The sequence below is a fragment of the Leptonotus elevatus genome, chromosome 22, assembly GCF_054856555.1.
Source record: "Leptonotus elevatus isolate MCC_2025b chromosome 22, RoL_Lele_1.0, whole genome shotgun sequence".
Taxonomy (NCBI): domain Eukaryota; kingdom Metazoa; phylum Chordata; class Actinopteri; order Syngnathiformes; family Syngnathidae; genus Leptonotus; species Leptonotus elevatus.
This window is the reverse complement of record NC_141260.1, coordinates 3,769,757-3,912,963: the sequence shown is the minus strand read 5'-3', so window position 1 is coordinate 3,912,963 and position 143,207 is coordinate 3,769,757. Positions and strand designations below refer to the sequence as shown.

Genomic DNA, 143,207 nt, shown 5'->3' with positions numbered 1-143,207 from the left:
CCCCTCTCACACGGCAGGGGATTCATCCAGAAGCGGATTGGAAAAGATGCCGTCATCAGATTCACTCGCTTCTCAATCAAAAAGTATGCTGAGAAGTATTACAGGACCCATCTTAAATTGTACCTCCCCCACAGAGACGACGCCGAGCTCAGGTCTGAAAACCTCAAAACGTACGAGGAGTTCTACGGTGCCCGGGAATCAAAGTTCGGTCGGGTGCGGGCTATATTCGACCGCAATCGGGGGCGGTACGAAGGACGGGGAAAGACCGTGGACAATGCCTTCGAAAAATTGAAAGAGCTTCGTGCGGTTCTCAACGCGTGGAGCACTTTTGCGCCGGAGGTAGAAGCAGAGCGTTTGGAGTGTGCCACCGAACGCGAATCTAATCCGTTACAGGAAGACCCGCAAGATGAGGTTCCGGCCTACCAGGACGCTCCTGGTAGCGGCGCGGTCTTGCCGGTGTTTGAGGCGCCAAAGTTGAGCGCCGAATTTGTGAGGAACATGTACCGCAGTCTCAATGAAACGCAAGCGTCCGTCTTCTACGCTGTGCGCGAGTGGTGTTTGAAACGCGTTTCGGATCGTCTCCTCGAGCCCTTCTTTTATTTCATCTCCGGAGGAGCTGGCTGTGGTAAATCGCATGTCATCAAGTGCATTTACCAGGAGGCCAGTAAGATTATCCGCCAGCTTCCCAGGTTCCGCGACGAAGCGGATATGGCCAAGCCTGCTGTGCTGCTGACGTCGTTTACTGGCACGGCGGCTTACAACATCTCAGGGAAAACGCTTCATTCCCTCTTGAAACTCCCCAGGACTCTAAAGCCTCCTTACCAGGCGCTGGGGAATACGTTGGACGCATTGAGAGCAACCCTTTGCAACGTGGAAATTTTGATCATCGATGAGATTTCCATGGTCTCCAAGGAACTCTTTGCCTATGTCCACTGGAGATTTCAGCAAATCAAGGGCAACCAGAGACCATTTGGGGGCATCTCCGTTCTTGCAGTTGGGGACTTCTACCAACTGCCACCCCTCGGAAGGTCCAAACCCCTCTGCGTTTCTGACAACGATCTTCTTGACCTCTGGACAGATTTTCAGATGGTCAAGCTTACTCAAATCATGCGGCAAAAAGACGACGTCGCTTTTGAACAGGATCAGGGAGAAGGGGAAGGCTGATCCACTCGGCGATGGTGACAGGGCGTTACTCACCACGGCTGTCACGGATGCGCGAGACCTCCCTGCGGATACTCTGCATATCTTTGCCACCAATAAAGAGGTGGATAGGCACAATGCAGCAACTGTGGCTGCTCTCAAATTGACTGTGGTCAATATTCCCGCAGAGGACTACAGGAAGAGCCCACGGTCGGGGGCGATGGTCACCGTGACCAAAGTGATCATGGGGTCGAGAAGGGATCTACCGGATGCCCTTCAAGCTGGTGTAGGAGCACGGGTTATGCTTCTTCGGAAGTTGGATGTCGAGGACGGATTGGTGAACGGGACCTTTGGCACAATAGGCAACATTGTTCAAAGCGCCCCAAAGGGGTCGGCGGAGAAAGTGACCTTGCTCGGACTGAGGCTAGACAATCCCGAAGCGGGCCAGAAATTGCGCAAGAAAATTCTGGGGCCGACGGGTGACTTGGTCTATATCGAAAGGTCGGAGGAAAACCTGGGCATAAAAGGCGTGGTCAGGCGGCAATTCCCCATGAAGCTTGCCTTTGGATGCACGGCTCACAAAGTGCAAGGCATGACGATGACTTCTGCAGTGGTGTCTCTTAAGCGTGTGTTTGAACCTGGAATGGCCTATGTTGCCCTAAGCCGCACGACGTCACTTCAGGGATTGAGGGTCATAGACTTTGACGAATCCAAAATCTATGCCAATCCCAACGTCACGACGGCAATGGACAGTATGACGCGCGCTTCTTTCCAAAGTACAAGACCACTGTTGTACTTTTTCAAAATGCCGCAAACTGCTTTTCCCACCTTGACCATTGTTCATCACAACACCGAGGGGCTTCCATCTCATATTGACGACTTAAAGTCTCATCATGAGTTGAGGCTGGCAGATGTCCTTTGCCTCACTGAAACTCATTTGTCTGGATCCTTCTTCCCCCCTCCCTTGCAACTGGAGGGATGCAGCACTTTTGTGCGCAACAGACAAGTTTCGTATTCAAATAGACTGGACGTGGCCCAAAAAGAGGGTGGCGGAGTCGCAGTCTATTATCGCGATTGTCTTCGAGCGGAGCCCCGTCGGTTTATTCAGAATGTGGTTGACCTGGAATTTGCTGTCATCAGGGTTGACGCTCCCGTCCAGGCTTTGATAGCTACGGTCTACAGGCCACCCAACCTGAGTCTTGGCACATTTCTTCCAAACCTTGGAAGTCTCTTGGATGCCTTGGCCGTGATGGACTGCCAGCCTATTGTTGTTTGCGGAGACTTTAATGAGGATTTGCTTTCAAAGGGAAAGAAATCCATTCTGGACTTGTTTCAGTCCAGACGCTTTTCACAGCTGATCACCCAGGCCACAACTGGAAAGCAGACACTGATTGATCACATTTACATATCTCGCCCAGATTGTTGTGTTCAATCAGGCGTTCTGCACACTTATTACAGTTACCACAGTCCGGTCTACTGTGTGTTAACTTCTTGTGTCAGCTCATTGTCGATCGCAAGGGCACCATTTTCACAAGTGTGCTTTTGCAAATGTTATTGAGCCTTTCATACCACTGCTCAAAAGAGGTGGATACTATACTTTAAATTGTAAAGGCTGAAAAGTTAAATCCTTTGCTCGTTCAAAATTGGTGTCATAACAGAACTACACTCAAAATCAGAGCGGCCAATAATTTTTTTTGTAGACATATTTATCATTTAGTTAGTTCTAAACGTATTGAGCTTTAAATTGAATTTAAGACATGGGATATGTCATTTAAGCGCTCCCTTATTTTGAGCAGTGTTGCATGAAGGTACTTTTAATCAGTGTGCTTTTCTATTAGCAGGACATCGTGCATTTGGACTTGAATGTTTTGTTTGTCCTTATTGTGATTGTGACTATAACACAATGAAAAGTGTTGGTGTCAGTGAGGAACTGTGATGGTAAGGGATGAACTGCGATGGTAAGTGATGATTGATTACTGAATTGATCTAGGCAAACATTGAACACTCATTTTTCATTTTCACATGCAATACAGGTGGATGGAGCGCAGCAAAGGGCGCTACTTGACATGGCCAAGGATATCAAGGTTGTTATGTCCGGTACAACTGGTGGAGAGAAAAGATGAAAAAAGGGATCCCGCAAACGTAGACCAAAATGATTTATTCTACAGGATTCCTCACTGAAAAACCGTCACATGTGTATTGGATAAGTATTTAGATTAAGTTTTAACTGTTCAGTTTTGCTGCCTATTTTCTAACAACTTGTTCCTTTGTGTGCTCAGGAAAAGATGAAGATGCTGTGTAACAAAGACCCAAAACGGCTCTTTTAAGAGCCGTTTTACATGTACTTTGGAGTAATATTCCTGCAATATTGATCAGCACCAACATGCCTTTTAATATGCAATGTCAAATTTAAACACTGCATTCATACTGTATTTGCTCCATGATACAGTATATTGCATTTTATATTTTAGTTAATCACTTACACTATAAGCAAGAAATTAAACTGATTCCCTTTTGATATGACTAAAATGTCAATCAAGACATAAGGGAAGCCATTACACATGTAATAACTGCAGTTATTACAAATTGTCCTGAACTCTATTTCTGCTGACACAAATTGAGAGGTAAAGTACACCAACATTTGGCAAACAGTTCAGAGCATGCATCTTTCCACCTTGCAAGAGTCAGCAGGCCCATTCAAAATTTCCGCGGAAATTTTTCTAGTATTATTCTTCTTCTTCTTTTTATTATTTTTTTTAATCTTCCACCGATTTTTCCGCAAGGGAATTCCCAGTTACCATGGCGACGCTATTCCCAAAAAACTCCCAAATAAAGTCCCATAGGAATGAATGGGAATCCGAAAGAGATCAACTCCAATCAAACACCTTTTTCCAAGACACGCGCATACGTTGACCGACCGATATGAATTTTAGCTCCGATATGAATTTTAGCTCATTTTGTTGGAATTTTTGTCATCTTTAGCTCAGTGTCAAAAAAAAAAATTAAGGAATGAAAGCTCTCCCCCCTGTGCGGGTTCAAAGACAGTGAGCAAAGGGGTGAAAGTCGCCTATTTAGAGTTTGACTAATTAAGGCTTCAGTGACGGGAACCAAAAAATATATTTCCAAAAGTTTCACTTCAACTCGTCAACATGGCCACAATCTTTGCTCACTAGACATCAAATTGGCACATTTTGTAGCCACAAGCCTCTGCTTTCTGAAAAACTAAGTTTTATTTGGCTAAGGTGTCATTTAGTACCTTTATTTTCACTTTAAGCGAGAAGTCGGACTATTTCGATCTCTTTTCAATGTTATTTTCTCCGTTTTTCCCTTTTCGTTTTCGATCAATCATAAGTTTTTAACCTGCTCTCATTTGGTCATTTTTCATCCGATTAAAAAAACTGAGAACATGCTCGCGTACCCCAAACCCTTGCCGTTCTAACGAGCCATTTCTGGAATCTGCATCTTCAACCGTTAAGTCGTGAGAGGCTTTTGTTTGAGGTGAGCGTAATCCTATACAAAATCAATGGAATGTGGGTGCGTGACGTCTCGCAACAAGTTAAAATCAAATGTGTGTGCGTGAATGGTCTGTCACTTTTGCATAGCAACTGCCTCAGCCAATCATCTCTCACTGTTGAGCTCAACTCAGCCCCTTTTTTTCTTGGTGTACTCAAGGCTTGGCCTATATACGACTACTACTATTGCAAATACTATTACTACTACTACTATCTTGGCCAATTGATTAGGTACACCCAGGATTCTGGTCAATTAATTAGGTACACCCTGGATTCTCGCCACTCCGCCCACCCAGGGCGGCGGCCATCTTGGCCAATTAATTAGGTACACCAAGGATTCTCTCCCCTCTGCCCACCCGGGGCGGCGGCCATCTTGGCCAATTGATTAGGTACAGCCAGGACTTTTCAGTCACAAAATGTTTTTATTTGATTATTTTCCAAATTTGTAGCGTGACTATTACTGTGTTTTTTGCTTATTATGGTTTATTATTTAATACTAAAAATTGTCCATTTCCTTTGCTAAAGTAAATGTTTTCTTTTATAATATTGATGAGTTCTTCAAGATGCACAAACGGTGACTGTGCACATGTTGTTTCCTCAGGGCACACATACACATATAAAAGTAATTTGTAAGATGTTGATAAAATTGGGTTAATGGTGTAAATCAACAAATTCAAATTGGAAGGTTCATTTAACTAGATTGTTTTATGTTCAATATACTTAAAAAAAAAAAAATCAGTGACATGTACAATGTAGCCAATAATAAAATATATAATACTGGATTTTTTGTAGAAATATTTCATCGCTTGTAAAGATTTGTCTGTGTTGAATAATTTAGACAGGTGATAATTGCTGAAATTAAAATAACAGATTAATCAGATTTTTTTAAATGCATAGTAATTAAAATATGTGTCACTCCCTTAACACTGAAAACAAAGATATGAATTAGACAATGGTTGGTTCTTTTTAGTGGTTAAAAAAGTGGATGTTTGAATTACAATTTTTATCTTTTTATATGTATTTATTTTTGTATGTTGATGTGCAAAAAACACATACAATTGGTCAAGCAGCGCATCCACCACCAGACAGCCTGTCCTGTATGTAGCAGTATGTCCTACTCGCAACCCGCGAGTGTTGTATGACACAATCCGCATTATTGAACCTTGCAGCTGCACGCAGCGCAGTTGCCCCCTTAAACTGGTCTCCTCGGATGCAGCGCGCTCCAACCTCACCATCCGGCTGCAACCCATCTTGTGATAGTTGGGACTTCGCGTTGTCTTCTCTCGCGCGTTTTTTTCTAATCCTAACCCTGATTGGTCCGTTTTTTTCCCTGTCTGTGCTGTGGCCAATGACTTTCGCTTGATTTTGGAAGGTTCTAGACGACGGACCCCTCTTGCTGATAGTTGGAGTTCGTGTTGTCCTATCTCTTTTCCCTGATTGGTCGTTTTCTGCTTGTCTGTGCTGTGGCCAATTAGAGACGCTTGAATGAGACTATTTTAGAAGGTTCTCGACGACGGTCTCGTCCCATTTCCTCTCGTCTGAGGTAAGTGTTGCACGGCAATTATTTTTAGTCTGATGTATAATGCTTAAATAAGTGAGATTTTGCAAGTTTTCCCCCATCTTAAACTACATCACGTTAATAGGGTTTTAAACTAGGGTTAGGGTTTCAAAGTAGGTGTTTAAATTAGGGTTAGGGTTTCAAACTAAGGTTAGGGTTTCAAAGTAGGGTTTTAAACTAGGGTTAGGGTTTCAAAGTAGGGGTTTAAACTAGAGTTAGGGTTTCAAAGTAGGGGTTTAAACTAGGGTTAGGGTTTCAAAGTAGGGGTTTAAACTAGGGTTAGGGTTTCAAAGTGGGGGTTTAAACTAGGGTTAGGGTTTCAAAGTGGGGGTTTAAACTAGGGTTAGGGTTTCAAAGTGGGGGTTTAAACTAGGGTTAGGGTTTCAAAGTGGGGGTTTAAACTAGGGTTAGGGTTTCAAAGTGGGGGTTTAAACTAGGGTTAGGGTTTAAAAGTGGGGGTTTAAACTAGGGTTAGGGTTTAAAAGTGGGGGTTTAAACTAGGGTTAGGGTTTCAAAGTAGGGTTTCAAACTAGGGTTAGGGTTTCAAAGTAGGGTTTCAAACGAGGGTTAGGGTTTCAAAGTAGGGGTTTAAACGAGGGTTAGGGTTTCAAACTAGGGTTAGGGTTTCAAACTAGGGTTAGGGTTTCAAAGTAGGGTTTTAAACTAGGGTTAGGGTTTCAAAGTAGGGGTTTAAACTCGGGTGAGGGTTTCAAATAGGGGTTTAAACTAGGGTTAGGGTTTCAAAGTAGGGGTTTAAACTAGGGTTAGGGTTTCAAAGTAGGGATCTAAACTAGGGTTAGGGATTCAAAGTAGGGGTTTAAACTACGGTTAGGGTTTCAAAGTAGGTGTTTAAACTAGGGTTAGGGTTGCAAAGTAATGGTTTAATCTAGGGTTAGGGTTTCAAAGTCTGGTTTTAAACTAGGAATAGGGTTTCAAAGTAGGGTTTTAAACTAGGGGTAGGGTTTTAAACTAGGGTTAGGGTTTCAAAGTAGGGGTTTAAACTAGGATTAAGGTTTCAAAGTAGGATTTTAAACTAAGGTTAGGGTTTCAAAGTAGGGGTTTAACCTAAGGTTAGGGTTTCAAAGTAGGGGTTTAAACTAGGGTTAGGGTTTCAAAGTAGGGGTTTAAACTAGGTTTAGGGTTTCAAAGTAGGGGTTTAAACTAGGGTTAAGGTTTCAAAGTAGGATTTTAAACTTAGGTTAGGGTTTCAAAGTAGGGGTTTAACCTAGGGTTAGGGTTCTAAAGTAGGGGTTTAAATTAGGGTTAGTGTTTCAAACTAGGGTTAGGGTTTCAAAGTAGGGGTTTAAACTAGGGTTAGTGTTTCAAAGTAGGGGTTTAAACTAGGGTAAGTGTTTCAAAGTAGGGGTTTAAACTCGGGTTAGGGTTTCAAAGTAGGGGTTTAAACTCAGGTTAGGGTTTCAAAGTAGGGGTTTAAACTCGGGTTAGGGTTTCAAAGTAGGGGTTTAAACTAGGGTTAGGGTTTCAAAGTAGGGGTTTAAACTAGGGTTAGGTTTTCAAACTAGGGGTAGGGTTTTAAACTAGGATTAGTGTTTCAAACTAGGGTTAGGGTTTCAAAGTAGGGTTTTAAACTAGGTTTAGGGTTTCAAAGTAGGGGTTTAAACTAGGGTTAGGGTTTCAAAGTAGGGTTTTAAACTAGGGTTAGGGTTTTAAGGTAGGGGTTTAAACTAGGTTTAGGGTTTCAAAGTAGGGTTTTAAACTAGGGTTAGGGTTTCAAAGTAAGGGTTTAAACTAGGGTTAGGGTTTCAAAGTAGGGGTTTAAACTAGGATTAGGGTTTCAAACTAGGGTTAGGGTTTCAAAGTAGGGGTTTAACCTAGGGTTAGGGTTTCAAAGTAGGGGTTTAAACTAGGATTAGGGTTTCAAACTAGAGTTAAGGTTTCAAAGTAGGGTTTTAAACTTGGGTTAGGGTTTCAAAGTAGGGTTTTAAACTAGGGTTAGGGTTTCAAAGTAGGTGTTTAAATTAGGGTTAGGGTTTTAAACTAGGGTTAGGGTTTCAAAGTAGGGGTTTAACCTAGGGTTAGGGTTCTAAAGTAGGGGTTTAAATTAGGGTTAGGGTTTCAAACTAGGGTTAGGGTTTCAAAGTAGGGGTTTAAACTAGGGTTAGGGTTTCAAAGTAGGGGTTTAAACTAGGGTAAGGGTTTCAAAGTAGGGGTTTAAACTCGGGTTAGGGTTTCAAAGTAGGGGTTTAAACTCAGGTTAGGGTTTCAAAGTAGGGGTTTAAACTCAGGTTAGGGTTTCAAAGTAGGGGTTTAAACTCGGGTTAGGGTTTCAAAGTAGGGGTTTAAACTAGGGTTAGGGTTTCAAAGTAGGGGTTTAAACTAGGGTTAGGTTTTCAAACTAGGGGTAGGGTTTTAAACTAGTATTAGGGTTTCAAACTAGGGTTAGGGTTTCAAAGTAGGGTTTTAAACTAGGTTTAGGTTTTCAAAGTAGGGGTTTAAACTAGGGTTAGGGTTTCAAAGTAGGGTTTTAAACTAGGGTTAGGGTTTTAAAGTAGGGGTTTAAACTAGGGTTAGGGTTTCAAAGTAGGGTTTTAAACTAGGGTTAGGGTTTCAAAGTAAGGGTTTAAACTAGGGTTAGGGTTTCAAAGTAGGGGTTTAAACTAGGATTAGGGTTTCAAACTAGGGTTAGGGTTTCAAACTAGAGTTAAGGTTTCAAAGTAGGGTTTTAAACTAGGGTTAGGGTTTCAAAGTAGGGTTTTAAACTAGGGTTTGGGTTTCAAAGTAGGTGTTTAAATTAGGAATAGGGTTTTAAACTAGGGTTAGGGTTTCAAAGTAGGTCTTTAAATTAGGGTTAGGGTTTCAAACTAAGGTTAGGGTTTCAAAGTAGGGGTTTAAACTAGGGTTAGGGTTTCAAAGTAGGGTTTCAAACTAGGGTTAGGGTTTCAAAGTAGGGTTTCAAACTAGGGTTAGGGTTTCAAAGTAGGGGTTTAAACTAGGGTTAGGGTTTCAAAGTAGGTTTTAAAATTAGGGTAAGGGTTTCAAAGTAGGGGTTTAAATTAAGGTTAGGGTTTCAAAGTAGGGTTTCAAACTAAGGTTAGGGTTTCAAAGTAGGGGTTTAAACTCGGGTTAGGGTTTCAAAGTAGGGGTTTAAACTAGGGTTAGGGTTTCAAAGTAGGGTTTTAAACTAGGGTTAGGGTTTCAAAGTAGTGGTTTAAACTAGGGTTAAGGTTTCAAAGTAGGGGTTTAAACTAGGGTTAGGGTTTCAAAGAAGGGGTTTAAACTAGGGTTAGGGTTTCAAAGTAGTGGTTTAAACTAGGATTAGGGTTTCAAAGTAGGGGTTTAAACTAGGGTTAGGGTTTCAAAGTAGGGTTTTAAACTAGGGTTAGGGTTTCAAAGTAGGGGTTTAAACTAGGGTTAGGCTTTCAAAGTAGGGTTTTAAACTAGGGTTAGGGTTTCAAAGTATTGGTTTAACCTAGGGTTAGGGTTCTAAAGTAGGGGTTTAAACTAGGGTTATTGTTTCAAAGTAGGGGTTTAAACAATGGGTTAGGGTTGCAAAGTAGGGGTTTAAACTCTGGTTAGGGTTTGAAGGTAGGGGTTTAAACTATGGTTAGGGTTTCAAAGTAGGGTTTTAAACTAGGGTTAGGGTTAGGTTAGGGTTTAACCTAGGGTTAGGGTTATAAAGTAGGGGTTTAAATTAGGGTTAGGTATTCAAACTAGGGTTAGGGTTTCAAAGAAGGGGTTTAAACTAGGGTTAGGGTTTCAAAGTAGGGGTTTAAACTAGGGTTAGGGTTTCAAAGTAGGGGTTTAAATTAGGGTTAGGGTTTCAAGGTAGGGGTTTAAACTAGGATTAGGGTTTCAAAGTAGGGGTTTAAACTAGGGTTAGGGTTTCAAAGTAGGGGTTTAAACTAGGGTTAAGGTTTCAAAGTAGGATTTTAAACTAAGGTTAGGTTTCAAAGTAGGGGTTTAACCTAGGGTTAGGGTTCTAAAGTAGGGGTTTAAATTAGGGTTAGGGTTTCAAACTAGGGTTAAGGTTTCAAAGTAAGGGGTTAAACTAGGGTTAGGGTTTCAAAGTAGGGTTTTAAACTAGGGTTAGGGTTAGGTTAGGGTTTAACCTAGGGTTAGGGTTATAAAGTAGGGGTTTAAATTAGGGTTAGGTATTCAAACTAGGGTTAGGGTTTCAAAGAAGGGGTTTAAACTAGGGTTAGGGTTTCAAAGTAGGGGTTTAAACTAGGGTTAGGGTTTCAAGGTAGGGGTTTAAACTAGGATTAGGGTTTCAAAGTAGGGGTTTAAACTAAGGTTAGGGTTTCAAAGTAGGGGTTTAAACTAGGGTTAAGGTTTCAAAGTAGGATTTTAAACTAAGGTTAGGGTTTCAAAGTAGGGGTTTAACCTAGGGTTAGGGTTCTAAAGTAGGGGTTTAAATTAGGGTTAGGGTTTCAAACTAGGGTTAAGGTTTCAAAGTAAGGGGTTAAACTAGGGTTAGGGTTTCAAAGTAGGGGTTTAAATTAGGGTTAGGGGTTCAAAGTAGGGGTTTAAACTAGGATTAGGGTTTCAAAGTAGGGGTTTAAACTAGGGTTAGAGTTTAAATTAGGGTTTTAAACTAAGGTTAAGGTTTCAAAGTAGGATTTTAAACTAAGGTTAGGGTTTCAAAGTAGGGGTTTAACCTAGGGTTAGGGTTCTAAAGTAGGGGTTTCAAACTAGGGTTAGCGTTTCAAAGTAGGTTTTTAAACTAGCGTTTGGGTTTCAAAGTAGGGGTTTAAACTAGGGTTAGGGTTTCAAAGTAGGGGTTTAAATTAGGGTTTGGGTTTCAAAGTAGGGGTTTAAACTAGGATTAGGGTTTCAAAGTAGGGGTTTAAACTAGGGTTAGGGATTCAAAGTAGGGGTTTAAACTAGGGTTAGGATTTCAAAGTAGGGGTTTAAAGTAGGGTTAGGGTTTCAAAGTAGGGGTTTAAACTAGGGTTAGGGTTTCAAAGTAGGGATCTAAACTAGGGTTAGGAATTCAAAGTAGGGGTTTAAACTAGGGTTAGGGTTTCAAAGTAATGGTTTAAACTAGGGTTAGGGTTTCAAAGTAGGGGTTTAAACTAGGGTTAGGGTTTCAAAGTAGGGTTTTAAACTAGCGTTTGGGTTTCAAAGTAGGGGTTTAAACTAGGGTTAGGGTTTCAAAGTAGGGGTTTAAATTAGGGTTTGGGTTTCAAAGTAGGGGTTTAAACTAGGATTAGGGTTTCAAAGTAGGGGTTTAAACTAGGGTTAGGGTTTCAAAGTAGGGATCTAAACTAGGGTTAGGGATTCAAAGTAGGGGTTTAAACTAGGGTTAGGGTTTCAAAGTAATGGTTTAAACTAGGGTTAGGGTTTCAAAGTAGGGGTTTAAACTAGGGTTAGGGTTTCAAAGTAGGGTTTTAAACTAGGGTTAGGGTTTCAAAGTAGTGGTTTAAACTAGGGTTAGGTTTTCAAACTAGGGTTAGGGTTTCAAAGTAGGGTTTTAAACTAGGGTTAGGGTTTCAAAGTAGGGGTTTAAACTCGGGTTAGGGATTTAAAGTAGGGGTTTAAACTAGGGTTAGTGTTTCAAAGTAGGGGTTTAAACTAGGGTTAGGGTTTCAAAGTAGGGATCTAAACTAGGGTTAGGGATTCAAAGTAGGAGTTTAAACTACGGTTAGGGTTTCAAAGTAGGGGTTTAAACTAGGGTTAGGGTTGCAAAGTAATGGTTTAATCTAGGGTTAGGTTTTCAAAGTCTAGTTTTAAACTAGGAATAGGGTTTCAAAGTAGGGTTTTAAACTAGGGTTAGGGTTTCAAAGTAGGGGTTTAAACTAGGGTTAAGGTTTCAAAATAGGATTTTAAATTAAGGTTAGGGTTTCAAAGTAGGGGTTTAACCTAGGGTTAGGGTTCTAAAGTAGGGGTTTAAATTAGGGTTAGGTATTCAAACTAGGGTTAGGGTTTCAAAGAAGGGGTTTAAACTAGGGTTAGGGTTTCAAAGTAGGGGTTTAAACTAGGGTTAGGGTTTCAAGGTAGGGGTTTAAACTAGGATTAGGGTTTCAAAGTAGGGGTTTAAACTAGGGTTAGGGTTTCAAAGTAGGGGTTTAAACTAGGGTTAAGGTTTCAAAGTAGGATTTTAAACTAAGGTTATGCTTTCAAAGTAGGGGTTTAACCTAGGGTTAGGGTTCTAAAGTAGGGGTTTAAATTAGGGTTAGGGTTTCAATTTAGGGTTAAGGTTTCAAAGTAAGGGGTTAAACTAGGGTTAGGGTTTCAAAGTAGGGGTTTAAATTAGGGTTAGGGTTTCAAAGTAGGGGTTTAAACTAGGGTTAGGGTTTCAAAGTAGGGGTTTAAACTAGGGTTAGGGTTTCAAAGTAGGGGTTTAAACTAGGATTAGGGTTTCAAAGTAGGGGTTTAAACTAGGGTTAGAGTTTAAAGTAGGGTTTTAAACTAGGGTTAGGGTTTCAAAGTAGGGGTTTAAACTAAGGTTAATGTTTCAAAGTAGGATTTTAAACTAAGGTTAATGTTTCAAAGTAGGATTTTAAACTAAGGTTAGGGTTTCAAAGTAGGGGTTTAACCTAGGGTTAGGGTTCTAAAGTAGGGGTTTCAAACTAGGGTTAGCGTTTCAAAGTAGGTTTTTAAACTAGCGTTTGGGTTTCAAAGTAGGGGTTTAAACTAGGGTTAGGGTTTCAAAGTAGGGGTTTAAATTAGGGTTTGGGTTTCAAAGTAGGGGTTTAAACTAGGATTAGGGTTTCAAAGAAGGGGTTTAAACTAGGGTTAGGGATTCAAAGTAGGGGTTTAAACTAGGGTTAGGATTTCAAAGTAAGGTATCAAACTAGGGTTACGGTTTCAAAGTAGGGTTTCAAACTAGGGTTAGGGTTTCAAAGTAGGGGTTTAAACTAGGGTTAGGGATTCAAAGTAGGGGTTTAAACTAGGGTTAGGATTTCAAAGTAGGGGTTTAAAGTAGGGTTAGGGTTTCAAAGTAGGTGTTTAAACTAGGATTAGGGTTTCAAAGTAGGGGTTTAAACTAGGGTTAGAGTTTAAAGTAGGGTTTTAAACTAGGGTTAGTGTTTCAAAGTAGGTGTTTAAACTAGGATTAGGGTTTCAAAGTAGGGGTTTAAACTAGGGTTAGAGTTTAAAGTAGGGTTTTAAACTAGGGTAAGGGTTTCAAAGTAGGGGTTTAAACTAAGGTTAAGGTTTCAAAGTAGGATTTTAAACTAAGGTTAGGGTTTCAAAGTAGGGGTTTAACCTAGGGTTAGGGTTCTAAAGTAGGGGTTTAAATTAGGGTTAGGGTTTCAAACTAGGGTTAGGGTTTCAAAGTAGGGGTTTAAACTAGGGTTAGGGTTTCAAAGTAGGTTTTTAAACTAGCGTTAGGGTTTCAAAGTAGGGGTTTAAACTAGGGTTAGGGTTTCAAAGTAGGGGTTTAAATTAGGGTTTGGGTTTCAAAGTAGGGGTTTAAACTAGGATTAGGGTTTCAAAAAAGGGGTTTAAACTAGGGTTAGGGATTCAAAGTAGGGGTTTAAACTAGGGTTAGGGTTTCAAAGTAGGGGTTTAAAGTAGGGTTAGGGTTTCAAAGTAGGGGTTTAAAGTAGGGTTACGGTTTTAAAGTAGGGGTTTAAAGTAGGGTTAGGGTTTCAAAGTAGGGGTTTAAACTAGGGTTAGGGTTTCAAAGTAGGGGTTTAAACTAGGGTTAGGGTTTCAAAGTAGGGTTTTAAACTAGGGTTAGGGTTTCAAAGTAGTGGTTTAAACTAGGGTTAAGGTTTCAAAGTAGGGGTTTAAACTAGGGTTAGGGTTTCAAAGAAGGGGTTTAAACTAGGGTTAGGGTTTCAAAGTAGTGGTTTAAACTAGGATTAGGGTTTCAAAGTAGGGGTTTAAACTAGGGTTAGGGTTTCAAAGTAGGGTTTTAAACTAGGGTTAGGGTTTCAAAGTAGGGGTTTAAACTAGGGTTAGGCTTTCAAAGTAGGGTTTTAAACTAGGGTTAGGGTTTCAAAGTATTGGTTTAACCTAGGGTTAGGGTTCTAAAGTAGGGGTTTAAACTACGGTTATTGTTTCAAAGTAGGGGTTTAAACAATGGGTTAGGGTTGCAAAGTAGGGGTTTAAACTCTGGTTAGGGTTTGAAGGTAGGGGTTTAAACTATGGTTAGGGTTTCAAAGTAGGGTTTTAAACTAGGGTTAGGGTTAGGTTAGGGTTTAACCTAGGGTTAGGGTTATAAAGTAGGGGTTTAAATTAGGGTTAGGTATTCAAACTAGGGTTAGGGTTTCAAAGAAGGGGTTTAAACTAGGGTTAGGGTTTCAAAGTAGGGGTTTAAACTAGGGTTAGGGTTTCAAGGTAGGGGTTTAAACTAGGATTAGGGTTTCAAAGTAGGGGTTTAAACTAGGGTTAGGGTTTCAAAGTAGGGGTTTAAACTAGGGTTAAGGTTTCAAAGTAGGATTTTAAACTAAGGTTAGGGTTTCAAAGTAGGGGTTTAACCTAGGGTTAGGGTTCTAAAGTAGGGGTTTAAATTAGGGTTAGGGTTTCAAACAAGGGTTAAGGTTTCAAAGTAAGGGGTTAAAGTAGGGGTTTAAATTAGGGTTAGGGTTTCAAAGTAGGGGTTTAAACTAGGATTAGGGTTTCAAAGTAGGGGTTTAAACTAGGGTTAGAGTTTAAAGTAGGGTTTTAAACTAAGGTTAAGGTTTCAAAGTAGGATTTTAAACTAAGGTTAGGGTTTCAAAGTAGGGGTTTAACCTAGGGTTAGGGTTCTAAAGTAGGGGTTTCAAACTAGGGTTAGCGTTTCAAAGTAGGTTTTTAACCTAGGGTTAGGGTTTCAAAGTAGGGGTTTAAACTAGGGTTAGGGTTTCAAAGTAGGGATCTAAACTAGGGTTAGGGATTCAAAGTAGGGGTTTAAACTAGGGTTAGGGTTTCAAAGTAATGGTTTAAACTAGGGTTAGGGTTTCAAAGTAGGGGTTTAAACTAGGGTTAGGGTTTCAAAGTAGGGTTTTAAACTAGCGTTTGGGTTTAAAAGTAGGGGTTTAAACTAGGGTTAGGGTTTCAAAGTAGGGGTTTAAATTAGGGTTTGGGTTTCAAAGTAGGGGTTTAAACTAGGATTAGGGTTTCAAAGTAGGGGTTTAAACTAGGGTTAGGGTTTCAAAGTAGGGATCTAAACTAGGGTTAGGGATTCAAAGTAGGGGTTTAAACTAGGGTTAGGGTTTCAAAGTAATGGTTTAAACTAGGGTTAGGGTTTCAAAGTAGGGGTTTAAACTAGGGTTAGGGTTTCAAAGTAGGGTTTTAAACTAGGGTTAGGGTTTCAAAGTAGTGGTTTAAACTAGGGTTAGGTTTTCAAACTAGGGTTAGGGTTTCAAAGTAGGGTTTTAAACTAGGGTTAGGGTTTCAAAGTAGGGGTTTAAACTCGGGTTAGGGATTTAAAGTAGGGGTTTAAACTAGGGTTAGGGTTTCAAAGTAGGGGTTTAAACTAGGGTTAGGGTTTCAAAGTAGGGATCTAAACTAGGGTTAGGGATTCAAAGTAGGAGTTTAAACTACGGTTAGGGATTCAAAGTAGGGGTTTAAACTAGGGTTAAGGTTTCAAAATAGGATTTTAAATTAAGGTTAGGGTTTCAAAGTAGGGGTTTAACCTAGGGTTAGGGTTCTAAAGTAGGGGTTTAAATTAGGGTTAGGTATTCAAACTAGGGTTAGGGTTTCAAAGAAGGGGTTTAAACTAGGGTTAGGGTTTCAAAGTAGGGGTTTAAACTAGGGTTAGGGTTTCAAGGTAGGGGTTTAAACTAGGATTAGGGTTTCAAAGTAGGGGTTTAAACTAGGGTTAGGGTTTCAAAGTAGGGGTTTAAACTAGGGTTAAGGTTTCAAAGTAGGATTTTAAACTAAGGTTAGGGTTTCAAAGTAGGGGTTTAACCTAGGGTTAGGGTTCTAAAGTAGGGGTTTAAATTAGGGTTAGGGTATCAAACTAGGGTTAAGGTTTCAAAGTAAGGGGTTAAACTAGGGTTAGGGTTTCAAAGTAGGGGTTTAAATTAGGGTTAGGGTTTCAAAGTAGGGGTTTAAACTAGGGTTAGGGTTTCAAAGTAGGGGTTTAAACTAGGGTTAGGGTTTCAAAGTAGGGGTTTAAACTAGGATTAGGGTTTCAAAGTAGGGGTTTAAACTAGGGTTAGAGTTTAAAGTAGGGTTTTAAACTAGAGTTAGGGTTTCAAAGTAGGGGTTTAAACTAAGGTTAAGGTTTCAAAGTAGGATTTTAAACTAAGGTTAGGGTTTCAAAGTAGGGGTTTAACCTAGGGTTAGGGTTCTAAAGTAGGGGTTTCAAACTAGGGTTAGCGTTTCAAAGTAGGTTTTTAAACTAGCGTTTGGGTTTCAAAGTAGGGGTTTAAACTAGGGTTAGGGTTTCAAAGTAGGGTTTTAAATTAGGGTTTGGGTTTCAAAGTAGGGGTTTAAGCTGAGATTTGGGTTTCAAAGTAGGGGTTTAAACTAGGGTTAGGGATTCAAAGTAGGGGTTTAAACTAGGGTTAGGATTTCAAAGTAAGGTATCAAACTAGGGTTAGGGTTTCAAAGTAGGGTTTCAAACTAGGGTTAGGGTTTCAAAGTAGGGGTTTAAACTAGGGTTAGGGATTCAAAGTAGGGGTTTAAACTAGGGTTAGGATTTCAAAGTAGGGGTTTAAAGTAGGGTTAGGGTTTCAAAGTAGGTGTTTAAACTAGGATTAGGGTTTCAAAGTAGGGGTTTAAACTAGGGTTAGAGTTTAAAGTAGGGTTTTAAACTAGGGTTACTGTTTCAAAGTAGGTGTTTAAACTAGGATTAGGGTTTCAAAGTAGGGGTTTAAACTAAGGTTAAGGTTTCAAAGTAGGATTTTAAACTAAGGTTAGGGTTTCAAAGTAGGGGTTTAACCTAGGGTTAGGGTTCTAAAGTAGGGGTTTAAATTAGGGTTAGGGTTTCAAACTAGGGTTAGGGTTTCAAAGTAGGGGTTTAAACTAGGGTTAGGGTTTCAAAGTAGGTTTTTAAACTAGCGTTAGGGTTTCAAAGTAGGGGTTTAAACTAGGGTTAGGGTTTCAAAGTAGGGGTTTAAAGTAGGGTTAGGGTTTCAAAGTAGGGGTTTAAAGTAGGGTTACGGTTTTAAAGTAGGGGTTTAAAGTAGGGTTAGGGGTTCAAAGTAGGGGTTTAAACTAGGGTTAGGGTTTCAAAGTAGGGGTTTAAATTAGGGTTTGGGTTTCAAAGTAGGGGTTTAAACTAGGATTAGGGTTTCAAAGTAGGGGTTTAAACTAGGGTTATAGTTTCAAAGTAGGGTTTTAAACTAGGGTTAGGGTTGCAAAGTAGTGGTTTAAACTCGGGTTAGGGTTTCAAAGTAGGGGTTTAAACTAGGGTTAGTGTTTCAAAGTAGGTGTTTAATTTAGGATTAGGGTTTCAAAGTAGGGGTTTAAACTAGGGTTAGAGTTTCAAAGTAGGGGTTTAAACTAAGATTAAGGTTTCAAAGTAGGATTTTAAACTAAGGTTAGGGTTTCAAAGTAGGGGTTTAACCTAGGGTTAGGGTTCTAAAGTAGGGGTTTAAATTAGGGTTAGGGTTTCAAACTACGATTAGGGTTTCAAAGTAGGGGTTTAAACTAGGGTTAGGGTTTCAAAGAAGTTTTTAAACTAGCGTTAGGGTTTCAAAGTAGGGGTTTAAACTAGGGTTAGGGTTTCAAAGTAGGGGTTTAAATTAGGGTTTGGGTTTCAAAGTAGGGGTTTAAACTAGGATAAGGGTTTCAAAGTAGGGGTTTAAACTAGGGTTAGGGTTTCAAAGTAGGGGTTTAAAGTAGGGTTAGGGTTTCAAAGTAGGGGTTTAAACTAGGGTTAGGGTTTCAAAGTAGGGGTTTAAATTAGGGTTTGGGTTTCAAAGTAGGGGTTTAAACTAGGATAAGGGTTTCAAAGTAGGGGTTTAAACTAGGGTTAGGGATTCAAAGTAGGGGTTTAAACTAGGGTTAGGGTTTCAAAGTAGGGTTTTAAACTAGGGTTAGGGTTTCAAAGTAGTGGTTTAAACTAGGGTTAAGGATTCAACGTAGGGGTTTAAACTAGGGTTAGGGTTTAAAAGTAGGGTTTTAAACTAGGGTTAGGGTTTCAAAGTAGGGGTTTAAACTAGGGTTAGGGTTTCAAAGTAGGGGTTTAAACTAGGGTTAGGTTTTCAAACTAGGGTTAGGGTTTCAAGGTAGGGTTTTAAACTAGGTTAGGGTTTCAAAGTAGGGGTTTAAACTAGGGTTAGGGATTCAAAGTAGGGGTTTAAACTAGGGTTAGGGTTTCAAAGTAGGGGTTTAAAGTAGGGTTAGGGTTTCAAAGTAGGGGTTTAAACTAGGGTTAGTGTTTCAAAGTAGGGTTTTAAACTATGGTTAGGGTTTCAAAGTAGGGGTTTAATCTAGGGTTAGGGTTTCAAAGTAGGGTTTTAAACTAGGGTAAAACTCGAGTTAGGGTTTCAAAGTAGGGGCTTAAACTAGGGTTAGGGTTTCAAAGTAGGGTTTTAAACTAGGATTAGGGTTCTTAAGTAGGGGTTTAAACTCGAGTTAGGGTTTCAAAGTAGGGTTTTAAACTATGGTTAAGGTTTCAAAGTAGGGGCTTAAACTAGGGTTAGGGTTTCAAAGTAGGGTTTTAAACTAGGGTTAGGGTTTCAAAGTAGGGGTTTAAACTAGGGTTAGGGTTTCAAAGTAGGGGTTTAAACTAGGGTTGGGTTTTCAAACTAGGGTTAGGGTTTCAAAGTAGGGTTCTAAACTAGGGTTAGGGTTTCAAAGTAGGGGTTTAAACTAGGGTTAGGGTTTTCAAAGTAGGGGTTTAAACTAGGGTTAGGGTTTCAAAGTAGGGGTTTAAAGTAGGGTTAGGGTTTCAAAGTAGGGGTTTAAACTAGGGTTAGGGTTTCAAACTAGGGTTAGGGTTTCAAAATAGGGTTTTAAACTATGGTTAGGGTTTCAAAGTTGGGGTTTAAACTAGGGTTAGGGTTTCAAAGTAGGGTTTTAAACTAGGATTAGGGTTTTAAAGTAGGGGTTTAAACTAGGGTTAGGGTTTCAAAGTAGGGTTTTAACGTAGGGTTAGGGTTCTGAAGTAGGGGTTTAAACTCGAGTTAGGGTTTCAAAGTAGGGTTTTAAACTATGGTTAAGGTTTCAAAGTAGGGGCTTTAACTAGGGTTAGGGTTTCAAAGTAGGGGTTTAAACTAGGGTTAGGGTTTCAAACTAGGGTTAGGGTTTCAAACTAGAGTTAAGGTTTCAAAGTAGAGTTTTAAACTAGGGTTAGGGTTTCAAAGTAGGGTTTTAAACTAGGGTTAGCGTTTCAAAGAAGGGGTTTAAACTAGGGTTAGGGTTTCAAAGTAGGGTTTTAAACTAGGGTTAGGGTTTCAAAGTAGTGGTTTAAACTAGGTTTAGGGTTTCAAAGTAGGGTTTTAAACTAGGGTTAAGGTTTCAAAGTAGTGGTTTAAACTAGGGTTAGGGTTTCAAAGTAGGGTTTTAAACTGGGGTTAGGGTTTCAAAGTAGGGTTTTACACTAGGGTTAGGGTTTCAAAGTAGGGGTTTAAACTAGGGTTAGTGTTTCAAAGTAGGGGTTTAAACTAAGGTTAAGGTTTCAAAGTAGGATTTTAAACTAAGGTTAGGGTTTCAAAGTAGGGGTTTAACCTAGGGTTAGGGTTCTAAAGTAGGGGTTTAAATTAGGGTTAGGGTTTCAAACTAGGGTTAGGGTTTCAAAGTAGGGGTTTAAACTAGGGTTAGGGTTTCAAAGTAGGTTTTTAAACTAGCGTTAGGGTTTCAAAGTAGGGGTTTAAACTAGGGTAAGGGTTTCAAAGTAGGGATTTAAATTAGGGTTTGGGTTTCAAAGTAGGGGTTTAAACTAGGATTAGGGTTTCAAAGTAGGGGTTTAAACTAGGGTTAGGGATTCAAAGTAGGGGTTTAAACTAGGGTTAGGGTTTCAAAGTAGCGGTTTAAAGTAGGGTTAGGGTTTCAAAGTAGGGGTTTAAACTAGGGTTAGGGTTTCAAAGTAGGGATCTAAACTAGGGTTAGGGATTCAAAGTAGGGGTTTAAACTAGGGTTAGGGTTTCCAAGTAGTGGTTTAAACTAGGGTTAAGGTTTCAACGTAGGGGTTTCAACTAGGGTTAGGATTTAAAAGTAGGGGTTTAAACTAGGGATAGGGATTCAAAGTAGGGGTTTAAACTAGGGTTAGGGTTTCAAAGTAGGGGTTTAAAGTAGGGTAAGTGTTTCAAAGTAGGGGTTTAAACTAGGGTTAGGGTTAAAAAGTAGGGATCTAAACTAGGGTTAGGGATTCAAAGTAGGGGTTAAAACTAGTGTTAGGGTTTCAAAGTAGGGGTTTAAACTAGGTTTAGGGTTGCCAAGTAATGGTTTAAACTAGGGTTAGGGTTTAAAAGTAGGGGTTTAAACTAGGGTTAGGGTTTCAAAGTAGGGTTTTAAACTAGGGTTAGGGTTTCAAAGTATGGGTTTAAACTAGGGTAAGGGATTCAAAATAGGGGTTTAAACTAGGGTTAGGGTTTCAAAGTAGGGGTTTAACGTAGGGTTAGGGTTTCAAAGTAGGGGTTTAAACTAGGGTTAGGGTTTCAAAGTTGGGATCTAAACTAGGGTTAGGGATTCAAAGTAGGGGTTTAAACTAGGATTAGGGTTTCAAAGTAGGGGTTTAAACTAGGGTTAGGGTTTCAAAGTAATGGTTTAAACTAGGGTTAGGGTTTCAAAGTAGGGGTTTAAACTAGGGTTAGGGTTTCAAAGTAGGGTTTTAAACTAGGGTTAGGGTTTCAAAGTAGGGTTTTAAACTAGGGTTAGGGTTTCAAAGTAGTGGTTTAAACTAGGGTTAGGGATTCAAAGTAGGGGTTTAAACTATGGTTAGGGATTCAAAGTAGGGGTTTAAACTAGGGTTAGGGATTCAAAGTAGGGTTTTAAACTAGGGTTAGGGTTTCAAAGTAGGGATCTAAACTAGGGTTAGGGTTTCAAAGTAGGGGTTTAAACAAGGGTTAGGGTTGCAAAGTAATGGTGTAAACTAGGGTTAGGGTTGCAAAGTAATGGTGTAAACTAGGGTTAGGTTTTCAAAGTAGGGGTTAAACTAGGGTTAGGGTTTCAAAGTAGGGTTTTAAACTAGGGTTAGGGTTTCAAAGTAGTTGTTTAAACTAGGGTTAAGGTTTCAAAGTAGGGGTTTAAACTAGGGTTAGGGTATAAAAGTAGGGGTTTAAACTAGGGTTAGGGTTCCAAAAAAGGGTTTCAAACTAGGGTTAGGGTTTCAAAGTGGGGGTTTAAACTAGGGTTAGGGTTTCAAAGTAGGGTTTCAAACTAGGGTTAGGGTTTCAAAGTAGGGTTTCAAACTAGGGTAAGGGTTTCAAAGTAGGTGTGTAAACGAGGGTTAGGGTTTCAAACTAGGGTTAGGGTTTCAAAGTAGGGTTTTAAACTAGGGTAAGTGTTTCAAAGTAGGGGTTTAAACTAGGGTTAGGGTTTCAAAGTAGGGTTTTAAACTAGGGTTAGGGTTTCAAAGTAGGGTTTTAAACTAGGGTAAGTGTTTCAAAGTAGGGGTTTAAACTAGGGTTAGGGTTTCAAAGTAGGGGTTTAAACTAGGGTTAGGGATTCAAAGTAGGGTTTCAAACTAGGGTTAAGGTTTCAAAGTAGGGGTTTAAACTAGGGTTAGGTTTTCAAACTAGGGTTAGGGTTTCAAAGTAGGGTTTTAATTTAGGGTTAGGGATTCAAAGTAGGGGTTTAATCTAGGGTTAGGGTTTCAAAGTCTGGTTTTAAACTAGGAATAGGGTTTCAAAGTAGGGTTTTAAACTAGGGTTAGGGTTTCAAAGTAGGGGTTTAAACTAGGGTTAAGGTTTCAAAGTAGGATTTTAAACTAAGGTGAGGGTTTCAAAGTAGGGGTTTAACCTAGGGTTAGGGTTCTAAAGTAGGGGTTTAAATTAGGGTTAGGGTTTCAAACTAGGGTTAGGGTTTCAAAGAAGGGGTTTAAACTAGGGTTAGGGTTTCAAAGTAGGGGTTTAAACTAGGGATAGGGTTTCAAAGTAGGGGTTTAAACTAGGATTAGGATTTCAAAGTAGGGGTTTAAACTAGGGTTAGGGTTTCAAAGTAGGGGTTTAAACTAGGGTTAAGGTTCTAAAGTAGGGGTTTAAATTAGGGTTAGGGTTTCAAACTAGGCTTAGGGTTTCAAAGTAAGGGTTTAAACTAGGGTTAGGGTTTCAAAGTAGGGGTTTAAACTAGGGTTAGGGTTTTAAAGTAAGGGTTTAAACTAGGATTAGGGTTTCAAAGTAGGGGTTTAAACTAGGGTTAGGTTTTCAAAGTAGGGGTTTAAACTCAGGTTAGGGTTTCAAAGTAGGGGTTTAAACTCGGGTTAGGGTTTCTAACTAGGGGTTTAAACTAGGGTTAGGGTTTCAAAGTAGGGGTTTAAACTAGGGTTAGGTTTTCAAACTAGGGTTAGGGTTTCAAAGTAGGGGTTTAAATTAGGGTTAGGGTTTCAAACTAGGGTTAGGGTTTCAAAGAAGGGGTTTAAACTAGGGTTAGGGTTTCAAAGTAGGGGTTTAAACTAGGGTTAGGGTTTCAAAGTAGGGGTTTAAACTAGGATTAGGATTTCAAAGTAGGGGTTTAAACTAGGGTTAGGGTTTCAAAGTAGGGGTTTAAACTAGGGTTAAGGTTTCAAAGTAGGATTTTAAACTAAGGTTAGGGTTTCAAAGTAGGGGTTTAACCTAGGGTTAGGGTTCTAAAGTAGGGGTTTAAATTAGGGTTAGGGTTTCAAACTAGGCTTAGGGTTTCAAAGTAAGGGTTTAAACTAGGGTTAGGGTTTCAAAGTAGGGGTTTAAACTAGGGTTAGGGTTTCAAAGTAGGGGTTTAAACTAGGATTAGGGTTTCAAAGTAGGGGTTTAAACTAGGGTTAGGTTTTCAAAGTAGGGGTTTAAACTCAGGTTAGGGTTTCAAAGTAGGGGTTTAAACTCGGGTTAGGGTTTCAAACTAGGGGTTTGAACTAGGGTTAGGGTTTCAAAGTAGGGGTTTAAACTAGGGTTAGGTTTTCAAACTAGGGTTAGGGTTTCAAAGTAGGGTTTTAAACTAGGGTTAGGGTTTCAAACTAAAGTTAGGGTTTCAAAGTAGGGTTTTAAACTAGGTTTGGGGTTTCAAAGTAGGGGTTTAAACTAGGGTTAGGGTTTCAAACTAGGGTTAGGGTTTCAAAGTAGGGTTTTAAACTAGGGTTAGGGTTTCAAAGTAGGGGTTTAATTTAGGGTAAGGTTTTCAAACTAGTGTTAGGGTTTCAAAGTAGGGTTTTAAACTAGGGTTAGGGTTTCAAAGTAGGGGTTTAAACTAGGGTTAGGGATTCAAAGTAGGGGTTTAATCTAGGGTTAGGGTTTCAAAGTCTGGTTTTAAACTAGGAATAGGGTTTCAAAGTAGGGTTTTAAACTAGGGTTAGGGTTTCAAAGTAGGGGTTTAAACTAGGGTTAAGGTTTCAAAGTAGGATTTTAAACTAAGGTGAGGGTTTCAAAGTAGGGGTTTAACCTAGGGTTAGGGTTCTAAAGTAGGGGTTTAAATTAGGGTTAGGGTTTCAAACTAGGGTTAGGGTTTCAAAGAAGGGGTTTAAACTAGGGTTAGGGTTTCAAAGTAGGGGTTTAAACTAGGGATAGGGTTTCAAAGTAGGGGTTTAAACTAGGATTAGGATTTCAAAGTAGGGGTTTAAACTAGGGTTAGGGTTTCAAAGTAGGGGTTTAAACTAGGGTTAAGGTTTCAAAGTAGGATTTTAAACTAAGGTTAGGGTTTCAAAGTAGGGGTATAACCTAGGGTTAGGGTTCTAAAGTAGGGGTTTAAATTAGGGTTAGGGTTTCAAACTAGGCTTAGGGTTTCAAAGTAAGGGTTTAAACTAGGGTTAGGGTTTCAAAGTAGGGGTTTAAACTAGGGTTAGGGTTTCAAAGTAGGGGTTTAAACTAGGGTTAGGGTTTCAAAGTAGGGGTTTAAACTAGGATTAGGGTTTCAAAGTAGGGGTTTAAACTAGGGTTAGGTTTTCAAAGTAGGGGTTTAAACTCAGGTTAGGGTTTCAAAGTAGGGGTTTAAACTAGGGTTAGGTTTTCAAACTAGGGTTAGGGTTTCAAAGTAGGGGTTTAAATTAGGGTTAGGGTTTCAAACTAGGGTTAGGGTTTCAAAGAAGGGGTTTAAACTAGGGTTAGGGTTTCAAAGTAGGGGTTTAAACTAGGGTTAGGGTTTCAAAGTAGGGGTTTAAACTAGGATTAGGATTTCAAAGTAGGGGTTTAAACTAGGGTTAGGGTTTCAAAGTAGGGGTTTAAACTAGGGTTAAGGTTTCAAAGTAGGATTTTAAACTAAGATTAGGGTTTCAAAGTAGGGGTTTAACCTAGGGTTAGGGTTCTAAAGTAGGGGTTTAAATTAGGGTTAGGGTTTCAAACTAGGCTTAGGGTTTCAAAGTAAGGGTTTAAACTAGGGTTAGGGTTTCAAAGTAGGGGTTTAAACTAGGGTTAGGGTTTCAAAGTAGGGATTTAAACTAGGATTAGGGTTTCAAAGTAGGGGTTTAAACTAGGGTTAGGTTTTCAAAGTAGGGGTTTAAACTCAGGTTAGGGTTTCAAAGTAGGGGTTTAAACTCGGGTTAGGGTTTCAAACTAGGGGTTTGAACTAGGGTTAGGGTTTCAAAGTAGGGGTTTAAACTAGGGTTAGGTTTTCAAACTAGGGTTAGGGTTTCAAAGTAGGGTTTTAAACTAGGGTTAGGGTTTCAAACTAGGGTTAGGGTTTCAAAGTAGGGGTTTAAACTAGGATTAGGATTTCAAAGTAGGGGTTTAAACTAGGGTTAGGGTTTCAAAGTAGGATTTTAAACTAGGGTTAGGGTTTTAAAGTAGTGGTTTAAACTAGGGTTAGGGTTTCAAAGTAGGGTTTTAAACTAGGGTTAGGGTTTCAAAGTAGGGGTTTAAACTAGGGTTAGGGTTTCAAAGTAGGGGTTTAAACTAGGGTTAGGTTTTCAAACTAGGGTTAGGGTTTCAAAGTAGGGTTTTAAACTAGGGTTAGGGTTTCAAACTAGGGTTAGGGTTTCAAAGTAGGGTTTTAAACTTGGTTTAGGGTTTCAAAGTAGGGGTTTAAACTAGGGTTAGGGTTTCAAAGTAGGATTTTAAACTAGGGTTAGGGTTTTAAAGTAGGGTTTTAAACTAGGGTTAGGGCTTCAAAGTAGGGGTTTAAACTAGGGTTAGGGTTTCAAAGTAGGGGTTTAAACTAGGGTTAGGAATTCAAACTAAGGTTAGGGTTTCAAACTAGAGTTAAGGTTTCAAAGTAGGGTTTTAAAGTAGAGTTAGGGTTTCAAAGTAGGGTTTTAAACTAGGGTTAGGGTTTCTAAGTAGGGGTTTAAACTAGGGTTAGGGTTTCAAAGTAGGGTTTTAAACTAGGGTTATTGTTTCAAAGTAGGTGTTTAAACGAGGGTTAGGGTTTAAACTAGGGTTAAGGTTTCAAAGTAGGGGTTTAAACTAGGGTTAGGGTTTCAAAGTAGGGTTTTAAACTAGGTTAAGGTTTCAAAATGGTGGTTTAAACTAGGGTTAGGGTTTCAAAGTAGGGGTTTAAACTATGGTTAGGGTTTCAAAGTAGGGTTTTAAACAAGGGTTAGGGTTTCAAAGTAGGGGTTTAAACTATGGTTAGGGTTTCAAAGTAGGGGTTTAAACTAGGGATAAAGTTTCAATTAGGGGTTTAAACTAGGGTTAGGGTTTCAAAGTAGGGGTTTAAACTAGGGTTAGGGTTTCAAAGTAGGGGTTTAAACTAGGGATAAAGTTTCAATTAGGGGTTTAAACTAGGGTTAGGGTTTCAAAGTAGGGGTTTAAACTAGGGTTAGGGTTTCAAAGTAGGGGTTTAAACTAGGGATAAAGTTTCAATTAGGGGTTTAAACTAGGGTTAGGGTTTCAAAGTAGGGGTTTAAACTAGGGTTAAGGTTTCAAAGTATGGGTTTGAACTATGGTTATGGTTTCAAAGTAGGGGTTTAAAGTAGGGTTAGGGTTTCAAAGTAGGGTTTTAAACTAGGTTTAGGGTTTCAAAGTAGTGGTTTAAACTAGGGTTAGGGTTTCAAAGTAGGGGTTTAAACTAGGGTTAAGGTTTCAAAGTAGGATTTTAAACTAAGGTTAGGGTTTCAAAGTAGGGGTTTAACCTAGGGTTAGGGTTCTAAAGTAGGGGTTTAAATTAGGGTTAGGGTTTCAAACTAGGCTTAGGGTTTCAAAGTAAGGGTTTAAACTAGGGTTAGGGTTTCAAAGTAGGGGTTTAAACTAGGGTTAGGGTTTCAAAGTAGGGGTTTAAACTAGGATTAGGGTTTCAAAGTAGGGGTTTAAACTAGGGTTAGGTTTTCAAAGTAGGGGTTTAAACTCAGGTTAGGGTTTCAAAGTAGGGGTTTAAACTCGGGTTAGGGTTTCAAACTAGGGGTTTGAACTAGGGTTAGTGTTTCAAAGTAGGGGTTTAAACTAGGGTTAGGTTTTCAAACTAGGGTTAGGGTTTCAAAGTAGGGTTTTAAACTAGGGTTAGGGTTTCAAACTAGGGTTAGGGTTTCAAAGTAGGGTTTTAAACTAGGTTTGGGGTTTCAAAGTAGGGGTTTAAACTAGGGTTAGGGTTTCAAAGTAGGATTTTAAACTAGGGTTAGGGTTTTAAAGTAGTGGTTTAAACTAGGGTTAGGGTTTCAAAGTAGGGTTTTAAACTAGGGTTAGAGTTTCAAAGTAGGGGTTTAAACTAGGGTTAGGGTTTCAAAGTAGGGGTTTAAACTCGGGTTAGGGTTTTAAAGTAGGGGTTTAAACTAGGGTTAGGGTTTCAAAGTAGGGGTTTAAACTAGGGTTAGGTTTTCAAACTAGGGTTAGGGTTTCAAAGTAGGGTTTTAAACTAGGGTTAGGGTTTCAAACTAGGGTTAGGGTTTCAAACTAGGGTTAGGGTTTCAAACTAGGGTTTTAAACTAGGTTTAGGGTTTCAAAGTAGGGGTTTAAACTAGGGTTAGGGTTTCAAAGTAGGATTTTAAACTAGGGTTAGGGTTTTAAAGTAGGGTTTTAAACTAGGGTTAGGGTTTCAAAGTAGGGGTTTAAACTAGGGTTAGGGTTTCAAAGTAGGGGTTTAAACTAGGGTTAGGGTTTCAAACTAAGGTTAGGGTTTCAAACTAGAGTTAAGGTTTCAAAGTAGGGTTTTAAACTAGGGTTAGGGTTTCAAAGTAGGGTTTTAAACTAGGGTTAGGGTTTCAAAGTAGGGGTTTAAACTAGGGTTAGGGTTTCAAAGTAGGGTTTTAAACTAGGGTTAGGGTTTCAAAGTAGTGGTTTAAACTAGGGTTAGGGTTTCAAAGTAGGTGTTTAAACGAGGGTTAGGGTTTAAATTAGGGTTAAGGTTTCAAAGTAGGGGTTTAAACTAGGGTTAGGGTTTCAAAGTAGGGTTTTAAACTAGGTTAAGGTTTCAAAATGGTGGTTTAAACTAGGGTTAGGGTTTCAAAGTAGGGGTTTAAACTAGGGTTAGGGTTTCAAAGTAGGGTTTTAAACAAGGGTTAGGGTTTCAAAGTAGGGGTTTAAACTATAGTTAGGGTTTCAAAGTAGGGGTTTAAACTAGGGATAAAGTTTCAATTAGGGGTTTAAACTAGGGTTAGGGTTTCAAAGTAGGGGTTTAAACTAGGGTTAGGGTTTCAAAGTAGGGGTTTAAACTAGGGATAAAGTTTCAATTAGGGGTTTAAACTAGGGTTAGGGTTTCAAAGTAGGGGTTTAAACTAGGGTTAAGGTTTCAAAGTATGGGTTTGAACTATGGTTATGGTTTCAAAGTAGGGGTTTAAACTCGGGTTAGGGTTTCAAAGTAGGGGTTTAAACTAGGATTAGGATTTCAAAGTAGGGGTTTAAACTAGGGTTAGGGTTTCAAAGTAGGGGTTTAAACTAGGGTTAAGGTTTCAAAGTAGGATTTTAAACTAAGGTTAGGGTTTCAAAGTAGGGGTTTAACCTAGGGTTAGGGTTCTAAAGTAGGGGTTTAAATTAGGGTTAGGGTTTCAAAGTAGGGGTTTAAACTAGGGTTAGGGTTTCAAAGTAGGGGTTTAAACTAGGATTAGGGTTTCAAAGTAGGGGTTTAAACTAGGATTAGGTTTTCAAAGTAGGGGTTTAAACTCAGGTTAGGGTTTCAAAGTAGGGGTTTAAACTCGGGTTAGGGTTTCAAACTAGGGGTTTGAACTAGGGTTAGGGTTTCAAAGTAGGGGTTTAAACTAGGGTTATGTTTTCAAACTAGGGTTAGGGTTTCAAAGTAGGGTTTTAAACTAGGGTTAGGGTTTCAAACTAGGGTTAGGGTTTCAAAGTAGGGTTTTAAACTAGCTTTGGGGTTTCAAAGTAGGGGTTTAAACTAGGGTTAGGGTTTCAAAGTAGGATTTTAAACTAGGGTTAGGGTTTTAAAGTACTGGTTTAAACTAGGGTTAGGGTTTCAAAGTAGGGTTTTAAACTAGGGTTAGGGTTTCAAAGTAGGGGTTTAAACTAGGGTTAGGGTTTCAAAGTAGGGGTTTAAACTCGGGTTAGGGTTTCAAAGTAGGGGTTTAAACTAGGGTTAGGGTTTCAAAGTAGGGGTTTAAACTAGGGTTAGGTTTTCAAACTAGGGTTAGGGTTTCAAAGTAGGGTTTTAAACTAGGGTTAGGGTTTCAAACTAGGGTTAGGGTTTCAAAGTAGGGTTTTAAACTAGGTTTAGGGTTTCAAAGTAGGGGTTTAAACTAGGGTTAGGGTTTCAAAGTAGGATTTTAAACTAGGGTTAGGGTTTTAAAGTAGGGTTTTAAACTAGGGTTAGGGTTTCAAAGTAGGGGTTTAAACTAGGGTTAGGGTTTCAAAGTAGGGGTTTAAACTAGGGTTAGGGTTTCAAACTAAGGTTAGGGTTTCAAACTAGAGTTAAGGTTTCAAAGTAGGGTTTTAAACTAGGGTTAGGGTTTCAAAGTAGGGTTTTAAACTAGGGTTAGGGTTTCAAAGTAGGGTTTTAAACTAAGGTTAGGGTTTCAAAGTAGTGGTTTAAACTAGGGTTAGGATTTCAAAGTAGGGGTTTAAACTAGGGTTAGGGTTTCAAAGTAGGGTTTTAAACAAGGGTTAGGGTTTCAAAATAGGGGTTTAAACTATGGTTAGGGTTTCAAAGTAGGGGTTTAAACTAGGGATAAAGTTTCAATTAGGGGTTTAAACTAGGGTTAGGGTTTCAAAGTAGGGGTTTAAACTAGGGTTAGGGTTTCAAAGTAGGGGTTTAAACTAGGGATAAAGTTTCAATTAGGGGTTTAAACTAGGGTTAGGGTTTCAAAGTAGGGGTTTAAACTAGGGTTAGGGTTTCAAAGTAGGGGTTTAAACTAGGGATAAAGTTTCAATTAGGGGTTTAAACTAGGGTTAGGGTTTCAAAGTAGGGGTTTAAACTAGGGTTAAAGTTTCAAAGTATGGGTTTGAACTATGGTTATGGTTTCAAAGTAGGGGTTTAAAGTAGGGTTAGGGTTTCAAAGTAGGGGTTTAAACTAGGGTTAGGGTTTTAAAGTAGGGTTTTAAACTAGGGTAAGGGTTTCAAAGTAGGGGTTTAAACTAGGGTTAGGGTTTCAAAGTAGGGTTTCAAACTAGGGTTAGGGTTTCAAAGTAGGGTTTCAAACTAGGGTTAGGGTTTCAAAGTACGGGTTTAAACTAGGGTTAATGTTTCAAAATAGGGTTTTAAACTAGGGTTAGGGTTTCAAAGTAGGGTTTCAAACTAGGGTTAGGGTTTCAAAGTAGGGTTTCAAATTAGGGTTAGGGTTTCAAAGTAGGGGTTTAAACTAGGGTTAGGGTTTCAAAGTATGGGTTTAAAGTAGGGTTAGGGTTTCAAAGTAGGGGTTTAAACTAGGGTTAATGTTTCAAAGTAGGTGTTTAAACTAGGGTTAGGGTTTCAAACTAGGTGTTTAAACTAGGGTTAGGGTTTCAAACTAGGGTTAGGGTTTCAAAGTAGGGTTTTAAACTATGGTTAGGGTTTCAAAGTAGGGGTTTAAACAAGGGTTAGGGTTTCAAAGTAGGGTTTTAAACTATGGTTAGGGTTTCAAAGTAGGGGTTTAAACTAGGGTTAGGGTTTCAAACTAGGGTTAGGGTTTCAAAGTAGGGTTTTAAACTATGGTTAGGGTTTCAAAGTAGGGGTTTAAACTAGGGTTAGGGTTTCAAAGTATGGGTTTAAACTAGGGTTACGGTTTCAAAGTAGGGTTTTAACCGAGGGTTAGGGTTCTTAAGTAGGGGTTTAAACTCGAGTTAGGGTTTCAAAGTAGGGTTTTAAACTATTGTTAAGGTTTCAAAGTAGGGGCTTAAACTAGGGTTAGGGTTTCAAAGTAGGGTTAGGGTTTCAAGGTAGGGTTTTAAACTAGGGTTAGGGTTTCAAAGTAGGGATTTAAACTAGTGTTAGGGTTTCAAAGTAGGGGTTTAAACTAGGGTTAGGGTTTCAAAGTAGGGGTTTAAACTAGGGTTAGGTTTTCAAACTAGGGTTAGGGTTTCAAGGTAGGGTTTTAAACTAGGGTTAGGGTTTCAAAGTAGGGGTTTAAACTAGGGTTAGGGATTCAAAGTAGGGGTTTAAACTAGGTTAGGGTTTCAAAGTAAGGGTTTAAACTAGGGTTAGTGTTTCAAAGTAGGTGTTTAAACTAGGGTTAGGGTTTCAAACTAGGGTTAGGGTTTCAAAGTAGGGTTTTAAACTATGGTTAGGGTTTCAAAGTAGGGGTTTAAACTAGGGTTAGGGTTTTAAAGTAGTGGTTTAAACTAGGGTTAGGGTTTCAAAGTAGGGTTTTAAACTAGGGTTAGGGTTTCAAAGTAGGGGTTTAAACTAGGGTTAGGGTTTCAAAGTAGGGGTTTAAACTCGGGTTAGGGTTTCAAAGTAGGGGTTTAAACTAGGGTTAGGTTTTCAAACTAGGGTTAGGGTTTCAAAGTAGGGTTTTAAACTAGGGTTAGGGTTTCAAACTAGGGTTAGGGTTTCAAAGTAGGGTTTTAAACTAGGTTTAGGGTTTCAAAGTAGGGGTTTAAACTAGGGTTAGGGTTTCAAAGTAGGGTTTTAAACTAGGGTTAGGGTTTCAAAGTAGGGGTTTAAACTAGGGTTAGGGTTTCAAAGTAGGGTTTTAAACTAGGGTTAGGGTTTCAAAGTAGTGGTTTAAACTAGGGTTAGGGTTTCAAAGTAGGTGTTTAAACGAGGGTTAGGGTTTAAACTAGGGTTAAGGTTTCAAAGTAGGGGTTTAAACTAGGGTTAGGGTTTCAAAGTAGGGTTTTAAACTAGGTTAAGGTTTCAAAATGGTGGTTTAAACTAGGGTTAGGGTTTCAAAGTAGGGGTTTAAACTAGGGTTAGGGTTTCAAAGTAGGGTTTTAAACAAGGGTTAGGGTTTCAAAATAGGGGTTTAAACTATGGTTAGGGTTTCAAAGTAGGGGTTTAAACTAGGGATAAAGTTTCAATTAGGGGTTTAAACTAGGGTTAGGGTTTCAAAGTAGGGGTTTAAACTAGGGTTAGGGTTTCAAAGTAGGGGTTTAAACTAGGGATAAAGTTTCAATTAGGGGTTTAAACTAGGGTTAGGGTTTCAAAGTAGGGGTTTAAACTAGGGTTAGGGTTTCAAAGTAGGGGTTTAAACTAGGGATAAAGTTTCAATTCGGGGTTTAAACTAGGGTTAGGGTTTCAAAGTAGGGGTTTAAACTAGGGATAAAGTTTCAATTAGGGGTTTAAACTAGGGTTAGGGTTTCAAAGTAGGATTTTAAACTAAGGTTAGGGTTTCAAAGTAGGGGTTTAACCTAGGGTTAGGGTTCTAAAGTAGGGGTTTAAATTAGGGTTAGGGTTTCAAACTAGGGTTAGGGTTTCAAAGTAGGGGTTTAAACTAGGGTTAGGGTTTCAAAGTAGGTTTTTAAACTAGCGTTAGGGTTTCAAAGTAGGGGTTTAAACTAGGGTAAGGGTTTCAAAGTAGGGATTTAAATTAGGGTTTGGGTTTCAAAGTAGGGGTTTAAAGTAGGGTTAGGGTTTCAAAGTAGGGGTTTAAACTAGGGTTAGGGATTCAAAGTAGGGGTTTAAACTAGGGTTAGGGTTTCCAAGTAGTGGTTTAAACTAGGGTTAAGGTTTCAACGTAGGGGTTTCAACTAGGGTTAGGGTTTAAAAGTAGGGGTTTAAACTAGGGTTAGGGATTCAAAGTAGGGGTTTAAACTAGGGTTAGGGTTTCAAAGTAGGGGTTTAAAGTAGGGTAAGTGTTTCAAAGTAGGGGTTTAAACTAGGGTTAGGGTTTCAAAGTAGGGATCTAAACTAGGGTTAGGGATTCAAAGTAGGGGTTAAAACTAGTGTTAGGGTTTCAAAGTAGGGGTTTAAACTAGGTTTAGGGTTGCCAAGTAATGGTTTAAACTAGGGTTAGGGTTTAAAAGTAGGGGTTTAAACTAGGGTTAGGGTTTCAAAGTAGGGTTTTAAACTAGGGTTAGGGTTTCAAAGTAGGGGTTTAAACTAGGGTAAGGGATTCAAAATAGGGGTTTAAACTAGGGTTAGGGTTTCAAAGTAGGGGTTTAACGTAGGGTTAGGGTTTCAAAGTAGGGGTTTAAACTAGGGTTAGGGTTTCAAAGTTGGGATCTAAACTAGGGTTAGGGATTCAAAGTAGGGGTTTAAACTAGGATTTGGGTTTCAAAGTAGGGGTTTAAACTAGGGTTAGGGTTTCAAAGTAATGGTTTAAACTAGGGTTAGGGTTTCAAAGTAGGGGTTTAAACTAGGGTTAGGGTTTCAAAGTAGGGTTTTAAACTAGGGTTAGGGTTTCAAAGTAGGGTTTTAAACTAGGGTTAGGGTTTCAAAGTAGTGGTTTAAACTAGGGTTAGGGATTCAAAGTAGGGGTTTAAACTATGGTTAGGGATTCAAAGTAGGGGTTTAAACTAGGGTTAGGGATTCAAAGTAGGGTTTTAAACTAGGGTTAGGGTTTCAAAGTAGGGATCTAAACTAGGGTTAGGGTTTCAAAGTAGGGGTTTAAACAAGGGTTAGGGTTGCAAAGTAATGGTGTAAACTAGGGTTAGGGTTGCAAAGTAATGGTGTAAACTAGGGTTAGGTTTTCAAAGTAGGGGTTAAACTAGGGTTAGGGTTTCAAAGTAGGGTTTTAAACTAGGGTTAGGGTTTCAAAGTAGTTGTTTAAACTAGGGTTAAGGTTTCAAAGTAGGGGTTTAAACTAGGGTTAGGGTATAAAAGTAGGGGTTTAAACTAGGGTTAGGGTTCCAAAAAAGGGTTTCAAACTAGGGTTAGGGTTTCAAAGTGGGGGTTTAAACTAGGGTTAGGGTTTCAAAGTAGGGTTTCAAACTAGGGTTAGGGTTTCAAAGTAGGGTAAGGGTTTCAAAGTAGGTGTGTAAACGAGGGTTAGGGTTTCAAACTAGGGTTAGGGTTTCAAAGTAGGGTTTTAAACTAGGGTAAGGTTTCAAAATGGTGGTTTAAACTAGGGTTAGTGTTTCAAAGTAGGGGTTTAAACTAGGGTTAGGGTTTCAAAGTAGGGTTTTAAACAAGGGTTAGGGTTTCAAAATAGGGGTTTAAACTATGGTTAGGGTTTCAAAGTAGGGGTTTAAACTAGGGATAAAGTTTCAATTAGGGGTTTAAAGTAGGGTTAGGGTTTCAAAGTAGGGGTTTAAACTAGGGTTAGGGTTTCAATTAAGGGTTTAAACTAGGGTTAGGGTTTCAAAGTAGGGTTTTAAACTAGGGTTAGGGTTTCAAAGTAGGGTTTTAAACTAGGGTAAGTGTTTCAAAGTAGGGGTTTAAACTAGGGTTAGGGTTTCAAAGTAGGGGTTTAAACTAGGGTTAGGGATTCAAAGTAGGGTTTCAAACTAGGGTTAAGGTTTCAAAGTAGGGGTTTAAACTAGGGTTAGGTTTTCAAACTAGGGTTAGGGTTTCAAAGTAGGGTTTTAATTTAGGGTTAGGGATTCAAAGTAGGGGTTTAATCTAGGGTTAGGGTTTCAAAGTCTGGTTTTAAACTAGGAATAGGGTTTCAAAGTAGGGTTTTAAACTAGGGTTAGGGTTTCAAAGTAGGGGTTTAAACTAGGGTTAAGGTTTCAAAGTAGGATTTTAAACTAAGGTGAGGGTTTCAAAGTAGGGGTTTAACCTAGGGTTAGGGTTCTAAAGTAGGGGTTTAAATTAGGGTTAGGGTTTCAAACTAGGGTTAGGGTTTCAAAGAAGGGGTTTAAACTAGGGTTAGGGTTTCAAAGTAGGGGTTTAAACTAGGGATAGGGTTTCAAAGTAGGGGTTTAAACTAGGATTAGGATTTCAAAGTAGGGGTTTAAACTAGGGTTAGGGTTTCAAAGTAGGGGTTTAAACTAGGGTTAAGGTTTCAAAGTAGGATTTTAAACTAAGGTTAGGGTTTCAAAGTAGGGGTTTAACCTAGGGTTAGGGTTCTAAAGTAGGGGTTTAAATTAGGGTTAGGGTTTCAAACTAGGCTTAGGGTTTCAAAGTAAGGGTTTAAACTAGGGTTAGGGTTTCAAAGTAGGGGTTTAAACTAGGGTTAGGGTTTTAAAGTAAGGGTTTAAACTAGGATTAGGGTTTCAAAGTAGGGGTTTAAACTAGGGTTAGGTTTTCAAAGTAGGGGTTTAAACTCAGGTTAGGGTTTCAAAGTAGGGGTTTAAACTCGGGTTAGGGTTTCTAACTAGGGGTTTAAACTAGGGTTAGGGTTTTAAAGTAGGGGTTTAAACTAGGGTTAGGTATTCAAACTAGGGTTAGGGTTTCAAAGTAGGGGTTTAAATTAGGGTTAGGGTTTCAAACTAGGGTTAGGGTTTCAAAGAAGGGGTTTAAACTAGGGTTAGGGTTTCAAAGTAGGGGTTTAACCTAGGGTTAGGGTTCTAAAGTAGGCGTTTAAATTAGGGTTAGGGTTTCAAACTAGGCTTAGGGTGTCAAAGTAAGGGTTTAAATTAGGGTTAGGGTTTCAAAGTAGGGGTTTAAACTAGGGTTAGGGTTTCAAAGTAGGGGTTTAAACTAGGATTAGGGTTTCAAAGTAGGGGTTTAAACTAGGGTTAGGTTTTCAAAGTAGGGGTTTAAACTCAGGTTAGGGTTTCAAAGTAGGGGTTTAAACTCGGGTTAGGGTTTCAAACTAGGGGTTTGAACTAGGGTTAGGGTTTCAAAGTAGGGGTTTAAACTAGGGTTAGGTTTTCAAACTAGGGTTAGGGTTTCAAAGTAGGGTTTTAAACTAGGGTTAGGGTTTCAAACTAGGGTTAGGGTTTCAAAGTAGGGTTTTAAACTAGGTTTGGGGTTTCAAAGTAGGGGTTTAAACTAGGGTTAGGGTTTCAAACTAGGGTTAGGGTTTCAAAGTAGGGTTTTAAACTAGGGTTAGGGTTTCAAAGTAGGGGTTTAATTTAGGGTAAGGTTTTCAAACTAGTGTTAGGGTTTCAAAGTAGGGTTTTAAACTAGGGTTAGGGTTTCAAAGTAGGGGTTTAAACTAGGGTTAGGGATTCAAAGTAGGGGTTTAATCTAGGGTTAGGGTTTCAAAGTCTGGTTTTAAACTAGGAATAGGGTTTCAAAGTAGGGTTTTAAACTAGGGTTAGGGTTTCAAAGTAGGGGTTTAAACTAGGGTTAAGGTTTCAAAGTAGGATTTTAAACTAAGGTGAGGGTTTCAAAGTAGGGGTTTAACCTAGGGTTAGGGTTCTAAAGTAGGGGTTTAAATTAGGGTTAGGGTTTCAAACTAGGGTTAGGGTTTCAAAGAAGGGGTTTAAACTAGGGTTAGGGTTTCAAAATAGGGGTTTAAACTAGGGATAGGGTTTCAAAGTAGGGGTTTAAACTAGGATTAGGATTTCAAAGTAGGGGTTTAAACTAGGGTTAGGGTTTCAAAGTAGGGGTTTAAACTAGGGTTAAGGTTTCAAAGTAGGATTTTAAACTAAGGTTAGGGTTTCAAAGTAGGGGTATAACCTAGGGTTAGGGTTCTAAAGTAGGGGTTTAAATTAGGGTTAGGGTTTCAAACTAGGCTTAGGGTTTCAAAGTAAGGGTTTAAACTAGGGTTAGGGTTTCAAAGTAGGGGTTTAAACTAGGGTTAGGGTTTCAAAGTAGGGGTTTAAACTAGGGTTAGGGTTTCAAAGTAGGGGTTTAAACTAGGATTAGGGTTTCAAAGTAGGGGTTTAAACTAGGGTTAGGTTTTCAAAGTAGGGGTTTAAACTCAGGTTAGGGTTTCAAAGTAGGGGTTTAAACTCGGGTTAGGGTTTCTAACTAGGGGTTTAAACTAGGGTTAGGGTTTCAAAGTAGGGGTTTAAACTAGGGTTAGGTTTTCAAACTAGGGTTAGGGTTTCAAAGTAGGGGTTTAAATTAGGGTTAGGGTTTCAAACTAGGGTTAGGGTTTCAAAGAAGGGGTTTAAACTAGGGTTAGGGTTTCAAAGTAGGGGTTTAAACTAGGGTTAGGGTTTCAAAGTAGGGGTTTAAACTAGGATTAGGATTTCAAAGTAGGGGTTTAAACTAGGGTTAGGGTTTCAAAGTAGGGGTTTAAACTAGGGTTAAGGTTTCAAAGTAGGATTTTAAACTAAGATTAGGGTTTCAAAGTAGGGGTTTAACCTAGGGTTAGGGTTCTAAAGTAGGGGTTTAAATTAGGGTTAGGGTTTCAAACTAGGCTTAGGGTTTCAAAGTAAGGGTTTAAACTAGGGTTAGGGTTTCAAAGTAGGGGTTTAAACTAGGGTTAGGGTTTCAAAGTAGGGATTTAAACTAGGATTAGGGTTTCAAAGTAGGGGTTTAAACTAGGGTTAGGTTTTCAAAGTAGGGGTTTAAACTCAGGTTAGGGTTTTCAAAGTAGGGGTTTAAACTCAGGTTAGGGTTTCAAAGTAGGGGTTTAAACTCGGGTTAGGGTTTCAAACTAGGGGTTTGAACTAGGGTTAGGGTTTCAAAGTAGGGGTTTAAACTAGGGTTAGGTTTTCAAACTAGGGTTAGGGTTTCAAAGTAGGGTTTTAAACTAGGGTTAGGGTTTCAAAGTAGGATTTTAAACTAAGGTTAGGGTTTCAAAGTAGGGGTTTAACCTAGGGTTAGGGTTCTAAAGTAGGGGTTTAAATTAGGGTTAGGGTTTCAAACTAGGCTTAGGGTTTCAAAGTAAGGGTTTAAACTAGGGTTAGGGTTTCAAAGTAGGGGTTTAAACTAGGGTTAGGGTTTTAAAGTAAGGGTTTAAACTAGGATTAGGGTTTCAAAGTAGGGGTTTAAACTAGGGTTAGGTTTTCAAAGTAGGGGTTTAAACTCAGGTTAGGGTTTCAAAGTAGGGGTTTAAACTCGGGTTAGGGTTTCTAACTAGGGGTTTAAACTAGGGTTAGGGTTTTAAAGTAGGGGTTTAAACTAGGGTTAGGTATTCAAACTAGGGTTAGGGTTTCAAAGTAGGGGTTTAAATTAGGGTTAGGGTTTCAAACTAGGGTTAGGGTTTCAAAGAAGGGGTTTAAACTAGGGTTAGGGTTTCAAAGTAGGGGTTTAAACTAGGGTTAGGGTTTCAAAGTAGGGGTTTAAACTAGGATTAGGATTTCAAAGTAGGGGTTTAAACTAGGGTTAGGGTTTCAAAGTAGGGGTTTAAACTAGGGTTAAGGTTTCAAAGTAGGATTTTAAACTAAGGTTAGGGTTTCAAAGTAGGGGTTTAACCTAGGGTTAGGGTTCTAAAGTAGGCGTTTAAATTAGGGTTAGGGTTTCAAACTAGGCTTAGGGTTTCAAAGTAAGGGTTTAAACTAGGGTTAGGGTTTCAAAGTAGGGGTTTAAACTAGGGTTAGGGTTTCAAAGTAGGGGTTTAAACTAGGATTAGGGTTTCAAAGTAGGGGTTTAAACTAGGGTTAGGTTTTCAAAGTAGGGGTTTAAACTCAGGTTAGGGTTTCAAAGTAGGGGTTTAAACTCGGGTTAGGGTTTCAAACTAGGGGTTTGAACTAGGGTTAGGGTTTCAAAGTAGGGGTTTAAACTAGGGTTAGGTTTTCAAACTAGGGTTAGGGTTTCAAAGTAGGGTTTTAAACTAGGGTTAGGGTTTCAAACTAGGGTTAGGGTTTCAAAGTAGGGTTTTAAACTAGGTTTGGGGTTTCAAAGTAGGGGTTTAAACTAGGGTTAGGGTTTCAAACTAGGGTTAGGGTTTCAAAGTAGGGTTTTAAACTAGGGTTAGGGTTTCAAAGTAGGGGTTTAATTTAGGGTAAGGTTTTCAAACTAGTGTTAGGGTTTCAAAGTAGGGTTTTAAACTAGGGTTAGGGTTTCAAAGTAGGGGTTTAAACTAGGGTTAGGGATTCAAAGTAGGGGTTTAATCTAGGGTTAGGGTTTCAAAGTCTGGTTTTAAACTAGGAATAGGGTTTCAAAGTAGGGTTTTAAACTAGGGTTAGGGTTTCAAAGTAGGGGTTTAAACTAGGGTTAAGGTTTCAAAGTAGGATTTTAAACTAAGGTGAGGGTTTCAAAGTAGGGGTTTAACCTAGGGTTAGGGTTCTAAAGTAGGGGTTTAAATTAGGGTTAGGGTTTCAAACTAGGGTTAGGGTTTCAAAGAAGGGGTTTAAACTAGGGTTAGGGTTTCAAAATAGGGGTTTAAACTAGGGATAGGGTTTCAAAGTAGGGGTTTAAACTAGGATTAGGATTTCAAAGTAGGGGTTTAAACTAGGGTTAGGGTTTCAAAGTAGGGGTTTAAACTAGGGTTAAGGTTTCAAAGTAGGATTTTAAACTAAGGTTAGGGTTTCAAAGTAGGGGTATAACCTAGGGTTAGGGTTCTAAAGTAGGGGTTTAAATTAGGGTTAGGGTTTCAAACTAGGCTTAGGGTTTCAAAGTAAGGGTTTAAACTAGGGTTAGGGTTTCAAAGTAGGGGTTTAAACTAGGGTTAGGGTTTCAAAGTAGGGGTTTAAACTAGGGTTAGGGTTTCAAAGTAGGGGTTTAAACTTGGATTAGGGTTTCAAAGTAGGGGTTTAAACTAGGGTTAGGTTTTCAAAGTAGGGGTTTAAACTCAGGTTAGGGTTTCAAAGTAGGGGTTTAAACTCGGGTTAGGGTTTCTAACTAGGGGTTTAAACTAGGGTTAGGGTTTCAAAGTAGGGGTTTAAACTAGGGTTAGGTTTTCAAACTAGGGTTAGGGTTTCAAAGTAGGGGTTTAAATTAGGGTTAGGGTTTCAAACTAGGGTTAGGGTTTCAAAGAAGGGGTTTAAACTAGGGTTAGGGTTTCAAAGTAGGGGTTTAAACTAGGGTTAGGGTTTCAAAGTAGGGGTTTAAACTAGGATTAGGATTTCAAAGTAGGGGTTTAAACTAGGGTTAGGGTTTCAAAGTAGGGGTTTAAACTAGGGTTAAGGTTTCAAAGTAGGATTTTAAACTAAGATTAGGGTTTCAAAGTAGGGGTTTAACCTAGGGTTAGGGTTCTAAAGTAGGGGTTTAAATTAGGGTTAGGGTTTCAAACTAGGCTTAGGGTTTCAAAGTAAGGGTTTAAACTAGGGTTAGGGTTTCAAAGTAGGGGTTTAAACTAGGGTTAGGGTTTCAAAGTAGGGATTTAAACTAGGATTAGGGTTTCAAAGTAGGGGTTTAAACTAGGGTTAAGTTTTCAAAGTAGGGGTTTAAACTCAGGTTAGGGTTTCAAAGTAGGGGTTTAAACTCGGGTTAGGGTTTCAAACTAGGGGTTTGAAGTAGGGTTAGGGTTTCAAAGTAGGGGTTTAAACTAGGGTTAGGTTTTCAAACTAGGGTTAGGGTTTCAAAGTAGGGTTTTAAACTAGGGTTAGGGTTTCAAACTAGGGTTAGGGTTTCAAAGTAGGGTTTTAAACTAGGTTTGGGGTTTCAAAGTAGGGGTTTAAAGTAGGGTTAGGGTTTCAAAGTAGGATTTTAAACTAGGGTTAGGGTTTTAAAGTAGTGGTTTAAACTAGGGTTAGGGTTTCAAAGTAGGGTTTTAAACTAGGGTTAGGGTTTCAAAGTAGGGGTTTAAACTAGGGTTAGGGTTTCAAAGTAGGGGTTTAAAATAGGGTTAGGGTTTCAAACTAGGGTTAGGGTTTCAAAGTAGGGTTTTAAACTAGGTTTAGGGTTTCAAAGTAGGGGTTTAAACTAGGGTTAGGGTTTCAAAGTAGGATTTTAAACTAGGGTTAGGGTTTTAAAGTAGGGTTTTAAACTAGGGTTAGGGCTTCAAAGTAGGGGTTTAAACTAGGGTTAGGGTTTCAAAGTAGGGGTTTAAACTAGGGTTAGGAATTCAAACTAAGGTTAGGGTTTCAAACTAGAGTTAAGGTTTCAAAGTAAGGTTTTAAAGTAGAGTTAGAGTTTCAAAGTAGGGTTTTAAACTAGGGTTAGGGTTTCAAAGTAGGGGTTTAAACTAGGGTTAGGGTTTCAAAGTAGGGTTTTAAACTAGGGTTAGGGTTTCAAAGTAGGTGTTTAAACGAGGGTTAGGGTTTAAACTAGGGTTAAGGTTTCAAAGTAGGGGTTTAAACTAGGGTTAGGGTTTCAAAGTAGGGTTTTAAACTAGGTTAAGGTTTCAAAATGGTGGTTTAAACTAGGGTTAGGGTTTCAAAGTAGGGGTTTAAACTATGGTTAGGGTTTCAAAGTAGGGTTTTAAACAAGGGTTAGGGTTTCAAAGTAGGGGTTTAAACTATGGTTAGGGTTTCAAAGTAGGGGTTTAAACTAGGGATAAAGTTTCAATTAGGGGTTTAAACTAGGGTTAGGGTTTCAAAGTAGGGGTTTAAACTAGGGTTAGGGTTTCAAAGTAGGGGTTTAAACTAGGGATAAAGTTTCAATTAGGGGTTTAAACTAGGGTTAGGGTTTCAAAGTAGGGGTTTAAACTAGGGTTAGGGTTTCAAAGTAGGGGTTTAAACTAGGGATAAAGTTTCAATTAGGGGTTTAAACTAGGGTTAGGGTTTCAAAGTAGGGGTTTAAACTAGGGTTAAGGTTTCAAAGTATGGGTTTGAACTATGGTTATGGTTTCAAAGTAGGGGTTTAAAGTAGGGTTAGGGTTTCAAAGTAGGGTTTTAAACTAGGTTTAGAGTTTCAAAGTAGGGGTTTAAACTAGGGTTAGGGTTTCAAAGTAGGGGTTTAAACTAGGGTTAAGGTTTCAAAGTAGGATTTTAAACTAAGGTTAGGGTTTCAAAGTAGGGGTTTAACCTAGGGTTAGGGTTCTAAAGTAGGGGTTTAAATTAGGGTTAGGGTTTCAAACTAGGCTTAGGGTTTCAAAGTAAGGGTTTAAACTAGGGTTAGGGTTTCAAAGTAGGGGTTTAAACTAGGGTTAGGGTTTCAAAGTAGGGGTTTAAACTAGGATTAGGGTTTCAAAGTAGGGGTTTAAACTAGGGTTAGGTTTTCAAAGTAGGGGTTTAAACTCAGGTTAGGGTTTCAAAGTAGGGGTTTAAACTCGGGTTAGGGTTTCAAACTAGGGGTTTGAACTAGGGTTAGGGTTTCAAAGTAGGGGTTTAAACTAGGGTTAGGTTTTCAAACTAGGGTTAGGGTTTCAAAGTAGGGTTTTAAACTAGGGTTAGGGTTTCAAACTAGGGTTAGGGTTTCAAAGTAGGGTTTTAAACTAGGTTTGGGGTTTCAAAGTAGGGGTTTAAACTAGGGTTAGGGTTTCAAAGTAGGATTTTAAACTAGGGTTAGGGTTTCAAAGTAGGGGTTTAAACTAGGGTTAGGGTTTCAAAGTAGGGGTTTAAACTAGGGTTAGGGTTTCAAAGTAGGGTTTTAAACTAGGGTTAGGGTTTCAAAGTAGTGGTTTAAACTAGGGTTAGGGTTTCAAAGTAGGTGTTTAAACGAGGGTTAGGGTTTAAACTAGGGTTAAGGTTTCAAAGTAGGGGTTTAAACTAGGGTTAGGGTTTCAAAGTAGGGTTTTAAACTAGGTTAAGGTTTCAAAATGGTGGTTTAAACTAGGGTTAGGGTTTCAAAGTAGGGGTTTAAACTAGGGTTAGGGTTTCAAAGTAGGGTTTTAAACAAGGGTTAGGGTTTCAAAGTAGGGGTTTAAACTATGGTTAGGGTTTCAAAGTAGGGGTTTAAACTAGGGATAAAGTTTCAATTAGGGGTTTAAACTAGGGTTAGGGTTTCAAAGTAGGGGTTTAAACTAGGGATAAAGTTTCAATTAGGGGTTTAAACTAGGGTTAGGGTTTCAAAGTAGGGGTTTAAACTAGGGTTAAGGTTTCAAAGTATGGGTTTGAACTATGGTTATGGTTTCAAAGTAGGGGTTTAAAGTAGGGTTAGGGTTTCAAAGTAGGGTTTTAAACTAGGTTTAGGGTTTCAAAGTAGGGGTTTAAACTCGGGTTAGGGTTTTAAAGTAGGGGTTTAAACTAGGATTAGGATTTCAAAGTAGGGGTTTAAACTAGGGTTAGGGTTTCAAAGTAGGGGTTTAAACTAGGGTTAAGGTTTCAAAGTAGGATTTTAAACTAAGGTTAGGGTTTCAAAGTAGGGGTTTAACCTAGGGTTAGGGTTCTAAAGTAGGGGTTTAAATTAGGGTTAGGGTTTCAAAGTAGGGGTTTAAACTAGGGTTAGGGTTTCAAAGTAGGGGTTTAAACTAGGATTAGGGTTTCAAAGTAGGGGTTTAAACTAGGGTTAGGTTTTCAAAGTAGGGGTTTAAACTCAGGTTAGGGTTTCAAAGTAGGGGTTTAAACTCGGGTTAGGGTTTCAAACTAGGGGTTTGAACTAGGGTTAGGGTTTCAAAGTAGGGGTTTAAACTAGGGTTAGGTTTTCAAACTAGGGTTAGGGTTTCAAAGTAGGGTTTTAAACTAGGGTTAGGGTTTCAAACTAGGGTTAGGGTTTCAAAGTAGGGTTTTAAACTAGCTTTGGGGTTTCAAAGTAGGGGTTTAAACTAGGGTTAGGGTTTCAAAGTAGGATTTTAAACTAGGGTTAGGGTTTTAAAGTACTGGTTTAAACTAGGGTTAGGGTTTCAAAGTAGGGTTTTAAACTAGGGTTAGGGTTTCAAAGTAGTGGTTTAAACTAGGGTTAGGGTTTCAAAGTAGGTGTTTAAACGAGGGTTAGGGTTTAAACTAGGGTTAAGGTTTCAAAGTAGGGGTTTAAACTAGGGTTAGGGTTTCAAAGTAGGGTTTTAAACTAGGTTAAGGTTTCAAAATGGTGGTTTAAACTAGGGTTAGGGTTTCAAAGTAGGGGTTTAAACTAGGGTTAGGGTTTCAAAGTAGGGTTTTAAACAAGGGTTAGGGTTTCAAAATAGGGGTTTAAACTATGGTTAGGGTTTCAAAGTAGGGGTTTAAACTAGGGATAAAGTTTCAATTAGGGGTTTAAACTAGGGTTAGGGTTTCAAAGTAGGGGTTTAAACTAGGGTTAGGGTTTCAAAGTAGGGGTTTAAACTAGGGATAAAGTTTCAATTAGGGGTTTAAACTAGGGTTAGGGTTTCAAAGTAGGGGTTTAAACTAGGGTTAGGGTTTCAAAGTAGGGGTTTAAACTAGGGATAAAGTTTCAATTAGGGGTTTAAACTAGGGTTAGGGTTTCAAAGTACGGGTTTAAACTAGGGTTAAGGTTTCAAAGTATGGGTTTGAACTATGGTTATGGTTTCAAAGTAGGGGTTTAAAGTAGGGTTAGGGTTTCAAAGTAGGGGTTTAAACTAGGGTTAGGGTTTTAAAGTAGGGTTTTAAACTAGGGTTAGGGTTTCAAAGTAGGGGTTTAAACTAGGGTTAGGGTTTCAAAGTAGGGTTTCAAACTAGGGTTAGGGTTTCAAAGTAGGGTTTCAAACTAGGGTTAGGGTTTCAAAGTACGGGTTTAAACTAGGGTTAATGTTTCAAAATAGGGTTTTAAACTAGGGTTAGGGTTTCAAAGTAGGGTTTTAAACTAGGTTAAGGTTTCAAAATGGTGGTTTAAACTAGGGTTAGGGTTTCAAAGTAGGGGTTTAAACTAGGGATAAAGTTTCAATTAGGGGTTTAAACTAGGGTTAGGGTTTCAAAGTAGGGGTTTAAACTAGGGTTAGGGTTTCAAAGTAGGGGTTTAAACTAGGGATAAAGTTTCAATTAGGGGTTTAAACTAGGGTTAGGGTTTCAAAGTAGGGGTTTAAACTAGGGTTAAGGTTTCAAAGTATGGGTTTGAACTATGGTTATGGTTTCAAAGTAGGGGTTTAAAGTAGGGTTAGGGTTTCAAAGTAGGGGTTTAAACTAGGGTTAGGGTTTTAAAGTAGGGTTTTAAACTAGGGTTAGGGTTTCAAAGTAGGGGTTTAAACTAGGGTTAGGGTTTCAAAGTAGGGTTTCAAACTAGGGTTAGGGTTTCAAAGTAGGGTTTCAAACTAGGGTTAGGGTTTCAAAGTACGGGTTTAAACTAGGGTTAATGTTTCAAAATAGGGTTTTAAACTAGGGTTAGGGTTTCAAAGTAGGGTTTCAAACTAGGGTTAGGGTTTCAAAGTAGGGTTTCAAACTAGGGTTAGGGTTTCAAAGTACAGGTTTAAACTAGGGTTAGGGTTTCAAAGTAGGGGTTTAAACTAGGTTTAGGGTCTCAAACTAGGGATAGGGTTTCAAAGTAAGGTTTTAAACTAGGGTTAGGGTTTCAAAGTAGAGGTTTAAACTAGGCTTAGGGTTTCAAAGTAGGGTTTTAAACGAGGGTTAGGGTTTTAAAGTAGGGGTTTAAACTAAGGTTAGGGTTTCAAAGTAGGGTTTTAACCTAGGGTTAGGGTTCTAAAGTAGGGTTTTAACCTAGGGTTAGGGTTCTAAAGTAGGGGTTTAAACTAGGGTTAGGGTTTCAAAGTAGGGTTTTAAACTAGGGTTAGGGTTTCAAAGTAGTAGTTTGAACTAGGATTAGGGTTTCAAAGTAGGGGTTTAAACTAGGTTTAGGGTCTCAAACTAGGGATAGGGTTTCAAAGTAAGGTTTTAAACTAGGGTTAGGGTTTCAAAGTAGAGGTTTAAACTAGGGTTAGGGTTTCAAAGTAGGGTTTTAACCTAGGGTTAGGGTTCTAAAGTAGGGGTTTAAACTAGGGTTAGGGTTTCAAAGTAGGGTTTTAAACTAGGGTAAGGGTTTCAAAGTAGGGGTTTAAACTAGGGTTAGGGTTTCAAAGTAGGGGTTTAAACTAGGGTTAGGGTTTCAAACTAGGGTTAGGGTTTCAAAGTAGGGTTTTAAACTAGGGTTAGGGTTTCAAAGTAGGGGTTTAAACTAGGGTTAAATCAGAGCGGCCAATCTTTTTTTTTGTAGACATATTTATCATTTAGTTAGTTCTAAACGTATTGAGCTTTAAATTGAATTTAAGACATGGGATATGTCATTTAAGCGCTCCCTTATTTTGAGCAGTGTTGTATGAAGGTACTTTTAATCAGTGTGCTTTTCTGTTAGCAGGACATCGTGCATTTGGACTTGAATGTTTTGTTTGTCCTTATTGTGATTGTGACTACAACACAATGAAAAGTGTTGGTGTCAGTGAGGAACTGCGATGGTAAGGGATGAACTGCGATGGCAAAAATGCGGCCCGAACCGTAGATCGCACCGGGACAAATGAGGTATCAAACGATGCGGCTCGATCTGACTCGCTGCGCTATTATTTTTCTAAGAATTCCCAGTTACCAAGGCGACGCTATTCCCAAAAAACTCCCAAATAAAGTCCCATAGGAATGAATGGGAATCCGAAAGACATCAACTCCAATCAAGCACCTTTTTCCAAGACACGCTGCGCGCGCATACGTTGACCGACCGATATGAATTTTAGCTCATTTTGTTGGAATTTTTGTCATCTTTAGCTCAGTGTCAAAAAAAAAATTAAGGAATGAAAGCTCTCCCCCTGTGCGGGTTCAAAGACAGTGAGCAAAGGGGTGAAAGTCGCCTTTCTTGCATCAGCTAGAGCGTGACTAATTAAGGACAGAGTGCTGGGAACCAAAAAATATATTTCCAAAAGTTTCACTTTAACTCGTCACCATGGCCACAATCTTTGCTCACTAGACATCAAATTCGCACATTTTGTAGCCACAAACCTCTGCTAGGGTTAGTTTTATTTGGCTAAGGTGTCATTTAGTACCTTTATTTTAACTTTAAGCGAGGAGAAGTCGCACTATTTTGATCTCTTTTCAATGTTTTCCGTTTTCCCCTCTTCATTTTCGATCAATCATAAGTTTTCAACCTGCTCTCATTTGGTCATTTTTCATCCGATTAAAAAACTGAGAACATGCTCGCGTTCCCCAAACCCTTGCCGTTCTAACGAGCCATTTCTGGAATCTGCATCTTCAACCGTTAAGTCGCGAGAGGCTTTTGTTTGAGGTGAGCGTAATCCTATACAAATCAATGGAATGTTGGTGCGTGACGTCTCCTAACAACTTAAAATCAAATGTGTGTGCGTGAATGTGCATGTTTTGTAAAGGGGCAGCAAGATACTGTTGATTATGGTAGATTCCACATTTCTTGACCGATTTCAATGGTTTAAATTTTAAACTGTTCAGCTCATTGAAATGTTACTTAAAATCAAATGTGTGTGCGTGAATGTGCATGTTTCTTAAAGGGGCAGTAACATACTGTTGATTATGGTTAACTTTTACATTTCTTGAGTGATTTCAATGGTTTCAATTTTAAACTGTTCAGCTCATTGAAATGTTAGTTAAAATCAAATGTGTGTGCGTGAATGTGCATGTTTCTTAAAGGGGCAGTAATACTTTTAGTTGATTATAACTTCCACATTTCTTGAGCGATTTCAACGGTTGAAATTTTAAACTGTTCAGCTCATTGAAAAGAGTTGCAAGAGTTAGCAGGCCCATTAAAAATTTCCGCGGGAATTTTTCTAGTTTTTTAATCTTCCACCGATTTTTCCGCAAGAATGCGGTCCGTACCGTACATCGCACCAGGACAAATGAAGTATCAAACGATGCGGCTCGATCTGACGGCGGCCATCTTGGCCAATTAATTAGGTACACCCTGGAGTCTCGCCACTCCGCTCACCCAGGGCAACGGCCATCTTGGCCAATTAATTAGGTACACTAAGGATTCTCTCCCCTCCGCCCACCCGGGGCGGCGGCCATCTTGGCCAATTGATTAGGTACAGCCAGGACTTTTCAGTCACAAAATTGTTTTATTTGATTATTTTCCAAATTTGTAGCATGTGACTATTACTGTGTTTTTTTGATGATTGTGGTTTATTATTAACTCTTTGACCGCCATAAACGTTATAAAACGTTTAGCATAAACCTAGGGAAGGGCGCCGAGGACGTTAAAAGACGTCCCCTATGTTTTTTTTTTGGTTTTTTTTGAAAACGGGTGCAGGAAAGCCTTGGGCAGCTGTGCTGAAAGTATCAGGCAGATCTGATTAGTAAAAGACTCGTTTTGGCCCCTAGAGGGCAGCGATGACTCTCTTTGCACAAGGTTGGATGGGCCGCCCACCGTGGGCGTCAGTAGAAGACGTGAGGCGGAGCTAGAGTGTTGAGGAGACATGGCTGATGAAGCCCACAATGGCTGACCAATCAACCGGTTGCAAGCAGCTCACGCTTGAGCATTTTTTTCAAAGACGGAAAGCATCAATCAATACTAAAAAGCGCATTGATGTCGACGATGATGATGACTCCGAGCTTGACGCCAAAGTTGGAAGCCTTGACGCAACTGTTATGATCACGTAGTAAGCCTCACCGGCTAAGCGCGGCTAGTGCGGCTACCGCTGCTAAGGCCGCAAAACGCGCACAATAGCCGACCGGGTACTTCTACACAATCGGACATTCGATCGGGCGATGGAGAGTTGGCATCGACCAATGCAGATTGATGATGATGATGATGATGACTCCGAGCTTGACGCCAAAGTTGGAAGCCTTGACGCGACTGTTATGATCATGTAGTAAGCCTCACCGGCTAAGCGCGGCTAGTGCGGCTACCGCTGCTAAGGCCGCAAAACGCGCACAATAGCCGACCGGGTACTTCTACACAATCGGACATTCGATCGGGCGATGGAGAGTTGGCATCGACCAATGCAGATTGATGATGATGATGATGATGACTCCGAGCTTGACACCAAAGTTGGAAGCCTTGACGCGACTGTTATGATCACGTAGTAAGCCTCACCGGCTAGCGCGGCTACCGCAGCTAACGCCGGAGCTTTCACATGCGGACATTTTGTCGGACAATGAAGAGTACCCCGAGTCCAATGCATATTCATCGGAGGAGCGGGTACAGTCTGATCACGGAGAAGACACTGTTTCTGGACTACGATGCCACCATGAATGGAGTGGATAAAATGGATCAGAACATCTCTTACAACCCGGTGTAGCAACTGAAGGACACGAGGAAGCGAGACGTAACGAAACCGTAGCATGATCCTGATATTAGACTTGATGGCAACACACACTGCAGTATATACTTGCTATTCCCCGGAAAAAACGGCCTGCAAGAAAGTGGAGCACGCGAAGAGGCAATCTGTTGTGCAAATGCTGTTGCGACTCCTTGCACGCAGGAGAGTGTTACAAAAAGAAAAACTGTCGTTGAAACATCCACATATTTGTAAATAGCACCACAGTTGCACACATTTGTAAATAGTTTGCCAAATTGTTGTCAAATTGTTACACTGTTGAATGTAAATAAACGTATTTTGCTATCAAAAAACACTTTTTCATTCTTGGTGGTAGTGTTTTATAGAAGTAAAGCACTATTTAGGTGTTTGTGGCATCATTCATGGACAAAAAGAAGTGTAAAATTCACTAGAATGCATGAAATAATATCGTTTCACTAAAAGCTTGATTTCTCCGTATTTTGGTCCAAAACAGGCGAAATTGGGTCAAACTAACCATTTTCTATTGTTGATTACTAAAGAACGGAATAAGGTAGAAACAAACTTTTTTTTTCTGATGAAAGATCTTTCATTTGGTAGTACGTGTGTTTCCATAGTCCAAACAGAACATTTTCTGTGGACCTTGAAAGATCAGTCAAAATGCTTAAATCGGCTGGCACTGACGGCATCCCTTTTCTGAAAACGTCTGGCAGTCAAAGAGTTAAATACTATAAATTGTCCATTTCCTTTGCTAAAATAAATGTTTTATTTTATAATATTGATGAGTTCTTCAAGATGCACAAACAGTGACTGTGCACATGTTGTTTCCTCAGGGCACACATACACATATAAAAGTAATTTGTAAGATGTTGATAAAATTGGGTTAATGGTGTAAATCAACAAATTCAAATTGGAAGGTTCATTTAACTAGATTGTTTTATGTTCAATATACTTTAAAAAAAAAATCAGTGACATGTACAATGTAGCCAATAATAAAATATATAATACTGGATATTTTGTAGAAACATTTCATCACTTGTAAAGATTTGTCTGTGTTGAATAATTTAGACAGGTGATAATTGCTGAAATTAAAATAACAGATTCATCACATTATTTTAAATGCATAGTAATTAAAATGTATCACTCCCTTAACACTGAAAACAAAGATATGAATTAGACAATGGTTGGTTCTTTTTAGTGGTTAAAAAAGTGGATGTTTGAATTACAATTTGTATCTTTTTTTTATTTATTATTATTTTTTTTTTGTTGTGCAAAAAACACATACAAGTGGTCAAGCAGTGCATCCACCACCAGACAGCCTGTCCTGTATGTAGCAGTATGTCCTACTCGCAACCCGCGAGTGTTGTATGACACAATCCGCATTATTGAACCTTGCAGCTGCACGCAGCGCAGTTGCCCCCTTAAACTGGTCTCCTCGGATGCAGCGCGCTCTAACCTCACCATCGGGCTGCAACCCATCTTGTGATAGTTGGGACTTCGCGTTGTCTTCTCTCGCGCGTTTTTTTCTAATCCTAACCCTGATTGGTCCGCTTTTTTCCCTGTCTGTGCTGTGGCCAATGACATTCGCTTGATTTTGGAAGGTTCTAGACGACGGACCCCCTTGCTGATAGTTGGAGTTCATGTTGTCTTGTCTCTTTTCCCTGATTGGTCGTTTTCTGCTTGTCTGTGCTGTGGCCAATTAGAGACGCTTGAATGAGACTATTTTAGAAGGTTCTCGACCACGGCTTCTTCCCATTTCATCTCGTCTGAGGTAAGTGTTGCACGGCAGTTGTTTGTAGTCTGATGTATAATGCTAAATAAGTGAGATTTTGCAAGTTTTCCCCCATCTTAAACTACATCACGTTAATACTGGCAATGTATTGAAACGTATTTGATGTGTTTGAACGTTGTGTTATCCGGCTGCTGTTTTAACAAGATATAGGTAAAGTTAAGTGCTAGACATGGTAACCTACATGCTAATGATGAGTTATTAACATTGTTTTTTAGTTTTAATTTATATTTTAGCCGTTTTGGATTTAGTTGACTCAGTGTAGGCTCAATGAATTGTATTCTTGTCTGTGTTACGTTCATGAGAAAGAGCAACGGGTCTGTCTATTCATTCGTTATCTAATGGGAGGGCCGGGATTCTGCTGTGTCGGAAGGGAGTCAGGCTTATTATTATTGTATTTTTTCTAATCTGATTTATACCCATGGGAACGGATTCTCTTGTATTCATTCAGTTGTAACCAGGTGTGTTGTGGGCTGACTTTTTTATGAACCCTCTTTGAATAAATAATGATGTGGGCTGGAGAGAAGACACACATTTGAACAGAGCACTGCTTGGGTGACTTCATTTGTGTGATCAGAAGCTTCTGGTAATTATTTACCTTTGCAAAGGAACTTCTTCAACAGAATCTCACCATTCAGTTAATTGAACACGCAAAGAGTACAATACTTAATATTGTCTACTCTAACACTAACTACACCTGCTAGCGCTAGCTAGAGCTAGCAGATCTCACTTTAAGGTTTTAATGTGCAGTAAAAGAAAAACAAAGAAAAGTTTGAGTATGCTCTAAATCTCAATTGTGTATATCCATCGTTGCTACAATATACAGTAAGGCTTTTGTCTCGTCTGTCGTCGTCGTGGTGGGGTTGGGGGAGGGGGCGTCGGTTGTTGAGTGGCGTGTCCTGCTCGATCGTGTAGCGGAGCGGCGCCGATGAGGGATTTTGGAAGTATTTTACACTGTTAAATGACCTTCATTGATTGACTACAGCACACATTTGTAAATTGTCAAAGCTGCCTTTATTTTCCCCCTTGAAAGATTACCGTTGGTTTCTGTAGCGATCGTTTTTTTCACGGCCATCCAGAATATCCATCCATTTTGCCAAACCGTTTCACCTCATGGAAATTAATCTAAAAGAAAAAAAAAGTAACAATGTTATTACAATACCGTTTTCTTTGTTAATAAGTAAACAAGGAAGTCTATAGTGGATCCATTTTTTTCTATTGTTGAGGATTTATTGAAGGCTCTGCTCACCCCATCCATTATTTATAATCAATGAACTATACAATGTGTGATGTTACTATACTTCAATTGATGAAAATAATGGCGGCGTATTCCAAGCACAGAGAGGTGAGCGCTCAAGAAGCGGTGGCGCGGACATGCAGTCTCCCCCTGAAGAAGTGCTCGCGCAGCGTAGTTTTCATCCAGACGGCTGAGGATGGCGTGAAATTGAGTCTACCCATGAGTAGACTGAAGACCATGCATCCGGACGCAGACAACGTGTGGATGTCTGGTCTGCCAGACAAATATGTGGCAAGACCTAGAACGGCAATGTTTGAGCGGATGTGTCTCGCCGAATTCGCATCCGAATACCGGGTCGTCTACGGTCAGCAGATTGAGGGCAAGAATGTCATTCCCCTCTCACACGGCAAGGGATTCATCCAGAAGCGGATTGGAAAAGATGCCGTCATCAGATTCACTCGCTTCTCAATCAAAAAGTATGCTGAGAAGTATTACAGGACCCAGCTTAAATTGTACCTCCCCCACAGAGACGACGCCGAGCTCAGGTCTGAAAACCTCAAAACGTACGAGGAGTTCTACGGTGCCGGGGAATCAAAGTTCGGTCGGGTGCGGGCTATCGTCGACCGCAATCGGGGGCGGTACGAAGGACGGGGAAAGACCGTGGACAATGCCTTCGAAAAATTGAAAGAGCTTCGTGCGGTTCTCAACGCGTGGAGCACTTTTGCGCCGGAGGTAGAAGCAGAGCGTTTGGAGTGTGCCGCCGAACGCGAATCTAATCCGTTACAGGAAGACCCGCAAGATGAGGTTCCGGCCTACCAGGACGCTCCTGGTAGCGGCGCGGTCTTGCCGGCGTTTGAGGCGCCAAAGTTGAGCGCCGAATTTGTGAGGAACATGTACCGCAGTCTCAATGAAACGCAAGCGTCCGTCTTCTACGCTGTGCGCGAGTGGTGTTTGAAACGCGTTTCGGATCGTCTCCTCGAGCCCTTCTTTTATTTAATCCCCGGAGGAGCTGGCTGTGGTAAATCGCATGTCATCAAGTGCATTTACCAGGAGGCCAGTAAGATTCTCCGCCAGCTTCCCAGGTTCCGCGACGAAGCGGATATGGCCAAGCCTGCTGTGCTGCTGACGTCGTTTACTGGCACGGCGGCTTACAACATCTCAGGGAAAACGCTTCATTCCCTCTTGAAATTCCCCAGGACTCTAAAGCCTGCTTACCAGGCGCTGGGGAATACGTTGGACGCATTGAGAGCAACCCTTTGCAAAGTGGAAATTTTGATCATCGACGAGATCTCCATGGTCTCCAAGGAACTCTTTGCCTATGTCCACTGGAGATTTCAGCAAATCAAGGGCAACCAGAGACCATTTGGGGGCATCTCCGTTCTTGCAGTTGGGGACTTCTACCAACTGCCACCCCTCGGAAGGTCCAAGCCCCTCTGCGTTTCTGACAACGATCTTCTTGACCTCTGGACAGATTTTCAGATGGTCAAGCTTACTCAAATCATGCGGCAAAAAGACGACGTCGCTTTTGCCGAGCTTTTGAACAGGATCAGGGAGAAGGGGAAGGCTGATCCGCTTGGCGATGGTGACAGGGCGTTACTCACCACGGCTGTCACGGATGCGCGAGACCTCCCTGCGGATACTCTGCATATCTTTGCCACCAATAAAGAGGTGGATAGGCACAATGCAGCAACTGTGGCTGCTCTCAAATTGACTGTGGTCAATATTCCCGCAGAGGACTACAGGAAGAGCCCACGGTCGGGGGCGATGGTCACCGTGACCAAAGTGATCATGGGGTCGAGAAGGGATCTACCGGATGCCCTTCAAGCTGGTGTAGGAGCACGGGTTATGCTTCTTCGGAATTTGGATGTCGAGGACGGATTGGTGAACGGGACCTTTGGCACAATAGGCAACATTGTTCAAAGCGCCCCAAAGGGGTCGGCGGAGAAAGTGACCTTGCTCGGACTGAGGCTAGACAATCCCGAAGCGGGCCAGAAATTAAGCAAGAAAATTCTGGGGCCGACGGATGACTTGGTCTATATCGAAAGGTCGGAGGAAAACCTGGGCATAAAAGGCGTGGTCAGGCGGCAATTCCCCATGAAGCTTGCCTTTGGATGCACGGCTCACAAAGTGCAAGGCATGACGATGACTTCTGCAGTGGTGTCTCTTAAGCGTGTGTTTGAACCTGGAATGGCCTATGTTGCCCTAAGCCGCACGACGTCACTTCAGGGATTGAGGGTCATAGACTTTGACGAATCCAAAATCTATGCCAATCCCAACGTCACGACGGCAATGGACAGTATGACGCGCGCTTCTTTCCAAAGTACAAGACCACTGTTGTACTTTTTCAAAATGCCGCAAACTGCTTTTCCCACCTTGACCATTGTTCATCACAACACCGAGGGCCTTCCATCTCATATTGACGACTTAAAGTCTCATCATGAGTTGAGGCTGGCAGATGTCCTTTGCCTCACTGAAACTCATTTGTCTGGATCCTTCTCCCCCCCTCCCTTGCAACTGGAGGGATGCAGCACTTTTGTGCGCAACAGACAAGTTTCGTATTCAAATAGACTGGACGTGGCCCAAAAAGAGGGTGGCGGAGTCGCAGTCTATTATCGCGATTGTCTTCGAGCGGAGCCCCGTCGGTTTATTCAGAATGTGGTTGACCTGGAATTTGCTGTCATCAGGGTTGACGCTCCCGTCCAGGCTTTGATAGCTACGGTCTACAGGCCACCCAACCTGAGTCTTGGCACATTTCTTCCAAACCTTGGAAGTCTCTTGGATGCCTTGGCCGTGATGGACTGCCAGCCTATTGTTGTTTGCGGAGACTTTAATGAGGATTTGCTTTCAAAGGGAAAGAAATCCATTCTGGACTTGTTTCAGTCCAGAGGCTTTTCACAGCTGATCACCCAGGCCACAACTGGAAAGCAGACACTGATTGTTTGCGGAGACTTTAATGAGGATTTGCTTTCAAAGGGAAAGAAATCCATTCTGGACTTGTTTCAGTCCAGAGGCTTTTCACAGCTGATCACCCAGGCCACAACTGGAAAGCAGACACTGATTGATCACATTTACATATCTCGCCCAGATTGTTGTGTTCAATCAGGCGTTCTGCACACTTATTACAGTTACCACAGTCCGGTCTACTGTGTGTTAACTTCTTGTGTCAGCTCATTGTAGATCGCAAGGGCACCATTTTCACAAGTGTGCCTTTGCAAATGTTATTGAGCCTTTCATACCACTGCTCAAAAGAGGGGGATACTGTACTTTAAATTGTAAAGGCTGAAAAGTTAAATCCTTTGCTCGTTCAAAATTTGTGTCATAACAGAACTACACTCAAAATCAGAGCGGCCAATCATTTTTTTTGTAGACATATTTATCATTTAGTTAGTTCTAAACTTATTGAGCTTTAAATTGAATTTAAGACATGGGATATGCCATTTAAGCGCTCCCTTATTTTGAGCAGTGTTGTATGACGGTACTTTTAATCAGTGTGCTTTTCTGTTAGCAGGACATCGTGCATTTGGACTTGAATGTTTTGTTTGTCCTTATTGTGATTGTGACTATAACACAATGAAAAGTGTTGGTGTCAGTGAGGAACTGCGATGGTAAGGGATGAACTGTGATGGTAAGTGATGATTGATTACTGAATTGATCTAGGCAAACATTGAACACTCATTTTTCATTTTCACATGCAATACAGGTGGATGGAGCGCAGCAAGGGGCGCAACTTGACATGGCCAAGGATATCAAGGTTGTTATGTCCGGTACAACTGGTGGAGAGAAAAGATGAAAAAAGGGATCCCGCAAACGTAGACCAAAATGATTTATTCTACAGGATTCCTCACTGAAAAACTGTCACATGTGTATTGGATGAGTATTTAGATTAAGTTTTAACTGTTCAGTTTTGCTGCCTATTTTCTAACAACTTGTTCCTTTGTGTGCTCAGGAAAAGATGAAGATGCTGTGTAACAAAGACCCAAAACGGCTCTTTTAAGAGCCGTTTTACATGTACTTTGGAGTAATATTCCTGCAATATTGATCAGCACCAACATGCCTTTTAATATGCAATGTCAAATTTAAACACTGCATTCATACTGTATTTGCTCCATGATACAGTATATTGCATTTTATATTTTAGTTAATCACTTACACTATAAGCAAGAAATTAAACTGATTCCCTTTTGATATGACTAAAATGTCAATCAAGACATAAGGGAAGCCATTACACATGTAATAACTGCAGTTATTACAAATTGTCTTGAACTCTATTCCTGCTGACACAAATTGAGAGGTAAAGTACACCAACATTTGGCAAACAGTTCAGAGCATGCATCTTTCCACCTTGCAAGAGTCAGCAGGCCCATTCAAAATTTCCGCGGAAATTTTTCTAGTATTTTTCTTCTTCTTCTTTTTATTATTTTTTTAATCTTCCACCGATTTTTCCGCAAGGGAATTCCCAGTTACCATGGCGACGCTATTCCCAAAAAACTCCCAAATAAAGTCCCATAGGAATGAATGGGAATCCGAAAGACATCAACTCCAATCAAACACCTTTTTCCAAGACACGCTGCGCGCGCATACGTTGACCGACCGATATGAATTTTAGCTCCGATATGAATTTTAGCTCATTTTGTTGGAATTTTTGTCATCTTTAGCTCAGTGTCAAAAAAAATAATTAAGGAATGAAAGCTCCCCCCCTGTGCGGGTTCAAAGACAGTGAGCAAAGGGGTGAAAGTCGCCTATTTAGAGTTTGACTAATTAAGGCTTCAGTGACGGGAACCAAAAAATATATTTCCAAAAGTTTCACTTCAACTCGTCACCATGGCCACAATCTTTGCTCACTAGACATCAAATTGGCACATTTTGTAGCCACAAGCCTCTGCTTTCTGAAAAACTAAGTTTTATTTGGCTAAGGTGTCATTTAGTACCTTTATTTTCACTTTAAGCGAGGAGAAGTCGGACTATTTCGATCTCTTTTCAATGTTATTTTCGCCGTTTTTCCCTCTTCATTTTCGATCAATCATAAGTTTTCAACCTGCTCCTAAGTTGGTCATTTTTCATCCGATTAAAAAACTGAGAACATGCTCGCGTTCCCCAAACCCTTGCCGTTCTAACGAGCCATTTCTGGAATCTGCATCTTCAACCGTTAGGTCGTGAGAGGCTTTTGTTTGAGGTGAGCGTATCCTATACAAAATCAATGGAATGTGGGTGCGTGACGTCTCGCAACAAGTTAAAATCAAATGTGTGTGCGTGAATGGTCTGTCACTTTTGCATAGCAACTGCCTCAGCCAATCATCTCTCACTGTTGAGCTCAACTCAGCCCCTTTTTTTCTTGGTGTACTCAAGGCTTGGCCTATATACGACTACTACTATTGCAAATACTATTACTACTACTACTATCTTGGCCAATTGATTAGGTACACCCAGGATTCTGGTCAATTAATTAGGTACACCCTGGATTCTCGCCACTCCGCCCACCCAGGGCGGCGGCCATCTTGGCTAATTGATTAGGTATGACCAGGATTCTCGCCACTCCGCTCGCCCAGGGCGGCGGCCATCTTGGCCAATTGATTAGGTACAGCTAGGACTTTTCAGTCACAAAATGTTTTTATTTGATTATTTTCCAAATTTGTAGCGTGACTATTACTGTGTTTTTTGCTGATTATGGTTTATTATTTAATACTAAAAATTGTCCATTTCCTTTGCTAAAGTAAATGTTTTCTTTTATAATATTGATGAGTTCTTCAAGATGCACAAACAGTGACTGTGCGCATGTTGTCTCCACAGTTTCCTCAGGGCACACATAGACATATAAAAGGAATTTGTAAGATGTTAATAAAATTTGGTTAATGGTGTAAATCAACAAATTCAAATTGGAAGGTTCATTTAACTAGATTGTTTTATGTTCAATATACTTATATATATACCTATACAGGTGATAATTGCTGAAATTAAAATAACAGATTAATCAGATTTTTTTAAATGCATAGTAATTAAAATATGTGTCACTCCCTTAACACTGAAAACAAAGATATGAATTAGACAATGGTTGGTTCTTTTTAGTGGTTAAAAAAGTGGATGTTTGAATTACAATTTTTATCTTTTTATATGTATTTATTTTTTTATGTTGATGTGCAAAAAACACATACAATTGGTCAAGCAGCGCATCCACCACCAGACGGCCTGTCCTGTATGTAGCAGTATGTCCTACTCGCAACCCGCGAGTGTTGTATGACACAATCCGCATTATTGAACCTTGCACGCAGCGCAGTTGCCCCCTTAAACTGGTCTCCTCGGATGCAGCGCGCTCCAACCTCACCATCGGGCTGCAACCCACCTTGTGATAGTTGGAGTTCGTGTTGTCCTATCTCTTTTCCCTGATTGGTCGTTTTCTGCTTGTCTGTGCTGTGGCCAATGACATTCGCTTGATTTTGGAAGGTTCTAGACGACGGTCTCGTCCCATTTCATCTCGTCTGAGGTAAGTGTTGCACGGCAATTATTTTTAGTCTGATGTATAATGCTAAATAAGTGAGATTTTGCAAGTTTTCCCCCATCCTAAACTACATCACGTTAATACTGGCGATGTATTGAAACGTATTTGATGTGTTTGAACGTTGTGTTATCCGGCTGCTGTTTTAACAAGATAGGTAAAGTTAAGTGCTAGACATGGTAGCCTACATGCTAACTACACCTGCTAGCGCTAGCTAGAGCTAGCAGATCTCACTTTAAGGTTTTAATGTGCAGTAAAAGAAAACAAAAACAAAGAAAAGTTTGAGTAGGCTCTAAATCTCAATTGTGTATAGCCCTCGTTGCTACAATATACAGTAAGGCTTTTGTCTCGTCTGTCATCGTCGTGGTGGGGGTGGGGGAGGGGGGCGTCGGTTGTTGAGTGGCGTGTCCTGCTCGATCGTGTAGCGGAGCGGCGCCGATGAGGGATTTTGGAAGTATTTTACACTGTTAAATGACCTTCATTGATTGACTACAGCACACATTTGTAAATTGTCAAAGCTGCCTTTATTTTCCCCCTTGAAAGATTACCGTTGGTTTCTGTAGCGATCGTTTTTTTCATGGCCATCCAGAATATCCATCCATTTTGCCAAACCGTTTCACCTCATGGAAATTAATCTAAAAGAAAAAAAAAGTAACAATGTTATTACAATACCGTTTTCTTTGTTAATAAGTAAACAAGGAAGTCTATAGTGGATCCATTTTTTTCTATTGTTGAGGATTTATTGAAGGCTCTGCTCACCCCATCCATTATTTATAATCAATGAACTATACAATGTGTGATGTTACTATACTTCAATTGATGACGGTTTCTTATTTTTATTACAATGACACCACTGCCTCATTAGACTCAATGTACATTTTTAATGTTTCAAACACATCTGAGATTAACTACAAATTTTATCTTGAATCTTTTAGCGATCCGCTGAGCACTGTGCGAATTGGAAAGCTGCTGACCGTGATACTTGGATTTCAAACCTTCAGCACCGCCTTGGACTTCCACCTCATCTACCTGCTTCCATCTTGCCCTCAAACAACATAATACATATATAAGATCTACATCACAGAGTCTAGAACGCAAATACAGCTGAACTTGCACTCAACAGCACATTACAAACACTCTAATATCATTACTTTACTATTTTGTTGTGTTTAAATTGATTTCCTTTTTTTACTGCCAGTTTACTTTTGACTTTGTCTTGGGAAGTTTTTTTTCTTTTCTTTTTGCTTACAGTAAAGGTTGCTGTAGCAGCATGCCGCGGAAGGGGAAGCGTTCCGAGGCAGCCAAGCGCCGATGGAAGAAGCTGGACCTTGCTGCTCCGGAACTGAGCCCAGACATCGCACCCCAGCAGGTACTTTGCCTCTATTCAATTCTGCACTTGGCGGTGGTGTATTCTGTGTTGAGTTATTTTGAGTCACACTGCTAGGTCCTCAATGTGCTGTATATTTTGTTTTCAGCCTCGGTCCCCACCCTCTGCCACCAGTGATGGGACCACAATGCAGTCTCCAGTGAACAAGGTACGAGTTTCACGCCATATTTTAGCAAGAGTTTATCATTTTTTTATTACTATTACACTTTTTTTTAATATCCTAAACATTTGCAATGTGATTTAGAAGGCCAGAGTCCGAACTTCAGCTCCAGCCAGTCGGCTCGCCACTGTGGACGCCCGCTCCCCACCGCATACCTCTACTGTGGCTGCCCACCAGGTATGTTCCACAGCAGGCAAAATGCAATTAACTTTGTTAATGTGCAATACACATTATTTCCGGCTACAAATATAGTCAAGCAGAAAAAAATGCTAAAATGCTTATGTAAAAAGCAGTCTGTGTATTCAAGACACTCAATAGTAATGTAAAAAAATCCTTTATTAAAAATGGACTACCAACATGTTTCAACACAAGATTGTCTTCACCAGGGCATAGTTTGACAAATATAGAGTGTATGACTGAGCGATATTTGTGCATTGCTTTATTCATGTCAAACTAATTCTGAATTTAATTGTGATGAAGTCTGTTTTCTACAAGATTTCAAAATTTTTACTGATGTCAAAAATAAACTCACTAACATTGATCACAAATTTGTGAGATGCCGAGCCCGGACACAGATATTTCACATGGTTTCTTTTAAATTACATAGACCAGATGTAAATAATAATAACTAAGACGGTTATATTTAACAACTAATGTTTTGTTTTAGACTTCATGTCTATCTAAACAGTATATGTCATTGTTTTGTCAAAAACATATTTCTATATACTTCCTTTATACTATAATCTAATCTGGTACAATCTGCTGCCTTTCTGCTCATGTATTTGATCAGAAAATTCTAGCAAAATTGAGCAATTGTGACTGTATTTCAGACACAAACAAAAGTATCAGTTAAGTCCTTGAATCTCTTTTGTGATTAAGAATTTCATTAATAAACCTGGCCTGAATTAACATCACTTGTATGTACAAAATACCTGGTCAATTTTAATTGAAACTAATTTAACCATTACAACCTATGTTTGCTTTTTACTCTATATTATGGTGACTGTCATGTTTTGGGTTCTGTTTTCCTTGTGTGTCTCCCTTGGTCTTGTTTAAGTGTGATCCTGCCCTTCCTCGTGTGATCCAATCAGTGCCCTCAGCCACTTGTGTCTTGCCCCAGGTGTGTCTTGTTGTGTCGTTAGTCTGTGTATTTAGTCTGCTGTCTCCCCTCTGTCTGTGTCGAGTCATTGTTGTATTTCCCCCTGTGATGCTGCCCGTTTTTGCTTTGAATTTTCCCCCCATGTCATGCTGCCCGTTTTGCCTTGTTTTCTCCATATTATGTTTTTCCGTGCAATTTAGATCTCACCTTTTGTTTTGTAGAAATTAAAATCCCCTTTTTGATTGAGCCTCTGCCTCCTCGCCCTGTCTTCCCGCATTTGGGTCCTCAAGCTTCCCCTCCTTGACAGAATGACCCGACCCGAGAAGGACCCAGCGGGAGCGCTGAAAGCCAAGATGTGGAATCAGGAGGCGCGCCTGTCACGCCATGAGGAGCTCCAGCACGCCATGGCCGCCCAATTGGACCTGCTGTCGTCCTTGATTGAGGGAGTCGTGCGTCGTTGGGCTTCAGCTGGTGGCGCTCGGAGTCACCAGCCCCAACTCCCCGAACCACGTCTGTCGCACCTTCAACTCTCCGAACCACGTCTGCCGCCGCAGTTCCCAGTCCCCGAACCACGTCTGCCGCCGCAGTTCCCAGTCCCCGAACCACGTCTGCCGCCGCAGTTCCAAGTCCCCGAACCACGTCTGCCGCCGCAGTTCCAAGTCCCCGAGCCACGTCTGCCGCCGCAGTTCCAAGTCCCCGAGCCACGTCTGCCGCCGCAGTTCCAAGTCCCCGAGCCACGTCTGCCGCCGCAGTTCCAAGTCCCCGAGCCACGTCTGCCGCCGCAGTTCCAAGTCCCCGAGCCACGTCTGCCGCCGCAGTTCCAAGTCTCCGAGCCACGTCTGCCGCCGCAGTTCCAAGTCCCCGAGCCACGTCTGCCGCCGCAGTTCCAAGTCCCCGAGCCACGTCTGCCGCCGCAGTTCCAAGTCCCCGAGCCACGTCTGCCGCCGCAGTTCCAAGTCCCCGAGCCATGTCTGCCGCCGCAGTTCCAAGTCCCCGAGCCACGTCTGCCGCCGCAGTTCCAAGTCCCCGAGCCACGTCTGCCGCCGCAGTTCCAAGTCCCCGAGCCACGTCTGCCGCCGCAGTTCCAAGTCCCCGAGCCACGTCTGCCGCCGCAGTTCCAAGTCCCCGAGCCACGTCTGCCGCCGCAGTTCCAAGTCCCCGAGCCACGTCTGCCGCCGCAGTTCCAAGTCCCCGAGCCACGTCTGCCGCCTCCGCGGCAGCCCCAAGACCCCGTGCCACGTCTGCCGCCTCCGCGGCAGCCCCAAGACCCCGTGCCACGTCTGCCGCCTCCGCGGCAGCCCCAAGACCCTGTGCCGCGGCAGCCCCAAGACCCCGTGCCAAGGAGGTGCACGTCCCACTGCCGTCTTCTCCCTGTCTGGCGGCGCACGTCGTGGTCGCTCTTTGCTCCAGTGTGGTGTCCGGGGCGCCCTCCGGACTGGCGCCGCCGGGCTCCCCTCGTCTGGCGTCCGGGACGCCCCCCGGACTGGCCTTGATGGGTGTGCCAGGTTCCCGCCTCCGGGCCCCCCTCCGCCCGCCCTGTTTTTGGACCTTTTTGTGTTAGGGACCTTTGGGAGCCGTCCCTTGAGGGAGGGGTTCTGTCATGTTTTGGGTTCTGTTTTCCTTGTGTGTCTCCCTTGGTCTTGTTTAAGTGTGATCCTGCCCTTCCTCGTGTGATCCAATCAGTGCCCTCAGCCACGTGTGTCTTGTTGTGTCGTTAGTCTGTGTATTTAGTCTGCTGTCTCCCCTCTGTCTGTGTCGGGTCATTGTTGTATTTCCCCCTGTGATGCTGCCCGTTTTTGCCTTGAATTTTCCCCCCCTGTGATGCTGCCCGTTTTGCCTTGTTTTCTCCAGGTTATGTTTTTCCGTGCAATTTAGATCTCGCCTTTTGTTTTGTAGAAATTAAAATCCCCTTTTTGATTGAGCCTCTGCCTCCTCGCCCTGTCTTCCCGCATTTGGGTCCTCAAGCTTCCCCTCCTTGACAGACTGCACATGCCTACAATTGTGTAATGTCTATGCTTTATGTTTTAGGTGTCCCCTGTTTGTGCCAAGGCTCTGGTACCAGGTCAGTCATAATTTTAATTGCTTTTGCAGCAGTTTTACAATCGATTATTTTAAACAATTCCAATATTTTGCAGGTTCATATACACTCAAAGTGGAACATGTACTTGTACTGTGCATTGTCAGCAATTGAAGTTGAGACTTGACATGGTATTCTGTGTGTGCATCATTTTAGGCAGAGGCACTGGCTGGCGCCACAGAGTTCGGGAATGGCCAGTTTCAGCTGTGACTGGGCGGAGGCACAAACTGGTCATTCCAGCACTGAACCAGGACAACACGGTATGTTTTATAATCAACTCTGCCTTTATAACAAATTAACAACCTTCATTTGTGTCTATTTTTTTAAATTACTTCTTTCCTTTTTTCAATTACTACTTCTTTTTTTTTTCTTTTGTAACAGTTTGTCCTGGTTGTTGGTGACTCCCACCTGCGAGCCATTGCCGATGGGGTTGTGAAGATTCCGGAGGGACGTTTCTTGTTTGCCGTGATGTCCACCCCGGGTGCCAGGGCCTCCGAGTTGCGTGCTGAGGTGCTGAATGCTGTTTTGCCTCGGTCACCCGAGGTGGTCTGCATTTTGGCTCCCAGCAACAACTTGGGCCGCCCCATCGCTGTTGCTGGCCACTTCCCGCTGTCACATCTTCACTTGGTGTAGAGACGGGGTAAGTACATTAGTTGCTGCAAAAAACAAACAAACATTTTATTAGTGCTCCTCCTATCAAAAGTATGTTTGTAGATGTATAATATTTTTTCTGATCATGTCTGGAAGGTACACCTCAGTGACAGCGATGGGATGTCGGTGCTTGCGCGGTTGCTGTGGGCTGCCGTCAACCTGCGGATGGAGAGGACTGCACCACCTGCACCGGCTGCTCCTCAGCGTTCGCCACCAGCTCGAGTGTTCAGACCAAAAGTGGTTGTTAAGGGTGAGGTCACTGCGCCTCAGCCTTCAAACCCTTTTGACTGGACACTCGTCGGGAAGGCCAAGGAGGTAAACGCAAGCCTAACATGTTTTTGAAAACCTCCTAACATGCAATAATGTCACTAGTCATTTCAGAGCAGCTCGGTTGTGGACTCTGAGGTCACCTGTGGGCCCACTGGGTGGATGGGCACTCTCCAGGTTTGTGATGGTGATCATGGATTCATTCAGCCTTTTACCATGGCACATGTTACAATTCCATTTCTCTATTTCTATTTTGTTGTGTTTTTTACAGTGCAACATCCCATTGAACCCTCTCTGGTTCAGCCCACCCATGTTGGAGGCGATGGACAAGCTGTCTCCAGCTCGTCTTTCCAGCCCTGAGGACTGCCCAGGATCCAAAGGATAAGAAGGTATTTCAGTTTTCCTATTTTGTTTGCCCGTTATGTTTACATATCTATCTTCATGACAAAAAAAAAAGTATAGTTAATTGTCCATTCTTGTCGTAACAATGCTTCGCAGTAAAAGCAAAAAAAATAAAAATATTTAATAATATATATCTCTCTATCTCTATCCACCGCAGGGCACAGACGACAGCAGCCAGCCCATAAGAGCACACGGAGAGAGCACCAGGTTTGCATTGCATTCTTATCAGCCCTGAGAAGTCTTACTTAAAATCACAAACAGAAATTAGTGACCCTTCACACAAGTGCTGTGTGTTAAAAAATTATTGTTTGCTTGTCGTTTCAGCCAGAGGAAAGGCCAGCCCCTGCGGAGGTTCCTTCCAGACCATCATCCCCCCGTCGTCCTGGGACTGAGGTAACTTTTTTATACTCACAACATTAACCATTAACATATGAAATGTTTAAAATTATATTAGTTAGAATTTAAGATAATTAAAATAGTTTCAATCATTTCAGGATCCTGCTGTGGGACTTCCTCAACGCACGCTATCCGTGAGGGCCACACATTCACAGATGGATGAAAGGTACTCAAGTTTTTCTCGCAACCACCAGTGTACTTGTATGGCTCTCGCTTTCTTGGCCTTCCACGCTGAGGGGTTACAGTTTAATTCGCTTGACCTTGACAGGGTGCTTGAACACGGGGACTCTCTTTACGTGGGTGCTAAACAGCAATTGATTTTGGACCATAACTTTGGGAATGATCACTTGACTGTCGAGGAGATGCCAAAACAAGTCATGACGGACACCAATGTCTATAATGTACAGATGCATGAGCTCAGCGTTGGTTATGTCATAGATGACGGTCATTCCCAAAGAGACTTGGGATTGTCTCTTGGAGCTCAGCTTGAGTGCTTGTCACAAAATGTCACTCTTGCTTTCTTGATTGTGAATCCAGAGTGTTTTGCAGTATTCCGTGACACATCAGGATACTTTGGGTTATTTGATTCACATTCCAGATCTGAAGTGGGCTTGCCACACCCAAACGGAACTGCAATTATGTTGACTTTTTCTCACTTGTGTGGCTTGGTTGAGCATTTGCGTCAGCTTTTTGAAGGACATAGCCGGTTTGCAACCTATGAGTTTGTGCCAGTCTCTTTTCATATTGATGGCAGTTCCATTAAGACGCATCGGGATTCTACTACAACCATATCAAAGGCAAATGAAGAGCTACTAATTGAATTAGGTGAATCCCCAAGTAAAGCGATACAACTTGTGATCGGTATTGTACCAAATCAAGAGCTACATAGTGCGGTACATGTTGAGCCAAATAGCCAAGCAAGTCAAATTAATGAGAGTCAAAATATTCCGGAACCTCAGCAAGGACTCAAACTGCTGCATGTTAATATAGATCTTTCTAAATGGAGTAAAAGTCAGCGTGCAAAACATTTATATAGAGAACGTCAACCCATTCGTAAGTGCCAAAGAAAACTTTCAATTACATCTAATTCTAAATATCACAGTGATCTGTGCTTTAAGGAAAAAAGAAGCTCTATCAGAAGAATAGATACAACAGTGATTCTGCTTTTAAGGCAAAACGGCAGCAATATCTGATTGATAAATACCAACACGATCTTGCTTTTCAGCAAAAGCGGAAGATATTGATGAAAAGGTACATAAGAGATAAATACAGAAATGACCTTTCTTTTCAAAGTAAACAAAAACAATACTTGCGAGAGAGGTACAAAAATGACCTTTCTTTTCAAAGTAAACAAAAACGATACTGGCGAGAGAGGTACGAAAAAGACCTTTCTTTTCAAAGTCAACGAAAACGATACTTGCGAGAGAGGTACAGAAAAGACCTTTCTTTTCAAAGTCAACGAAAACATTACTTGCGAGAGAGGTACAGAAAAGACCTTTCTTTTCAAAGTCAACGAAAACATTACTTGCGAGAGAGGTACAAAAAGGATATATCTTTTCAGAGTCAACAGAAAAATTTACATGCGAGAAAGGTACCAAAAAGATTCAGCTTTCAGGCTCTCTCATATTAGGCGCTGTTTACAAAACAAAGAGGACAGGCGTGATTCAAACGCGCTAAAACGTATTCGCCACAAGTTAAATTGTGCTGTGAAAATAATAAGGAAATATAGTCACATCATTCCCCAGTGTCAGGAAATTGAGCAGGGTCAGGCAAACGGTATAGTAGACGTCTCTGTGGAAATGAAGCAGGCACTCGTAGATCCAGAAATGGAAGCCACCATCGCTTCTTTCCGGGAAAGGGTTCGGCATGGGCCGACGTATATCTGCACAGTGTGCCACCGTGCGCTTTTCCCCAATCAAGTAAAGCATTGCAAACGAGCCAGATACACCAAAGATGTTGATGTGGCGTTTGCGTGCTTGACAGGCCAGTTTGTTCACACTTGTAGTTTCCCCGCCCCATGTACCGTTGCTCAAGAACGGATGCAGGAGTGGATTTGTCATACCTGTGACAACCATCTGTTCAGAGGTGGCATGCCACCCCAGGCGGTGGCAAATAACTTGGCACTGGCACCCATTCCCGAAGAGCTGTCGGAATTAAATGTACTTGAACGACAGCTAATTGCAAAAATCATCCCTTTTGCAAAGATTGTTGCGTTGCCCAAAGGACGGCAAAGAGCCGTACACGGTTCTGTGGTGTGCGTTCCATCAGAGATGGAAGCCACAGTGAACTCCCTCCCAAGGCCGCGCAGTGAGGCCCAGCTTCTCCAGGTGAAGCTGAAGCGCCGCATTGTGTACAAAGGTTACCAGCATTTTTACACTGTCAACATGACAAATGTCTTGGCAGCACTGACGATACTGAAACGCATTCATCCAGAATACAAAACTGGATCTATAGATGAAAGCGCTCAGTTTGAAAGTCTCCAAGAAGAGGAAGACGAGGGGGTAGGAGAAGAGAACATCCCTGAGGCCGATGCACAGCCAGAGAGCAGCGACACCCCCGCAAACAAAGAGCAACAGACTCCCCAAGAGAGCAAAGAGGAGCTCAGGCCGGGCTTGACGCTCGACACCTGTATGCAGCCTCCTGACATCGCGCAGGAAAAGCTGTCATATGGGGACGGCATATTTAGCATCGCTCCTGCCCAAGGAAACAAGCCGGTGGGATTTTTTGCCGTGCCAAACCTCGAAGCCATGGCCTTTCCCGTTCAGTTCCCAACAGGACAGAATTCACTCGATGAGGCGAGAGAAATTAAGCTGTCACCCAGTTTGTATTTCAATGCAAGGTTATTCTCCGTTGACACTCGATTTGCCAAAGATCAAAGTTTCAAGATCAAGGACAGCGTCACTAATCTGACCTCCGGAATGGTTGTCATGTTGAAGCGTGCTCCAACGGAAAGCTGGATAAATGCTTACAACCCACATCTGCTGCGGGCATGGAACGCCAACATGGATATTCAGTACGTGCTCGATGACGTCGCGTGTCTCATGTACATGATGTCGTACATTTCCAAACCGGAGCACGAGATGTCAGAGTTCCTCACGTCTGTTGTCAAAGACTTGAAGACAAAGCCTCTTGTCGACAAAAAGGACGAGATGAGGAAAATAATGGCGGCGTATTCCAAGCACAGAGAGGTGAGTGCTCAAGAAGCAGTGGCGCGGACATGCAGTCTCCCTCTGAAGAAGTGCTCGCGCAGCGTAGTTTTCATCCAGACTGCTGAGGATGGCGTGAAATTGAGTCTACCCATGAGTAGACTGAGGACCATGCAACCGGACGCAGACAACGTGTGGATGTCTGGTCTTTCAGACAAATATGTGGCAAGACCTAGAACGGCAATGTTTGAGCGGATGTGTCTCGCCAAATTCGCATCCGAATACCGGGTCGTCTACGGTCAGCAGACTGAGGGCAAGAATGTCATTCCCCTCTCACACGGCAAGGGATTCATCCAGAAGCGGATTGGAAAAGATGCCGTCATCAGATTCACTCGCTTCTCAATCAAAAAGTATGCTGAGAAGTATTACAGGACCTATCTTAAATTGTACCTCCCCCACAGAGACGACGCCGAGCTCAGGTCTGAAAACCTCAAAACGTACGAGGAGTTCTACGGTACCCGGGAATCAAAGTTCGGTCGGGTGCGGGCTATATTCGACCGCAATCGGGGGCGGTACGAAGGACGGGGAAAGACCGTGGACAATGCATTCGAAAAATTGAAAGAGCTTCGTGCGGTTCTCAACGCGTGGAGCACTTTTGCGCCGGAGGTAGAAGCAGAGCGTTTGGAGTGTGTTGCCGAACGCGAATCTAATCCGTTACAGGAAGAACCGCAAGATGAGGTTCCAGCCTACCAGGACGCTCCTGGTAGCGGCGCGGTCTTGCCGGCGTTTGAGGCGCCAAAGTTGAGCGCCGAATTTGTGAGGAACATGTACCGCAGTCTCAATGAAACGCAAGCGTCCGTCTTTTACGCTGTGCGCGAGTGGTGTTTGAAACGCGTTTCGGATCGTCTCCTCGAGCCCTTCTTTTATTTGATCTCCGGAGGAGCTTGCTGTGGTAAATCGCATGTCATCAAGTGCATTTACCAGGAGGCCAGTAAGATTCTCCGTCAGCTTCCCAGGTTCCGCAGCGAAGTGGATATGGCCAAGCCTGCTGTGCTGCTGACGTCGTTTACTGGCACGGCGGCTTACAACATCTCAGGGAAAACTCTTCATTCCCTCTTGAAACTCCCCAGGACTCTAAAGCCTCCTTACCAAGCGCTGGGGAATACGTTGGACGCATTGTGAGCAACCCTTTGCAACGTGGAAATTTTGATCATCGACGAGATCTCCATGGTCTCCAAGGAACTCTTTGCCTATGTCCAGTGGAGATTTCAGCAAATCAAGGGCAACCAGAGACCATTTGGGGGCATCTCCGTTCTTGCAGTTGGGGACTTCTACCAACTGCCACCCCTCGGAAGGTCCAAACCCCTCTGCGTTTCTGACAACGATCTTCTTGACCTCTGGACAGATTTTCAGATGGTCAAGCTTACTCAAATCATGCGGCAAAAAGACGACGTCGCTTTTGAACAGGATCAGGGAGAAGGGGAAGGCTGATCCACTCGGCGATGGTGACAGGGCGTTACTCACCACGGCTGTCACGGATGCGCGAGACCTCCCTGCGTATACTCTGCATATCTTTGCCACCAATAAAGAGGTGGATAGGCACAATGCAGCAACTGTGGCTGCTCTCAAATTGACTGTGGTCAATATTCCCGCAGAGGACTACAGGAAGAGCCCACGGTCGGGGGCGATGGTCACTGTGATCATGGGGTCGAGAAGGGATCTACCGGATGCCCTTCAAGCTGGTGTAGGAGCACGGGTTATGCTTCTTCGGAAGTTGGATGTCGAGGACGGATTGGTGAACGGGACCTTTGGCACAATAGGCAACATTGTTCAAAGCGCCCCAAAGGGGTCGGCGGAGAAAGTGACCTTGCTCGGACTGAGGCTAGACAATCCCGAAGCGGGCCAGAAATTGCGCCATAAAATTCTGGGGCCGACGGATGACTTGGTCTATATCGAAAGGTCGGAGGAAAACCTGGGCATGAAAGGCGTGGTCAGGCGGCAATTCCCCATGAAGCTTGCCTTTGGATGCACGGCTCACAAAGTGCAAGGCATGACGATGACCTCTGCAGTGGTGTCTCTTAAGCGTGTGTTTGAACCTGGAATGGCCTATGTTGCCCTAAGCCGCACGACGTCACTTCAGGGATTGAGGGTCATAGACTTTGACGAATCCAAAATCTACGCCAATCCCAACATCACGGCGGCAATGGACAGTATGACGCGCGCTTCTTTCCAAAGTACAAGACCATTGTTGTACTTTTCCAAAATGCCGCAAACTGCTTTTCCCACCTTGACCATTGTTCATCACAACACCGAGGGCCTTCCATCTCATATTGACGACTTAAAGTCTCATCATGAGTTGAGGCTGGCAGATGTCCTTTGCCTCACTGAAACTCATTTGTCTGGATCCTTCTTCCCCCCTCCCTTGCAACTGGAGGCATGCAGCACTTTTGTGCGCAACAGACAAGTTTCGTATTCAAATGGCCCAAAAAGAGGGTGGCGGAGTCGCAGTCTATTATCGCGATTGTCTTCGAGCGGAGCCCCTTCGGTTTATTCGGAATGTGGTTGACCTGGAATTTGCTGTCATCAGGGTTGACGCTCCCGTCCAGGCTTTGATAGCTACGGTCTACAGGCCACCCAACCTGAGTCTTGGCACCTTTCTTCCAAACCTTGGAAGTCTCTTGGATGCCTTGGCCGTGATGGACTGCCAGCCTATTGTTGTTTGCGGAGACTTTAATGAGGATTTGCTTTCAAAGGGAAAGAAATCCATTCTGGACTTGTTTCAGTCCAGAGGATTTTCACAGCTGATCACCCAGGCCACAACTGGAAAGCAGACACTGATTGATCACATTTACATATCTCGCCCAGATTGTTGTGTTCAATCAGGCGTTCTGCACACTTATTACAGTTACCACAGTCCGGTCTACTGTGTGTTAACTTCTTGTGTCAGCTCATTGTCGATCGCAAGGGCACCATTTTCACAAGTGTGCCTTTGCAAATGTTATTGAGCCTTTCATACCACTGCTCAAAAGAGGGGGATACTGTACTTTAAATTGTAAAGGCTGAAAAGTTAAATCCTTTGCTCGTTCAAAATTGGTGTCATAACAGAACTACACTCAAAATCAGAGCGGCCAATCATTTTTTTTGTAGACATATTTATCATTTAGTTAGTTCTAAACGTATTGAGCTTTAAATTGAATTTAAGACATGGGATATGTCATTTAAGCGCTCCCTTATTTTGAGCAGTGTTGCATGACGGTACTTTTAATCAGTGTGCTTTTCTGTTAGCAGTACATCGTGCATTTGGACTTGAATGTTTTGTTTGTCCTTATTGTGATTGTGACTATAACACAATGAAAAGTGTTGGTGTCGGTGAGGAACTGCGATGGTAAGGGATGAACTGCAATGGTAAGGGATGAACTGCGATGGTAAGTGATGATTGATTACTGAATTGATCCAGGCAAACATTGAACACTCATTTTTCATTTTCACATGCAATACAGGTGGATGGAGCGCAGCAAGGGGCGCTACTTGACATGGCCAAGGATATCAAGGTTGTTATGTCCGGTACAACTGGTGGAGAGAAAAGATGAAAAAAGGGATCCCGCAAACGTAGACCAAAATGATTTATTCTACAGGATTCCTCACTGAAAAACCGTCACATGTGTATTGGATGAGTATTTAGATTAAGTTTTAACTGTTCAGTTTTGCTGCCTATTTTCTAACAACTTGTTCCTTTGTGTGCTCAGGAAAAGATGAAGATGCTGTGTAACAAAGACCCAAAACGGCTCTTTTAAGAGCCGTTTTACATGTACTTTGGAGTAATATTCCTGCAATATTGATCAGCACCAACATGCCTTTTAATATGCAATGTCAAATTTAAACACTGCATTCATACTGTATTTGCTCCATGATACAGTATATTGCATTTTATATTTTAGTTAATCACTTACACTATAAGCAAGAAATTAAACTGATTCCCTTTTGATATGACTAAAATGTCAATCAAGACATAAGGGAAGCCATTACACATGTAATAACTGCAGTTATTACAAATTGTCCTGAACTCTATTCCTGCTGACACAAATTGAGAGGTAAAGTACACCAACATTTGGCAAACAGTTCAGAGCATGCATCTTTCCACCTTGCAAGAGTCAGCAGGCCCATTCAAAATTTCCGCGGAAATTTTTCTAGTATTATTCTTCTTCTTCTTTTTATTATTTTTTTTAATCTTCCACCGATTTTTCCGCAAGGGAATTCCCAGTTACCATGGCGACGCTATTCCCAAAAAACTCCCAAATAAAGTCCCATAGGAATGAATGGGAAACCGAAAGAGATCAACTCCAATCAAACACCTTTTTCCAAGACACGCTGCGCGCGCATACGTTGACCGACCAATATGAATTTTAGCTCATTTTGTTGGAATTTTTGTCATCTTTAGCTCAGTGTCAAAAAAAAATTAAGGAATGAAAGCTCTCCCCCCTGTGCGGGTTCAAAGACAGTGAGCAAAGGGTGAAAGTCGCCTATTTAGAGTGTGACTAATTAAGGCTTCAGTGACGGGAACCAAAAAATCTATTTCCAAAAGTTTCACTTCAACTCGTCACCGTGGCCACAATCTTTGCTCACTAGACATCAAATTGGCACATTTTGTAGCCATAAGCCTCTGCTTTCTGAAAAACTAAGTTTTATTTGGCTAAGGTGTCATTTAGTACCTTTATTTTCACTTTAAGCGAGGAGAAGTCGGACTATTTCGATCTCTTTTCAATGTTATTTTCGCCGTTTTTCCCTCTTCATTTTCGATCAATCATAAGTTTTCAACCTGCTCCTAAGTTGGTCATTTTTCATCCGATTAAAAAACTGAGAACATGCTCGCGTACCCCAAACCCTTGCCGTTCTAACGAGCCATTTCTGGAATCTGCATCTTCAACCGTTAGGTCGTGAGAGGCTTTTGTTTGAGGTGAGCGTATCCTATACAAAATCAATGGAATGTGGGTGCGTGACGTCTCGCAACAAGTTAAAATCAAATGTGTGTGCGTGAATGATCTGTCGTTTTTGCATAGCAACTGCCTCAGCCAATCATCTCTCACTGTTGAGCTCAACTCAGCCCCTTTTTTTCTTGGTGTACTCAAGGCTTGGCCTATATACGACTACTACTATTGCAAATACTATTACTACTACTACTATCTTGGCCAATTGATTAGGTACACCCAGGATTCTGGTCAATTAATTAGGTACACCCTGGATTCTCGCCACTCCGCCCACCCAGGGCGGCGGCCATCTTGGCCAATTAATTAGGTACACCAAGGATTCTCTCCCCTCTGCCCACCCGGGGCGGCGGCCATCTTGGCCAATTGATTAGGTACAGCCAGGACTTTTCAGTCACAAAATGTTTTTATTTGATTATTTTCCAAATTTGTAGCGTGACTATTACTGTGTTTTTTGCTGATTATGGTTTATTATTTAATACTAAAACTTGTCCATTTCCTTTGCTAAAGTAAATGTTTTCTTTTGTGATATTGATGAGTTCTTCAAGATGCACAAACAGTGACTGTGCGCATGTTGTCTCCACAGTTTCCTCAGGGCACACATAGACATATAAAAGGAATTTGTAAGATGTTAATAAAATTTGGTTAATGGTGTAAATCAACAAATTCAAATTGGAAGGTTCATTTAACTAGATTGTTTTATGTTCAATATACTTAAAAAAAAAAAAAAAAAAATCAGTGACATGTACAATGTAGCCAATAATAAAATATATAATACTGGATATTTTGTAGAAACATTTCATCACTTGTAAAGATTTGTCTGTGTTGAATAATTTAGACAGGTGATAATTGCTGAAATTAAAATAACAGATTCATCACATTATTTTAAATGCATAGTAATTAAAATGTGTCACTCCCTTAACACTGAAAACAAAGATATGAATTAGACAATGGTTGGTTCTTTTTAGTGGTTAAAAAAGTGGATGTTTGAATTACAATTTTTATCTTTTTATATGTATTTATTTTTGTATGTTGATGTGCAAAAAACACATACAATTGGTCAAGCAGCGCATCCACTACCAGACAGCCTGTCCTGTATGTAGCAGTATGTCCTACTCGCAACCCGCGAGTGTTGTATGACACAATCCGCATTATTGAACCTTGCAGCTGCACGCAGCGCATTTGCCCCCTTAAACTGGTCTCCTCGGATGCAGCGCGCTCCAACCTCACCATCGGGCTGCAACCCATCTTGTGATAGTTGGGACTTCGCGTTGTCTTCTCTCGCGCGTTTTTTTCTAATCCTAACCCTGATTGGTCCGCTTTTTTCCCTGTCTGTGCTGTGGCCAATGACATTCGCTTGATTTTGGAAGGTTCTAGACGACGGACCCCTCTTGCTGATAGTTGGAGTTCGTGTTGTCCTATCTCTTTTCCCTGATTGGTCGTTTTCTGCTTGTCTGTGCTGTGGCCAATTAAAGACGCATGAATGAGACTATTTTAGAAGGTTCTCGACGACGGTCTCGTCCCATTTCATCTCGTCTGAGGTAAGTGTTGCACGGCAATTATTTTTAGTCTGATGTATAATGCAAATAAGTTAGATTTTGCAAGTTTTCCCCATCCTAAACTACATTACGTTAATACTGGCGATGTATTGAAACGTATTTGATGTGTTTGAATATGGAGGTAAATATGGTGCAAAACTAACTTGTGCAAAAAATTTGTACCTGTAGAAAAAAGTCTAAATTTTTATCTGTAAAAGTCGTGATTTGTATCTCCTCTCCCCCACCCCCACCACCACGACAGAATAGACAAACACCTTACTGTATATTGTAGCAACGAGGGATATACACAATTGAGATTTAGAGCCTACTCAAACTTTTCTTTGTTTTTGTTTTCTTTTACTGCACATTAAAACCTTAAAGTGAGATCTGCTAGCTCTAGCTAGCGCTAGCAGGTGTAGTTAGCATGTAGGCTACCATGTCTAGCACTTAACTTTACCTATCTTGTTAAAACAGCAGCCGGATAACACAACGTTCAAATATGGAGGTAAATATGGTGCAAAACTAACTTGTGCAAAAAATTTGTACCTGTAGAAAAAAGTCTAAATTTGTGATTTGTATCTGTAAAAAAAAAGTGTGCCTGTAAAAAAAAAATTGTGTCTGTAAAAGAAATTTGTACCTGTAAAAAAAAAATGTGTATGTGTAAAACAAATTTGTATCTGTAAAAACAAATTTGTACCTGCAAAAGTCATGATTTGTATCTGTACAAATTTTTTTTTGTACCTGTACAAAAACTATAAATTTGTATCTGTAAAAGTTGTGATTTGTACCTGTAGAAATGACAACTTGTAGTCAAAGAAGTCGCCACTAGGAGTCACAAGTGGGTTTTCTGCTGCTGTTCAGTGACGTGAGTTTTGCCCCATTTGTCGCGCTACAAATGGAGCAAAACTAATTTGTACTTGTAGAGCGCCGTGATTTGTACTCGTAAAGAAGGGGGCGGGCTCTGGTGTAATGAAGGGTTGTTTTGACCAATCAAGTGAGAAGGATTTGAGCGGATTGGAGCGCAACCTCATTGGTTTAGCGAACGACGGTGGCGGGACTCGCGGAAGGATACAAGCAGGACACATCGTCGCCAACCAACATACATATTAAGAATACTTCAGTCTCTTTTGGTTTTTGCTATTACAAGGTAAGTATTATGTTACTTCATCATTCTTTCAAATATTGTTGTTTAAACGATGGTCATCCAACCTGTTTTTATGATTAGCATCACATATTTAGCTTTCTAGCTAGCTGGCATTTGATTTCATGCTAAAGCAGTCTAGTCATTATCGTCATTTCTGGCGCCACGGACGTAATTTCATCTCATGCTTTGGAATATTGTGGCTATATGACAACAATGAACAACTAAACTACTTCATTATATGCCAAGAATGGTGCAGTGCGCTGCTCCCCTGTGTTGGTTAAAATTGTTATTTCTTGTATTAGTTAGCTGGCTAACAAACGAATTCATGTAGCTCACATATGCGCCATTGACAGGTACTGGAGGGAAGATGCACCCAATCGATGTTATGTATGTACACATTTGACTCCATAGTGTTCTTTATCTTGTTTTGCCTTCTAGAAAAATGACCGATCAGAGCAACAGCTCTTCGCTGCAGCAGCAGGTGAGCGGAATATCGCTACTGTCTTGACATTAATGGTGTGTTTTTTTTAAGTGGGTGGTCGACATATAGTTCACCAGCGCTCCCTTGAGCTTCTCGTAGCTTAAACTCAGTGTCTTGAGTTCTTTTCAGGTCTATTTTGCATACAGTATTCAGCACGCACACCATGGGCCTGGTGCGGTTCTTGTCAAAGTAATAGTTATGCAGTAGTCTAAACGCAAAGTTGTGAGCCTGATGTAGTTTAATTTAGGAGAGTTACCGGTAGCAAGTTTATATGTATAGCATATATGTATACAATAGTTACATAACAACTAACGGGAGTTTCCATTTTTAATATTAATTTATCAGTTATGATGCCGTACTACTACTACTGTTACACTCAACAGGACGAGCATTTCGAATAACCCAACCAACCTTAAAAAACAACAACTGGCCTTTTGTAAATAATTCAGGAAAATGAGACGTCATCCCTTGATTGTGTAATTTGACAAATTCCTCAGGCGTAGGTGGTATCACTTTCTTAGATGTGGTAATCATGAGCCAGTGTAATTAAGTAGGGGTGTGAATTGCCTAGTACGTGGCGATTTGATCCGTACCACGATTCATAGGTCACGATTCTATTCGATACCAATTAATCCTGATACGAATCTATAAATTGTTTATTGCGTGTGTTTGTTTTTAACTCAAATTTAGAAAATACTCATCAGTTAACTTGTACGTGTACACTGTAAGATTTGTATGAACATTTATTTATTTACTAATACTAAACTTCAGGTTCATAACTGTGAGCCACTGTATTTAACAACAATCTGTTGAAATCTGTTTGATGTTTGAACAGTATTGAAATAAAATATTAAGGCTTAATGTCCATTAATATAACATTCTTCCATGTTTAACGTATGAACCCTAACCCTAAAGTAAGACGTTGGTTGAATATTTCCATTAAAAAAATTGAGGTTTAAAAATAGATTCGGCCGCGTATCAAATCAATTCAAGAATTGTGCTGTGCGCTGTAATTTCGTGATATATTGCTGAATCTTTTTTTAACACCCATATAATTAAGTCATATTAGTATCAAACACTTCACAAAAAAGAACAGACATACTGCAACAAAATATTTACTGTATATTAAATCTGAAATATGATGTACTATCCAATATGATAAACAATGCAATATTAGTTTATGATCATTTACAGTCCAGCTGGTTTTCAAACCTCAACATCAAGAAGCTATATGACTTCCTTAGAGGATCTATCAGCGGACCCGTTACTTAAGCTGACCCATGAAATCTTTTCAGTGGTCCATCCTTGTTCCAAGATGTGTCTTTAAAACAATTTACTCCCTCCTTAAAACGGCTGCATAAGAAAATCTTTTGAGTTGCTTCCAAAGATTTGAAGGACAACTTGGAGCTCGTAGTTGTATGTTTCAATTAAGACAATCGAGATGAGCCCTTTTGTGTGATTTGTAGTGCTGTAGTTGGTTGTTTCCCCCTCTTTTTTGGGAATGTCTTGTATTTGATCCATTAAACAATTATTTAATTAATGTATATTTTCATTTTTCAGCTGTTCAGCACATGTGACAACACATCCATTTAGTCACTCAAAAATCTCATGTTCCAGCTGTCTCTAATTGCTGTATGCAGCCTTCACATACCTCTATATTTTCAGAATACACTAAATGTGGAATCAGCAGTCCGTGTGCTGCTTGACTGCTTAAGTCATCAGCTTGGAAGCACCACAAGTTCTTCACCTGTTGCTCAACCTACATCCCAGCACACTGTTCAACCAGCAGCTATGAGGCCTACCAGCAGTGTCATAGCCAGACCAGGCACAGTGCAGCAAGAGATGCAGAGGTAAGTGGCCATTACAATGTGCTAGCTTGTTTTTGAAAAATGGAAGCCAATATTACATTGGTTAACGATATTACGATTTTAGAATGAGAGTACTCATGTGGTATGTAGCTTTAAAAAACAACAACTTTGTACCATTGAATTTTAAAAAAATTATTAAATATAATATATTTAGAATATATATTTGTCTTTGAGTCACTGACAGATATTAGATCCTTGACAATTTAATGTTCACTAATTAAAAACTTTTTGTGCTTCATAGATGTTTCCCAGTGTTTGCTTCTCGAGGTCAGAAGCGCAAAAGAAGTTTGGCAAATCCTCCTAATGTTTCTGTGTGTAAGTTGATAGAACTGCAGTTCTGTCTGCTATCAACAAACCTGGAAAAAACGCCAAAAGAGGAAACTTTTCTCTTGGAAGCGGGTCTTGGGAGGAGGACCATAAATATGGGTGACAATGCCGATCACGCAGAGGTAAGCCTAAAAGACAATTCTACACTTGAGTCTTGCCATTGTATTGTTTTTTAATGTTTTGTTTCCTTCTGTATATGTGTGTTTCCATTACCCTCAGATTTGCGCAAAATGCAAGTTGTGCAAAAGCAAACTGTTAATGGAAACACTGTAATTTAAAAAAAATGCAAATATCGGCCCAAAAAATTTGCTTTCCCATGGTTTTTGAGACATGTCTAAATACAAGTATTTCGCAAAAGTGTAATGAAAATAGTGTTGCACGGGATACCGGTGCCAGTACCGTACCTTTATGTTTTGGTGTCAAAAACGGCTCGGTATAATTTTTTTCTTAGTACCGGTACTTAAAAAAAAAAATACGAGACAACCCGCCAACTCTTGTTTTCTATCTACCGATATGTGGAAAACGCCTTAAGTAAGCGACACGCCTCTTTTAGCGTGTGTGCGAGAGGGCGCAGGAAGATAGCTTCACGCACTGAAGCGCTTGCTGGACGTGCACTCCTCGTGGAGAAGCATGAAGCGCTAATTAAGCTTATTAAGTGTAGTGCTCGCTGGACGTCCACGTAAGCTATGCAACAGCATTGGCATTGCCTACGCATGTTTTCAATCAGCACACGAAGAACACGTGTGGTTTTCAATTTTCAGTTTTAGAAAGGTTTTGTGACAAGAGCAAATGTTTTTCGTGAAGAAGCAGAAGAAAAAGCAGCAATCATTCCTTCAGTGGACTTAGGCACGGTGCGTTCAATGAACAGGCACACAGTAGGATATCACACTTATGCATAGTAAAAGCTCAGACGACTGACAGAGCAACAGACACAGGTTGTGACGTATTTTTGACACTTCCCTTAAAAATAAGTGGAGTTTGAATTATTTTGTTCCCAATTTGTAGTATTTGATGATGCATTCGACTAATTAGGAGCGAAATGGAGAAGAGCCGAGACATGCACGAACAATCAAGCAACGTTACATTGAGTTATTGGAGTGCCACTATTGCCAATTTTTAAAACGGATGACATCAAATGCAGTCAAATATAGCACTTCAAGAATACAGAATGCAATGTGAAAGCACATACAGTATAAACATAAATATATACCGTATGTACATAAATTTAACATGTATACATCCCAATATTTCAAATTAATAATAAGTAAAAATAATTTGAAGTTCTTTAGCCAGTTTTAATTTTGCTGCTTTTGCTGATGTTTTAGAGTTTTGTCTAGCGTTTCAGTACCGGCATTGAGGTATTTTATGCAGGTTTTAGTATCAAAGTCAAAATTTCGGTATCGTGAAAAGACTAAATGGAAACCAGTGTTTTCCCCAGCATTTTAATAGAGCGGCGAGCCGCCAGGCTTTTCTTGACCCTCGGCCAGGCTAAGCGTCCCTGGAATTAACCGGGTACAAAAAGAAAAAAGAAATTGCTCCACAAAATTCTAAATTCGCTCATTAAAGAAAGAAAAAAAAAGGAGAGGAAAAAAGAAATTTGCTCCTCAAATGAAGTCATGATACGCAAAACTGCTCCGCAATTACTGCAAATAAATAAATTAATTCTGATCCTTGTGCGCATTGACTCCCTCTGTCAAACGGACAACGAATTATAATCTTAAGATGTCGGTCGGTCTGTTTGGTTACCCTCCCGATACCGTCATTTGAATTTTCCACCATATCGCAAAACTGTTAATTTTCATTTGCAGCTAACAAAGTTTTATGAAAATTTATACATATAACAATTAACTATGTCAGCAGCACTTGCTTACTACTTTCAGATAAGCAGACTGCTCCAAGAAGAATATCCCAGGATGCGAGATTTACAAGGTGGCTGGTTTCTTAAAAAAGTTACAGGTATGGTTCTTCATTGGATACTGTTGAATTATTAACATTGTTTTTCAGTTTCAATTTATATTTTAGCCGTTTTGGATTTAGTTATAGCTGTGTAGCTCAATGAATAGTATTGTCTATTGTATTCTTATCTGTCTCTCTTGCCTGGGAAAGAGGGAGTAGAGTTTGTACCAGTCTCAGTCGGTCGAGTCCAAGGACAGGCTGACTTATTATTGTTTAGGTCTAATCTGATTTGTATTCCTGGGAACTTCTGCCTTTTTATGAATGGGAGGGGAGAGGAGACTTTTCGTATTCACCCACTTTTCAATAAATAATGATGTGCAGGAGAAGGAGGGACACACACTTTTGAACAGAACACTGCTTGGGTGACTTCATTTGTGTGATCAGAAGCTTCTGATAATTATAATACCTTTGCAAAGGGACAGAATCTCACCATTCAGTTAATTGAACACGCAAAGAGTAGAATACAAATATTGTAAACTCTAACAATACATACTTCAATTTTCTTTGATTTAATTTTGTTTTTTATACCAAGCTCTAAATTATCCGACAGTGTGACACTTCGAGGCTGTGGTTGCCAAATAAGGCATTTGGTCCCCTTCATCTGAAGCCTTGTTTACAGCTTTTCTCATTGATGTCTAGTGAAACCTGGCAGTGTATAATGAAAATGAACTGCCATTCTCAGATGCCAAAATTAACCACACTAACTTAAGTGTGCATCGGGCAGCAATATACATGCATTAATGGGCTTTTGTTCGTTTAACTTGTTCAGGTTCAACGCTGCCAGTTGTTGCAAATTAAGATAAGTTGGTTAATCATGACTACATGGACAATTAATTGCATTATCAAATGTGATATATAAAAAGAAAAGCACGTTGCGGATGATGCCTGAATCCATTGGTACATTCGTGTCAGTAAGATAGCCTGAGCACACACAGGTTGTCATGTGTGTTTGATGTAATGGTACACGATGTCCTGTTTGGTGCGCTAACACACTGCCACGTGTAATGTAAACATTAGTCAGTTAACTCGTGTTTTTTAACAGCTAAAACAAAGCTACTGTACGCCCGTAGTTAACATCAAAACAGGAACACACATGCTTGCTCACAACTTTCTCCGTTTACGAACTCAAATTGACAATTCCGAAGTTCTGGCATCTCTTATATTTCCACAATGTAACACCGTGACAACAACGTGACAAGCATACAAAGCAGGCATATTGTTAAAATTATAGTTTTTCACGTTCTCAAAACAAAACAATCCTCACAAATCAAATTACGACGATCCAAAGTCTAATACTTTTCAACGAGTGGAAAGCTTCATTTCACCAACGATAATTTCTGCACTTGAGGAAAGTGGAAAATCGGATTTATCCCACTTAGATTGTCAGTTCCGACCTCAAAGCGTTCAAGGAAAATGCACAGTAAATACATGATATAATATGTTCACGTGACACAATGTGTTTTGGAATGACTGTATTAACCAGAACAAATAAATTACTGTAATCAGCAATCTTTGCTGTTTACATTTGCCTCTAACGCTTTTAGGCCAGAACTGGGTCACTCCCAGTGGGATAAATCTGACTCCAAACCATATGCAGTATATGACTGCCATTTTGACGTAGCATCACAATTGTCAAAGTAAAGTAATGATGGTTATTTAACTGCAGCAAGTTGGTGATGCGTTATTATTCTGAACATGATCTAAGTAGTCAAGTAATCGCCACAACTGTTTGTGATCAGTGGAATTGCAAACTACCGATAGTTTGCGGCATATCAGAAATATATATATTTTTTGTGAATATCTGAAAAGGTTATGGTGGTATATTTTGTTTGTTGATGAAAGCCCTTCAAATTTGTATAGTTTCTGTTACGGTGTGGTCACGGGGCGGTGTGGTGTCTGTCGGCGTGTGAAGTGGAGGACCCAAATGCAGGGAGGCAGGAGAACCACAGCAGGAGCGAGACTGGCGTGCTTTATTTTTCAGAAAACACTAACCAGGGTACTGGTTAATGCTAACTAAACAACAAACTGAAAAGTTACAAAATCAAACTGACAGCCAGAACTCCGGTGGTGACCGTGACAAGCGGCAATGATCGCACGCCGACTGATCACCACCCGGGAACTAAATACACCCACACTAATTGGGTAACTCGCCACACCTGGGGCCAGGCACAAGTGGCTGAGGGCCTGGATTGGTCAACCCACTCAGGACCAATCGGGACCCTCAACCAAAACCAGATCTCAGTTTCTTTGTTTGTTTTTGTTACTTTTTAAGGAGGCGGTGGACAAAGAAGATTAAATCCTGTGGCTCAAGGTTCACAAGGATACACTGCCAAATCTCTCAAAACTGCTTCGAACAATAGGAAAAAATGTGCTGTACATTGTCCCTCTTCAAGAAGAAATAGATACTACCCCACTGCCGTATGATGCTGCTGAGTTCAACAAAATGCCCAAAAATGGATGCATGACCTGTGGCCAGATGGTTCCATTGCCCCTGATCCAGGTCCACATTGAGTCCTGTAGAGCTCATGTAAGTTGTCTTTACAAATGTTTCCCTAATAGATAAAATCAAATTATTACATTTGCTCAGCTGTGGTAGCATTTTTTCCCTTTATCTTTGTAGTCTAAGGGCTATCTTTTCGTACCCAGCTCTAATATAGTGCAAAGCTCAGTCTACTCTGCACTTGGTTTGATTTTTGTTGTATTTGACTACTCCTTTACTGGCCAATGATAATGGCTCTACTTATTATTTCAGTTCATTGTGAGGCACACGGCCTACATACATACGTACATTCGTGACTGGCTGAATGTTGGCTGAATATGCGTGGCAGGAAGTTCACGTAACTTAAAGGCGCATGTCAAATTTTGGAGTGTTAAAACAACCATATTTATCACCCACACATGCTTAAGAAAAATGTTAAAGGACAGGAGGCACTACTGTGGCACAATGGCTGTTGCCCCTATTTTTCCTGTTTTGTCAAATAATGATGACGGTTTCGGGACGGAAACGTAAGGTTTCTCCTTGAGCGTGACGTCAGGCGTTTGCACGCTCTCACGCTCTGCAGAAGCGCTGGCAAGGTGAAGTGTTTGGGGGTTGTTTCTAAGAGTCCGTGGGAAAAACAAGTGTGTGCGACAGCGGATATAAAAGTGTGTAAAGAGGTAAAACAAAAATATCACCAAAAAAATCAATAATTATCTTAAGCGGGTAAATGAATAAGTCAATTAAATGAAAAAAAAGTAGGTAAGTAAGTGTGTTTTAAGAGTGGGTAGAGATGAAAGTGTCCTAATATTTAACGGAAGTTCTTTTCCATGGGGAGAGATTTTTGTAAAATCTCCCAAACTTTCTAGAGAGGAAAATAATGTGCTGTTAAGCACAATTTAAATTTAAGTAAAACAAAAAAGTTGATTATCTAGAAATGAAAGTTGGTCGATCATTAGTAAGTGGGAATATATTTTTATTGTCTTCTTTATTCATAATTGTTCTTTCACCGTGCGAAAATATTTATATTTAATCCAAATACCTGATTATTCAATAGAATTTTCCATATGATGTTTGAATACCTAAATATTTGATAGCTGCAGCACTAGAGGGGATGCTATACTGTACCATACATAATATAAATGGATAATGAAAGAGATGACCTGACGCTTGGGGAGGACTGGCCAATTGGGAATTTAATGAGTTTCCCAAATGCCCAGTCCATCCACGGCGACAAATCAAATAGTAATGGCTTGATGCCGGTCGAACAACGAATCGGCATGTTGGACACTGCACCACCGCTCCCTGGAAAAGTTCAGGCTCAGGATTTTTTTTTTAACTTTAAGCCCTTGATAACACCCAGTGGTGAAGTCCAGGGTATACGCGGGTATACTGAGTATACCCACTTCTTTTTCAGTCAGCATTGAGTAAGTCAGACACCTATGCTGTTTTCGTGTGTAGGGTGTTTCAGTTCTCCGAAGCGCTTTGGAGAACTGAGACACCCTGGCCTACACACTCACACCTATCAACGGCAACGTTCAATTGAGGGGCACAAGGGTGGAAGTGCAATTATTGGGGCGCAACCTATATGTCGCAACAGTAACCGTAAACAGCGTTACAGAAGTTGGAAGTCCGTGGCATGTAGCCCATATCTGCTACTATACGTGCTGGTTGCTATAAATCAATAAAAAAATATACCTTTTTTTTTTATTAACTAGTAATTGACATTTGATTATTTTCCACTAGAAAACCTGACGATTTCTCACCGCACACTTGTTAAAAATCACAGGGTTAACAGATAAAAGTCATTTTAAGCATAGCACCTGTCTATGAACATTTGGCTTTTTCGGTGGAACTGTCAAGTTTGTCTTATGAAAATTCTATTCATTTGATTCCATATTTTCCATAGACGAAGGATGATTGTGAAGACGAAACGGTCCCGACAGCAGAACATGATTTAGAAGTAATTAGTGAGGTAAGCAATCCGTGTATTTGTGTAACAGTAGTGTGTTTATTCAAATGTCATGATCTGCTATACTTTGTTCTATATTGTATTCAACAGTTATGTTACTTCTACTTTATGAAACCATGTCTCTATATGCTTGGTACTTTTAGGACTCCTGTCCAATTTGTGGAAATATATTTCCTGCGGAAATTGTTGCACACCATGCAAGTTCATGTGGTGACAGGTATGACAGACGTAAATTTAGAGATATCAAAACTGCATGAGAATATGCACAAAATACTACAATTAATTTATTACTTATAATGGTGCTTGAAATGTAAAGCGTAAATTTCCCCTTAGGGGTAGAGTTCGCCAGTCGGCGAGCTGGCGGACTCAGTAACAGGGGTTAACTTTCACAAAGAACGCTGGGGTGACGACCGGGGCCTTCCCCCGCTGGGCCTGGGGTTCGGGGGTGTCGGCCGCCCTCCGGTGCCCCCATCTCCTCCTTCTGCCCCCGGTGTTCCGTCCCTCCACACGGCGGGGGGTGGGGTGGGCGCGGCTGCCCTCTCCGCTCCGCTGTCCGGCCCCTCTTCGGCGCCGGTGCCTGGGTGCGGGTGGTCCCCGGGGGCTGGGGGTCGGGGGTTGGGGGGCTGCCGGTTGGTCGGGGTGTGGTCGGGGGGGGGCTTTGTTGGGGGGGGCGGTGGTGGGGGTTGTGGGGGTGGTGGGGTGTCTGGGGGATTGGGGACCTGGGGGCGGCTGGGGGTGGGTGGCGGGGGTGGATGGGGGGCGGGGGTTGGGGGCCGGTGGGGTGCCTGGCGGGCCTGCAGTGCCCCGTTCTTTTGCGTTGGGTCGGGGGCGCGGGCCGTGTTGGGGCGGGGGGCGCTCCTGCTCCTGGGATTGCTCTTCGGCCGGTGGCCCTGGCGGGGCCCGGGGGTCGTCCTTTGGCGCTGCCGCGGCCTGGGGGGCCCTGAGGTGTTGCGCTTGCTCTGTTCCGGCAGGGGTCGACGGCTCCCCTCTTTGGTGGAGATTTTCAAGCATGCCAGATCCACCACACCAGCATCTACCGAAACTCAGACACAATCTGTTTCCTCCTCAGGTCATTGAATCGGTGGAGGCTGGTGTCTGTGGATCTCACTCGGCTTCGTCTGTCCTTCCTTCCTTTTCTCGGTCTCTCCTTCGGTCTCTTGAGGCCTCCCTGATTTTATGTTTTTTGGATTTGTTGGGGTCTGGATGTTTCTTGGGTTGGGGAGGAGTTCTGGTGGGTGGTGCCTGGTCGGTGCTGGATTTCACCTTCCTTGGTTTTCTTTGGTCCCCTCGGGTCTCCTGACGGCGGTGTTCGGTTTAGGTGAACGGTATGAGATTTTTTCTAATTTTCAAAAAAAAAACTTTTTTTGGTGAGCTAACAAATACACGCACGCACGCACGCACACACGCACGCACGCACATACACATACTCACCCACACACACACACACAAAAAAAATAAAAATAAATAGAGAGCAATGATGATGACATTTCCGAATGAACAATACTGAGCTCTTTAAGAAAAGAAAAAAAAAAAAGTAAAGCGTAAATTTCTTCATGTAAATCGTCAGGTACATTTTCAAGATATAAATTTTTACATCATTTGACACATGACCACTGTGTATGAGTTTTCTTTTTTGGATGATGCAAGTGTGATAATCAAACTGTATAAAATGTTTTTTTTTTCTTAATATGTGTGCTAAAACATGTGTTCATTCAATCCTTTTCAAGATTTCCATGTGGTAGCTCCACTTCTGCACAATCATATATGCCGAGTGACCACATGACTCAAAGCAGCACTGGTGCATCAGTTATCTGCTCATCACCTGATATAACGACATCAACAGCGACCCTCTCAACAGACAATACCCTTTTACAGTCCAGACCTGATGAAATGGATGAGATGCGTTAGTATTTGTCTAAAAAAAATTATGAATAAATAATGACATGTTTGGTAAAAGTTAAGAAAAACAATCACATTGAAAGATGTTAAAATGCCAATATTCATTACAGTGCTGTAATTTTTTTTCCATCTCACCAAAAATCGAATTACAATTACTGAGTTTGTCATAGACTTGCATATGTCTTTGTTTATTCTACAAATTGGTTATAGGCACAATTTGTAGAGTAGTGAATGTTGTGCAATTCATTACTTTTTAAATTACAACTTCAATTATAATAAACAGTTGTTTTCTTCTATTTTTTGTGTGTTACTACAGCATGGCAAAACGTAGTGGATCCGGAATTAGCAGCTGACCAGTACAGAAGGCAGTGTTTGCAAACCAATGAAGATAAGCCATACCTAAAAATAATAATAGACATTGGAGAAGACGTAATGGACCAGGAAGCCAGAATCCTCACTTTTTACAAGACTCCCAATATAGATTGGGCCAAACCATTTCAAGATAAACTAAAAGGTGCTGTAAACAAACCTCAATTCAAACATGTTGTTTTTGAGTATTGTATTCGTAACATGTTTTGCTTTTTATATATTTGCAGGGGTGCAGATAAGTAGCATGTTAGTGCGCATGAGCACCAAAATTACAATAATGTAGTAATGTACTTGTTAAACTTATTTTTTTTTCTTTTCTTTTTTAAGTTCACACTTAAAGCTTTCTATGAACAACCGCTAAGACAGCTAGCTTGAGTAGCCTATCTCCCTGGAAACTGATGCATTTGCATGGAGATGTGGCTGAAGGCGTCGTACAAGTGCTGCCAGAAGGACAGTTATCTTCGCATCACTGTACTGTGGCTACGGCAGTCATTCAAAATATGTAATGACACGAAAGTGGTCCATGTTGCATGTTGCATGAATATTTTTATTGTGGGAGTACAATGCTGTAACAACAGCAATCCCACATGAACATATGAAAACATGAAAAATACAAATTTGAAGGCCAGAAAACCCATGACCTGAAAGATGGATGTGATTGCTTGTGTTTTTAGGAGATGTGGCCATTGGAGAAGGGGTTAACAGACACTTCTTCAGTATGATAATGCACAAGTTACAACATGGTTTCAAACTTGATTGCGGTAGGTCTTAAAGAATCCTAAAGACACTGGCCCAACTCCACTAAAGTTTGTTTGTTTAAGTTGCAAGGCAAAATAGAACATAAATGTTAGATAATTGACTCATGATTTTATGAAGGAATTACGTGCACCATCCTGGCAGACAGCTTTAGTTATGGTCAGTGATTATATTGCAAATTATTGTAAATTAATCATTCAGCAAATACAAGTTATCATTCAGCTATACTATAAATAACTAACAACAGACAGCATAGCCATAACACATGACAAATCTGTCAATCTAAAGATTAATACACAATCATAGGCAGGAAATTGCAATCATGTGGTTATTATTACCGTATTGAACATAAAATGGCAAACCCCATTAAAAAATTATTATTGTTTTTATAGGAACCGCATGCGGCACTGTGCTGTTTGAAGGCCAACCAGATCATTTAATTCCTGCCACTTCCCAAGTATTTGCACATAATGACCTGTTTGTCATGGCAGGAAGAATGATTGGGCATTCTTTCCTTCATGGGGGCCCTTGTCTGTTAGGTATTAGCCCAGCAGTAATTCATGTGTTGCTTGGTAAATCACCACAGACAGCGACAATCATGTTAGAAGATGTGGCAGACATGGACATCGGGGAGACCATACGCCCGGTAAGTACGGTAAAGTGCAAGGTTATCCATTGGAAAACATTGTCATTCAATGAAAAAATATGGACTATACTTTTACTTTTTAAATGTAATTTATTGGAAATAAATGTGCGGTATTTTCTTTTTAAAGCTGTTTGAGAATCAAGAATCTGCTGGAAAGGAAGAAACAAGTGAAAAAAGAGGACTCAATGAGTGTCAGACAACGGCTGTTAATGACCTGGCATTGGCATGGGACATGCCTATATTAACGGCTAGAACAGCACCTGGCTCCTTCACAATCTACTTCAGCATGCAGTAAGTGTGGCTGACTAGCGTTATATCCATCAAAAGTTGTCCTACTTAAGTGTCTCCTATCTAACAGTATATCATGCTTTGATAAATGTACATTTTACACATTACCTCTGTATATGTAACTGGATAGCCGATAGGCCAATTCCATATTATTACTCTCAATAAATGTTTCTCGGCATACAATTGTTAACTTTGTATACATTTTTACTGTTTTACTTTATATTTTAACCATTTTGTAATTAGTTATAGCTGTGTAGATGTAGGTATAATTATGTTAACTCAGTATGGCTGAATGAATAGAAATATATTCTTATCTGTGTTACTTTCATGAGAAAGAGCAACGGGTCTGTCTATTCATTCGCTATCTCTAAATGGGAGGGCCGGATTCTGCTGTGTCGGAAGGGAGTCAGGCTTATTGTTATTGTATTTTTTCTAATCTGATTTATACCCATGGGAACGGATTCTCTTGTATTCATTCAGTTGTAACCAGGTGTGTTGTGGGCTGACTTTTCTATGAACCCTCTTTTGAATAAATAATGATGTGGGCTGGAGAGAAGACACATTTGAACAGAGCACTGCTTGGGTGACTTCAATTGTGTGATCAGAAGCTTCTGAAAAATATTCACCTTTGCAAGGGGACTTCTTCACCAGGATCTCACCATTCAGTTAATTGAACACGCAAAGAGTACAATACTTAATATTGTCTACTCTAACACAATCCTATAGGAGGATCTTTGATGAAAAATGTTTGCGCATGCGCGGTTGGTTGTGTGACAGAAAATGATAGCGGGCTCAGTCGCGCTGTATAGATGAGACGTCAAACAATATCGCCCATTTCAAGGCGAGGAACAAGTCAGGGTGGCTGTTGATCATGCTTTGGAACACCTGAATAAGACTGAAAAAGAAATATGACTTAGTGTTTTTTTATAGCTACTGCACAAACTCGATTTCTTCGTTTTTTAAATCCTCTCCAAATAACAAATCTATAGGCTCAAGTAATTACCGGTAATAAAGTGAGCCTCACAAACCCTGTCAGCATCAACTGGAAACCAGGCTTTGAGCATCAAATTATACCCTCCTGATATCTCGCAGCCATCACAATATGTCACAATGAACATTATGTCACACACGATCCTCGAATATATTTACCGTATTGAAATTGGAGAACATTTGATTTACGATGTTTATAAATTTATTAAACATAAACAAGAGGACTTCAGACATTTTACAACTTGCCTTAAATACATGTATACATTATATGCTTAATGAGGGTTGTAGGAGGAAAATTGTACATTTTTTAATAAATGAATTATAACTAACTCAACAAAAGATGCCTCTGCCAAATCTAATATTGGGGTCTAAAGAACTGAGCGATAAAAGAAAAAAGGGGTCGTCAAAGCAGCACATACTGTCCAGTGTCCACTTGTTAAAAAAATTGTGACCACCTTGCCACACCTGCCTCCCGGCCCAACACTAAGAGCCTAGGAGCTGTATATGTCTAATCTGTATGTATACCTATAGTATATATAGTAGTCTTCTCTCAGGATGGGAGAGGTAAGATGGTCGCCCTGTGGCTTCAATGGCTTGCACGGTGTGTATGGGCGATCGGCTGTACAGCAATATATACAGACCAGTATTTGAATGTGCACAGAGTAATAATTGAATTGAATTTACTGCATGTATATATTTACTTGGAGTCCCTTCATCCATACCTCACTCACCCCTGTGATACTTTAGGGTGCTCGGCCGAAACTCCCGCCAACTCAAACAGCTGAAGCAAGGACTAAAAGAAACCCTCATTATGCTGTTATTGGAGTCTCGACCCGATGCAGTGGCATCAGTTTTTCCAACAGAAACAAAGTCTGAGTGCAGTGTGGAGGTATTCAATGAAGCATGTCTAGGATTCTAAAATGTCTGTAATTTTCAAAATAAAAATTTTTGCATGGGAATTAACTGGAATTTATGGGAATGCAAACGGAAGATTTGATTTGACTCAAGATTGACCAGATAACTTAATTACACTTGGGTTAAATAAATAACTTTTTTTTTTGTTTTTTTTAAAGGTTGTGCGAGTTTGAGTGAGCCTGCTCATGGGCATGTTGGGGGGAAGGTTAGGGTTTTCTTTGTGCTGTACTATGGATGTTTTACTCACTCAACGCTTTTGAGTTGCAATGTAATGTATGAAAGGAGCTATATCAATTTTGATTTGATGTGACAGTCTGGCAAAACAAAAAAATATTTATTTTTTCATTAGGGTTAGTTCAAGGTTGCAAAGATGTTTGCCAGACCCACCACCCATCCATCCATTTATTACCGCTAATCCGGAGTCGGATTCACGGGGGCAGCAGCTTTAGGAGGGAAGCCCAGACCTCCTCAGCCACTTGAACCAGTTCCTCCGGCTGGATCCTGTTAGAGTAGACAATATTAAGTATTGTACTCTTTGCGTGTTCAATTAACTGAATGGTGAGATTCTGTTGAAGAAGTTCCTTTGCAAAGGTTTTAATTACCAGAAGCTTCTGGTCCACATAGACAAACCATCCAAGCGATGTCTCTGTTCAAATGTGGCTCCCTCTCTCCAGCTCACATCGTTATTTATTCACAAAAAGGGTTCAGAAAAAGGTCAGCCCACAACACACCTGGTTACAACTGAATACAAGAGAATCCGTTCCCATGGGTATAAATCAGATTAGAAAATACAATAATAATAAGCCTGACTCCCTTCCGACACAGCAGAATCCCCGGAACCTCCCTTTAGATTACGAATGAATAGACAGACCCGTTGCTCTTTCTCATGAAAGTAACACAGATAAGAATATAGGTCTATTCATACAGCCATACTGAGTTAACATAATTATAAACGGCTAAAATATAATTTAAAACTGAAAAACAATGTTAATAACTTAAAAATCCCTCATTTGAGCTCATAAGAGCTCAACACATTAAAACATTTTTTTTCAATGGTTGTGTGGTAAAAATAATTATCCTTAAAACATCCCTTTAGCAGAAGAGGAGGTAGTTTAGCAATCATTTGACATTAAAAAACAATTTGATACATTTAAAAGATTTTTAGTGAAATAAGCATAGCATATGTGAGGCTTAACATAAAATGTTGTTCATTAAAAAGTGTCGCAATGTATCGGCAGACGAATATGTGTTCTTTGAAGCCATCTTGTGATGAAGTTCTTTGAAGGTCTTTTTTTTTTTTTTTTTTAATGAAAAGAGTGTCGCAATAGTTCGTCTCTTCTTTAAGAATTTGGGGTAGACTACCCAAATTCTTCGATTTGTCACCTGGGATTATTCTGCCCAAAATGTGACTGATCAAAGGAATGATTGCCCAAGAAAAGGCACTTGCTCTTGATCCGTTGACTGATGTCCTCAAACGGCAGCTCCGGAACCGGGCACGGATTCAGCTGACGTGGCTCCAGGTCGGAGGTGATAAGATTGATGCTCCAGTTGTGGAATTTCGTCTCTCCTTTCAACCTGAGAGCATCAGTTGATGAGATGGCCGAGCCTGGCACGTCTCCTTTCCAGTTGTGGAATTTCTCCTCATCAACCCCCTGGGGCCGTTCTCCTGAGTGCAGAAACTTTTCATTTTTAGTTTCTCATAAACTCACATAAATTTTATTTGGAGGAAAAAAAACCCTGATAGTTTTTGTTAGTTGGGATTAGTAAATGTTATTTGATTAAGATCCGTAGGTCCTGTGCTGTTGGAACAGGAAAAGATCTATTTTTGTGACATTAAAATAGAGCCCAGCCCTTGATTGAGTTGAATGACATTCGCTCATTCATTAATATAAGACAGAGCTTGTAAATATTTATCTTTCAAATAGGTTTTGTTCAATAATAGGTAATTTTTTACCATGACTTAATTTGTTCTAAATTTGCATAACTGTGCCTTTCATATCTCTTATTCTCTTCCCAGAATCCCATGACCGGCCGAATCCTGGCATGCTGGGAAAAACTCACATATATTCATATTATCTATACTCTTTTGCAAACACTGGGCTCCAAACATTACATTTTTCAAATATGATTCTGAGATAAAAGATATAATATAATATAATTACCTTCATTCGGCGAATATGCATTATTGTCCTTGCTTGCTTCAGACTTACTTTGCGATCGATTTCCTCTGATAGATTTCTTCAAACTGTGGATTATCATTTTCAAACTCATCCTGTCAATTGGAGTGTAGGCCGATACCCCACAACCTTTTTAATTTCGTTTTTAAGTTTGATTTTAATTTTCTAACTCGTCTACATTGGTTAAATTCTTAAACATAAACTCCCTCATTTGACAAAGATCCACTGATTTTTTCAAACACGTCAAGATAAAGGGAGGACAAAATAGAGACCTCATGACTCAAAAGACGTCATAAATAACTCAACCCTCTAAATCAGGCTATGCGATAAACAAAAGAGCTACAAAACACTATAAAACTAAACATAAGCAGATACAACTTAAGACACTAATATATGATGACTTTGGGGCCATAAAAATAGAGGTAACCATATTACTCTAATTCTCCTAGAGTCCCGAAAATTATTTAAACTGCCAATTCTCCTAGAGTCCCGAAAATTATTTAAACTGCCAATCAACCTCACCTCTTTTATAGATTAGTGGGGCTGAGGATAAAATCACACAAAATTCACAAATATCTACCATTTCCTAGATTCAATCAAACTAAAAATCATCTTCAAACTGCTAATCTTTCACATATTAGCGGGGCTCATAAAAAACACAGCACACAAAATATTTCTGGGATTTATAAATCACAGTGCTGTTAAAAAAAAAAAAATAATCAAACTTAGCCATCAAACTCTTAGTTAGTCTTTTACTCGTTACTACTCATTCTATTCTATTATTTATTTTATACTATAGCTGCAGCTGGACGAAGTCCAAAAAAGTTCCTCACGGGGAAAATAAAAATATATCATATCATAACATATTAATAAAATTCCCATTGTACCAATTCAGAAACTGATTCTCCCAAAAATATATGCAAAAATTTAGTAGGCTATAGATTGAAATAAATTTTCTCAATCCCTCATTTCAAATTTACATATGTCGTTTTCAATTTTCTGAAATATCTTGCTATAGATCACAGTTCCCCACTCAACACATTAAAAATGCCTTGCATATCACTATGTAGCATTTTACTGAATGGATCACATCTCATTCCGACCACCAACTTTCTTTGTCCAGACCCCCAGCAAAAGGCAGGACGGCAGCTGTTGTCAATGTTCAGTCCTGGCCAGCATGGCGGCTGTTGTGGCAGCAATGTTCAGAGCAGGCATTTAGATTTCCTCCGGATGCAAAACAGCCATAGGGGAGAAGTCACTAGAATGAGGCGTATACACAGTCACTGGGCATTGAGGAATTTGAACATCATGTTTTTCTTAGGCACAGGACGAGAAGACTGTTGCTCTGCGGCTTTAGACCTTTGATCTCTGCCACATCCATTCAGACGCTGTCTGCAATGTGGATCCGATGACACACAGTCTTTCTGAGAGCTCACCTGATCAAAAAATGCACATTCGTTGATACAATGCTTTAAAAATGCCAGACTGAGGATATGGGATCATAGCAAGACAGTTCACTCCCTGCTTTCTCAAAAATGTTTCGTAAAAAACACAGCCTCTTTATTCATTTCTTTTTCTTTTTTTTTCAATACCCCTACAAATAGCTACTAGCCATACAACGTATCAGCAGCTGGGGCGCATCAGTGAAGGCCATCAAACCCTCATCTGCCTTGGAACTCAAACATCAGTTTCTGAAATGACACACTCAGAAAAAAAAAAATATTAAAAATCATTATCAACATGTCAATTCCAAAAACATTCATAACTCCTTATTCAACTATCTTACTTCCAGCCACAGCTATAAAGATGTAGGCATAATTATATCAACTCTCAAACAAAATGCCATTATTTTATCATTACTCTTTATTCATTTGTCCCGAAAAGGGAAAGTTAACAAATGAACCATCGTCATCAATCATTAAAGTGTAAAGATTTATTAGCTCAGTCAAATACTATTACTTATTTTATATTGTTTATCATTCCTCTTACCATTTTGACAAAAAAAGAGTCCCATTACGAGGACACATTATGCTCACAGCGCACAGCCCAGCCCCCACCTTTTTTTCTAACCTAGAAACGGGGGAAGGGGGGGGGGGGAATCTTAACATTATAAATCGCAAAACCTATTTTATCATATTCCCATTAATAAAACAAACGCCACTATCACAACAGTATCATCTCACACAAAACAACACCAAACTTAGTTAAAATATTAAAGAAAAACAAACAAAATCCCCATATGCACACTTCTCACTTACAAACCCCCACCTTTTTTTAGAAGCTAGGTCACACACTCAAATGCATACGCACACACTCTTCAGTCATTATAAAAAAATAAACGTTGTTATTCCTTCAATTCGTTGTCTACAAATCTTATAGCATTTAAACTGCAGTTTTATACGGTGATTTCAGTAAACGGGTAACTTTGAACAACCCATCCGTAAACTGCTCCACAAATGCTGGAGTCATTTTAGCATCAAATTCAGCCTTTTTCCATTACCAACAAAGAAAATACAAAAGTCTGACATACCATTTTGTCCAGCGAAAGCTTTGTATACAATCGATCCATAGTTCGTTTTTTCATTGTTCATCGACGCTTTTATTTTTCGCTGAACCGGAAGCGCATTCAGGACAAACCATTCTGTATCCGGGTCGAAATCGCCTCCATTTTTGTTTGTAGTTTTTGATGTATACATTCGGTTTTAATACAGTGACGTCTCACTTTTAGTATTAATAGTTCAATATGTTAACACATATGGCCACACACAGACAGACATAAGAATTACGTGACCTCTCGTTTATACACAGCGGTTACCCAATCCCGCTGAGCTAAACTGTTCTCCCTTTATTGCAAAATTTCTGCAAGGCGCATTTTCTTAAGAAATTGTCACGCACTAACGAACTCAACCGTGGAACAAAAGGAATTCAAACGGGAATCCTGACCTCAAAACTACATATTGTAGAAGTGCCAACAAAATAAATCACGTAATCTCTCGATTGCAAATACAGTGATACAAAATCCAATCATCGCTGTAATCAACCTGGACCCCTTTCTGTTCAATTTCAAACAGGCGCTTTTTTTAAAAAACATATTACGTGTAAATAGGACTTTTTCAATAAGAGCCATGAACAAATATGATACTCGTCCCCAAATCGGCCAAAACTGCTTAAAAAGCAGAGCGCATACCATAATCTTCAATATATATTATGGTCTAAGGATTCTTCATAGCGTTGACGAAAAACAAAACAAATCAAAAAATTAACCGCTATTTCTTCCTGTACAAAAAAAGCTTCATCACTTCGAGTCTGCATCACGTCACCTTCAAATGCACCACTCCACGACGTGTTTAGTTCAATATCGTCGGAATTATCACAACTCACAATAGAACGACATCAAACTACACTCGTTCACACAGATCTCTTTTAAAATTTAGACAATTTTGGAAGACGAAAAAACCAGCTGCAGCGGACCAGACAGACAAAATTTCTTCTACGTGGATAAAGATCTCCACTTACCGGAATTAATATGGCGCCAGAAATTCCGCCCGTCAGGGAACGCCGCAGCCTGCTCAACGTCAACAACACCATCCGTTTGGTTCAACGGAGGAGACCATTCGTTATAATTCAGCGTCGGCGGTCACCATTTGTTAGAGTAGACAATATTAAGTATTGTACTCTTTGCGTGTTCAATTAACTGAATGGTGAGATTCTGTTGAAGAAGTTCCTTTGCAAAGGTTTTAATTACCAGAAGCTTCTGGTCCACATAGACAAACCATCCAAGCGATGTCTCTGTTCAAATGTGGCTCCCTCTCTCCAGCTCACATCGTTATTTATTCACAAAAAGGGTTCAGAAAAAGGTCAGCCCACAACACACCTGGTTACAACTGAATACAAGAGAATCCGTTCCCATGGGTATAAATCAGATTAGAAAAAATACAATAATAATAAGCCTGACTCCCTTCCGACACAGCAGAATCCCCGGAACCTCCCTTTAGATTACGAATGAATAGACAGACCCGTTGCTCTTTCTCATGAAAGTAACACAGATAAGAATATAGGTCTATTCATACAGCCATACTGAGTTAACATAATTATAAACGGCTAAAATATAATTTAAAACTGAAAAACAATGTTAATAACTTAACAATCCCAAGGCGTTCCCAGGCCAGCCCAGAGACATAGTCTCTCCAGCATGTCCTGGGTCGTCCCCGGGGTCTGCCGCCGGTGGGACATGCCCGGAACACCTCTCCAGGAAGGCGTCCAGGAGGCTTCCGAACCAGATACCCGAGCCCCCTTAACTGGCTCCTTTCCACGCGGAGGAACAGCGGCTCGACCCTGAGTCCCTCCCGGATGACTGAGCTTCTCACCAAATCTCTTAAGGGAAAGCCCGGACACCCAACGGAAGAAACTCATTTCGGCCGCTGTGTGGCAGACACTCGCAAAGAAATTTCAACATGTTCATTATTCCTTTGCGATTTACATAGAATGTTTGGTGCCGTAAATATACTTTGCAAGTGTCTTGAGAACATCTTTGCAACCTTAGAATAAATAATAATTAAAAACTGACAACAAAGAAAAACTCGCTACATGCACAGTCCCTTGCATGCAAACCTTTGACGCACAATTAGATACAACCTTTAAGCCCATATCCAAATGAGAGGGAGAGTGTTTGCTTAGGGTTAGGGTTATATTATTGAATATTCGTCATCATATGTTCAGTTATGCAAACATTTTTAATGTTTTTTCCTTGTTACAAGGAAATTTTGATTTGGAATCATTTTCAGTGAACAATTCCAACCTTGAACAAAGTCTGATGAGAAATCAACAATCACATGTTCTCCTCAGCAGGATACACATTTCATTGTTAGGCTGTTGAGACCACAACATCAGCCTTCACACAATTAACACCCATGTGTGGATTGACCATATGTATAAATTAGAGAGAAAATTGTAAAATAGAATGAATTGGTTCAATGCCAACTATGGTGCCATAATGATTGTCTCATTTGCTGTCCTAGGTTGTTTTGGACCTAATCAAATGGCCTGAGGAATCTGGGTTGGACGATGAAGATGGTTACTCCGTTGACTGTAGATGTAGAATAATGGGGTACTTGCGTCAGTTTGTGGGGACAGGTAAATTACATGTTGATATTTGTGCACATTTTGTAATGCATAAATGCAGATTTTCAAATGTGGTTGAAAATCAAGGTTTTTTTAACCATTTTTTCTTGTTTATGAACACAAGTTGTATTATGAGTATTAAGCATAAGCATACACATATTGCTACAAGGCAGAATTTTAATTTATAGATACATCTGTGATTTGATTTTCTTAAATGATCATCCTCTAGCAGGGATCACTTTTTTTCCCAGATGTTGCAGAACCTGTTTTTTCTCAAAAAAAGTAAAAGTAATCTAATTGATTATTGTTACTTAATAGCATGCACAACTTAATTCCACTTTTTTTTCTCCTTTTTTTTAGAGTCTCAAGAGAATCTTAAAAGACTCCTGAAGTTCTGGGTGGGATGGGAGATACCCATGCCAGATATGAAAGTGGAGGTGGTGAGAGCGGAACATCCCACGTCTTCTACATGCTTCCAAAACTTAAAGTTACCTGGCCACTACAGCCATTACACAGAATTCAGTGACCATTTAAAGAACTGCATCGCCACAACTGATACTGGTTTTGGTTTGGTATAGATCAAAATCTTTATTTCATTACTTTAAATAATGTAGTTCTGATGTTTTGCTAGATAGGTTCTTATTACAGTTCATTGTCAATTTGTACGAAAAGACAATATATAGCACTAAATTATAAAATGTAATTTAGTGCAGGCAGTTTTAAACAAATAACAGCCCAGAAGCGCTTGGCTAGACCCTACACATAGTTTATACTGTGCATGTAGTTCACTGCAGCCAAATAATGGTCTACTCCCATGCGTGTAGAAGGTCCTGCTGGATCCACAGCAGCATGGAGTCCAGCCAGTTCTTGAGGTGTCAAAGGGCAGTCAGTTTCAGGCACATAGACACAAGAGTCGGTGTTGCTGGACACAAGGCCACTACTCTCCCAGTTTATCAGGGGGATGTTCAAATCCTGTAGTTGATATGAAAAACAATTCATTGTCTACTGTTTAAAGTAAGTTTTGCTTACCAATTTTTTAAAAGTACTTACAACATCATTAGACTCTTGTACATTATAGTGCAGTCCCATGTGCCACAGTTGGTTCGGGGTACGATTTCCCTCGCTGCTCATGGGATGACTGTCCCAGCCATCTTTAAAAACATCAAGCTGGGCTTGTAAGCGAGGAATGAAGACATAATGGCAGCAGAAAAGGTGAACACTGCTGGACAGGTCCAGGAGATCATCTTCCTCCATTTGGTGCAACGCAGCATAGTAGAGGCAAGTGACTGCTGTGTAGACATCTCGCCAAAGACGTTCAATTCTGTAATGTCAATGTAATTGTGCCCCCCCCCCCCTTTTTTTTTTAATTAAAGAAGACATTTTAAACCATGTAAAAAAGTGAATCATATTTGGACAAACAAGCAACTGGGTGCAACAATTAATCAACTACTTGGCTATCCAATTAATTATTTAATCATTTTTGAGAGCATGTTTGAATTGTTCTAAATCCTTTTAAATTTAAGCATTTCAATGGCAAATGTTTTTTTTCTATTATCAACAAAAAAAGTAGTTTAAAATGATAAATGCAGTTTCATAAATGAAACAAACATTCCATTAATTTCAAGTAATGAGAAAGTAAGGGTGATTAAAAAAAAGAACATAGCAGAATTCTTTACCTTTATTTTGTACATTATTACTATTTGTATGTGTTGGAATGTCACCTTTGAAAATTAGATGTTGCATCTCAAGGGGATATCCTATAAAGCTACAAATCAAATGAAAATTTAAAATCATGTGATATTGCAAAAATGAAAAACTGTAGCTTGGACTTGTGTCGTAAATAGATTCAAGTTTTTAGGTTTTACAAGTGTTAGTGTTTACCACTGGCAGTAAAGACAACCGTAAGTTGCCAATGTTGATTGCAACTGTTACTTGGTCTTTCATGTAATTGATATTTGATGGAAGTGGTGGAACATAAACTTTGTCTTTAACATACCACCACAAGAAGAAAAAAATAAAATCACACACACAGAGGTTCTGCCAGGCCAATTACAGCCATCGACTGCTAAGTGAAGTTTTCATTCAGTTCATTCTTTTCTCTTCTTCAAATAGGCTAGATGTTGCCCGTGCTGCTGGTGGTGGCCACATTAACCACTTCAAAAACAAGAATAATTTGAATGTATTTACATGTGTCTAACCGGAAGTTTTCTGTGTTGTTGTTATTATTATTTTTTAATATTGCATAGATTTTGGCGTATTATTTTTTCTTTTTTTTTTACTCACCCTGTAAACTTACAAGGTTATGAATGTGGTAGTTCCATAAAAATGAAGTGTCTTCTAAAGTACCTCTGATTATGCACACTTTTCCCTGCAATGAAGCTGTTTTTGCCAACTCCTCTTGTGGAGAACATCAGCTGGGCTACATCCACATTTTCCACCCCATGGTCACCACGAACCCTTAAGAAAATGTAACAAAAATGAGAACTCCTATTAATTATGCATTACACTTCACTGAAACGAAAACCTTAAAACAAGTCAATGGTTAGAACAGGTAGATTTACACTATTAAGGGTAGGATAGGCTAGGTGATGATGTCTGACTAACCTTTGAGGTAAGCCATACTTCTCAACAGCTTCATTGAAGAAGGCAAGGGTTGTGGAGGCTCTGTTATTATTTGCAACAGCAAGATACATTATCTATGTGAGAAGAATGGAATTGTCCCATTGTGACTTCAAACAACTGTACTTTTTATTTTCAAATGATCAAAGTACGTTAACAATAACAATATCAATTTTAAGTGTCAATTTCAAAGCTCTTAACAAATACAATTTCAATAACCTTTAACAGTCATGTAGTAGTTAAAACAGGATTATATTTAAAAAGGTAAAATGCAACAATAATACTCAATGAAATTGGTGTAATGGCACTTGAGAATATCTCATTCTCTACCTTGCATCTGTTTTAAGAGATTCCATAAGAAATGAGTCTTTATAAAATGTCAACAAAGAAAACATGTAATCTAATTCTCAGACAAAGAGTGCCAGCGAAGTCTTAGCATAAAGTCACAGGTAACATGATGGAGTTTTGATTTGTTACTGTAAGTGCAATTAAAGCTTTTCAACTAAAATGACTGTAAGTAAGAGTATTACAGTACTATTATGTTACCATTGAAGAATACAAATGCAAAGGTGCTCCCAAAGAAAATGAAACCGATTTCTGAGGTAGCCATCCTAAACTAGTACTACAATCTGAAGGTCTTCAAAAACAAAAAACAACTAATCACAATTGAAATGCCTGATTCAATGACAAAAAGTTTAGACGTTTAAAGGGAATATCCAATTATTTATACCTTCCTTGAGAAACCATCGATTCCTCCAAATATCACCATATTGTACCTTCAATGACATTTGAGATAAAGAAAAACATTAGGTATTATCACTTTTTTGCACATAGTTAAGTCATGTACAGGTAATATGTTTTGATTTGAAAAACATAACCAACCTTATAAGTTTGTGGTTTGTGTCTATATGCATCAGCGATCTTGGGCCTGGGACAGAGTATGTTCTGCGAACAACACACCTCAATGCTGACATTCTCAGCACAATTCCTGCTGTGTCAACCCTATGCATCGATGCACGAATCCTCTGCCACTGTACACGATGCCCCTGTGCCCGCAACAATCCCATCATTAATCTGTACCCAGCATGTGGGTTGCAGTGGTGTGTTTGTGACACCAGGTTGTCAAGCTCATCATTAGTCAGTTGACCGTACAAGGCCCTAACAGACATAGCCCAGCTGTTCATGTTTCTCTGCAGCGTCCACCGAGAAACTCCTAAAAGTCTGGCAATGTACGCTGCAGATAGCCCTATGCTGAGGAGCTCCGAAACATATTCCCTACATATTAAAATTTTTGGACAACCAGGTTTTGTTCTCCCCACAGGAACCGTTACATGAAGCTCCATTTCATCTTGGGCAGAGAGTAGACCATGCACATCAGTAAGGGCTTCATACACTTGCTGAGGGATCTGAATTTGGTTAGCTAGTGCACTCAGTAAAACCATGTCCTGTGAAATGATAAATTGTAGATAGTCCAGGTCCAGAGGGGCACGCCCAAGGGCAGCTGATAGTCTGTTATGGAGTCGGGCCAGTAAAAGATTCAGCAGCAGTTCCTAGAGAGAAATATAGGGTGTCCATAACATGTTTACAATTTTTAAAACAATATATTACAAAGGCAGTTGTTGAGATGTCTTAAACAGATTTGTTTTATTTTAACCAGTGTTTGTTAATTAAAGTATTCATTCATATTGAATTTATTTGTTTCAGATACTGTGTTGATGGATGGTAAACCTGCAGCAAACATGGCAACAAATCGAGTACCGTTTTCATGTGCTTGGTGTAAATGATGATGCCCATATAGAGGTCTATTAAATTAAGTTTAAAAAAAAACTCACACAAATGAAGGTACTTAAAATATCTCAAAATTGTTATAATTGTAAAGAGACTTTTGGGACACTCTGTATAGGTCGTGTGTAATGTGCATTATTATTGATTACATTATTATGCAAACAGGAAGAAATAATAACAAAAAACACACCATTAATGTCAAGACAGTAGCGATATTCCGCTCACCTGCTGCTGCAGCGAAGAGCTGTTGCTCTGATCGGTCATTTTTCTAGAAGGCAAAACAAGATAAAGAACACTATGGAGTCAAATGTGTACATACATAACATCGATTGGGTGCATCTTCCCTCCAGTACCTGTCAATGGCGCATATGTGAGCTACATGAATTCGTTTGTTAGCCAGCTAACTAATACAAGAAATAACAATTTTAACCAACACAGGGGAGCAGCGCACTGCACCATTCTTGGCATATAATGAAGTAGTTTAGTTGTTCATTGTTGTCATATAGCCACAATATTCCAAAGCATGAGATGCAATTAAGTCCGTGGCGCCAGAAATGACGATAATGACTAGACTGCTTTAGCATGAAATCAAATGCCAGCTAGCTAGAAAGCTAAATATGTGATGCTAATCATAAAAACAGGTTGGATGACCATCGTCAATATTTGAAAGAATGATGAAGTAACATAATACTTACCTTGTAATAGCAAAAACCAAAAGAGACTGAAGTATTCTTAATATGTATGTTGGTTGGCGACGATGTGTCCTGCTTGTATCCTTCCGCGAGTCCCGCCACCGTCGTTCGCTAAACCAATGAGGTTGCGCTCCAATCCGCTCAAATCCTTCTCACTTGATTGGTCAAGACAACCCTTCATTACACCAGAGCCCGCCCCTTCTTTACGAGTACAAATCACGGCGCTCTACAAGTACAAATTAGTTTTGCTCCATTTGTAGCGCGACAAATGGGGCAAAACTCACGTCACTGAACAGCAGCAGAAAGCCCACTTGTGACTCCTAGTGGCGACTTCTTTGACTACAAGTTGTCATTTCTACAGGTACAAATCACAACTTTTACAGATACAAATTTATAGTTTTTGTACAGGTACAAAAAAAATTTGTACAGATACAAATCATGACTTTTACAGGTACAAATTTGTTTTTACAGATACAAATTTGTTTTACACATACACATTTTTTTTTTTTACAGGTACAAATTTCTTTTACAGACACAATTTTTTTTTTACAGGCACACATTTTTTTTACAGATACAAATCACAAATTTAGACTTTTTTCTACAGGTACAAATTTTTTGCACAAGTTAGTTTTGCACCATATTTACCTCCATATTTGAACGTTGTGTTATCCGGCTGCTGTATTAACAAGATAGGTAAAGTTAAGTGCTAGACATGGTAGCCTACATGCTAACTACACCTGCTAGCGCTAGCTAGAGCTAGCAGATCTCACTTTAAGGTTTTAATGTGCAGTAAAAGAAAACAAAAACAAAGAAAAGTTTGAGTAGGCTCTAAATCTCAATTGTGTATATCCCTCGTTGCTACAATATACAGTAAGGCTTTTGTCTATTCTGTCGTCGTTGTGGTGGTGGTGGGGGAGGGGGCGTCGGTTGTTGAGTTGCGTGTCCTGCTCAACTGTGTAGTGGACTAGAGCTAGCAGATGTTACATTAAGGTTTTAATGTGCAGTAAAAAAAATATATATATACATATGTTTGAGTATGCTGTAAATCTCAATTGTGTATATCCATCGTTGCTACAATACACAGTAAGGCTTTTGTCTCGTCTGTCGTCGTCGTGGTGGGGGTGGGGGAGGGGGGCGTCGGTTGTTGAGTGGCGTGTCCTGCTCGATCGTGTAGCGGAGCGGCGCCGATGAGGGATTTTGGAAGTATTTTACACTGTTAAATGACCTTCATTGATTGACTACAGCACACATTTGTAAATTGTTAAAGCTGCCTTTATTTTCCCCCTTGAAAGATTACCATTGGTTTCTGTAGTGATCGTTTTTTTCACGGCCATCCAGAATACCCATCCATTTTGCCAAACCGTTTCACCTCATGGAAATTAATGTAAAAGAAAAAAAAAGTAACAATGTTATTACAATACCGTTTTCTTTGTTAATAAGTAAACAAGGAAGTCTATAGTGGATCCATTTTTTTCTATTGTTGATGTCACGATCTGTCACGGTTGAAGTTGGCTGTCACGAAACGGAGTGGAGGACCCAAATGCAGGAGAGCCACGGCAGTGATGCTGATAACTTTAGTTTTAATCAAAAACAAGGAAACACAAAATCACGCCCGAGGGCGGCTAGAACAGCGAGTAGTGTGGGATACAGAGTAGCATCACGGAGTAATAACCCGACACTCCTTGCTGCTTCTGTCAGGCTTTTATCTTGACCTGACGAGCTAATGGGCAGCAGGTGTGTTTGGCGGGATCCGCCCTCCAGCTGTTTCCCCAGCAACTGCAAGTGAAAACAGAAACAGCTGACCCCAATCATGACAGTTGAGGATTTATTGAAGGCTCTGCTCACCCCATCCATTATTTATAATCAATGAACTATACAATGTGTGATGTTACTATACTTCAATTGATGACGGTTTCTTATTTTTATTACAATGACACCACTGCCTCATTAGACTCAATGTACATTTTTAATGTTTCAAACACATCTGAGATTAACTACAAATTTTATCTTGAATCTTTTAGCGATCCGCTGAGCACTGTGCGAATTGGAAAGCTGCTGACCGTGATACTTGGATTTCAAACCTTCAGCACCGCCTTGGACTTCCACCTCATCTACCTGCTTCCATCTTGCCCTCAAACAACATAATACATATATAAGATCTACATCACAGAGTCTAGAACGCAAATACAGCTGAACTTGCACTCAACAGCACATTACAAACACTCTAATATCATTACTTTACTATTTTGTTGTGTTTAAATTTATTTTCTTTTTTACTGCCAGTTTACTTTTGACTTTGTCTTGGGAAGTTTTTTTTCTTTTCTTTTTGCTTACAGTAAAGGTTGCTGTAGCAGCATGCCGCGGAAGGGGAAGCGTTCCGAGGCAGCCAAGCGCCGATGGAAGAAGCTGGACCTTGCTGCTCCGGAACTGAGCCCAAACATCGCACCCCAGCAGGTACTTTGCCTCTATTCAATTCTGCACTTGGCGGTGGTGTATTCTGTGTTGAGTTATTTTGAGTCACACTGCTAGGTCCTCAATGTGCTGTATATTTTGTTTTCAGCCTCGGTCCCCACCCTCTGCCACCAGTGATGGGACCACGATGCAGTCTCCAGTTTTTTATTTAGAAGGCCAGAGTCCGAACTTCAGCTCCAGCCAGTCGGCTCGCCACTGTGGACGCCCGCTCCCCACCGCATACCTCTACTGTGGCTGCCCACCAGGTATGTTCCACAGCAGGCAAAATGCAATTAACTTTGTTAATGTGCAATACACATTATTTCCGGCTACAAATATAGAGTCAAGCAGAAAAAAATGCTAAAATGCTTATGTTAAAAGCAGTCTGTGTATTCAAGACACTCATTAGTAATGTAAAAAAAATCCTTTATTTAAAATGGACTACCAACATGTTTCAACACAAGATTGTCTTCACCAGGGCATAGTTTGACAAATATAGAGTGTATGACTGAGCGATATTTGTGCATTGCTTTATTCATGTCAAACTAATTCTGAATTTAATTGTGATGAAGTCTGTTTTCTACAAGATTTCAAAAATTTTACTGATGTCAAAAATAAACTCACTAACATTGATCACAAATTTGTGAGATGCCGAGCCCGGACACAGATATTTCACATGGTTTCTTTTAAGTTACATAGACCAGATGTAAATAATAATAACTAAGACGGTTATATTTAACAACTAATGTTTTGTTTTAGACTTCATGTCTATCTAAACAGTGTATGTCATTGTTTTGTCAAAAACATATTTCTATATACTTCCTTTATACTATAATCTAATCTGGTACAATCTGCTGCCTTTCTGCTCATGTATTTGATCAGAAAATTCTAGCAAAATTGAGCAATTGTGACTGTATTTCAGACACAAACAAAAGTATCAGTTAAGTCCTTGAATCTCTTTTGTGATTAAGAATTTCATTAATAAACCTGGCCTGAATTAACATCACTTGTATGTACAAAATACCTGGTCAATTTTAATTGAAACTAATTTAACCATTACAACCTATGTTTGCTTTTTACTCTATATTATGGTGACTGTCATGTTTTGGGTTCTGTTTTCCTTGTGTGTCTCCCTTGGTCTTGTTTAAGTGTGATCCTGCCCTTCCTCGTGTGATCCAATCAGTGCCCTCAGCCACTTGTGTCTTGCCCCAGGTGTGTCTTGTTGTGTCGTTAGTCTGTGTATTTAGTCTGCTGTCTCCCCTCTGTCTGTGTCGAGTCATTGTTGTATTTCCCCCTGTGATGCTGCCCGTTTTTGCCTTGAATTTTCCCCCCATGTCATGCTGCCCGTTTTGCCTTGTTTTCTCCATATTATTTTTTTCCGTGCAATTTAGATCTCACCTTTTGTTTTGTAGAAATTAAAATCCCCTTTTTGATTGAGCCTCTGCCTCCTCGCCCTGTCTTCCCGCATTTGGGTCCTCAAGCTTCCCCTCCTTGACAGAATGACCCGACCCGAGAAGGACCCAGCGGGAGCGCTGAAAGCCAAGATGTGGAATCAGGAGGCGCGCCTGTCACGCCATGAGGAGCTCCAGCACGCCATGGCCGCCCAATTGGACCTGCTGTCGTCCTTGATTGAGGGAGTCGTGCGTCGTTGGGCTTCAGCTGGTGGCGCTCGGAGTCACCAGCCCCAACTCCCCGAACCACGTCTGTCGCACCTTCAACTCTCCGAACCACGTCTGCCGCCGCAGTTCCCAGTCCCCGAACCACGTCTGCCGCCGCAGTTCCCAGTCCCCGAACCACGTCTGCCGCCGCAGTTCCAAGTCCCCGAACCACGTCTGCCGCCGCAGTTCCAAGTCCCCGAGCCACGTCTGCCGCCGCAGTTCCAAGTCCCCGAGCCACGTCTGCCGCCGCAGTTCCAAGTCCCCGAGCCACGTCTGCCGCCGCAGTTCCAAGTCCCCGAGCCACGTCTGCCGCCGCAGTTCCAAGTCCCCGAGCCACGTCTGCCGCCGCAGTTCCAAGTCTCCGAGCCACGTCTGCCGCCGCAGTTCCAAGTCCCCGAGCCACGTCTGCCGCCGCAGTTCCAAGTCCCCGAGCCACGTCTGCCGCCGCAGTTCCAAGTCCCCGAGCCACGTCTGCCGCCGCAGTTCCAAGTCCCCGAGCCACGTCTGCCGCCGCAGTTCCAAGTCCCCGAGCCACGTCTGCCGCCGCAGTTCCAAGTCCCCGAGCCACGTCTGCCGCCGCAGTTCCAAGTCCCCGAGCCACGTCTGCCGCCGCAGTTCCAAGTCCCCGAGCCACGTCTGCCGCCGCAGTTCCAAGTCCCCGAGCCACGTCTGCCGCCGCAGTTCCAAGTCCCCGAGCCACGTCTGCCGCCGCAGTTCCAAGTCCCCGAGCCACGTCTGCCGCCTCCGCGGCAGCCCCAAGACCCCGTGCCACGTCTGCCGCCTCCGCGGCAGCCCCAAGACCCCGTGCCACGTCTGCCGCCTCCGCGGCAGCCCCAAGACCCTGTGCCGCGGCAGCCCCAAGACCCCGTGCCAAGGAGGTGCACGTCCCACTGCCGTCTTCTCCCTGTCTGGCGGCGCACGTCGTGGTCGCTCTTTGCTCCAGTGTGGTGTCCGGGGCGCCCTCCGGACTGGCGCCGCCGGGCTCCCCTCGTCTGGCGTCCGGGACGCCCCCCGGACTGGCCTTGATGGGTGTGCCAGGTTCCCGCCTCCGGGCCCCCCTCCGCCCGCCCTGTTTTTGGACCTTTTTGTGTTAGGGACCTTTGGGAGCCGTCCCTTGAGGGAGGGGTTCTGTCATGTTTTGGGTTCTGTTTTCCTTGTGTGTCTCCCTTGGTCTTGTTTAAGTGTGATCCTGCCCTTCCTCGTGTGATCCAATCAGTGCCCTCAGCCACGTGTGTCTTGTTGTGTCGTTAGTCTGTGTATTTAGTCTGCTGTCTCCCCTCTGTCTGTGTCGGGTCATTGTTGTATTTCCCCCTGTGATGCTGCCCGTTTTTGCCTTGAATTTTCCCCCCCTGTGATGCTGCCCGTTTTGCCTTGTTTTCTCCAGGTTATGTTTTTCCGTGCAATTTAGATCTCGCCTTTTGTTTTGTAGAAATTAAAATCCCCTTTTTGATTGAGCCTCTGCCTCCTCGCCCTGTCTTCCCGCATTTGGGTCCTCAAGCTTCCCCTCCTTGACAGACTGCACATGCCTACAATTGTGTAATGTCTATGCTTTATGTTTTAGGTGTCCCCTGTTTGTGCCAAGGCTCTGGTACCAGGTCAGTCATAATTTTAATTGCTTTTGCAGCAGTTTTACAATCGATTATTTTAAACAATTCCAATATTTTGCAGGTTCATATACACTCAAAGTGGAACATGTACTTGTACTGTGCATTGTCAGCAATTGAAGTTGAGACTTGACATGGTATTCTGTGTGTGCATCATTTTAGGCAGAGGCACTGGCTGGCGCCACAGAGTTCGGGAATGGCCAGTTTCAGCTGTGACTGGGCGGAGGCACAAACTGGTCATTCCAGCACTGAACCAGGACAACACGGTATGTTTTATAATCAACTCTGCCTTTATAACAAATTAACAACCTTCATTTGTGTCTATTTTTTTAAATTACTTCTTTCCTTTTTTCAATTACTACTTCTTTTTTTTTTCTTTTGTAACAGTTTGTCCTGGTTGTTGGTGACTCCCACCTGCGAGCCATTGCCGATGGGGTTGTGAAGATTCCGGAGGGACGTTTCTTGTTTGCCGTGATGTCCACCCCGGGTGCCAGGGCCTCCGAGTTGCGTGCTGAGGTGCTGAATGCTGTTTTGCCTCGGTCACCCGAGGTGGTCTGCATTTTGGCTCCCAGCAACAACTTGGGCCGCCCCATCGCTGTTGCTGGCCACTTCCCGCTGTCACATCTTCACTTGGTGTAGAGACGGGGTAAGTACATTAGTTGCTGCAAAAAACAAACAAACATTTTATTAGTGCTCCTCCTATCAAAAGTATGTTTGTAGATGTATAATATTTTTTCTGATCATGTCTGGAAGGTACACCTCAGTGACAGCGATGGGATGTCGGTGCTTGCGCGGTTGCTGTGGGCTGCCGTCAACCTGCGGATGGAGAGGACTGCACCACCTGCACCGGCTGCTCCTCAGCGTTCGCCACCAGCTCGAGTGTTCAGACCAAAAGTGGTTGTTAAGGGTGAGGTCACTGCGCCTCAGCCTTCAAACCCTTTTGACTGGACACTCGTCGGGAAGGCCAAGGAGGTAAACGCAAGCCTAACATGTTTTTGAAAACCTCCTAACATGCAATAATGTCACTAGTCATTTCAGAGCAGCTCGGTTGTGGACTCTGAGGTCACCTGTGGGCCCACTGGGTGGATGGGCACTCTCCAGGTTTGTGATGGTGATCATGGATTCATTCAGCCTTTTACCATGGCACATGTTACAATTCCATTTCTCTATTTCTATTTTGTTGTGTTTTTTACAGTGCAACATCCCATTGAACCCTCTCTGGTTCAGCCCACCCATGTTGGAGGCGATGGACAAGCTGTCTCCAGCTCGTCTTTCCAGCCCTGAGGACTGCCCAGGATCCAAAGGATAAGAAGGTATTTCAGTTTTCCTATTTTGTTTGCCCGTTATGTTTACATATCTATCTTCATGACAAAAAAAAAAGTATAGTTAATTGTCCATTCTTGTCGTAACAATGCTTCGCAGTAAAAGCAAAAAAAATAAAAATATTTAATAATATATATCTCTCTATCTCTATCCACCGCAGGGCACAGACGACAGCAGCCAGCCCATAAGAGCACACGGAGAGAGCACCAGGTTTGCATTGCATTCTTATCAGCCCTGAGAAGTCTTACTTAAAATCACAAACAGAAATTAGTGACCCTTCACACAAGTGCTGTGTGTTAAAAAATTATTGTTTGCTTGTCGTTTCAGCCAGAGGAAAGGCCAGCCCCTGCGGAGGTTCCTTCCAGACCATCATCCCCCCGTCGTCCTGGGACTGAGGTAACTTTTTTATACTCACAACATTAACCATTAACATATGAAATGTTTAAAATTATATTAGTTAGAATTTAAGATAATTAAAATAGTTTCAATCATTTCAGGATCCTGCTGTGGGACTTCCTCAACGCACGCTATCCGTGAGGGCCACACATTCACAGATGGATGAAAGGTACTCAAGTTTTTCTCGCAACCACCAGTGTACTTGTATGGCTCTCGCTTTCTTGGCCTTCCACGCTGAGGGGTTACAGTTTAATTCGCTTGACCTTGACAGGGTGCTTGAACACGGGGACTCTCTTTACGTGGGTGCTAAACAGCAATTGATTTTGGACCATAACTTTGGGAATGATCACTTGACTGTCGAGGAGATGCCAAAACAAGTCATGACGGACACCAATGTCTATAATGTACAGATGCATGAGCTCAGCGTTGGTTATGTCATAGATGACGGTCATTCCCAAAGAGACTTGGGATTGTCTCTTGGAGCTCAGCTTGAGTGCTTGTCACAAAATGTCACTCTTGCTTTCTTGATTGTGAATCCAGAGTGTTTTGCAGTATTCCGTGACACATCAGGATACTTTGGGTTATTTGATTCACATTCCAGATCTGAAGTGGGCTTGCCACACCCAAACGGAACTGCAATTATGTTGACTTTTTCTCACTTGTGTGGCTTGGTTGAGCATTTGCGTCAGCTTTTTGAAGGACATAGCCGGTTTGCAACCTATGAGTTTGTGCCAGTCTCTTTTCATATTGATGGCAGTTCCATTAAGACGCATCGGGATTCTACTACAACCATATCAAAGGCAAATGAAGAGCTACTAATTGAATTAGGTGAATCCCCAAGTAAAGCGATACAACTTGTGATCGGTATTGTACCAAATCAAGAGCTACATAGTGCGGTACATGTTGAGCCAAATAGCCAAGCAAGTCAAATTAATGAGAGTCAAAATATTCCGGAACCTCAGCAAGGACTCAAACTGCTGCATGTTAATATAGATCTTTCTAAATGGAGTAAAAGTCAGCGTGCAAAACATTTATATAGAGAACGTCAACCCATTCGTAAGTGCCAAAGAAAACTTTCAATTACATCTAATTCTAAATATCACAGTGATCTGTGCTTTAAGGAAAAAAGAAGCTCTATCAGAAGAATAGATACAACAGTGATTCTGCTTTTAAGGCAAAACGGCAGCAATATCTGATTGATAAATACCAACACGATCTTGCTTTTCAGCAAAAGCGGAAGATATTGATGAAAAGGTACATAAGAGATAAATACAGAAATGACCTTTCTTTTCAAAGTAAACAAAAACAATACTTGCGAGAGAGGTACAAAAATGACCTTTCTTTTCAAAGTAAACAAAAACGATACTGGCGAGAGAGGTACGAAAAAGACCTTTCTTTTCAAAGTCAACGAAAACGATACTTGCGAGAGAGGTACAGAAAAGACCTTTCTTTTCAAAGTCAACGAAAACATTACTTGCGAGAGAGGTACAGAAAAGACCTTTCTTTTCAAAGTCAACGAAAACATTACTTGCGAGAGAGGTACAAAAAGGATATATCTTTTCAGAGTCAACAGAAAAATTTACATGCGAGAAAGGTACCAAAAAGATTCAGCTTTCAGGCTCTCTCATATTAGGCGCTGTTTACAAAACAAAGAGGACAGGCGTGATTCAAACGCGCTAAAACGTATTCGCCACAAGTTAAATTGTGCTGTGAAAATAATAAGGAAATATAGTCACATCATTCCCCAGTGTCAGGAAATTGAGCAGGGTCAGGCAAACGGTATAGTAGACGTCTCTGTGGAAATGAAGCAGGCACTCGTAGATCCAGAAATGGAAGCCACCATCGCTTCTTTCCGGGAAAGGGTTCGGCATGGGCCGACGTATATCTGCACAGTGTGCCACCGTGCGCTTTTCCCCAATCAAGTAAAGCATTGCAAACGAGCCAGATACACCAAAGATGTTGATGTGGCGTTTGCGTGCTTGACAGGCCAGTTTGTTCACACTTGTAGTTTCCCCGCCCCATGTACCGTTGCTCAAGAACGGATGCAGGAGTGGATTTGTCATACCTGTGACAACCATCTGTTCAGAGGTGGCATGCCACCCCAGGCGGTGGCAAATAACTTGGCACTGGCACCCATTCCCGAAGAGCTGTCGGAATTAAATGTACTTGAACGACAGCTAATTGCAAAAATCATCCCTTTTGCAAAGATTGTTGCGTTGCCCAAAGGACGGCAAAGAGCCGTACACGGTTCTGTGGTGTGCGTTCCATCAGAGATGGAAGCCACAGTGAACTCCCTCCCAAGGCCGCGCAGTGAGGCCCAGCTTCTCCAGGTGAAGCTGAAGCGCCGCATTGTGTACAAAGGTTACCAGCATTTTTACACTGTCAACATGACAAATGTCTTGGCAGCACTGACGATACTGAAACGCATTCATCCAGAATACAAAACTGGATCTATAGATGAAAGCGCTCAGTTTGAAAGTCTCCAAGAAGAGGAAGACGAGGGGGTAGGAGAAGAGAACATCCCTGAGGCCGATGCACAGCCAGAGAGCAGCGACACCCCCGCAAACAAAGAGCAACAGACTCCCCAAGAGAGCAAAGAGGAGCTCAGGCCGGGCTTGACGCTCGACACCTGTATGCAGCCTCCTGACATCGCGCAGGAAAAGCTGTCATATGGGGACGGCATATTTAGCATCGCTCCTGCCCAAGGAAACAAGCCGGTGGGATTTTTTGCCGTGCCAAACCTCGAAGCCATGGCCTTTCCCGTTCAGTTCCCAACAGGACAGAATTCACTCGATGAGGCGAGAGAAATTAAGCTGTCACCCAGTTTGTATTTCAATGCAAGGTTATTCTCCGTTGACACTCGATTTGCCAAAGATCAAAGTTTCAAGATCAAGGACAGCGTCACTAATCTGACCTCCGGAATGGTTGTCATGTTGAAGCGTGCTCCAACGGAAAGCTGGATAAATGCTTACAACCCACATCTGCTGCGGGCATGGAACGCCAACATGGATATTCAGTACGTGCTCGATGACGTCGCGTGTCTCATGTACATGATGTCGTACATTTCCAAACCGGAGCACGAGATGTCAGAGTTCCTCACGTCTGTTGTCAAAGACTTGAAGACAAAGCCTCTTGTCGACAAAAAGGACGAGATGAGGAAAATAATGGCGGCGTATTCCAAGCACAGAGAGGTGAGTGCTCAAGAAGCAGTGGCGCGGACATGCAGTCTCCCTCTGAAGAAGTGCTCGCGCAGCGTAGTTTTCATCCAGACTGCTGAGGATGGCGTGAAATTGAGTCTACCCATGAGTAGACTGAGGACCATGCAACCGGACGCAGACAACGTGTGGATGTCTGGTCTTTCAGACAAATATGTGGCAAGACCTAGAACGGCAATGTTTGAGCGGATGTGTCTCGCCAAATTCGCATCCGAATACCGGGTCGTCTACGGTCAGCAGACTGAGGGCAAGAATGTCATTCCCCTCTCACACGGCAAGGGATTCATCCAGAAGCGGATTGGAAAAGATGCCGTCATCAGATTCACTCGCTTCTCAATCAAAAAGTATGCTGAGAAGTATTACAGGACCTATCTTAAATTGTACCTCCCCCACAGAGACGACGCCGAGCTCAGGTCTGAAAACCTCAAAACGTACGAGGAGTTCTACGGTACCCGGGAATCAAAGTTCGGTCGGGTGCGGGCTATATTCGACCGCAATCGGGGGCGGTACGAAGGACGGGGAAAGACCGTGGACAATGCATTCGAAAAATTGAAAGAGCTTCGTGCGGTTCTCAACGCGTGGAGCACTTTTGCGCCGGAGGTAGAAGCAGAGCGTTTGGAGTGTGTTGCCGAACGCGAATCTAATCCGTTACAGGAAGAACCGCAAGATGAGGTTCCAGCCTACCAGGACGCTCCTGGTAGCGGCGCGGTCTTGCCGGCGTTTGAGGCGCCAAAGTTGAGCGCCGAATTTGTGAGGAACATGTACCGCAGTCTCAATGAAACGCAAGCGTCCGTCTTTTACGCTGTGCGCGAGTGGTGTTTGAAACGCGTTTCGGATCGTCTCCTCGAGCCCTTCTTTTATTTGATCTCCGGAGGAGCTTGCTGTGGTAAATCGCATGTCATCAAGTGCATTTACCAGGAGGCCAGTAAGATTCTCCGTCAGCTTCCCAGGTTCCGCAGCGAAGTGGATATGGCCAAGCCTGCTGTGCTGCTGACGTCGTTTACTGGCACGGCGGCTTACAACATCTCAGGGAAAACTCTTCATTCCCTCTTGAAACTCCCCAGGACTCTAAAGCCTCCTTACCAAGCGCTGGGGAATACGTTGGACGCATTGTGAGCAACCCTTTGCAACGTGGAAATTTTGATCATCGACGAGATCTCCATGGTCTCCAAGGAACTCTTTGCCTATGTCCAGTGGAGATTTCAGCAAATCAAGGGCAACCAGAGACCATTTGGGGGCATCTCCGTTCTTGCAGTTGGGGACTTCTACCAACTGCCACCCCTCGGAAGGTCCAAACCCCTCTGCGTTTCTGACAACGATCTTCTTGACCTCTGGACAGATTTTCAGATGGTCAAGCTTACTCAAATCATGCGGCAAAAAGACGACGTCGCTTTTGAACAGGATCAGGGAGAAGGGGAAGGCTGATCCACTCGGCGATGGTGACAGGGCGTTACTCACCACGGCTGTCACGGATGCGCGAGACCTCCCTGCGTATACTCTGCATATCTTTGCCACCAATAAAGAGGTGGATAGGCACAATGCAGCAACTGTGGCTGCTCTCAAATTGACTGTGGTCAATATTCCCGCAGAGGACTACAGGAAGAGCCCACGGTCGGGGGCGATGGTCACTGTGATCATGGGGTCGAGAAGGGATCTACCGGATGCCCTTCAAGCTGGTGTAGGAGCACGGGTTATGCTTCTTCGGAAGTTGGATGTCGAGGACGGATTGGTGAACGGGACCTTTGGCACAATAGGCAACATTGTTCAAAGCGCCCCAAAGGGGTCGGCGGAGAAAGTGACCTTGCTCGGACTGAGGCTAGACAATCCCGAAGCGGGCCAGAAATTGCGCCATAAAATTCTGGGGCCGACGGATGACTTGGTCTATATCGAAAGGTCGGAGGAAAACCTGGGCATGAAAGGCGTGGTCAGGCGGCAATTCCCCATGAAGCTTGCCTTTGGATGCACGGCTCACAAAGTGCAAGGCATGACGATGACCTCTGCAGTGGTGTCTCTTAAGCGTGTGTTTGAACCTGGAATGGCCTATGTTGCCCTAAGCCGCACGACGTCACTTCAGGGATTGAGGGTCATAGACTTTGACGAATCCAAAATCTACGCCAATCCCAACATCACGGCGGCAATGGACAGTATGACGCGCGCTTCTTTCCAAAGTACAAGACCATTGTTGTACTTTTCCAAAATGCCGCAAACTGCTTTTCCCACCTTGACCATTGTTCATCACAACACCGAGGGCCTTCCATCTCATATTGACGACTTAAAGTCTCATCATGAGTTGAGGCTGGCAGATGTCCTTTGCCTCACTGAAACTCATTTGTCTGGATCCTTCTTCCCCCCTCCCTTGCAACTGGAGGCATGCAGCACTTTTGTGCGCAACAGACAAGTTTCGTATTCAAATGGCCCAAAAAGAGGGTGGCGGAGTCGCAGTCTATTATCGCGATTGTCTTCGAGCGGAGCCCCTTCGGTTTATTCGGAATGTGGTTGACCTGGAATTTGCTGTCATCAGGGTTGACGCTCCCGTCCAGGCTTTGATAGCTACGGTCTACAGGCCACCCAACCTGAGTCTTGGCACCTTTCTTCCAAACCTTGGAAGTCTCTTGGATGCCTTGGCCGTGATGGACTGCCAGCCTATTGTTGTTTGCGGAGACTTTAATGAGGATTTGCTTTCAAAGGGAAAGAAATCCATTCTGGACTTGTTTCAGTCCAGAGGATTTTCACAGCTGATCACCCAGGCCACAACTGGAAAGCAGACACTGATTGATCACATTTACATATCTCGCCCAGATTGTTGTGTTCAATCAGGCGTTCTGCACACTTATTACAGTTACCACAGTCCGGTCTACTGTGTGTTAACTTCTTGTGTCAGCTCATTGTCGATCGCAAGGGCACCATTTTCACAAGTGTGCCTTTGCAAATGTTATTGAGCCTTTCATACCACTGCTCAAAAGAGGGGGATACTGTACTTTAAATTGTAAAGGCTGAAAAGTTAAATCCTTTGCTCGTTCAAAATTGGTGTCATAACAGAACTACACTCAAAATCAGAGCGGCCAATCATTTTTTTTGTAGACATATTTATCATTTAGTTAGTTCTAAACGTATTGAGCTTTAAATTGAATTTAAGACATGGGATATGTCATTTAAGCGCTCCCTTATTTTGAGCAGTGTTGCATGACGGTACTTTTAATCAGTGTGCTTTTCTGTTAGCAGTACATCGTGCATTTGGACTTGAATGTTTTGTTTGTCCTTATTGTGATTGTGACTATAACACAATGAAAAGTGTTGGTGTCGGTGAGGAACTGCGATGGTAAGGGATGAACTGCAATGGTAAGGGATGAACTGCGATGGTAAGTGATGATTGATTACTGAATTGATCCAGGCAAACATTGAACACTCATTTTTCATTTTCACATGCAATACAGGTGGATGGAGCGCAGCAAGGGGCGCTACTTGACATGGCCAAGGATATCAAGGTTGTTATGTCCGGTACAACTGGTGGAGAGAAAAGATGAAAAAAGGGATCCCGCAAACGTAGACCAAAATGATTTATTCTACAGGATTCCTCACTGAAAAACCGTCACATGTGTATTGGATGAGTATTTAGATTAAGTTTTAACTGTTCAGTTTTGCTGCCTATTTTCTAACAACTTGTTCCTTTGTGTGCTCAGGAAAAGATGAAGATGCTGTGTAACAAAGACCCAAAACGGCTCTTTTAAGAGCCGTTTTACATGTACTTTGGAGTAATATTCCTGCAATATTGATCAGCACCAACATGCCTTTTAATATGCAATGTCAAATTTAAACACTGCATTCATACTGTATTTGCTCCATGATACAGTATATTGCATTTTATATTTTAGTTAATCACTTACACTATAAGCAAGAAATTAAACTGATTCCCTTTTGATATGACTAAAATGTCAATCAAGACATAAGGGAAGCCATTACACATGTAATAACTGCAGTTATTACAAATTGTCCTGAACTCTATTCCTGCTGACACAAATTGAGAGGTAAAGTACACCAACATTTGGCAAACAGTTCAGAGCATGCATCTTTCCACCTTGCAAGAGTCAGCAGGCCCATTCAAAATTTCCGCGGAAATTTTTCTAGTATTATTCTTCTTCTTCTTTTTATTATTTTTTTTAATCTTCCACCGATTTTTCCGCAAGGGAATTCCCAGTTACCATGGCGACGCTATTCCCAAAAAACTCCCAAATAAAGTCCCATAGGAATGAATGGGAAACCGAAAGAGATCAACTCCAATCAAACACCTTTTTCCAAGACACGCTGCGCGCGCATACGTTGACCGACCAATATGAATTTTAGCTCATTTTGTTGGAATTTTTGTCATCTTTAGCTCAGTGTCAAAAAAAAATTAAGGAATGAAAGCTCTCCCCCCTGTGCGGGTTCAAAGACAGTGAGCAAAGGGTGAAAGTCGCCTATTTAGAGTGTGACTAATTAAGGCTTCAGTGACGGGAACCAAAAAATCTATTTCCAAAAGTTTCACTTCAACTCGTCACCGTGGCCACAATCTTTGCTCACTAGACATCAAATTGGCACATTTTGTAGCCATAAGCCTCTGCTTTCTGAAAAACTAAGTTTTATTTGGCTAAGGTGTCATTTAGTACCTTTATTTTCACTTTAAGCGAGGAGAAGTCGGACTATTTCGATCTCTTTTCAATGTTATTTTCGCCGTTTTTCCCTCTTCATTTTCGATCAATCATAAGTTTTCAACCTGCTCCTAAGTTGGTCATTTTTCATCCGATTAAAAAACTGAGAACATGCTCGCGTACCCCAAACCCTTGCCGTTCTAACGAGCCATTTCTGGAATCTGCATCTTCAACCGTTAGGTCGTGAGAGGCTTTTGTTTGAGGTGAGCGTATCCTATACAAAATCAATGGAATGTGGGTGCGTGACGTCTCGCAACAAGTTAAAATCAAATGTGTGTGCGTGAATGATCTGTCGTTTTTGCATAGCAACTGCCTCAGCCAATCATCTCTCACTGTTGAGCTCAACTCAGCCCCTTTTTTTCTTGGTGTACTCAAGGCTTGGCCTATATACGACTACTACTATTGCAAATACTATTACTACTACTACTATCTTGGCCAATTGATTAGGTACACCCAGGATTCTGGTCAATTAATTAGGTACACCCTGGATTCTCGCCACTCCGCCCACCCAGGGCGGCGGCCATCTTGGCCAATTAATTAGGTACACCAAGGATTCTCTCCCCTCTGCCCACCCGGGGCGGCGGCCATCTTGGCCAATTGATTAGGTACAGCCAGGACTTTTCAGTCACAAAATGTTTTTATTTGATTATTTTCCAAATTTGTAGCGTGACTATTACTGTGTTTTTTGCTGATTATGGTTTATTATTTAATACTAAAACTTGTCCATTTCCTTTGCTAAAGTAAATGTTTTCTTTTGTGATATTGATGAGTTCTTCAAGATGCACAAACAGTGACTGTGCGCATGTTGTCTCCACAGTTTCCTCAGGGCACACATAGACATATAAAAGGAATTTGTAAGATGTTAATAAAATTTGGTTAATGGTGTAAATCAACAAATTCAAATTGGAAGGTTCATTTAACTAGATTGTTTTATGTTCAATATACTTAAAAAAAAAAAAAAAAAAATCAGTGACATGTACAATGTAGCCAATAATAAAATATATAATACTGGATATTTTGTAGAAACATTTCATCACTTGTAAAGATTTGTCTGTGTTGAATAATTTAGACAGGTGATAATTGCTGAAATTAAAATAACAGATTCATCACATTATTTTAAATGCATAGTAATTAAAATGTGTCACTCCCTTAACACTGAAAACAAAGATATGAATTAGACAATGGTTGGTTCTTTTTAGTGGTTAAAAAAGTGGATGTTTGAATTACAATTTTTATCTTTTTATATGTATTTATTTTTGTATGTTGATGTGCAAAAAACACATACAATTGGTCAAGCAGCGCATCCACTACCAGACAGCCTGTCCTGTATGTAGCAGTATGTCCTACTCGCAACCCGCGAGTGTTGTATGACACAATCCGCATTATTGAACCTTGCAGCTGCACGCAGCGCATTTGCCCCCTTAAACTGGTCTCCTCGGATGCAGCGCGCTCCAACCTCACCATCGGGCTGCAACCCATCTTGTGATAGTTGGGACTTCGCGTTGTCTTCTCTCGCGCGTTTTTTTCTAATCCTAACCCTGATTGGTCCGCTTTTTTCCCTGTCTGTGCTGTGGCCAATGACATTCGCTTGATTTTGGAAGGTTCTAGACGACGGACCCCTCTTGCTGATAGTTGGAGTTCGTGTTGTCCTATCTCTTTTCCCTGATTGGTCGTTTTCTGCTTGTCTGTGCTGTGGCCAATTAAAGACGCATGAATGAGACTATTTTAGAAGGTTCTCGACGACGGTCTCGTCCCATTTCATCTCGTCTGAGGTAAGTGTTGCACGGCAATTATTTTTAGTCTGATGTATAATGCAAATAAGTTAGATTTTGCAAGTTTTCCCCATCCTAAACTACATTACGTTAATACTGGCGATGTATTGAAACGTATTTGATGTGTTTGAATATGGAGGTAAATATGGTGCAAAACTAACTTGTGCAAAAAATTTGTACCTGTAGAAAAAAGTCTAAATTTTTATCTGTAAAAGTCGTGATTTGTATCTCCTCTCCCCCACCCCCACCACCACGACAGAATAGACAAACACCTTACTGTATATTGTAGCAACGAGGGATATACACAATTGAGATTTAGAGCCTACTCAAACTTTTCTTTGTTTTTGTTTTCTTTTACTGCACATTAAAACCTTAAAGTGAGATCTGCTAGCTCTAGCTAGCGCTAGCAGGTGTAGTTAGCATGTAGGCTACCATGTCTAGCACTTAACTTTACCTATCTTGTTAAAACAGCAGCCGGATAACACAACGTTCAAATATGGAGGTAAATATGGTGCAAAACTAACTTGTGCAAAAAATTTGTACCTGTAGAAAAAAGTCTAAATTTGTGATTTGTATCTGTAAAAAAAAAGTGTGCCTGTAAAAAAAAAATTGTGTCTGTAAAAGAAATTTGTACCTGTAAAAAAAAAATGTGTATGTGTAAAACAAATTTGTATCTGTAAAAACAAATTTGTACCTGCAAAAGTCATGATTTGTATCTGTACAAATTTTTTTTTGTACCTGTACAAAAACTATAAATTTGTATCTGTAAAAGTTGTGATTTGTACCTGTAGAAATGACAACTTGTAGTCAAAGAAGTCGCCACTAGGAGTCACAAGTGGGTTTTCTGCTGCTGTTCAGTGACGTGAGTTTTGCCCCATTTGTCGCGCTACAAATGGAGCAAAACTAATTTGTACTTGTAGAGCGCCGTGATTTGTACTCGTAAAGAAGGGGGCGGGCTCTGGTGTAATGAAGGGTTGTTTTGACCAATCAAGTGAGAAGGATTTGAGCGGATTGGAGCGCAACCTCATTGGTTTAGCGAACGACGGTGGCGGGACTCGCGGAAGGATACAAGCAGGACACATCGTCGCCAACCAACATACATATTAAGAATACTTCAGTCTCTTTTGGTTTTTGCTATTACAAGGTAAGTATTATGTTACTTCATCATTCTTTCAAATATTGTTGTTTAAACGATGGTCATCCAACCTGTTTTTATGATTAGCATCACATATTTAGCTTTCTAGCTAGCTGGCATTTGATTTCATGCTAAAGCAGTCTAGTCATTATCGTCATTTCTGGCGCCACGGACGTAATTTCATCTCATGCTTTGGAATATTGTGGCTATATGACAACAATGAACAACTAAACTACTTCATTATATGCCAAGAATGGTGCAGTGCGCTGCTCCCCTGTGTTGGTTAAAATTGTTATTTCTTGTATTAGTTAGCTGGCTAACAAACGAATTCATGTAGCTCACATATGCGCCATTGACAGGTACTGGAGGGAAGATGCACCCAATCGATGTTATGTATGTACACATTTGACTCCATAGTGTTCTTTATCTTGTTTTGCCTTCTAGAAAAATGACCGATCAGAGCAACAGCTCTTCGCTGCAGCAGCAGGTGAGCGGAATATCGCTACTGTCTTGACATTAATGGTGTGTTTTTTTTAAGTGGGTGGTCGACATATAGTTCACCAGCGCTCCCTTGAGCTTCTCGTAGCTTAAACTCAGTGTCTTGAGTTCTTTTCAGGTCTATTTTGCATACAGTATTCAGCACGCACACCATGGGCCTGGTGCGGTTCTTGTCAAAGTAATAGTTATGCAGTAGTCTAAACGCAAAGTTGTGAGCCTGATGTAGTTTAATTTAGGAGAGTTACCGGTAGCAAGTTTATATGTATAGCATATATGTATACAATAGTTACATAACAACTAACGGGAGTTTCCATTTTTAATATTAATTTATCAGTTATGATGCCGTACTACTACTACTGTTACACTCAACAGGACGAGCATTTCGAATAACCCAACCAACCTTAAAAAACAACAACTGGCCTTTTGTAAATAATTCAGGAAAATGAGACGTCATCCCTTGATTGTGTAATTTGACAAATTCCTCAGGCGTAGGTGGTATCACTTTCTTAGATGTGGTAATCATGAGCCAGTGTAATTAAGTAGGGGTGTGAATTGCCTAGTACGTGGCGATTTGATCCGTACCACGATTCATAGGTCACGATTCTATTCGATACCAATTAATCCTGATACGAATCTATAAATTGTTTATTGCGTGTGTTTGTTTTTAACTCAAATTTAGAAAATACTCATCAGTTAACTTGTACGTGTACACTGTAAGATTTGTATGAACATTTATTTATTTACTAATACTAAACTTCAGGTTCATAACTGTGAGCCACTGTATTTAACAACAATCTGTTGAAATCTGTTTGATGTTTGAACAGTATTGAAATAAAATATTAAGGCTTAATGTCCATTAATATAACATTCTTCCATGTTTAACGTATGAACCCTAACCCTAAAGTAAGACGTTGGTTGAATATTTCCATTAAAAAAATTGAGGTTTAAAAATAGATTCGGCCGCGTATCAAATCAATTCAAGAATTGTGCTGTGCGCTGTAATTTCGTGATATATTGCTGAATCTTTTTTTAACACCCATATAATTAAGTCATATTAGTATCAAACACTTCACAAAAAAGAACAGACATACTGCAACAAAATATTTACTGTATATTAAATCTGAAATATGATGTACTATCCAATATGATAAACAATGCAATATTAGTTTATGATCATTTACAGTCCAGCTGGTTTTCAAACCTCAACATCAAGAAGCTATATGACTTCCTTAGAGGATCTATCAGCGGACCCGTTACTTAAGCTGACCCATGAAATCTTTTCAGTGGTCCATCCTTGTTCCAAGATGTGTCTTTAAAACAATTTACTCCCTCCTTAAAACGGCTGCATAAGAAAATCTTTTGAGTTGCTTCCAAAGATTTGAAGGACAACTTGGAGCTCGTAGTTGTATGTTTCAATTAAGACAATCGAGATGAGCCCTTTTGTGTGATTTGTAGTGCTGTAGTTGGTTGTTTCCCCCTCTTTTTTGGGAATGTCTTGTATTTGATCCATTAAACAATTATTTAATTAATGTATCTTTTCATTTTTCAGCTGTTCAGCACATGTGACAACACATCCATTTAGTCACTCAAAAATCTCATGTTCCAGCTGTCTCTAATTGCTGTATGCAGCCTTCACATACCTCTATATTTTCAGAATACACTAAATGTGGAATCAGCAGTCCGTGTGCTGCTTGACTGCTTAAGTCATCAGCTTGGAAGCACCACAAGTTCTTCACCTGTTGCTCAACCTACATCCCAGCACACTGTTCAACCAGCAGCTATGAGGCCTACCAGCAGTGTCATAGCCAGACCAGGCACAGTGCAGCAAGAGATGCAGAGGTAAGTGGCCATTACAATGTGCTAGCTTGTTTTTGAAAAATGGAAGCCAATATTACATTGGTTAACGATATTACGATTTTAGAATGAGAGTACTCATGTGGTATGTAGCTTTAAAAAACAACAACTTTGTACCATTGAATTTAAAAAAAATTATTAAATATAATATATTTAGAATATATATTTGTCTTTGAGTCACTGACAGATATTAGATCCTTGACAATTTAATGTTCACTAATTAAAAACTTTTTGTGCTTCATAGATGTTTCCCAGTGTTTGCTTCTCGAGGTCAGAAGCGCAAAAGAAGTTTGGCAAATCCTCCTAATGTTTCTGTGTGTAAGTTGATAGAACTGCAGTTCTGTCTGCTATCAACAAACCTGGAAAAAACGCCAAAAGAGGAAACTTTTCTCTTGGAAGCGGGTCTTGGGAGGAGGACCATAAATATGGGTGACAATGCCGATCACGCCTAAAAGACAATTCTACACTTGAGTCTTGCCATTGTATTGTTTTTTAATGTTGTGTTTCCTTCTGTATATGTGTGTTTCCATTACCCTCAGATTTGCGCAAAATGCAAGTTGTGCAAAAGCAAACTGTTAATGGAAACACTGTAATTTAAAAAAAATGCAAATATCGGCCCAAAAAATTTGCTTTCCCATGGTTTTTGAGACAGGTCTAAATACAAGTATTTCGCAAAAGTGTAATGAAAATAGTGTTGCACGGGATACCGGTGCCAGTACCGTACCTTTATGTTTTGGTGTCAAAAACGGCTCGGTATAATTTTTTTCTTAGTACCGGTACTTAAAAAAAAAAATACGAGACAGCCCGCCAACTCTTGTTTTCTATCTACCGATATGTGGAAAACGCCTTAAGTAAGCGACACACCTCTTTTAGCGTGTGTGCGAGAGGGCGCAGGAAGATAGCTTCACGCACTGAAGCGCTTGCTGGACGTGCACTCCTCGTGGAGAAGCATGAAGCGCTAATTAAGCTTATTAAGTGTAGTGCTCGCTGGACGTCCACGTAAGCTATGCAACAGCATTGGCATTGCCTACGCATGTTTTCAATCAGCACACGAAGAACACGTGTGGTTTTCAATTTTCAGTTTTAGAAAGGTTTTGTGACAAGAGCAAATGTTTTTCGTGAAGAAGCAGAAGAAAAAGCAGCAATCATTCCTGCAGTGGACTTAGGCACGGTGCGTTCAATGAACAGGCACACAGTAGGATATCACACTTATGCATAGTAAAAGCTCAGACGACTGACAGAGCAACAGACACAGGTTGTGACGCATTTTTGACACTTCCCTTAAAAATAAGTGGAGTTTGAATTATTTTGTTCCCAATTTGTAGTATTTGATGATGCATTCGACTAATTAGGAGCGAAATGGAGAAGAGCCGAGACATGCACGAACAATCAAGCAACGTTACATTGAGTTATTGGAGTGCCACTATTGCCAATTTTTAAAACGGATGACATAAAATGCAGTCAAATATAGCACTTCAAGAATACAGAATGCAATGTGAAAGCACATACAGTATAAACATAAATATATACCGTATGTACATAAATTTAACATGTATACATCCCAATATTTCAAATTAATAATAAGTAAAAATAATTTGAAGTTCTTTAGCCAGTTTTAATTTTGCTGCTTTTGCTGATGTTTTAGAGTTTTGTCTAGCGTTTCAGTACTGGCATTGAGGTATTTTATGCAGGTTTTAGTATCAAAGTCAAAATTTTGTTATCGTGAAAAGACTAAATGGAAACCAGTGTTTTCCCCAGCGTTTTAATAGAGCGGCGAGCCGCCAGGCTTTTCTTGACCCTCGGCCAGGCTAAGCGTCCCTGGAATTAACCGGGTACAAAAAGAAAAAAGAAATTGCTCCACAAAATTCTAAATTCGCTCCTTAAAGAAAGAAAAAAAAAGGAGAGGAAAAAATAAATTTGCTCCTCAATTGAAGTCATGATACGCAAAACTGCTCCGCAATTACTGCAAATAAATAAATAAATTCTGATCCTTGTGCGCATTGACTCCCTCTGTCAAACGGACAACGAATTATAATCACAAGATGTCGGTCGGTCTGTTTGGTTACCCTCCCGATACCGTCATTTGAATTTTCCACCATATCGCAAAACTGTTAATTTTCATTTGCAGCTAACAAAGTTTTATGAAAATTTATACATATAACAATTAACTATGTCAGCAGCACTTGCTTACTACTTTCAGATAAGCAGACTGCTCCAAGAAGAATATCCCAGGATGCGAGATTTACAAGGTGGCTGGTTTCTTAAAAAAGTTACAGGTATGGTTCTTCATTGGATACTGTTGAATTATTAACATTGTTTTTCAGTTTCAATTTATATTTTAGCCGTTTTGGATTTAGTTATAGCTGTGTAGCTCAATGAATAGTATTGTCTATTGTATTCTTATCTGTCTCTCTTGCCTGGGAAAGAGGGAGTAGAGTTTGTACCAGTCTCAGTCGGTCGAGTCCAAGGACAGGCTGACTTATTATTGTTTAGGTCTAATCTGATTTGTATTCCTGGGAACTTCTGCCTTTTTGTGAATGGGAGGGGAGAGGAGACTTTTCGTATTCACCCACTTTTCAATAAATAATGATGTGCAGGAGAAGGAGGGACACACACTTTTGAACAGAACACTGCTTGGGTGACTTCATTTGTGTGATCAGAAGCTTCTGATAATTATAATACCTTTGCAAAGGGACAGAATCTCACCATTCAGTTAATTGAACACGCAAAGAGTAGAATACAAATATTGTAAACTCTAACAATACATACTTCAATTTTCTTTGATTTAATTTTGTTTTTTATACCAAGCTCTAAATTATCCGACAGTGTGACACTTCGAGGCTGTGGTTGCCAAATAAGGCATTTGGTCCCCTTCATCTGAAGCCTTGTTTACAGCTTTTCTCATTGATGTCTAGTGAAACCTGGCAGTGTATAATGAAAATGAACTGCCATTCTCAGATGCCAAAATTAACCACACTAACTTAAGTGTGCATCGGGCAGCAATATACATGCATTAATGGGCTTTTGTTCGTTTAACTTGTTCAGGTTCAACGCTGCCAGTTGTTGCAAATTAAGATAAGTTGGTTAATCATGACTACATGGACAATTAATTGCATTATCAAATGTGATATATAAAAAGAAAAGCACGTTGCGGATGATGCCTGAATCCATTGGTACATTCGTGTCAGTAAGATAGCCTGAGCACACACAGGTTGTCATGTGTGTTTGATGTAATGGTACACGATGTCCTGTTTGGTGCGCTAACACACTGCCACGTGTAATGTAAACATTAGTCAGTTAACTCGTGTTTTTTAACAGCTAAAACAAAGCTACTGTACGCCCGTAGTTAACATCAAAACAGGAACACACATGCTTGCTCACAACTTTCTCCGTTTACGAACTCAAATTGACAATTCCGAAGTTCTGGCATCTCTTATATTTCCACAATGTAACACCGTGACAACAACGTGACAAGCATACAAAGCAGGCATATTGTTAAAATTATAGTTTTTCACGTTCTCAAAAAAAAAAATCCTCACAAATCAAATTACGACGATCCAAAGTCTAATACTTTTCAACGAGTGGAAAGCTTCTTTCACCAACGATAATTTCTGCACTTGAGGAAAGTGGAAAATCGGATTTATCCCACTTAGATTGTCAGTTCCGACCTCAAAGCGTTCAAGGAAAATGCACAGTAAATACATGATATAATATGTACACGTGACACAATGTGTTTTGGAATGACTGTATTAACCAGAACAAATAAATTACTGTAATCAGCAATCTTTGCTGTTTACATTTGCCTCTAACGCTTTTAGGCCAGAACTGGGTCACTCCCAGTGGGATAAATCTGACTCCAAACCATATGCAGTATATGACTGCCATTTTGACGTAGCATCACAATTGTCAATGAAAACACTGAAAGTTACAAAACATGACATATTTGTCACAAGGCCTCAGCAGAAACTCATAATCTTTGAAAATCCCCCCCTTTCAGGTACATACCTCTTTTTTAAATTTTGTTGATCAATTTAATACTTCTAAATTATGCCTACTAATGCCACAGAATGGTTTCCTAGTATTATTGCAACTTTGCGTAGTTGAATTAATTGTGAGTGTAACATTTTATTTATTAATGTCTGGAATGCTGTTACAAGCTGCAAATTTAACCATCATAGTAATTGTCTTTATTATAATTATGTGCATACACCAACGAATTGAAGCTGTAAAGTAATGATGGTTATTTAACTGCAGCAAGTTGGTGATGCGTTATTATTCTGAACATGATCTAAGTAGTCAAGTAATCGCCACAACTGTTTGTGATCAGTGGAATTGCAAACTACCGATAGTTTGCGGCATATCAGAAATATATATATTTTTTGTGAATATCTGAAAAGGTTATGGTGGTATATTTTGTTTGTTGATGAAAGCCCTTCAAATTTGTATAGTTTCTGTTACGGTGTGGTCACGGGGCGGTGTGGTGTCTGTCGGCGTGTGAAGTGGAGGACCCAAATGCAGGGAGGCAGGAGAACCACAGCAGGAGCGAGACTGGCGTGCTTTATTTTTCAGAAAACACTAACCAGGGTACTGGTTAATGCTAACTAAACAACAAACTGAAAAGTTACAAAATCAAACTGACAGCCAGAACTCCGGTGGTGACCGTGACAAGCGGCAATGATCGCACGCCGACTGATCACCACCCGGGAACTAAATACACCCACACTAATTGGGTAACTCGCCACACCTGGGGCCAGGCACAAGTGGCCGAGGGCCCGGATTGGTCAACCCGCGGAAAGGCTGGAACCCACTCAGGACCAATCGGGACCCTCAACCAAAACCAGATCTTCCCAGACATGACAGTTTCTTTGTTTGTTTTTCTTACTTTTTAAGGAGGCGGTGGACAAAGAAGATTAAATCCTGTGGCTCAAGGTTCACAAGGATACACTGCCAAATCTCTCAAAACTGCTTCGAACAATGGGAAAAATGTGCCGTACATTGTCCCTCTTCAAGAAGAAATAGATACTACCCCACTGCCGTATGATGCTGCTGAGTTCAACAAAATGCCCAAAAATGGATGCATGACCTGTGGCCAGATGGTTCCATTGCCCCTGATCCAGGTCCACATTGAGTCCTGTAGAGCTCATGTAAGTTGTCTTTACAAATGTTTCCCTAAGAGATAAAATCAAATTATTACATTTGCTCAGCTGTGGTAGCATTTTTTCCCTTTATCTTTGTAGTCTAAGGGCTATCTTTTCGTACCCAGCTCTAATATAGTGCAAAGCTCAGTCTACTCTGCACTTGGTTTGATTTTTGTTGTATTTGACTACTCCTTTACTGGCCAATGATAATGGCTCTACTTATTATTTCAGTTCATTGTGAGGCACACGGCCTACATCCATACGTACGTTCGTGACTGGCTGAATGTTGGCTGAATATGCGTGGCAGGAAGTTCACGTAACTTAAAGGCGCATGTCAAATTTTGGAGTGTTAAAACAACCATATTTATCACCCACACATGCTTAAGAAAAATTTTAAAGGACAGGAGGCACTACTGTGGCACAATGGCTGTTGCCCCTATTTTTCCTGTTTTGTCAAATAATGATGACGGTTTCGGGACGGAAACGTAAGGTTTCACCTTGAGCGTGACGTCAGGCGTTTGCACGCTCTCACGCTCTGCAGAAGCGCTGGCAAGGTGGAAGTGTTTGGGGGTTGTTTCTAAGAGTCCGTGGGAAAAACAAGTGTGTGCGACAGCGGATATAAAAGTGTGTAAAGAGGTAAAACAAAAATATCACCAAAAAAATCAATAATTATCTTAAGCGGGTAAATGAATAAGTCAATTAAATGAAAAAAAAGTAGGTAAGTAAGTGTGTTTTAAGAGTGGGTAGAGATGAAAGTGTCCTAATATTTAACGGAAGTTCTATCCATGGGGAGAGATTTTTGTAAAATCTCCCAAACTTTCTAGAGGAAAATAATGTGCTGTTAAGTTAAATTTAAGTAAAACAAAAAAGTTGATTATCTAGAAATGAAAGTTGGTCGATCATTAGTAAGTGGGAATATATTTTTATTGTCTTCTTTATTCATAATTGTTCTTTCACCGTGCGAAAATATTTATATTTAATCCAAATACCTGATTATTCAATAGAATTTTCCATATGATGTTTGAATACCTAAATATTTGATAGCTGCAGCACTACAGGGGATGCTATACTGTACCATACATAATATAAATGGATAATGAAAGAGATGACCTGACGCTTGGGGAGGACTGGCCAATTGGGAATTTAATGAGTTTCCCAAATGCCCAGTCCATCCACGGCGACAAATCAAATAGTAATGGCTTGATGCCGGTCGAACAACGAATCGGCATGTTGGACACTGCACCACCGCTCCCTGGAAAAGTTCAGGCTCAGGATTTTTTTAAAAACTTTAAGCCCTTGATAACACCCAGTGGTGAAGTCCAGGGTATACGCGGGTATACTGAGTATACCCACTTCTTTTTCAGTCAGCATTGAGTAAGTCAGACACCTATGCTGTTTTCGTGTGTAGGGTGTTTCAGTTCTCCGAAGCGCTTTGGAGAACTGAGACACCCTGGCCTACACACTCACACCTATCAACGGCAACGTTCAATTGAGGGGCACAAGGGTGGAAGTGCAATTATTGGGGCGCAACCTATATGTCGCAACAGTAACCGTAAACAGCGTTACAGAAGTTGGAAGTCCGTGGCATGTAGCCCATATCTGCTACTATACGTGCTGGTTGCTATAAATCAATAAAAAAATATACTTTTTTTTTTATTAACTAGTAATTGACATTTGATTATTTTCCACTAGAAAACCTGACGATTTCTCACCGCACACTTGTTAAAAATCACAGGGTTAACAGATAAAAGTCATTTTAAGCATAGCACCTGTCTATGAACATTTGGCTTTTTCGGTGGAACTGTCAAGTTTGTCTTATGAAAATTCTATTCATTTGATTCCATATTTTCCATAGACGAAGGATGATTGTGAAGACGAAACGGTCCCGACAGCAGAACATGATTTAGAAGTAATTAGTGAGGTAAGCAATCCGTGTATTTGTGTAACAGTAGTGTGTTTATTCAAATGTCATGATCTGCTATACTTTGTTCTATATTGTATTCAACAGTTATGTTACTTCTACTTTATGAAACCATGTCTCTATATGCTTGGTACTTTTAGGACTCCTGTCCAATTTGTGGAAATATATTTCCTGCGGAAATTGTTGCATACCATGCAAGTTCATGTGGTGACAGGTATGACAGACGTAAATTTAGAGATATCAAAACTGCATGAGAATATGCACAAATGGTGGATGGGGGGCGGGGGTTGGGGGCCGGTGGGGTGCCTGGCGGGCCTGCAGTGCCCCGTTCTGCTGCGTTGGGTCGGGGGCGCGGGCCGTGTTGGGGCGGGGGGCGCTCCTGCTCCTGGGATTGCTCTTCGGCCGGTGGCCCTGGTGGGGCCCGGGGGTCGTCCTTTGGCGCTGCCGCGGCCTGGGGGGCCCTGAGGTGTTGCGCTTGCTCTGTTCCGGCAGGGGTCGACGGCTCCCCTCTTTGGTGGAGATTTTCAAGCATGCCAGATCCACCACACCAGCATCTACCGAAACTCAGACACAATCTGTTTCCTCCTCAGGTCATTGAATCGGTGGAGGCTGGTGTCTGTGGATCTCACTCGGCTTCGTCTGTCCTTCCTTCCTTTTCTCGGTCTCTCCTTCGGTCTCTTGAGGCCTCCCTGATTTTATGTTTTTTGGATTTGTTGGGGTCTGGATGTTTCTTGGGTTGGGGAGGAGTTCTGGTGGGTGGTGCCTGGTCGGTGCTGGATTTCACCTTCCTTGGTTTTCTTTGGTCCCCTCGGGTCTCCTGACGGCGGTGTTCGGTTTAGGTGAACGGTATGAGATTTTTTCTAATAGGTTTTTTTGGTGAGCTAACAAATACACGCACGCACGCACGCACACACGCACGCACGCACATACACATCCTCACCCACACACACACACAAAAAAAATAAAAATAAATAGAGAGCAATGATGATGACATTTCCGAATGAACAATACTGAGCTCTTTAAGAAAAGAAAAAAAAAAAAAAGTAAAGCGTAAATTTCTTCATGTAAATTGTCAGGTACATTTTCAAGATATAAATTTTTACATCATTTGACACATGACCACTGTGTATGAGTTTTCTTTTTTGGATGATGCAAGTGTGATAATCAAACTGTATAAAATGTTTTTTTTTTCTTAATATGTGTGCTAAAACATGTGTTCATTCAATCCTTTTCAAGATTTCCATGTGGTAGCTCCACTTCTGCACAATCATATATGCCGAGTGACCACATGACTCAAAGCAGCACTGGTGCATCAGTTATCTGCTCATCACCTGATATAACGACATCAACAGCGACCCTCTCAACAGACAATACCCTTTTACAGTCCAGACCTGATGAAATGGATGAGATGCGTTAGTATTTGTCTAAAAAAATTTATGAATAAATAATGATATGTTTGGTAAAAGTTAAGAAAAACAATCACATTGAAAGATGTTAAAATGCCAATATTCATTACAGTGCTGTAATTTTTTTTCCATCTCACCAAAAATCGAATTACAATTATTGAGTTTGTCATAGACTTGCATATGTCTTTGTTTATTCTACAAATTGGTTATAGGCACAATTTGTAGAGTAGTGAATGTTGTGCAATTCATTACTTTTTAAATTACAACTTCAATTATAATAAACAGTTGTTTTCTTCTATTTTTTGTGTGTTACTACAGCATGGCAAAACGTAGTGGATCCGGAATTAGCAGCTGACCAGTACAGAAGGCAGTGTTTGCAAACCAATGAAGATAAGCCATACCTAAAAATAATAATAGACATTGGAGAAGACGTAATGGACCAGGAAGCCAGAATCCTCACTTTTTACAAGACTCCCAATATAGATTGGGCCAAACCATTTCAAGCTAAACTAAAAGGTGCTGTAAACAAACCTCAATTCAAACATGTTGTTTTTGAGTATTGTATTCGTAACATGTTTTGCTTTTTATATATTTGCAGGGGTGCAGATAAGTAGCATGTTAGTGCGCATGAGCACCAAAATTACAATAATGTAGTAATGTACTTGTTAAACTTATTTTTTTTTCTTTTCTTTTTTAAGTTCACACTTAAAGCTTTCTATGAACAACCGCTAAGACAGCTAGCTTGAGTAGCCTATCTCCCTGGAAACTGATGCATTTGCATGGAGATGTGGCTGAAGGCGTCGTACAAGTGCTGCCAGAAGGACAGTTATCTTCGCATCACTGTACTGTGGCTACGGCAGTCATTCAAAATATGTAATGACACGAAAGTGGTCCATGTTGCATGTTGCATGAATATTTTTATTGTGGGAGTACAATGCTGTAACAACAGCAATCCCACATGAACATATGAAAACATGAAAAATACAAATTTGAAGGCCAGAAAACCCATGACCTGAAAGATGGATGTGATTGCTTGTGTTTTTAGGAGATGTGGCCATTGGAGAAGGGGTTAACAGACACTTCTTCAGTATGATAATGCACAAGTTACAACATGGTTTCAAACTTGATTGCGGTAGGTCTTAAAGAATCCTAAAGACACTGGCCCAACTCCACTAAAGTTTGTTTGTTTAAGTTGCAAGGCAAAATAGAACATAAATGTTAGATAATTGACTCATGATTTTATGAAGGAATTACGTGCACCATCCTGGCAGACAGCTTTAGTTATGGTCAGTGATTATATTGCAAATTATTGTAAATTAATCATTCAGCAAATACAAGTTATCATTCAGCTATACTATAAATAACTAACAACAGACAGCATAGCCATAACACATGACAAATCTGTCAATCTAAAGATTAATACACAATCATAGGCAGGAAATTGCAATCATGTGGTTATTATTACCGTATTGAACATAAAATGGCAAACCCCATTAAAAAATTATTATTGTTTTTATAGGAACCGCATGCGGCACTGTGCTGTTTGAAGGCCAACCAGATCATTTAATTCCTGCCACTTCCCAAGTATTTGCACATAATGACCTGTTTGTCATGGCAGGAAGAATGATTGGGCATTCTTTCCTTCATGGGGGCCCTTGTCTGTTAGGTATTAGCCCAGCAGTAATTCATGTGTTGCTTGGTAAATCACCACAGACAGCGACAATCATGTTAGAAGATGTGGCAGACATGGACATCGGGGAGACCATACGCCCGGTAAGTACGGTAAAGTGCAAGGTTATCCATTGGAAAACATTGTCATTCAATGAAAAAATATGGACTATACTTTTACTTTTTAAATGTAATTTATTGGAAATAAATGTGCGGTATTTTCTTTTTAAAGCTGTTTGAGAATCAAGAATCTGCTGGAAAGGAAGAAACAAGTGAAAAAAGAGGACTCAATGAGTGTCAGACAACGGCTGTTAATGACCTGGCATTGGCATGGGACATGCCTATATTAACGGCTAGTAACAGCACCTGGCTCCTTCACAATCTACTTCAGCATGCAGTAAGTGTGGCTGACTAGCGTTATATCCATCAAAAGTTGTCCTACTTAAGTGTCTCCTATCTAACAGTATATCATGCTTTGATAAATGTACATTTTACACATTACCTCTGTATATGTAACTGGATAGCCGATAGGCCAATTCCATATTATTACTCTCAAGAAATGTTTCTCGGCATACAATTGTTAACTTTGTATACATTTTTACTGTTTTACTTTATATTTTAACCATTTTGTAATTAGTTATAGCTGTGTAGATGTAGGTATAATTATGTTAACTCAGTATGGCTGAATGAATAGAAATATATTCTTATCTGTGTCGGAAGGGAGTCAGGCTTATTGTTATTGTATTTTTTCTAATCTGATTTATACCCATGGGAACGGATTCTCTTGTATTCATTCAGTTGTAACCAGGTGTGTTGTGAGCTGACTTTTCTATGAACCCTCTTTTGAATAAATAATGATGTGGGCTGGAGAGAAGACACATTTGAACAGAGCACTGCTTGGGTGACTTCAATTGTGTGATCAGAAGCTTCTGAAAAATATTCACCTTTGCAAGGGGACTTCTTCACCAGGATCTCACCATTCAGTTAATTGAACACGCAAAGAGTACAATACTTAATATTGTCTACTCTAACACAATCCTATAGGAGGATCTTTGATGAAAAATGTTTGCGCATGCGCGGTTGGTTGTGTGACAGAAAATGATAGCGGGCTCAGTCGCGCTGTATAGATGAGACGTAAAACAATATCGCCCATTTCAAGGCGACGAACAAGTCAGGGTGGCTGTTGATCATGCTTTGGAACACCTGAATAAGACTGAAAAAGAAATATGACTTAGTGTTTTTTTATAGTTATTGCACAAACTCGATTTCTTCGTTTTTTAAATCCTCTCCAAATAACAAATCTACCCTGTCAGCATCAACTGGAAACCAGGCTTTGAGCATCAAATTATACCCTCCTGATATCTCGCAGCCATCACAATATGTCACAATGAACATTATGTCACACACGATCCTCAAATATATTTACCGTATTGAAATTGGAGAACATTTGATTTACGATGTTTATAAATTTATTAAACATAAACAAGAGGACTTCAGACATTTTACAACTTGCCTTAAATACATGTATACATTATATGCTTAATGAGGGTTGTAGGAGGAAAATTGTACATTTTTTAATAAATGAGTTATAACTAACTCAACAAAAGATGCCTCTGCCAAATCTAATATTGGGGTCTAAAGAACTGAGCGATAAAAGAAAAAAGGGGTCGTCAAAGCAGCACATACTGTCCAGTGTCCACTTGTTAAAAAAATTGTGACCACCTTGCCACACCTGCCTCCCGGCCCAACACTAAGAGCCTAGGAGCTGTATATGTCTAATCTGTATGTATACCTATAGTATATATAGTAGTCTTCTCTCAGGATGGGAGAGGTAAGATGGTCGCCCTGTGGCTTCAATGGCTTGCACGGTGTGTATGGGCGATCGGCTGTACAGCAATATATACAGACCAGTGTTTGAATGTGCACAGAGTAATAATTGAATTGAATTTACTGCATGTATATATTTACTTGGAGTCCCTTCATCCATACCTCACTCACCCCTGTGATACTTTAGGGTGCTCGGCCGAAACTCCCGCCAACTCAAACAGCTGAAGCAAGGACTAAAATAAACCCTCATTATGCTGTTATTGGAGTCTCGACCCGATGCAGTGGCATCAGTTTTTCCAACAGAAACAAAGTCTGAGTGCAGTGTGGAGGTATTCAATGAAGCATGTCTAGGATTCTAAAATGTCTGTAATTTTCAAAATAAATTTTTTTGCATGGGAATTAACTGGAATTTATGGGAATGCAAAAGGAATTCATTAGGTCAAGATTGACCAGATAACTTAATTACACTTTTTTTTAAAGGTTGTGCGAGTTTGAGTGAGCCTGCTCATGGGCATGTTGGGGGGAAGGTTAGGGTTTTCTTTGTGCTGTACTATGGATGTTTTATTCACTCAACGCTTTTGAGTTGCAATGTAATGTATGAAAGGAGCTATATCAATTTTGATTTGATGTGACAGTCTGGCAAAACAAAAAAATATTTATTTTTTCATTAGGGTTAGTTCAAGGTTGCAAAGATGTTTGCCAGACCCACCACCCATCCATCCATTTATTACCGCTAATCCGGAGTCGGATTCACGGGGGCAGCAGCTTTAGGAGGGAAGCCCAGACCTCCTCAGCCACTTGAACCAGTTCCTCCGGCTGGATCCCAAGGTGTTCCCAGGCCAGCCCAGAGACATAGTCTCTCCAGCATGTCCTGGGTCGTCCCCGGGGTCTGCCGCCGGTGGGACATGCCCGGAACACCTCTCCAGGAAGGCGTCCAGGAGGCTTCCGAACCAGATACCCGAGCGCCCTTAACTGGCTCCTTTCCACGCGGAGGAACAGCGGCTCGACCCTGAGTCCCTCCCGGATGACTGAGCTTCTCACCAAATCTCTTAAGGGAAAGCCCGGACACCCAACGGAAGAAACTCATTTCGGCCGCTGTGTGGCAGACACTCGCAAAGAAATTTCAACATGTTCATTATTCCTTTGCGATTTACATAGAATGTTTGGTGCCGTAAATATACTTTGCAAGTGTCTTGAGAACATCTTTGCAACCTTAGAATAAATAATAATTAAAAACTGACAACAAAGAAAAACTCGCTACATGCACAGTCCCTTGCATGCAAACCTTTGACGCACAGTTAGATACAACCTTTAAGCCCATATCCAAATGAGAGGGAGAGTGTTTGCTTAGGGTTAGGGTTATATTATTGAATATTCGTCATCATATGTTCAGTTATGCAAACATTTTTAATGTTTTTTCCTTGTTCCAAGGAAATTTTGATTTGGAATCATTTTCAGTGAACAATTCCAACCTTGAACAAAGTCTGATGAGAAATCAACAATCACATGTTCTCCTCAGCAGGATACACATTTCATTGTTAGGCTGTTGAGACCACAACATCAGCCTTCACACAATTAACACCCATGTGTGGATTGACCATATGTATAAATTAGAGAGAAAATTGTAAAATAGAATGAATTGGTTCAATGCCAACTATGGTGCCATAATGATTGTCTCATTTGCTGTCCTAGGTTGTTTTGGACCTAATCAAATGGCCTGAGGAATCTGGGTTGGACGATGAAGATGGTTACTCCGTTGACTGTAGATGTAGAATAATGGGGTACTTGCGTCAGTTTGTGAGGACAGGTAAATTACATGTTGATATTTGTGCACATTTTGTAATGCATAAATGCAGATTTTCAAATGTGGTTGAAAATCAAGTTTTTTTTTAACCATTTTTTCTTGTTTATGAACACAAGTTGTATTATGAGTATTAAGCATAAGCATACACATATTGCTACAAGGCAGAATTTTAATTTATAGATACATCTGTGATTTGATTTTCTTAAATGATCATCCTCTAGCAGGGATCACTTTTTTTCCCAGATGTTGCAGAACCTGTTTTTTTCTCAAAAAAATACATAAATTAAATTATAAAAACAGTAATCTAATTGATTATTGTTACTTAATAGCATGCACAGCTTAATTCCACTTTTTTTCTCCTTTTTTTTAGGGTCTCAAGAGAATCTTAAAAGACTCCTGAAGTTCTGGGTGGGATGGGAGATACCCATGCCAGATATGAAAGTGGAGGTGGTGAGAGCGGAACATCCCACGTCTTCTACATGCTTCCAAAACTTAAAGTTACCTGGCCACTACAGCCATTACACAGAATTCAGTGACCATTTAAAGAACTGCATCGCCACAACTGATACTGGTTTTGGTTTGGTATAGATCAAAATCTTTATTTCATTACTTTAAATAATGTAGTTCTGATGTTTTGCTAGATAGGTTCTTATTACAGTTCATTGTCAATTTGTACGAAAAGACAATATATAGCACTAAATTATAAAATGTAATTTAGTGCAGGCAGTTTTAAACAAATAACAGCCCAGAAGCGCTTGGCTAGACCCTACACATAGTTTATACTGTGCATGTAGTTCACTGCAGCCAAATAATGGTCTACTCCCATGCGTGTAGAAGGTCCTGCTGGATCCACAGCAGCATGGAGTCCAGCCAGTTCTTGAGGTGTCAAAGGGCAGTCAGTTTCAGGCACATAGACACAAGAGTCGGTGTTGCTGGACACAAGGCCACTACTCTCCCAGTTTATCAGGGGGATGTTCAAATCCTGTAGTTGATATGAAAAACAATTCATTGTCTACTGTTTAAAGTAAGTTTTGCTTACCAATTTTTTAAAAGTACTTACAACATCATTAGACTCTTGTACATTATAGTGCAGTCCCGTGTGCCACAGTTGGTTCGGGGTACGATTTCCCTCGACTGTCCCAGCCATCTTTAAAAACATCAAGCTGGGCTTGTAGGCGAGGAATGCAGACATAATGGCAGCAGAAAAGGTGAACACTGCTGGACAGGTCCAGGAGATCATCTTCCTCCATTTGGTGCAACGCAGCATAGTAGAGGCAAGTGACTGCTGTGTAGACATCTCGCCAAAGACGTTCAATTCTGTAATGTCAATGTAATTGTGCCCCCCCCCCCTTTTTTTTTTTAATTAAAGAAGACATTTTAAACCATGTAAAAAAGTGAATCATATTTGGACAAACAAGCAACTGGGTGCAACAATTAATCAACTACTTGGCTATCCAATTAATTATTTAATCATTTTTGAGAGCATGTTTGAATTGTTCTAAATCCTTTTAAATTTAAGCATTTCAATGGCAAATGTTTTTTTTCTATTATCAACAAAAAAAGTAGTTTAAAATGATAAATGCAGTTTCATAAATGAAACAAACATTCCATTAATTTCAAGTAATGAGAAAGTAAGGGTGATTAAAAAAAAGAACATAGCAGAATTCTTTACCTTTATTTTGTACATTATTACTATTTGTATGTGTTGGAATGTCACCTTTGAAAATTAGATGTTGCATCTCAAGGGGATATCCTATAAAGCTACAAATCAAATGAAAATTTAAAATCATGCGATATTGCAAAAATGAAAAACTGTAGCTTGGACTTGTGTCGTAAATAGATTCAAGTTTTTAGGTTTTACAAGTGTTAGTGTTTACCACTGGCAGTACAGACAACCGTAAGTTGCCAATGTTGATTGCAACTGTTACTTGGTCTTTCATGTAATTGATATTTGATGGAAGTGGTGGAACATAAACTTTGTCTTTAACATACCACCACAAGAAGAAAAAAATAAAATCACACACACAGAGGTTCTGCCAGGCCAATTACAGCCATCGACTGCTAAGTGAAGTTTTCATTCAGTTCATTCTTTTCTCTTCTTCAAATAGGCTAGATGTTGCCCGTGCTGCTGGTGGTGGCCACATTAACCACTTCAAAAACAAGAATAATTTGAATGTATTTACATGTGTCTAACCGGAAGTTTTCTGTGTTGTTGTTATTATTATTTTTTAATATTGCATAGATTTTGGCGTATTCTTTTTTTCTTTTTTTTTTACTCACCCTGTAAACTTACAAGGTTATGAATGTGGTAGTTCCATAAAAATGAAGTGTCTTCTAAAGTACCTCTGATTATGCACACTTTTCCCTGCAATGAAGCTGTTTTTGCCAACTCCTCTTGTGGAGAACATCAGCTGGGCTACATCCACATTTTCCACCCCATGGTCACCACGAACCCTTAAGAAAATGTAACAAAAATGAGAACTCCTATTAATTATGCATTACACTTCACTGAAACGAAAACCTTAAAACAAGTCAATGGTTAGAACAGGTAGATTTACACTATTAAGGGTAGGATAGGCTAGGTGATGATGTCTGACTAACCTTTGAGGTAAGCCATACTTCTCAACAGCTTCATTGAAGAAGGCAAGGGTTGTGGAGGCTCTGTTATTATTTGCAACAGCAAGATACATTATCTATGTGAGAAGAATGGAATTGTCCCATTGTGACTTCAAACAACTGTACTTTTTATTTTCAAATGATCAAAGTACGTTAACAATAACAATAACAATATCAATTTTAAGTGTCAATTTCAAAGCTCTTAACAAATACAATTTCAATAACCTTTAACAGTCATGTAGTAGTTAAAACAGGATTATATTTAAAAAGGTAAAATGCAACAATAATACTCAATGCAATTGGTGTAATGGCACTTGAGAATATCTCATTCTCTACCTTGCATCTGTTTTAAGAGATTCCATAAGAAATGAGTCTTTATAAAATGTCAAAAAAGAAAACATGTAATCTAATTCTCAGACAAAGAGTGCCAGCGAAGTCTTAGCATAAAGTCACAGGTAACATGATGGAGTTTTGATTTGTTACTGTAAGTGCAATTAAAGCTTTTCAACTAAAATGACTGTAAGTAAGAGTATTACAGTACTATTATGTTACCATTGAAGAATACAAATGCAAAGGTGCTCCCAAAGAAAATGAAACCGATTTCTGAGGTAGCCATCCTAAACTAGTACTACAATCTGAAGGTCTTCAAAAACAAAAAACAACTAATCACAATTGAAATGCCTGATTCAATGACAAAAAGTTTAGACGTTTAAAGGGAATATCCAATTATTTATACCTTCCTTGAGAAACCATCGATTCCTCCAAATATCACCATATTGTACCTTCAATGACATTTGAGATAAAGAAAAACATTAGGTATTATCACTTTTTTGCACATAGTTAAGTCATGTACAGGTAATATGTTTTGATTTGAAAAACATAACCAACCTTATAAGTTTGTGGTTTGTGTCTATATGCATCAGCGATCTTGGGCCTGGGACAGAGTATGTTCTGCGAACAACACACCTCAATGCTGACATTCTCAGCACAATTCCTGCTGTGTCAACCCTATGCATCGATGCACGAATCCTCTGCCACTGTACACGATGCCCCTGTGCCCGCAACAATCCCATCATTAATCTGTACCCAGCATGTGGGTTGCAGTGGTGTGTTTGTGACACCAGGTTGTCAAGCTCATCATTAGTCAGTTGACCGTACAAGGCCCTAACAGACATAGCCCAGCTGTTCATGTTTCTCTGCAGCGTCCACCGAGAAACTCCTAAAAGTCTGGCAATGTACGCTGCAGATAGCCCTATGCTGAGGAGCTCCGAAACATATTCCCTACATATTAAAATTTTTGGACAACCAGGTTTTGTTCTCCCCACAGGAACCGTTACATGAAGCTCCATTTCATCTTGGGCAGAGAGTAGACCATGCACATCAGTAAGGGCTTCATACACTTGCTGAGGGATCTGAATTTGGTTAGCTAGTGCACTCAGTAAAACCATGTCCTGTGAAATTATAAATTGTAGATAGTCCAGGTCCAGAGGGGCACGCTCAAGGGCAGCCGATAGTCTGTTATGGAGTTCGGGCCAGTAAAAGATTCAGCAGCAGTTCCTAGAGAGAAATATAGGGTGTCCATAACATGTTTACAATTTTTAAAACAATATATTACAAAGGCAGTTGTTGAGATGTCTTAAACAGATTTGTTTTATTTTAACCAGTGTTTGTTAATTAAAGTATTCATTCATATTGAATTTATTTGTTTCAGATACTGTGTTGATGGATGGTAAACCTGCAGCAAACATGGCAACAAATCGAGTACCGTTTTCATGTGCTTGGTGTAAATGATGATGCCCATATAGAGGTCTATTAAATTAAGTTTAAAAAAAACCTCACACAAATGAAGGTACTTAAAATATCTCAAAATTGTTATAATTGTAAAGAGACTTTTGGGACACTCTGTATAGGTCGTGTGTAATGTGCATGATTATTGATTACATTATTATGCAAACAGGAAGAAATAATAACAAAAAACACACCATTAATGTCAAGACAGTAGCGATATTCCGCTCACCTGCTGCTGCAGCGAAGAGCTGTTGCTCTGATCGGTCATTTTTCTAGAAGGCAAAACAAGATAAAGAACACTATGGAGTCAAATGTGTACATACATAACATCGATTGGGTGCATCTTCCCTCCAGTACCTGTCAATGGCGCATATGTGAGCTACATGAATTCGTTTGTTAGCCAGCTAACTAATACAAGAAATAACAATTTTAACCAACACAGGGGAGCAGCGCACTGCACCATTCTTGGCATATAATGAAGTAGTTTAGTTGTTCATTGTTGTCATATAGCCACAATATTCCAAAGCATGAGATGCAATTACGTCCGTGGCGCCAGAAATGACGATAATGACTAGACTGCTTTAGCATGAAATCAAATGCCAGCTAGCTAGAAAGCTAAATATGTGATGCTAATCATAAAAACAGGTTGGATGACCATCGTCAATATTTGAAAGAATGATGAAGTAACATAATACTTACCTTGTAATAGCAAAAAACCAAAAGAGACTGAAGTATTCTTAATATGTATGTTGGTTGGCGACGATGTGTCCTGCTTGTATCCTTCCGCGAGTCCCGCCACCGTCGTTCGCTAAACCAATGAGGTTGCGCTCCAATCCGCTCAAATCCTTCTCACTTGATTGGTCAAGACAACCCTTCATTACACCAGAGCCCGCCCCTTCTTTACGAGTACAAATCACGGCGCTCTACAAGTACAAATTAGTTTTGCTCCATTTGTAGCGCGACAAATGGGGCAAAACTCACGTCACTGAACAGCAGCAGAAAGCCCACTTGTGACTCCTAGTGGCGACTTCTTTGACTACAAGTTGTCATTTCTACAGGTACAAATCACAACTTTTACAGATACAAATTTATAGTTTTTGTACAGGTACAAAAAAAATTTGTACAGATACAAATCATGACTTTTACAGGTACAAATTTGTTTTTACAGATACAAATTTGTTTTACACATACACATTTTTTTTTTTTACAGGTACAAATTTCTTTTACAGACACAATTTTTTTTTTACAGGCACACATTTTTTTTACAGATACAAATCACAAATTTAGACTTTTTTCTACAGGTACAAATTTTTTGCACAAGTTAGTTTTGCACCATATTTACCTCCATATTTGAACGTTGTGTTATCCGGCTGCTGTATTAACAAGATAGGTAAAGTTAAGTGCTAGACATGGTAGCCTACATGCTAACTACACCTGCTAGCGCTAGCTAGAGCTAGCAGATCTCACTTTAAGGTTTTAATGTGCAGTAAAAGAAAACAAAAACAAAGAAAAGTTTGAGTAGGCTCTAAATCTCAATTGTGTATATCCCTCGTTGCTACAATATACAGTAAGGCTTTTGTCTATTCTGTCGTCGTTGTGGTGGTGGTGGGGGAGGGGGCGTCGGTTGTTGAGTTGCGTGTCCTGCTCAACTGTGTAGTGGACTAGAGCTAGCAGATGTTACATTAAGGTTTTAATGTGCAGTAAAAAAAATATATATATACATATGTTTGAGTATGCTGTAAATCTCAATTGTGTATATCCATCGTTGCTACAATACACAGTAAGGCTTTTGTCTCGTCTGTCGTCGTCGTGGTGGGGGTGGGGGAGGGGGGCGTCGGTTGTTGAGTGGCGTGTCCTGCTCGATCGTGTAGCGGAGCGGCGCCGATAAGGGATTTTGGAAGTATTTTACACTGTTAAATGACCTTCATTGATTGACTACAGCACACATTTGTAAATTGTTAAAGCTGCCTTTATTTTCCCCCTTGAAAGATTACCATTGGTTTCTGTAGCGATCGTTTTTTTCACGGCCATCCAGAATACCCATCCATTTTGCCAAACCGTTTCACCTCATGGAAATTAATGTAAAAGAAAAAAAAAGTAACAATGTTATTACAATACCGTTTTCTTTGTTAATAAGTAAACAAGGAAGTCTATAGTGGATCCATTTTTTTCTATTGTTGATGTCACGATCTGTCACGGTTGAAGTTGGCTGTCACGAAACGGAGTGGAGGACCCAAATGCAGGAGAGCCACGGCTGTGATGCTGATAACTTTAGTTTTAATCAAAAACAAGGAAACACAAAATCACGCCCGAGGGCGGCTAGA

General features: G+C 40.7%; 1 protein-coding gene and 5 long non-coding RNA genes across 7 annotated transcripts; 5 read left to right on the top strand and 1 right to left on the bottom strand.

Annotated features, from left to right (window-relative positions):
- Positions 1-81,797: 81,797 nt before the first annotated feature.
- Positions 81,798-86,255, top strand: LOC147155434 (uncharacterized). The gene is made up of 4 exons (XR_015092335.1): positions 81,798-81,946; positions 83,805-84,084; positions 85,595-85,770; positions 86,083-86,255. It is a non-coding gene; the product is annotated as an uncharacterized LOC147155434 (long non-coding RNA).
- Positions 86,256-87,436: 1,181 nt separating this feature from the next.
- Positions 87,437-97,033, top strand: LOC147155433 (uncharacterized). The gene is made up of 3 exons (XR_015092284.1): positions 87,437-87,537; positions 87,665-87,828; positions 96,926-97,033. It is a non-coding gene; the product is annotated as an uncharacterized LOC147155433 (long non-coding RNA).
- Positions 97,034-97,587: 554 nt separating this feature from the next.
- LOC147155432 (uncharacterized) lies at positions 97,588-98,357 on the bottom strand. Its single transcript, XR_015092298.1, has 2 exons — positions 98,079-98,357; positions 97,588-98,000 (listed from the first exon to the last, which is right to left on the bottom strand). It is a non-coding gene; the product is annotated as an uncharacterized LOC147155432 (long non-coding RNA).
- Positions 98,358-104,474: 6,117 nt separating this feature from the next.
- LOC147155431 (uncharacterized) lies at positions 104,475-107,635 on the top strand. Of its 2 annotated transcripts, none has more exons than XM_086066695.1 (3): positions 104,475-104,578; positions 104,685-104,841; positions 106,074-107,635. In XM_086066695.1, the coding sequence occupies exon 3, from the start codon at positions 106,075-106,077 to the stop codon at positions 107,257-107,259; it is 1,185 nt and encodes a 394-aa protein (XP_085922821.1). In that variant the 5' UTR covers positions 104,475-104,578; positions 104,685-104,841; position 106,074; the 3' UTR covers positions 107,260-107,635. The 2 variants fall into 2 exon arrangements, with proteins under 2 accessions (XP_085922821.1, XP_085922820.1); XM_086066694.1 differs by having other exon boundaries at positions 106,057-107,635.
- Positions 107,636-127,734: 20,099 nt separating this feature from the next.
- Positions 127,735-132,013, top strand: LOC147155430 (uncharacterized). Its single transcript, XR_015092319.1, has 4 exons — positions 127,735-127,859; positions 129,709-129,988; positions 131,011-131,186; positions 131,499-132,013. It is a non-coding gene; the product is annotated as an uncharacterized LOC147155430 (long non-coding RNA).
- Positions 132,014-132,082: 69 nt separating this feature from the next.
- Positions 132,083-137,566, top strand: LOC147155429 (uncharacterized). Its single transcript, XR_015092318.1, has 6 exons — positions 132,083-132,312; positions 132,700-132,953; positions 133,081-133,245; positions 134,863-135,004; positions 136,368-136,482; positions 136,850-137,566. It is a non-coding gene; the product is annotated as an uncharacterized LOC147155429 (long non-coding RNA).
- The last annotated feature ends 5,641 nt before the right edge of the window (positions 137,567-143,207 follow it).

Coding starts and splice junctions, on each gene's coding strand:
- LOC147155431 (XM_086066695.1), top strand. CDS start 106,075: ATGACCCGACCCGAGAAGGACCCAGCGGGAGCGCTGAAAGCCAAGATG.